The sequence below is a fragment of the Eupeodes corollae genome, chromosome 1 (genome assembly GCF_945859685.1).
Source record: "Eupeodes corollae chromosome 1, idEupCoro1.1, whole genome shotgun sequence".
In the NCBI taxonomy this organism is placed as follows: domain Eukaryota; kingdom Metazoa; phylum Arthropoda; class Insecta; order Diptera; family Syrphidae; genus Eupeodes; species Eupeodes corollae.
The window spans coordinates 113965080-114109258 of NC_079147.1; the positions used below are offsets into that span (position 1 = coordinate 113965080).

The window sequence follows — 144179 nt, forward strand, 5'->3', positions numbered from 1 at the left end:
TAGTATGCATTTATTTATAACTCATTCATCAATATGCGCTTAAAAATTTGATTTCCGTAAAAAACGATGAACTGTTTTCCAAATACATTTTTTTTAAGTCTAAAAAATAAAAAAAAAAAAGGCTATGATGCGACCCACACTGATACGATACCCGTTGGTCGATTTGGCTAAAATTTTAACAACACATTAATGACAATATTTGGTGTGATATGCAGAATTGGAGTCAATATCCTTCTTTGTCACATAATACTTGAGTTGAAAACCATTTCTTATCAGTTTTTTATTGTTTTTGTAGGTTTTCGTGTTGTGTAAAAAAGTTTTTAGTTGGATTTTTCTAAAAAATTAACTTAACGTAAGCAAAAATATTTTACATATAGTAAAAAAAGTTTCATTTCGATATCTGCTTTTGTTAAGAAGACTTTTAGTCGAAAATAAATGTTTACAAATTTTTGTAGCATTTTTGAATTCTTACCTATATATTATTATCTTCGGTTACAACACAAATTTAGCGCAAAATGAAATCATGTTGAAGTCAACTTTTGTGTTTATTCTCGTAATATCGATAATCAAACATCAATTTTTACAAATTTTGTGTAGTATTTTCTAACTTTTATTTATAAAAACTGACTTTTGAAGTTTTATAAAAATTTTAATAATACTTGAAAACATATTTTTTTATGTAACAAATTAATTTGAAGCCAATACATATAATTTTTAAATCGGTATTTAAGTCGATAATTAATTTTCAGCAATATTTTTTTAGTTTTTGTATATTTCTTCCTATTTTTTCAAAATTTTACCGGATGTCAAAAACGTTCTTCTTCATCGTATAAAATAACTTTGGAGGCGAATCACATTTTGTTCGTACGATATTCGTGGTGAAAAATATTTGTGTTTAGTTTTTTTGATTTATAAAAAAAACTTAAATTGATTTTTTTTTTAAATTTAAAGTAAATTGGTGTCACTCTTACTTTTGGTTCGTGAGATATTTTGGGTCAAGTTTTTTAAAAGCCCTGTCTGAATCTTTCTGTATTATTATCTGTACAACAAAATTTAATTGAAGTCGATATATCTACTGGTTAGGAGGACAACCAAATCGTCCCGAACATACGGACGTACGAATGTACGATTAGATTCTAGGGGCCTTGAAACCTCGAAAAATGTCAACATTTTCAAATATACAAATCAGACCGATTGCAATAAATTCCTATTTGAAGTTAACAATGGCATTTTCTATTATCAAATCTTACGGTATAAGAGCTTTGCAGAAACGAATTATGGATATCGGTTTTTTAGTTCTTGAGAAAACTTAAAAACAAAATATTGTTTTTTTTTGTATTAAAAGAATCCAAGTTAAAAAAAAATAGAGAACATCTAATATAAGTCTATCGCTTCGTTTTTGAGAAAATTCTGTTATTTTTAGTCTTAAAAAATGAAGAAAAAAAACCCCTAAGGTGTGGACGGAATCTGTGGACCCACTTTTTGTACTTCTCTACCATCGTAATGTCATGTTTGATTAAAATCTCGAGTTCGACAATTTTTACGAATGCAATAGGTACTTGCCATATAGATATAGTTAATAGATGTAGCAAGTAAAGATCTGAATAGATGGTTAGAAAAAAATCTCTATAATCGACAGTTTTCGTCTGAAATAGATAGCAATTGTAAACTGTTGAGCATTCTTGAAAGTATTGCGATTGAATTGATTAAGGGGTAAAAAGCAAAAAAAAAGAAGGTATACAAAATTTTATACACTGTCGGAAAAATCCTAGGTATATAGTAACATTTTTGCCAATGTCCAATACGGATGGACAGTGGCATCGGGGGTGGGTTAAACTTTAACGTTTAGGAGCAGCATTGCTATTTCTGGGTATTAGTTCAACTTGTCTTTCACTTTCTGCATTATTCAAGGTCTTGGCTATTCTCTAAACTACTTCTTTATAATTTTGTTTTTTTTTTCGATCCTTTGTTGCTTTACGGGAAAAAAAATATTTTTGAAACGGGGATAGGTATAGACAAGAGTGGTATTTTTACTTTCAGTTATTCCTGCATAAAGTGTTTCAGTAGTAACTTCAATTACAGGCTATAGAGGCTGTCAGGCTTTTGTTCTTAGTCCGGATACTTCTCAATCCATTTACACTTATAATACTTGTTAAATTTAGAAACGAAGCTTGGACTAAAGCAGCTTATCCCGAAATCATCCATTCATCTACAGCAAGGATCGGATGGTCCTTTTGCGATAAGTGCATTTTTTGCCTTGATGGATTCCTGCAATTCAAGGTAGTACTCGGTCATATAAGAAATTAAGTTTCATCTGGTTGCTTTTTCAGAACCTGTGGTTGGATTTCGGGCATTTCACTGCAAGTATTTAATGTTTCTTCTTTTTTTCCTGTCAGGAATTTTGTTGTTTACAAAATCTTTTCAACCTTCAACTTCACTAAAAAATTTGAAAACCTTTGATAAATATATATATTTTTTGTTTTTGGACAGCCAGTAGCACTCCAAAAAAATACAAATGCTTAAAAAAGAAAGTCACTCTTTGGTGTGGATTATGGACTGGCTGAATCATTGGGCCGTATTTCTTCATTTATGGTAACAATAGCAACGTTACTGTGAATAATGAACGCTACCGTGCGATGATGACATTTTTTTTTTGGGAGAAAATTGTTGAGTTTATCTTACATAAAATCTGGTTTCAACGAGACTGTGCCGCATGCAAATTAGCATGTTCCGCACCATTATAAAGTCCGATCGAAATGAAAAACGAAAAGTATAGAAAAAACCCACTTTTATCATCCTGAATCTGTGTGAACAAAGCTCTCTTCCCTAATGGTCGAGAGTGACTGACTTATTCTACTTGTACAATACGAATATGTTTGTTAAAAACAACTACACGTATGGCTTAATTGAAAGGCCAGTTCAGTAGGTACACAACGTGTCCATATCGTGCGGTTTAACGCCTCTAGACTATTTTGAGCCATGTTAAGGTTTATGCATATAAGCGACAAGCCCTGTTTAATTAATTCAATCGTAACCATTGGAAAGAAGGGACGCCGTAAGGCGTTGAACGCCAAAAAAAAAACGACAGTGTGAACTTGGTATTACGTAAGGCGTTCAACGCCAATTAAAAGTCAATTTATCGACTCTCTCTTGTGGAACGCATTCACATTTCTTTTTTGGTTATTCCGGTAGGCCTTTATCTTAAAAAAAAACGTCAAAAGTTATCGTCGGAAAATTTGTTGACGCCAGAAGTAAAAATGTAAGTTTTTTTTAATTTATTTTAGTTTTTATAATTTAAAATTGTTCATTTAGGGTAAAAATTACAACCCAAATCCAAATGCGACGGATGGTCGAGCTCATGGAGGAAAACGAGCACCTCGCAAAAAACTACAAAAGAGGTTATGAAAAGTCTTTGGGGTGGGAGTCTGTTGCTGAGATTTTAAATAGTCTTGGGCCACCTATGAGAAAAGGAAAGGAGTGGCAGAAAGTAGGTATATGAATTTTTAAACTTAAGTTAAAATTAATTTTTGTCCTTAGGTCTGGTTTGACGCCAAGTTTAAAGTTAAACAAAAGCTCTTGTTTAACAAAAAAGAAAATGAAGCTACAGGAGGAGGGCAATACAAAAAAAAAACTTTTAATGACTTGGACGAAGCCATAATAAGGATATTGTCGTTGGACTTGGTAGTCAATCCGACAGGATACGCCGCAGGTGGTTCATTTCATTTTGCGTCCCGATCCCCAATCGCCCAATCGACCCCGCTGAAATCTGCAAATGTTTCAACGGCAAATATTACAATAGCCACAAATGCATCATCGTGCCCAGTAAATGATATGCCTATTGAAATAATTAGCGGGGTCGATGATGATTTGACACACATTTTGGGCGAATTTGAGAAGCAGGAAAATGATGAAGAGTTGTGTGATGAAGCTCCGAGGCCCAGACCAATAAAAAAGGAAAAGGAAAATGTTTTTGAAACTATGCTGAAAAAACAAACTGAGGTTCAGGAAAAATTATTTTCTAAAATGGAAGAAACCTTGAGAGACATAAATCAAAAGCTGGGAGAAAATGTGACATCGATTTCTGGCATCGAAAAGCATCTCAATGAATGTGCAAGATATGAAAGGAAAAACTTTCATCTCCGAGAAGAGAATCTTAAAATGGTTAAGATACAAATGGAGCGCGATGTCAGGCAAAGAGTGCAATCGAATAATTTAAAAATAAAAGACTTGGAAGTTAGAAAGAAGCAGCTTGAACTCGAGGAACGTAAACTTGTTTTAATTAATTACATACTTTGAATCGGGCAAATCAAAAGGATTTGCTTTAGATCGAATATATCTTCTATGCACTATCAAATCTTGCTTTTTTTTTCTTCCTCTTCGTCGTCACTACGAATCCACGAAAAATAACTTGCTACACTATACATTTTTCCGTTTCTTTTTGTATTTACAAGAAATTTAAACAAATTTTACAAATTAAATTTCAGAAAAGAAATTATTCAATTTAAAAACAATTTTGAAGTTTGAAATGTCAGCTGTTGTAGTGGATCGTATGTGGAATGTAAGAGCGAAAGAAAGTCCGGCGTTTGAGTTACGGAATACCAAAGAAAAAACGAGACGCCACGACAAACGACACTGGCGTTTAAAAAAAAACGCCTGTCGGAATAAGCCTGATACATTTTGTAGAGTCAGGGTGGAAATGCTGTTTTCTATCCACTCGGGAAGAGACCTTTAGAAGAGGAAAGATATAAAAAATACCAAGTGGTATTATAAGGGTCAGCGGATTTGTGTACATCAAGGCCTTTCAGTACTCTTCGAATGCGAAAGAAGATTTATTCTATAAAATCTTTGCGTCCTTAAGGGGGTATTCTGGTCTAGAGACATGAATTTTTGGTAATTTTTGAAGAGCTGTAGAAAAAAGCAAGCAACAATTTTACCATCAATTTTTTTAAACATTATTTATTCGCATTAGAAGCATACAAAAAAAAATAAAAAAGTAAAAACAAATCAAAATTCCGTTAGTTATCAGCTGATGGAGTGGTGCGTCTCAAAAATTTGGTACGTGACCATACCCACGATTTTAACTCTCCTAGAAAACTGAAATCAAAAACTAAAAAATATTATTAATCTACAATAATGTCGCAATGTCTGGAACTACGGAAAAGTTACAAACATTTATTTTTATAAAATGGCGACTGCCTAAAGAAAAAAACAAAAATTTTACCACTCTTTTGAACATTCTTCGACTTGTTAAAAATAGTAAAAATTAAAATTTATGGATGGCCGTAGTTTTAGACGTAGACAAGTCCCTAAAGATGACTCTCTTAAAATTTCAAGTAAATCGGTTCCGCAGAACCTGAGAAATCGTGGGTATCAGATTCAAAAAGATAGTTCTGAGAAAAACGAGTTTAAGGTACCCCATTATGTCTTTTGTTCCATTAGTTGCAGCCCAACCGATTTGGGTGGCTGCTCAGCAAAATACTTCTTTCTCCGAAAATAATTTGAATTTGGGAAAATCCTCTCGTAGACATATTCTTAAATAGTTAAACTATGAAAATACGAACAAAAAAAAATCGATTTTTTTTTTATTTCTAGACCAGAATACCCCCTTAAGTAAGGGAGGACTCATGGCAATCTCTGGTAGTTTTGAATTAACAGCACGGTGCTACAAGCAAATTGGCTCTATCGAACTAACATGAAAAGCTTCATTGAGAACGAGCGTTGTTACCGAGGATAGCCTGGTGTAACGTACGTTTTCAGAAGAGACTTCCACATACTTTTGGGTGTAGTAAATAAAAATTTTAAGAACTTGGCTTTAAAAGTTGAGTGCCTTAAGTAGAATCAATATTGCAATTTTGTTTTTCGATAGCCAAGGAAACCAAAACAGGTATTCCCCCATTTAATTTCAACAGCATTCATTAGTTTTTGTCTTCTTTTACTAATATTAGAAAAAGGTTTAAATTTTTGCTAAAATAATGATTTAAAAGAAATACGCATCCAATTTTCAAAACTGAGCACATATTTTAAACCATTTGTTTGAATTTTGAATACTTACAATTTATTGCTCTACCTTACCTTCGTTAACTTTTGAAACATTGATTAGATTTGAAATTTTATGAAACGATAATTTTCCCGGTGTCCCAAAAATAAATGCACGAATAAAATGAAAAAAATTTCGTTCGTAAAGTCTTGGAACGTTATATTTCGATATGTTTTTGTATATTCAAAGTTTGTATGGTTTTGAATGATACCATTGTGTAAAAGGTTAATATCTGAGATGCATACGAATTCGTAACGTAAGAGGGTAAGACTTATCCGGTTGTTGTATTTGCTTTTACTTCAAAGCGACATACGAGACACCTAGGTTTTGTATGTGAAATCGTTAGTAGTCTCAGGCGGCATCTAGATATTTTTCGATGCACTATTGTTCGAGAAACTGATTTGCGGCCAGTAGAATAACGATTGTTGATTATTCAAAACCCGTGTTTTTATATACAATGTTCAAAAATAAGGAAAGACTATGGACTACCTTATCCTTCGGGACATCAGAGCCAATAATGTCTTTGTATATGCAAAGATAATGTGGAATATGGTTGCCCTAAGGGTTTCAAATAACTAGAGTACAAAGGTTATAGTTTGTTTATAGTTTGTCTGCTATATAGGAACATTGGTTATTTTCTATACAAAGATGAAAAGGCCAAATTTAGGTGAAATTAAAAGAATGTATATGTAATGGTCTTTTTGTTATTATTTTTTGAATATCGATGTGTTAGTTTTTTTTATTCCCAGAAAGCTTTTCGTGCCTTTTCAAACGAAGTCTTTTAAATTTTCATATTATTTTTTTAAACTGACAAAACTTGTAATAACAATTAATTGTATGCTTTTTTTAGTTTCTTGCTCAGGTATATATACGCAATATTGAATTGCATCTATGGGGAAACCAAAACAGAATTGTTGCTAACTTTCAGTTATTTTTTTATAAAAATTCAGTTAAAAACTTTTTTTTACAAGACACGAAATCCTACAAATTATCAAAAAAACTTTTCTGATAGAATTTCACACAAAGTATGTTATTAATATTTTGTATAAGTTAAATAAAAATCAACAGACTTGCAATACAAAAATTAACAAAATGTATCAAATGAATATCGGACATAGTATATAGCAAAATGTCGAAGTTTCAGACCTTCATATCGTCCCTCGATTTTTCGCAGTTTAGTATTTTTAACTTCCCATAGAAAGTTATTGTAATGGGTCCGATTTGTCAAATTGAAAATTTTGACATTTCTCGACGTTTCAAGGTCCCTAGAGTCGAAATAAAAGATTTTTAGATAGATGTTTGTCTGATGTACGTCCCTACGTCCGTTCGCGACGTTTTTTTCGTTGTCCATAGCTCAAGAACCAGAAGAGATATCGACTTCAAATAAAGTTTGTTATATAGATTTTATGCAGAAAGATGCAGAAAGGGCTCTGAAGAAAATTGCGAGAGTGGTTTTCTTACCATACCAGTTTTAAAAAAAGGTGAACATTTTGGTTAACACTAAATATCTCATGAACCAAAAACGCTAGAAAAATAACGTTTTTAACATCTGGTAAGATTCTGAGAAAAATCGAATTGACAGTTTTTTTTTATAAATTTCGACTCAAATATCTTATTTTAAGAAAAATCGAAACAAAAATAAAAACCTATACAAGAAAATTAATAAATGTTGGTATAAATTGATTTTCAACTCAAATATTTTTTTTAAAAATTTGAGATTATGGCCTCCAAATATTTTTAACTTATAAGAAATATTGCATTCAACATTATGAAAATTTTGAGAAATATCGAATTGGCATTTTTTTATACAAAAAATGAATACCTAAACAAAAAAAAGGAGTGGGATGTGACCCACACTGATAACTTCCCATCCCGTCTGTCGATTTGTCTTGCTTAAAAGTTTGTCTATATGTACTCGTATCAAGTTTTACCAAATTTGCGTACTATATTTTGTAGATTTTATTTTTTATGGAAAAAACGGACTGTTGGATTTTTATATACAAATTACTGAATATCGAAAACAATATTTTCTGTGAAATAAAATAAGTTTGAAGCCAATATTTTTAATTTTTGAAAAGCTATTTGAGTCAAAAGTAAATTTTTACCAAGTTTTAGTATTGTTTTTTTTTTACAGTTTAATTTTTTGTAAAAAAAACTGTCAATTCGATTTTTCTCAACATTTTCAGAATGTTGAAAACAATATTTCTTATAAGATAAAATAAGTTTGAAGCCTCAATTTTAACTTTTTGAAAAGATATTTGAATCGAAATTCAATTTTTGCCAACTTTTGTTATTCGATTCGATTTTGTTCAAAATTTTACTGAACGTTGACAACAATACTTTTTGAAAGATAAAAGTAAATTTAAGCCAATATCTTAAAGTTTTGAAAAGATATTTGAGTCGAAAATCAATTTTTAAAAACTTTTTAATTTTGTTTAGGTTTTTATTTTATGTAAGAAAACTGTCAATTCGGTTTTTCTCAACATTTTTCAGAATGTTGAAAACAATATTTCTTATAAGATAAAATAAGTTTGAAGCCTTAATTTCAAGTTTTTAAAAAGATATTTGAATCGGTATTCAATTTTTACCAACTTTGAGTAATGTTTTTTTTAGATTTTTATTTTTTATAAAAAAAACTGTCAATTCGATTTTTCTCAAAATTTTATCAGATTTCAAAAACATTATTCTTCGTTGCACAAAATTGTTTTAGAGATGAAATCATATTTTAGTCGTTAAATTTTGGAGGTGACAAATTTTTTTTTCAATTTTTTTGATTTATAAAAAAAACCCTTACAAAGATTTTTTTCAAAAAATATACTTCCTTGAGATCACGTTACAGTTTATTATATAAAATTTAATTCAAGTCTCTAGCATTTTTGGTTCGTAAGATATTTAGGGTTAACCAAAATTTTCACTTTTTTTTTAAATTGCTATGGTAAAAAAACCACCCACCCAATTTTCTTGAGAGCCCTTTCTGCATCTTTCTGCCTTATTATCTGTATAACAAAATTTATTTGAAATCGATATCTCTTCTGGTTCTTGAGCTATGGACGACGAAAAAAACGTCGCGAACGTACGAACGTACGTACCCACGCACGCACAGACATCTTTCTAAAAATCTTTCATTTCGACTCTAGGGACCTTGAAAAGTCGAGAAATGTCAAATTTTCAATTTGTCAAATAGGACCCATTACAATAACTTCCTATGTGAAGTTAAAAATTAATATAAGTTGGTTAAAATTGATTTTCGACTCAAATATCTTTTTTAAACCTTGAGATATTAGCTTTAAACTACTTTTATCTTTAATGTAATATTGTTGTTAACATTCAGTAAAATTTTGGGAAAAATCGAATAGACCGTTTTTTTACAAAAAAATAAAAACCTAAAAAAACAATACTAAAATTTACTTTGACTCAAATATTTTTTCAAAGAATAAAAATCAAACTTCTTTTATTTCATAGAAAATATTGTTTCTATATTCGGTAGCTTTTTTTTATAAAAATCCAAGAGTGCGTTTTTTCACAACAAAAAAAATCTACAAAAAAAAAGCACACAAATTTGGTAAAAATTGATGTTCGGTTCTTGATATCACTCTAATTAATTTCATTCATCAAATTTGTAAAAATTAAAGAAATGCTACTAAAATTGGTAAAAATTTGTTTTCGACTAATAACCTATTTAACAAAACGAGATTTTTAAACTATACTCTTTTTTTATCTGAAAAATATTGTTGGTAATTTTTAAATTTTTAAGAATAATTCAACTAACAACTTTTTTAACCCAACACGAAAACCTACAAGCTTTTAAGCAAGAAAAATCGACAGACGGGATGGGAAGTTATCAGTGTGGGTCGCATCCCAGCCTCTTTTTAGAATTTGTAGTCTAGTGTCAGCTTTAATCTACGAATAAGCAGACTGATAATTATTGAAATAGAGTAGACAACCAGGAAATTCTTCATATCAGATTACATTTTAATTTCTTTCGAAAAAATATGACATTTTTCTAGCAATTTCTCATTTTCTATGTTATTTTCATCATTATTTTTGTAGCGTTCTTCAAATTTATTGAAATTGCAACTAAAGCAGAATATATTATTTTTGGAAAATAGCTACACAATTTCTAACATTTCTGCACCAACAATCCTCTTATAAAGTATTGTATTTTAGCCCTTGAATGTGGCATATTTAGAAAACTGTTGGAATACTTTCATATTTAGGTTGTCGTCCAAATTAAACAGTTAAACCATATCTTCCTGAACAACAGTCTTCTTAAATAATCCAATAACTAAAACTTTTATTTTAAGCCCTTGAAAGGTTACGGTACACATTTGACATTATGTTATTTACATTTCCGCAGCCTCCTTTACTGAACATTAAAGAACATTTTCAAGCGGTTTACACTCGTCTTATGTTAAGTGTGTCAACAAATGTGCTTGACCCCCTTTTACCAGGCCAAATTTCGTTCCTCAATAAAAATAGGTTCTAACATCTACTCTACAATTTTGCCAGTTCTTTCGATAGGAAACAAATAAAACACAATTTAAAAATACAACAATTCATTTATTTGTTTTATGATTCGTTTTTATCAAACGAGTCACGTCATTTTTCAAATACATTAAGAAGAGGAATATTTCATTGTTTTGTTTTGTAAAGTATTTATGTTTTTTAAAGTTACAATAAATCCATGGGTTTATTTTGTTATGTTCACACTAACACATTTAAAGCTCTTCTTTTATTTAATTCTGTTTTATTTTATTATTTTATTAAACTTGCTTTACATGTATACTGATAAGTATTTTACCTGTATTCAAGTTTAATTATATAATTGGTTGGTATGCAAAATGTAAAAAAACATATACTGATTTATTTTATTAAATTAACCTCTTATAAATATTGTTTTTCAATTAATAATGTTTAATAAATATTTGTATTACATTAAATTAAGTTACATTTATTTAAACTTAAATTAATTTAAATTTATTGCAAGAAATGGACGGCCGTTTCCGCTTTTCTGGTTTTAAGGAATACAAATTAATTTAAAAATTTTTATTGATTCAAACACAGTTGAGAGAGATCACATTCCACGAATCTAATGATAAACACAAGAGTTACAAAATATTATTTTAATTTCATACTAAAATGTTATGTTTAAACTTTTATTTAATCGAAAATCAAAAATGATACAATCGTTTTTTATCAGTTCAATTTTCGCCTCTTTTAGATTAATGCAATTGATACCGATAAATCCTCAATCTTTAAATCAAAAATATAATAACTTATTATTGTTTAATGAATGGGGTATTGATTTTGTAATAAAACGTATGTTATAGAAATTACGTTTATAAGCTTAAATAAAATAAATCTTATTAAATAATAATTCATAATTGAAAAATGAGATCAACGCTAATCTTGCCAAAGCACACTTAACATTTCGTTGAAAACAAGTAAAGGAAACCAGCACTCTTAATTTTAAAAAAAATCTACAAAAAGGGTATGGTAGTGGAAAGTCACTAACTAGTTTAAAACAATTTGAAAATGTTTATTCTTATTGGAAGACCCAATAAACATAATGTACAAAATTGAATGCAACACCTTACGAAAACTCGAATTTAAAACAAAATTTACGATCTTCGAAAATGTACGTGGGTTGCTAGGTCCCTTAATAGACCACGTGTACTGTACAGCCCAACAGTTAGCGGAAGACCTAAACTGTTGCAAGGCAGATATTACCACCATAGAAGAAGTGCGATGGGATGTACCGGGTAGACGCAAACTAAAAGATTGCTATTTATACTGCAGCGACTGCTACTGAAAACAAAGGCAGTATCTTTTTAGGTGAGGATTTGTTGTTGGAACTATACTCAAGTAAAAAGCCTTAAGTTTCAATATCAGAGCAATCCGCATCGAGGCTAAATTTGCCAACTTAACCCTAATATGCGTGCATGCAATAACAGAAGAGAAAGATGAAGACAACCACGATATATTCTTCGAACCGTTATGCCGTATTATGTGCACCTCTGAAGCCGTTCTTCAACAACCTGATAGGTCCTTATCAGTGTGGCTGTTATGTCCACTATTGACGAAATATTCACAGCAACTTCAAATCGATACCCCTGTTAAACTTATCCGTAAGTTAGCACGACGGCGACGGAGAATGCACGCTGCTCTATCAAAGTGGTCAAAGATCTAACTAATGCATTTGATGTCCAAAAAGGTTTTAGACATGGCGATTCATTGTCAGGCCACTTTTTCAAAATCGGAAAAAATTGTGCAAAACTCAACCGTCAACACTAGAGACACAATCTTCCAAATGTCCATCCAATTACTCGGATACGCCGATGATAGTGACATATTTCGAATATCAAAGTTTGATGTCAGTGGAGCGTTTTCGAGAATTGCGACGAAAGTGGAGAAGATGGGTTACGCGGTCGATAAGGGCTACACCAACTGTACAGCGACACTGACCTGGTTAAAAGAATAAAATTCCAACGACTTATAGGCATCATCGCTTCAGCCCGGAGGGTCTTCTAATCCAATCCCGTGGGTCGCCGCAGTAGAAGAAGACCGATAGTCAGGTGGCGCACGCTGGTGGAAGAAGACATCAACCAACTTGGCATGTGAAACTGAAGACAGCTACCTACGGACCGAGCTAGTCGGTTGAGGCCCAGGTCTGCTCGGGTTGTATTGCCTCTTTAAGTTAGTAAAATTTTGTGTGCGAATACAAATTTTTTAAGAGCATTTAGTCTCAAGTGTCTAAATGAATGTAATCTTATTTTTATTTAACATTTTATCTGTCAAAGAATATAGAGTGGAAAAGCCTTTCCAATTTTAAAGAATAGAATATGCAGGAAATTTTCGAAAACTTGTAAAGATCGATTACAAATAAAGAGTTTAAAATTTTCGCGAATGTCTTCAATTAAAATCATTAACCTAAAACTATTTCTTTTGTCTTTTTTTATTTTAGGGTAAGCAAAATTCTTCTTCTACGTGAAAAATATTAAAATATGATTCTAGCTTTTCGAGGGTCCTTTCCGACATTCTATCGTAATTGACATTTGCAACTAAAAAGACAACTTAATTATTAAAATTTTCTAGTAACACATAGAGTCTGGAAGGCTATTGTCATGTCTTGACTTAAGCGTAGTTAATAATTTCCAGTACTGACTACAGCTACAAGTTGTTTCAAGGATCAGCAGTAAGCGTTTTAATTGTCGTTTAGGATACAAATTATTTTGGCGCTTAAGATAAATTGGCGGGAAGGGCCCGATATGCTTGGCAAGTGTTGATGGGTCGAGGTACTTACAATTGTATAATGTATTAATCGCTTAGACTTAATTGTATACGATAAATAAATAATTTCTGAATCTAGTTATGGGAATAAAGAGATTAGTTTAAATCGAAGAAGGTATTAAAACGCGTAATCATTCGTATTCGGTTTGTTTCGATATAGTTTGGATAATCCATTGTTTAAAAAAGGAAAAACAGGTCGGCAGATTAACCCATTTAGTAAAATAAATATTAAATCTTAAAGAAATTTTACCTACAAAAGACAAACAATTTTAAAAATTTTAAAAAAGGAACATTATATAGTTATTGTTTTTTAAATAACATGTTTAAAAGTTTAATTTATTTAAGAAAACTTTTTGATCATAAGATTAAAATAGGATTTTTGTTTATTAAATCAAATATGAAAATTGTAAGCTAACTTACTTTATTGTAAAAGTTACAAACAAAATATATTTTGGCCAATATTTTTGCATTATGTATAGAAAATTTATAAAACTGTTTTTTCATTTATAAAAATAAATAAAACAGTAACTTTGTTTAATTTTGTATATGAATAGGAAGATGTTATAGTTTAGATTAAAGTTTAAAAATGCATCCTTTATTATTAACTTGGTCTTAGTTTTATGACTTATGAGTTTTGTTTGTAGTGGATATAAGTTCGGTGGGCGTGTTGTTCACAGTTTTTTTGTTGGTTAAAGTTTTTCTTTGTTTAAGTTGTATAGTGTTTTTTGTAACCAAAATATTAATGTTTGTTTGTTTGTTTTTTTTCTTTAATTTATTAAATATGTATATTATTAAATAGTTTTTTGTTTTAAACTTTATTCTGTTATAGTTATAGAATATTTTTAAATATCAAATTTCTTATGGTGTTTTTCTTGTTTTGAAAAGCGTCTTTTATTTTGTTCTTAATATATTTTGATGTTGTACACTTGTATATTTTAATATTTGTATAAGATAATTTCTTTTAGGGCTTGAAGCATTTTTAATGAGTACAATTACATGGGTTTTATTTAAAAAAAAAATAGTATTGGTTTTGTATATTGTTTTTCATGTTTTAAGTATATTATATAATTGTTCAAATTTAATGATACTTACAAGGGTAAAGCATAAATGTTTGGATTGGAAGGATGAATTGACATCATGTGAGGCAAGTGTCTTAAACCACTCAAAATAAAATGATGTTAAATAAATACACTATAACAATGAATTCGCTGCACATTCAGCAAATTTTCTTAATTTATTTTATATAGGTTGTTTTTGTACAAAAGATTTTTAGTTAAAGTTCATAATAATGCATATCATTGCCCTTCTATTGAAACTTCCTAAATTTTGAAATCAATACATAAATTTTATTTTATAATTTATTAAAAGAGGAACGTCTTGCTAAAGGAGTTTCAACAGAATATAAATTTTGAGATTTAAATAAACTAGGCATATTTATCCGACTTTTGCTAAATATGGACTAAAGGAATTTTCATAGAACAACAATGATATGGTTGGAAACATAAAAGGTATAGAAAGTTTTTAAACAAATTGTTATCCAATAAAAAGGCTAGCTCAAAATTTAAGAATTTTGATGTCAAATAATTTGAGAATTTAAATCATTAGTTAGTCAACAAATTATAAAAAAACGACTTCTTAGTTTAACCTCTCACATATAATCGAACACTAGCTGTGTTTGCACTGTAGTACTCGTAGCTCTGTTACGGTATGTTTCAAATCAAATGATAATGATATTATAAGTCTTGAACTACAGAAGACTTTTACTTAAATTTAAAGTAGTCGAAATAGAACCAAAAGGAAAACATAAATCTTTGGTAATTCGAAAATTGGGTTTGTTGCATATCCAGTACGGTAAGTCAGTACGAGAAAATTGTGCGTAGGAGCCCTTCCATAGTTCATTCTACATAATTTCACAAATTAAAATCGAAAATAGGATTCATAATGTGAGCAGCAAAGTAAAAGAAAAGAAACGGGAGGCGAAAGATGAGAAGCTTCTTTTAAGGCTTAATTAAATTTTGTTCTTATCTTCGGAATCTATACAGATTTTTTTTTGAAATAGACCACGAGTAAAGAGTCAGTAACAAAACCGTCAGAAGAAAAAGCATCACCATCGAAAAAAAAGCCATGTTGTAAAAGTTATACATCAGTGACAAAATAAAAAGGAAAGACTTTGCTAATGAACTAATGGACATATAACACAGGATACGTCTTCTTGGAATAAGAAGGTTCCACACTCAGGCTTAAAGCATGGTGGTTTTTTGTCAACGTATGAGTACGTGTTACAAGTTATGGTGAACGGAACTAACATTTTGTAGAATGTAAAATATATCAGTTGACTGACATCAAAAGTTTGAAATTACATTTGTGGAGGAATGGTAAAAAATAAGTCCTGAAGTGTGTTAAAAACTTGTAGTCCCTTCAATTGCTCGACGCCCTGAGAAGGCGCCTAAATCGAGAGGATACACAATTAAGAACTTCATATTAAGTTCCAATTATACGTGTAAGGTGTTAAACTATAGATCTGCTTATTTGCTGTTTAATGGCTTAATCTAATTTTTTTTAAGTGTTTAAAATGTTTTACACTAACATTTTCTCGGAGAAAATTTATATTTCGTGAATATAATAAAAGAAAATATAGTTGAAATATATTCGAGTTATATAAAAAAAATGATTTGGCATAGTTCCTACACATTTTCAAAACATACCCAACAACTCCAAAAAAAAAATTAAAAATGTCAAATCATCCTGACCGTACCTATAAATATACATATAAATTGAATATAATAGTATATACTTTTTTTTTTATAAAATTTGGACTTATTAAATATTTGATTTGTTACATTTTACGTCCAATCAAAACTAAAGCTAATTTTTATTATATTTTTTTTTTTTTTTGGGAATTAATGTCCCATTATATTGTCTAACTATTGGCTTATGAAGCATGCATTACATTCGGTTAAATAATCAATTTGAAACTTTTAATTCATATGATTAAACAATGTCAATTTAATCTATCTATTATAAAATAACAACATGATGTTTAATTTGTGTGTCTGCAGCATGACATCAGTGTTTACGGATATACGCTTCAAAAATAAAATAGTTTTAGCCTATCTAATGCATACCTTGATATAATATCGATTTTAATATAATATATAGTATAGACCATTATTTTTGTATATATATTTTTTGTATAATATATTTCCATAGCGATATGTAATGTTATGTTATTTGTTTGTTGTTGTTGTTCAAAGTATAGTAAATTTTATATTTAATGAAGATGATTTTGATTAATGGTGGTTTTAAATCTCAGTATATAGAAGTTAGTTTGCAAAGATTAGTTGTTAACTTCGTGACAAACTTCCATGTAATCGGGATCATGCATGATTCCTTTTATCATATCCTTCAACATTGTGTAACGTGGAATGATTGGATACATTTTTGAGCTACCGTATTCATCCTTGAGTAAACAAAAACATGATTATTTTAGAAAACTGCAAAGATATACATTTTTAACTCTAAAGCTTACTTTTAAAACTCGTATTAAATGTCGCAATCCTAGATACTTTTTTAGAAGTCTATAAAGATCATTGATGAGTTGGGTGTTCTCAAGCTCTATTTGTGCTGTGGTCATATCTAACAAAAATAAAAAACAGTTTTAACGCTGACAAACAAAAATATTAAAAGAAAAATTCATACGTTCAAGACGTTCCATTCGTTCTCTCCTTTCGGCAGCTTCCTCGGCTAGCTTTGCAGATGTCTTGACACCCTCACCTGATTTCTGGGTTTTCTCCATTATCGAGCAAGCTCTCATAACATACGAGGGAACTGTTTCTTGTTTCTCTTGACGTGGAATGTCTATAAGCGTCCAATATTGTGTTTCAAGTCGTATGACGTCCTTTATAACAAGAAATTTATTAAAAATTATTTATAGTTCTTATTGTAAACTTAAATTCTTGATTTTAGACCTTTATCATTAACTTTAACATCGGGTATCGCTGAAACATATTACGCTGACTTTTCGAGTCACCGTATTTGTTCATTAAAGTGACAAGCGATCCTTTAGCAGTATCGTAGGATTCTTCCAAGCGCAGTCGCAACGCTCGTAGTCTCTCGTTTGTTTCGATAACTTCTTCCCTGCTCATACCACCTAAATTTCGGTGAAAAAAATTAAAAACAATTATTCAATAAGAATCATTTAATTAGGGGGGATGTAAACTATTTTACTCGGAGCTCCTTCATCTTTGACATCTTGTACAATACGACGAACACTTTGGGTGAATTTCCCCACAAAGTTGGAAGTAGCTGCAAATATAACAGAAATAGAAAAATGTAGTTTTAAAAAAAATATCTTTGAAACAATAATAATTTAAGATAATACTAAATTATTATCTCAGAAAGGAATAACCTCTTTATTACTTCTAATATTATATTATTCTAATATTTAAAAAACTGCCTGGTTTCTTAAAGTATTTTAATTATAGATGAAAATGTATTGAAACATAAATTCATAAGTCATTTTTTTAAATTCTCACTTTTGTCTTATGAAATTATTCTGTAAAACATTAAAAAACTACATTAAGGTATTCTAAAAACTTCTTAAAGCAACATTAAGTTGTGTTAATATCTTTTATATATTATGAAAAGAAAAATGGGAATGTTGTTCTACCTTTTGCTTATGACTGAGATTTTTCGTTGAGAATATAATTTGTTCGTATCGAAACGAAGCTGTTAAAAATAAGTTTAGGCAGTATATGGCAATAAAAGTTGAAATAAAACCAAAATTTGATTTGTTCCATAGAGTTGATAATATTTAATTTGTTTATTTTGTTTAGTGAATGAAATTAATGCCAACAATTGTTATGTACAACGTTGAAAATCATTTTATATTATGGAAACAGAACTGTAAAATATGGGTCTTGGGCAGTAAAGTAGTAAGTAAAAGGTTCTTTCAAAGACAAGAGTTTGTACTATATTTGTTCAACAAAAAGATGAAACGCATCTATGTGGTTTTAACGTTTGAACCGACCTCAAAAATGTTCATACCCCAGATTACATATGGGACCCTTGTTATCCTTGATTCAGTATTTATATACAAATGTAATATTCAAAACATTTCGTCTTTTTTTGTTCGAATTCTTAAAGGTGTTTCTAATGCTTGGGTCGCTTATTACAAGCCGATTCAAGAATTTTTTTATTTCTATAGGTGTATTTTTTTGGCACAACAACGAAAATAATTGTTGAAATGACGAGACGAGTTTTTAGTTTTCCCTTTTTCACTCTATGAGAACTTGTTACTTCTTGGAGAACTTGTTACTTCTTTAAAGTTGTTGTGCAATAGAAAATAATTCAAATTCAACGAAAGGCATATTCAGCTTTTTATGGCTTATAGAGATAGATTATTATAAAAATAAGAGAATGAAGTTTTCTGTTTAAGATATTCAGGGAACAGGTTTAAAAATAGAATGTTTTTAGTAAGCATATTTGACTTCTAGGTGACTAATTATTTTTATATGGAAGTTATTGTAATCAGTCAAATTTTTTAAAATGTTAACTTAACTCTAAGTTTCAAAAGTTTCAAGGTCTCTAGGTCTGTACATCTGAACGTCTGTATGTCCTTACGTTCGGGAAGCTTTTTTCGTCGTCAATATCTCAAGAACCAGCAGAGATATCGACTTAAAATGAATTTTCTTATACACATAATAATGCAGAAAAATGACGTAAAGACTCTCAAGAAAATTCACATAGTATTTTTTTTACCATAGCAGTTTAAAAAAAGGGAACATTTTGGTTGATTCAAAATATTTTACGATACAATTAGGCTAAGGACTTGAATTAAATTTTATATTATAAATTATGACGTGGTATCAAACTGGTTAAAGAAAAAAACTAAAACAAAAATAAATATCACCTTAAATACTTTACGAACGAAAAATGATTTTATCTCCAGAATATTTGTATGCATTTAGACATCTCGTAAAATTTTGAGAATAATCAAGTTGACAGTTTTAAACAATTTTGCTGAAACTTGATAAAAACTGATTTTCGACTTTAGTATCTTTTCGAAAATTAAAAATATTGTCTTCAAACTAATTTAATTTTATAGAAAATATTGTTTTCGATACGTGGTAAAATTTGTATAAAAATACCATTGTCAGAATTTTCATACAATTAAAACCTACAAAAATTAGTACCCTAAATTGATAAAAAATTGATATTCGACTCTAGATATCTCGTCAACAAATAAAGGTATTGACTTCAAAACGATTTCTTCCTGTGCTAAATTTTGTTTTTAACGGAGGATAGTATTAAAAGAATACAATCTTGTTTGTATTTGTTTATATAAGAAATAAAAACTATTTCCAAGGAATTCTAATAAAATTGGTAAGAATTGGTTTTCGGCTAAAAATATCGTTAAAAAAATTGATTTTGAAATCAAACTATTGCATTATATGCAAAATATTGTTGGTGATTTTTAATTAATCTTTGAGAAAAATTCAATAAAAAAAATGCTTTTTGACTCAAGTATTATGAAAACAAATAAAGATATTGACTTCAAATTATTTATCCATCATTATACCCAAAATATTGTTACGAATATTTTGTCAAAATTTTAAGCAAGACAAACCGACAGACGGGATGGGAAGCTATTAGTGTGGGTCTCATCCCAACCTCTTTTTAACTTCCGAAAGGAAGTTATTGTAATGGGTACGATTTGTCGAATTCAAAATGTTGACATTTCTCGACGTTTCAAGGTCCCTAGAGTAGAAACAAAAGATTTTTAGAAAGATGTCTGCGCGTGCGTGTGTAGGTAGGTTCGTACGTCCGTAGGTTCGGAACGTTTTTTTGTCGACCAGAGCTCAAGAACAAGAATAGATATAGACTTCAAATAAATGTTGTTATACAGATAATGCAGAAAAATGTAGAAATGGCTCTTAAGAAAATTGCGTGGATGTTTTTTTTTTCCCATAGCAGTTTAAAAAAAGGTGAACATTTAGGTTAGACCTAAATATCTCACAAATCAATGACGCTAGAGACTTGAATTAAATTTTATATTATGTATTGTTACTTGATATTAAACTGGTAAATTTTTGGAAAAAAATCCAATTAACGGTTTTTTCTAAAACAAACAAAACTGAACACAAATTTTTCACCTCGAAAATTTTACGAACAAAAACTGATTTTCATTCAAAATAATTTAGTTCCACGAAAAATAACGTTTTTAAAATCAGGTAAAATTACAAATTTTTATAAAAATTCAAACCTACAAAATATTACTAAAAGGTGTTAAAAAACATATTTTCTACTCAAATATTTTTTAAAAAATTTGAGATTATGGCTTCAAACTAATTTTGTCTTATATGAAATATTATTTTCAACAGTCGGGAACATTTTAGAAAAATCGAATTGACAGTTTTCTTACAAAAAATAAAAACCTAAAAACAACAATACTAAAACTTGGTAAAAATTTACTTTCTTTTCAAAAATTAAAAATATTGGCTTCAAAGTAATTTTATCTCCCGAAAAATATTGTTGCCGACATTTTTGTTTATATGTATATGTTTTTGTTTATATAAGAAATAAAAACTTTTAAGAAATTCTACTAAAATTGGTAAAAATTGATTTCGACTAAAATCGCTTTAAAAATGGAAAATATTGTAGTCAATTTTAAAATGTTTAAGAATAATTCAACTGACAACTTTTTTAACAAAACACAAAAACCCACACACTTTAAAACAAGAAAAATCGACAGACTGGGTGGGAAGTTATCAGTGTGGGTCGCACCCCAAGCTCTTTTTATATTGCATAATGTGACTGAATACCAAACAAAAAATGATATTAACTATATAATATTTTTTTGCAATGAAGATTATCTTTTTTGAAATCTAATGCAATTTTAAGAAAAATTGAAATATTGATTTTTTTTACAAAAAAAAAACCTCAACAAAAATTATCTTTAACATTTCCGCACGAATATCTTGGCAACAATTAAAGATATTACCTTGAAACTAATTATATCTTATAGAAAGTACTATTTTTAACATTTATTAAACTTTTTTGAAAAAAAATCTAACTGTAAGTTTTATACACAAAAAACTTATTTTCTATTCGAATACCTCCAGAAAAGATGAAGGTATTGAATTTATTATGTGCTAAATTTTGTTTCTAACGTAAGATTTAGGTACTATTTTTATATGAAATGAAAACTTTCAAAAAATTCTACTAAATTTAATAAAATATGTATAAAAATATCGAGAGTAAAAACAATTATTGAAATCAACCTAATTAAAAAAAAAAGAGGTTGGGATGCAACCCGCACTGATAACTTCCCATCCAGTCTGTTGATTTGTCTTCCTTAAAAGTTTGTAGGTTTTCGTGTTTTGTTAAAAAAGTTGTCCATTTAACTATTCTAAAAAAAATTAAAAATCAATAACAATATTTTGCGTATGATTTCAAAATCTATATTTTTCAACGAGATGTTTTAGTCGTAAACCAATCTGTACCAATTTTAGTAGCATTTCTCAAATGATTTTGTTTCTAATATAAACAAATACAAATTGGATGAATGAAATTAATTTGTCAGTCAATATGTATCTTCGGGGAGAGTACGATAACTTAGGCGACAAAGTTTAATGACGGATTTGTATAAATCAGTTAAAAACAAGCATTTTTACTATGGGAGGGGGGTCTATCTCCCCCTGTTTAGGCGGTAGGGGCAATTTAAAAACATATGTAGGTTAAATGGAAAACAATTATTAAATAATATTGGTAGTATTTACAACTAAGTTTTATACATTTTTTTAAAGCCAAAACTTTTGTCTATTAGCTTGTTTTTAATTCAAGTCAAAACTATGCATAGTTTTTGCAAACAATTGTTTAAAACTCAAAATTTGTGCAAACAAAAGTTAAAAAAAAGGTTTAAAGTCTAATTTTTCAAAACTTGAAGATTATCTACTACTGTTTTTTTTTTTGAATTTATTGCTCTTATTTGCTTTTGATCAAAAACTGAAAACTAGATGATTTTATGTCTTGTTTTTATATTAAAAATTTGAGTTTTTAATAACGTGGAGAGTGTACAAATATTCTGTAGTTAATTCGTGTTATAAAATTACATACTACTCAATTTTTTTAATCAACATCATAATTTTTTTTAAAGTCGATGGGATATGCTCGACCAACAAAGAAATCCCAAACGTACTTATGAAAATAATATGTACCAACTTTTTAGTTTATTTATTAAGTTTCCATAACTTTGATTGAAAACGAGAATAGAAGCAAAAACAATTTAAAAAATGTTCAAGCATTTCCCAGAACACTATCAAACATGGAATGATTGTAGCGTATTTGAGAAATATTCGATTTAGTCTACGATTCAATCGGAAATGAGCTGTCTATTTTATAAGGCTGATCATTATGCCATGATAAATCGCGTTTTTCTATACCAACCATATAAATTATCAGAGAAAAAAACCCTACAGAAAATGTTGGGTGATTTGAACCACGAATATTGGGAGTAGAAAATCTGCGCCTCAATTACCTATACCGTTGCAGAGTCCCATTTTAGTTCGTCCTATGTACCATTGGTTCAAGAAATGACTACAAATAAAACCTTACAAATGCAGATACGTTGTCAGCAGCAGAAAAGCAGAGATGTACGACTTGGATTTTATTTTGTGAATTAAAAAAAAAAGTGGAAAAGTATAATTTTTAATTACAAACATATAAAGTTTTCATTTAAATTTTTTTCTATGTGGCGACTTACATAGTTTGAGTCTTATTTTGTTAAATATATATTTATATATATTTTTCTGGGCTATCTTCAGCGAACTTTAGGTTCAATCCGACAGACGCACGCGACATGCACTTGGTTAAGTGATTTAAGTCATTGTGACGTAGGTAATAAAGAACTGGAATGAAAATCAAAAATGCACGATTAGGTCGCACGAACTTGATCATGTATCCAAAGAGTCTGTTTAATACTATTTTCTGTATAATACCATATGCAAAAGAAACTTGTTCAATTTTAAATTTATTTAGTTTAAATAAATTCTGTGTATATGTATAATTTTTGAATTTTGTCTTACATATATTTTTGGGATGCAATTATGTAGTGCTTATTATTTGAAATGCGTTAAAAAATGTTGAAACCTTTCTGAAATATCGAATTGGTATAGGTATGCCCCATATTTTTGTGAGTATTGAGGCAGAGGCGGCAAAAATGGGTTTAACGGTCAATGAAAGCAAAAACAAAGTACCTGTCGTCAAGAAAGAACTTAAGCATCTTGGACATAAGCTACGAACTGCGTGTGGATGTTAGCATATTTTGACTTTTCTTTCACATGGTCTTTATTTCTATTTGCAGACAGCGACGAATTGAATTACCCTTTTCTCCATATTTTCCTCAACCATGATCTTTCACACAAATACAAAACAAGAGTGGTATAATTTCAATCTCAGACAGATGGGGTATAAAGATACCTTTTTGTTAGTGAGATGTCAAAAAAGGAATCCAAATTAATAATTATAATCAATTTTTTTAAACTTTAAAATTGATTTATTTTGTTCTCGTTTTGTAGACGACTAAATTAGGTACTAGGTCTTTCCTCCATTCTAGTGTCCATCATTCTGAAGTAGAAGAACCTCATTCTGTTCCAGAGAAAGAACAAAATACAGGTAAATATAATCTTGTGTAAATAAATAAGTCTAAATTTTTTGTTTGTATGTATAAAAGCAGACAGAGGCGGACAGCTTTTGGAGCTACAAGCAAATAAGGACGCTGAAAGGAAAGGTAAGTCATTCTTTCAGATGATTTAAAACCCCAAAGAGGAACCACTCTTTTTCCTTTTTTAAGGTTGGAAACATAAATCCATTCTGCTTTTCCTGGAGGAGTGCAGAAAGAGAAAGGACCAGCTCCGAGACCCAAAAACCCAGCGAAGAACAATTTTTCAAGAAATTGCAAAATTTCTTGAAGAAGATGGGTCAATTTTTTATGAGAAGGAATTAGAAATAAAATTAAAAAATATGAAAAATCGCTACAACATTATCATAGACATTAATAGTCCTCCTTTCCTTTTGACTTCGAAGCTTAAATGTATCTCTGCTTTTTGTAAACAGATAGAAGTTGTTTTTATTTTTTGACAGCTATCTCAATACAGCTATCCAACTCGTTCAACAAGGTATCTAAAAATCTACCTATCCAAGAAACCCTATGCAACACGAGATTGAATGCAGCCAATTAATTCATTGCAGTGTGGATGGTATATGGAACGCGAATAGCGTTTGACAGTTCGTAGCAATCTCAGTGCAATACTTTACTACCAAATTGTTTTTACAAAATTTTCTTATTTTAGAGAACAAAATGCAAATTTTATTATCGTAAGATTAGTTCCAATTGGTTTCTTATAATTTAAATGTGTCTTTGTTTTAAATTGACTTTTTGAAATGTGTAACATCAAGTTTGTTCGTTTATTCGTTCATTCGTTGTTCGCTCTCCTGTGCAAGGCCTTTTACAACACCGGCGTCTCGGTCAAAACGTCACTATCGACAGATGTAACTTTAAGGTAGTTAAGCACTTCGTCTACATAGGCTTTGCTATGAATGCAGAAAACAACACCAGCGCTGAGATCGAACGAAAAATAACCGATGTTTATTTGGTCTAAGAAAGCAATTGAGTAGCAAAAGAGAAAGCCCTCTCTCGAGGGACCAAAGTATTGCTACATAAGACCCTCATCATTCCTATCCTGCTGTACGGTCCAGAAGCATGGACTATGAAGAAAGCAGATGGAAGCACCTTGGGTCGTTTCGAGATAAAAGTGGAGTGTTGGAGAAGATGGAACGATGAGCTGTACAGCAATGAAGACTTAGCCAGAAAGGTAAAAAAAAGTCTAAGATGGCTGGGTCACGTAGAGCGCATGAAAACCAATGCTTTGACCGGAAAGTTTTCGAATTCACACCCACAGCGCAGTAGAGTAAGACCTCGGAACTGGTGGTGCGCACAAGTGAAAAATGACCTCACCCAACTTGGATTGCGATACTGGAGACATCTAGCTGGGGACCGAGCTAGTTGGAGAAGTTTTTTTTTGTAAATAATTGTCTAAAATCAATTAAATAATCTAAATAATCTAGGCAAAAGTCAAATTTGAAGTATTTATCGATTTAAGCATGAAAATATTCTATCTTTAAGGTTCTCTCCTTAAAATTGGTTTTATTAATTTTTTTTTATTGATTCCTTCCTTTTATGAGCCAAGGTGTAATTCTGTAGCACTCATCTCAGAGCAAAATGATTTGACTAATGAATTTTAACTTTGTAAGACCTTTTGCGCTTAATTTGAATCTTTAGTTGAAGCCTTTACTGTACTGTTTATTTGGTCTGTGTCTATGTATTCCAACATACATAAGTATTTATGCTCCGAAAATCTTTGCAGATCACCAAAGTTTACAAATTTACCAATCCAATCAAAATATCACACACAAAAATATGAATGTTAGGTACATGCATACTGCATAATTATAAAATAGAAAAATGTCAAAGAGATTTAAGATTTTGATTCGCAAAACTCTTATCTTACCATCACATATCCCGTTCAGCTTATTTTTGCATTAAAATTAAAACAATTTATTGTTGTGGTTTATTAAACTTGTTTTTCAATCAAATTCCGGTTGTTTGACTTAAGACTAATACAAAACATGTGCGATACCGCAAAAGATAATATTTTGACAAAACAAAATTTATTCTCGATAACAATCATGATTCTTAAATTCTCAATTCTCTAATTAATCAATTTTGTGGGATAATAATTATGGGAAAATCCAAAACAAAAATTAACAAAATTTCATTATTAATATAGTTTATAGACAAGATTAAGCTAGTGAGTTAGGGGGGTGACCTTAATGTATTGCAGACTTGATGCGTCAGCCCCAATCACTGGATAAAAATCTTCGCTTAAAATAATATATTAAAAACAAAATTAATAATAATTAAACGTATATTTTACTTTAACTGCATGTGTACACAAAAAACACGGCTATTAGCGGTGCTAACAAAATGTTTCATATTAATGGCGGCTCCTTAAACTACTCGATATCCGAATAGGTGGTTTGTGTTCTTGAGTTTGTTTTTGTTCTAAAAGTTTTAAATAATGCATTTGTTTCTCACGAAGTCACGAAAAATATTTTTACAACTTGAATACAATTTTTCATTAAGTTTTTACGAGATTTTTACTCATTATATTGAAAAGCCAATCAAATATGGATTTTAATTGTTTGAAATGTCAATTTCAATTTTGTTTAAGAAATAAATTGCTACTCTTATAAACTAAATACAAAATAAACAATATTTCAGACAAAAAAGCAGATTATTTATAGATTTTCATTATTAAGTACTCTAGTTATCAATTCTCTAAAAAAAAGTGCCCGAAGCTAGTTTAAAAGTTCAAAATTAATTATGTCTCTAGCTTTCTGTAGTTAGACACAGTTTTTCTTTACCATTTTCGAGTCAAGACATAAATATTTAATTGTTGGTCAAAATAAAAACTTGGTATAAGGACACTTAACACTTTTGTTATTTTCAGGCGGTGAAAATCAAAAAATTGCCACTCAATCGGTTTTTCCATAAATCAATTTTTACCCTGATCTTAAAAGTGCCTCCCTCATTGGACCTTCCTAAAATGTATCCTTAATCGGTAAATTCAGTTAATACCCAATTAATGGTCTTTCCACTTTTTATTTGTTTGTATGACCTTAATCTACGTTAACTGAACATTTAAAAATAATTTAAATCAACCCAAACTCCAAACGCGAAAGGGGAAATATAAACCATTTGCCTCCAATTAACATTGTAAACTTTTTCTTGTGATGAGTTTTGGTTTCCGGTATTAAGTGTCCTAAGGTATGGGTTGAGATGGGCTGCACACACAACCCCCATGAGACAAAATATTCTATATTCTGGCATAGCATACGAGTATCCTAAGACTGCTCATACGGTGAAAAAGAACTCTTCCCAAAAAATATGAAATTTCGGAAAACTTACTCATCGACAGAAATGGTTTCTGTATTTAATAAATTCGTTCAAATTTGATATATTATTTTCCCACTACTTCGTATTTGTATTATAAGAAAGAACTAGATTTTACAACAAACTATAAATGTTTGTTCGAAAAAAGGCTGGGATGCGACCCACACTGATAATTTCCCATCCCGTCTGTCGATTTGTCTTTCTTCAAAGGTTTGTAGGTTTTCATGTTTTGTTAAAAAAAAGTTATCAGTTAAATTATTTTAAGAAATTTGAAAATTACTAACAATATTTTGAATTTGATAAAAGAGTTTGATTTTAAAATCTATTTTGGTAAACGAGATTTTTTATTTTTTACCAATATTAGTAGAATTTCTTTAAAGTTTTTATTTCTAATGCAAATACAAATTGGATGAATGAAATTAATTTGAAGGCAATGATTTCTATTATTCAAGAGATATCGATAACCTATATCAATTTGTACGCATTTTGCGTACTATTTTTTGTAGATTTTAATTCCTTATAAAAAAAAACAGACTGTTGGATTTTTATAAAAAAATTACTGAATGTTGAAAACAATATTTAGAAAAAAATAAAATTAATTAGAAGGTTATATCTTAAATTTTTAAAAAGATATTTGAGTCGAAAATCAATTTTTACGAACTTTTATTAACTTTTGTAGGTATTTATTTTTTGTTAAAAACTGTCAATTTGATTTTTCTCAAAACATACCGAATGTTAAAAACAATATTTCTCATAAGATAAAATTAGTGTTAAGCCAGATATTGGCTTGTCTTGAAAAGACATTTAAATCGAAAATCAATTGTTATACCAATTTTTGTTAATGTTTTTTTTATTTATTTTATTTTTTTTCATAAAAAAAAACTGCGACTTCGATTTTTCTTAAAATTTTACCAGATGCTAAAAACATTATTTTTGTTGCCTAAAATTGTTTTGAAAATAAAACAATTTTTTATTGGTAAAATTTTCGAGGTGACACATATTTTTTCAGTTTTTTCGATTTATAAAAAAAAAACGTTAATTGAATTTTTTACAAAAATATACTGGTTTGGTTACGTTATAATATACAACATAAAGGTTAATTCAAGTTTCTAGCATCATTGGTTCGTGAGATATTTAGGGTTAATCGAAATCTTCACCTTTTTTTAACTGCATTGGTAAGAAAACAACCTACGCCATTTTCTGTGAAATAAAATTTATTAAGTCAATATAGCTACTGGTTCTTAACATATGGACGACGAAAAAAAGCTTCCCTATCGTACGGACCTACGAACGTACGTACAAACTCACGCACAGACATCTCTCTGAAAAGCTTTTATTTTGATTCTGGGGACCTTGAAACATCGAGAAATGTCAAAATAATAAAATAACCGATGACAATAACGTCCTATGGGAAGTTAAAAATCCAAAGTGGCAACACTGGTTATAAATTGAACAGTTTACATTTCAGCAGATGCCAAAAGTACTCCTTCCGTTAGTAATCATTTATTTAAATTTTCCTTAGAGCTACGAGTAGATCAAAACGCTACTAACTAAGATGAAAGTCATGAGTACATCGTATGTACATTTTGAGTACTCTCTAAGATGATATCACAAAATCCCACGATAGATAGATACCAAACAAGCACAGCAACACTATCACATATTCTTTTTCTTAGTTTACTAACTTGAAAACCTGCTTAACACCACAATTTGCCATTTGCCAGAGCAAGCCCTGCCAGTATAGCATGCCTATGCCTAGCGATCAACAGCCATATACGTCAGGGACAGACGAAATGAAGTCACAAGCTCTAAACTCTCAGTCTCAGTGCTGCTGGGATTTATTCTGCTGACTGGCAAAAGGTATAGAGACGATACACACAGCTTTTTCTTGAATTGAATTTTTCTGAAAAGTTCACCAGCTCGGTATAATTCAATTTTTAAATTTCAGTCGTATTCGGGAGATACATGACGTTAAACGATGTTTCGCGTCGCCCTAGCCACTGCCACCACCGCCGCCGCCGCAATTTAATTGATCGAATTTCTCCGATAACTTGCGATCTTTTTTATATTCTTGTTTGTCCTAATATATCTTGAGATCGTTGTCGTTTGGCGTGTACTTACCTACCTATAGATTAACTAAACATATCTACTTACCTACATGGAATTTAGATTGCTTTCAAGTGCTAACCTTAATTTGTTTGTAATTTGTATTCTCTTCATTAATTTGTTTTCTATAAGAGCGCGCTTTGAAGTACTTTATTAATCGGTCCAACAAATAGGGACTCTGCTTGCCTTTCATAGGCTCCCTCTATATGTTCAGTGAAGTACCAAAGTGTAAGAACTTTGTTTATTCTAATTAGTCCTTCTACCTACATATACAGCTGGGGCTTCCGTCCCGCTCGTCAATAGAAATATTGGTATTGTTGTTGCTGTGTTTACTTACTGCAGGTAAATCAAAGAAAAAACAATCTTATGTCTATATTATAACACTGTGTTGTTAAATTCCTCATGAAAGTCTGATGGCTTGAGTGTTTTTGAAGTTCGTCTCCTTTTGAAAAAAAAGATGGAAATCCCCAACAAGGGAATACATAAACAAAAGACAATGAAATGAGCAACAAAAACATAATATATAAGTATCTACTTGTTGTAGGTGCTTGGCTATGAGTATATATTTACATATGTATGTACATTTGTGGCAGATACATTATGCTTACTTAAGTGATTCAAACAATTATAATACCTATAAGACAAAATAAAAAAAAATATTTAATATTCTCAATCGGTTGTTTATGCAAATGAATCAGAATCGTGTGACTATAAATAAGTGTTCATCTCATATCTTTTTATTTTTTAAAATTTTTGTTTTCTGCTGTTTTAACCTCGGATACAAACATTAATTTTTTTTTGAGGAATATGTTTTTCTTTAATCATTTTTAAAATTAATTTCGTTTACTCGCTTTGGATTGAAAACCATTTTAGTTCGAAAAATTATATGTACGTAGATTATGAACAAATCATGAATGAAATGTTAATACCTTTTTGTGAACCAGAACAAAACTCGACTAAAATGGTAGACACAATACAAACAACTTGTTTAAGTTGGAACTTCCACCTTTTTGTTGACTTGTTTTAGCTCATTTATTGATACTGCATGATTCCATTATGTTCATTGGTTTAAAATAAAAATATTTTATTTTAAATCAAACTCGTTAAAAGTTATTCGACTTGTTAGTCGACTATTGTTTTAATTAAACTTTTTACTGTGTATTTAAATTACTTTATATTATTATTATATTGTTTTTTAGACGCACGAAACGGTAAACCTGGTGTTTTCTTGGTGTTCCTAAAAATGCGTTTAATATAAACTTAGGAGTGTATAAAACAAGACTGCAAGTAGGCCAATAAATTAACACCGTCATACGTTGCTACAAATTTGGTGGTTTTGATCTTGATATTTTTGAAAATTTTGTTTCAACTCATTTGTGGTTATTTTATTCGGACCAATTTGTCGAATTGTAAATTTGAAGATTCAAATCTCATAGATTTAAAATCCATTGTTTTTTTTAGAAATATATCTGTGTGTGCATGCGTTTTGCGGTTTCAAAAGTAAACGTAAATAAAACACGTCTAAAATATTTTATTTCATGACATTTATTTTTTATTATAAAGTTTGAACGTTGGAATTATGTGTGAAACCCTTCATCATTTAAATGACGACCACGCGAATTATTGCAAGCATCGATTCTTTTGAGGTCATTTTCGACCCGTTATTAACGCATATTGGGCCCTGACGAATGTTGGTTTTTAAGTGCTCAAGAGTTAAAGATTTATTCGCATAAATACAGTTTTTTGCGTATTCCCACCAGTTGATATCACCACGAAAAGAAAATATGCGTCCAGGAATATCTCTTGCAATAAAGCTATAGGCGCTCGGCAAGTGGCACCGTCGTGTTGAAACCACATATTTTCCAAGTCGTATTCTTCAATAGCAGGCAAAGAAAATGGGTTATCATATGACCATAACGATTCGAATTGACGGTGACAGTCGTTTTTGAATAAGTAAGGTCTAATAAGACCTCCGGACCAAAGAATGCACCAAAAAGTGACTTTTTGTGGATGTACTGGTATCTTTCCAATTACGGTGAACGGTGGACGCTGAAGCATCCAGCCGTCCACCGCCTGTTGTTCAAGCACCCATTCGATGTTTCTACGACGCTACATTGTTAATGGTCAGCTATCTTCAGTTATTGTGTAAGTTGGACTTTATATCGTTATAGGTGTAGATCCAAATGCAAAATTCGCCATAATGTGCCGTAAGACAGTCCTTACTGCTGAGAACAACGAGAAATCGACACATTCGGGTCTACGTCAACACTTTTACATGCACCTACAATATTTTCGATGGTTTCAGCACAATATCTGTACAGATCCAGTCTCTTCACATTTCTTCACAATTGCTTGAGTAGTTGAACGATTATGTAAACCATAATCTCCTCTTGAAGCATGATATGTTGCTGTGGAAAATCAACATTTTTGTAGTAGGTTTTAACAATTTTTATTGTTTTTAAGACCAACAATAACGTATTAACTGGTTTTTTTCTTAGTGTTCTTAAAAAATTTTCAATAAAAAATTAAACTCACGAAGTTTAAAACTTACCGACGATTTTTGATTCGTTTCAATTTATAGAATTGAAAATTTGAAGATTCAAGTCCCATAGGTTCTAAATTCTTTGTTTTTTAGAAAGATGTCTTCCTCGATATCTCAAGCACACTAGAAGATATCGACTTCACATAAATAGTTTCCTACCCATAATACTAAAGCAATTTAAACAACATGCATGACTTGATTGCACGAACTTGGCCATTTATAAAGTAAGTAAAAATGTACCTGCGTTTCTTTTCAAAAATTGTAATTCCATTTTAAAACATTAATTGTTCCCAATTTTTATTTATAAATCTTCAGAGCGGTTGTTTTTAAATTAATTTTGTATGTATACAATTTTTCAGTTTAAGTTTAAAAATATTTTTACAATTGTTTTTGATCATAAAATGTTATTAAAACAGTGTCGGATCTTATGCAGGAATAATTCATTGAAATCGGTTGATTAGTTCTTGAGAAAACTTTAAAAGAAAATAAAGGTTCTATTCGAGGTAACCTTCTAGAACAATACAAACATTATTTTTTTTCAAAGAAGCCAAACTTACAGTTAATTTAAAAAAATCTATTGGTTCGTATTTCAGAAAATTTGAATTTTCCAACTTTAGTCTACAAAAAAAAAGTCAAAACACCGAACGCGATTCGGGTAAAAACCTTAATTTCCAAATTTTAAGTCAATTGATAAAATGGTTTGGGCTGTAGAGGTGAGGATTGACATACAGGCAGACAGTCGGAGTCGCGGGATCCACTTTTGTCGACTTCTTCCATCATAATGTCATGTTTGATAAAAATTTTGAGTCCGAAATTTTGTACGAATTTAATGCTTCTCAAATTGTTACTATATAATAAAAAAAAGCTCAGATGCGACACACACTGATAACTTCCCATCCAGTGTGTCGATTTATCTTGCTAAAAATGTTTGTAGGTTTCGTGTTTTGTTAAAATGGTAGTCAGTTTAAATTTTAAACAAATTTAAAAATACCATCAAGATTTTGCATATTATGATGAAATAGGTTGATTTCAAAATCTATTGTTGCCTACGAGATTTTTAAGGAAAAAACAATTTTTACCAATTTTAGTAGCATTTGCCTGCTATTTTTTGTAGATTTTATTTTGGATGAAAAAACTGGCTGTTGGATTTTTATACAAATTTGCTAAAAGTTGCAAACACTATTTTCTGTGAGATATAACTAGATTGAAAGCAATATTTGTAGTTTTTGAAAAGATATTTGAGTCGAAAATCAATTTTTACCAACTTTAATCCGTTTTTTTAGCTTTTTCATATTTGTAAAAAACAATCAGTTCGATTTTGCTGAAAATTTAACCCAATGTTGAAAACAATATTTATCATAAGACAAAATTAGTTTATAGCCAAAATCTAAAATTTTTGAAAAAATATTTGGGTTAAAAATCAATTTTAACCAATTGTTATTAATTTTTATATTTTTTTTAAACGTTATTATTCTTTGCATACAATTATTTTGGAGATAAAATCATTTTTTGTTCGTAAAATATTCTGATATTTTTGTTTAGTTTTTTTTTTTGTTTATAAAAAACCTGATAATTAGATTTTTTCCAAAAATAAACTTGTGTGGTGTCACGTTACAACATGAAACATAAAATTTATTCCAAGTCTCTAGCGGTTTTGGTTCGTGAGGTATTTTGGATTAATCTAAAATCTGACATATTTTCTGAAGAGCTTGGTAAAAACCACCAACGCAATTTTTTTGAAAGTCGTTTCTTCATTATTATCTGTATAACAAAATTTATTTGAAGTCGATATCTCTACTGGTTTTTGAGGTACACGAATGTATTACTGACGTACACGTAGGCACAGACATCTCTCTAAAAGTCTTTTATTTTGACTCTAGGGACCTTGAAAGTCAAATAATGTCAAAATTTTCAATTTGAAAAATCGGACCGATTGCAATAACTTCATTGTCATATATCGAATAACTATGGGGTCTTATAGTAAAATAACAAATACGGGATGAATTTTGTCCATATGCTCTGCAAAGAAAATGTTTTCCATTAGGGCTTGTGTAAGGTAAAAGGGAAATTGTTCAAAAAAACAGCTTCGAATAGTTAATCAACCATTTGAAATCTATATCATAGCCTTTGCATCATTATTCAATAACTTTTCTAAAAGCCCTAAATCTATATCTTCCTAAATTTTTGTTAATGCCTGTAGTTTCTAACCCTTTTGGAACGAGAGTGATATGTTTACATCTTAATATTCTTTGTTGTTTAAAACTCGCGGACCTAAAGAGTTCAAGTTCGATTGTTTTTTTCTCGTTAGTTTAAAGAATGGATAAAGTGGTTTTAGTACACCAGTATTTAGGTTCCACTTATTACATTTCTTTTTCAAAATATTACAAATATTATAAGTAAGAAGCAGCATTAACATTTTTAGATCTTACCCGTTCAGATAAAGTAAAACATTTTCAAAGTAATATGTTATTTAAAAGTCGTACCATGCACAAAAGCTTTACCAACGAATTTTTAAGTACATACTCTGCCAGGCAGGTAATGTTCTATGGCAAGGTATTTCTTATATAATGAAAATATTAGTCGAATCTAATTCTATTCATACAAAAACCAACCTAAAAAAATCAGTTAATGTGCTTTTTTATGCATTTTTTAACTGCATCAAATGTGACCGAGAAAACACTTGCACTTCATTAGCAATTAAATCGGTTAAGCAAGTATAAGTGCGCATATATAAAAGATAATCCCAATAATTCAGCGCTAAGTCAAATAATAATAATTATAATTATAAACGATAATGACCTATCCCACCACTAGAACAAAAGATTAAAAATTGTTTACACATTGTGTTTTGTTTGGCCTCCAACTATTTATATCTGATGCCTTTCAAAGTCAGATAATAATTAATAATATTAATTTATTGTTTGAATATAAATTGAAAGCTCCACAATGCGCAGAGCGTATGGAGGTTTATGGTTTTTTGATATGAAATCACAGTGTTTGAATATTTCTAATAAAACAAAAATGTTAAAAATGTTCCTTCTTGATTGATTTTAAATAGAACTGATGCCGATACACAGCAAGTTTAATTCTTCGATGTGGTTACTTGAAATGAAAATGAAAGTGATTTTATTTCTATTATAAAATACCATTTGTTCTTCAAAGAACAAAGCACGTAGCTAATTGATGGCCCCTTTTAAAGTTTTCGAGATGAAAGACTAAGTAATTGGATTTTGTGGTTATCCATCATCGATTTCTTGAGAATATTCAAATATTTAGGAATGCAAATCTCATATTTGCGCCGCCCGCTACCGCCGCCGTTCTATCAAACAAATTATTTTGATTGTAATTGAGAATGCGTTAATTTTGTTCTTTTGTTTATAGAAGTAATATTGTTTGTAAAATGCGAATTTAATTAATTGTTGATCATTTTCATGAATTTATACACGTATGTTTACATTTCAGAGGAAAACACGGTATCAACATCGATACAAAATTCACAATATGTCTACACACAAAAGAGGCTATGTTGATAAGTTTCTTTTTTTGTTTGTTTTGGAATTAAAATCGATTGATGTAGAAATGTATTTCCTCTGTTCTCGTCACAAAATACTGAAATCATTATAGTACTAGAAAGTTATGACACAGGCCATCAGCTTGGTGTCTATATATTAACAATCTGGTATAAGCTCAGAGGTTAAGCTATCAGACATGAAGGTGTCTTATACGATTTACTCTTTATCAACATATACATAACTCATGAAATGAAAACATACTTCTTCAAATGTAACGGAGTCAACATAAAAACGAACATGAACATTTCAATTTGCTTTTGAAATTGGTCTAAAAGTTTCTCTTGTAGCAGCTATAAATGTTTTAGGGTTAACTTTTTTAAATTTTTGTCTGTCATATGGTAATAAATCTATGATTTTTAAGGTCCTTTAGATTGTGCATTATTCTTACTGGTGTATTTGGTGGTTTTATATAGAACAGTAGTTCCTATCTCTAATCTTTTGCGAGCACATTTACCTTTGTCAAATCTTTTCTTAAAAATAAGAGCATTTTCCGAAAACCAATTTCCACCAATTTACATAAAGCATCCATGTCATAGTACTCAAGATCAATATTTAAATTTGATAATAAAGCTCTAATATCAGAGGTTCCTCCAATTAGTATTTTAAGTGGTAAAATTCCGGTTGTTTGGTTGATTGAAGTATTTATGGCTTGTTAAACTCATCTGACTAAACTTAATATGATCTTCAAGATTAGTTCTTAAAAGGCTTGCTACTATGTCAACGAACATTTCAACTTGAAAATTCGTTTCACTTGTTGCAGGTGCAGTTGTGTGATGTTTAATTTAGTAAGACTTTCAAAAGTTTTTAAAATGGTCAGAGGTAAATTGTGTTCCTTTGTCACTTATAATATTCGCATGAACATCAAATAACAACACGAAATGCGTCAGTGCTGAGCAGTCTCTTTTGCTTGCTGCTGTTTCTTTCCAGATGGAATTTTTGCTACTTAACTGTTAAGACAATATTCTACAAACAGTCTTACATTTCTGGCCATTCGGGGCATCCAAAATTGTTCTTTTATTATCGCTAAAGTCGTCCCATCCAACATGACAAATATCTTCATGGTATTGTCTCATCAAAGCCAAAAGGCAATTTTGTAGTATTAATAGCTTGTTACTTTTGTCTTGAACTTTTCGGTGGAGTAACCCACTCTTGATAACGTTGAGAAATTTTCATTTTCTGAATGTAAAAGTTTTGTCATCAGACATGGAAGCGCACATTCACTTTTCTTCTTTCTGGATTTTGTTTAGCCCAACACGTTCTTTTTCTTCGCGTTCATTCAGATTGGTAGCAGATCTTTTCTGTTTCCACTTCTTCTAACCATCAATATTTTCGCCATTGCTTGATTTATGATCATCTTTATTCACTTATTGGTAATAAATGATCAATAAAACATTGAATAAAATTGGGCATAACAAACGTCAATCAATTTTTTAAACCAATATGACACTTGTCATTACTAAATCACAATGAGACGCACATTTATAACTCTCGGAATTAGAGATTTTTCTTAGTTGAGCTATGATATCTGAAGCACTTGAAAAGGTGTGTATAATTGGTGATCGTTAATCGGACCAAGTATTGTGCAGATGGCCATATTCGTCAAACTTTTGATTGACCCATTAAATAAATAGGATCTCGAGGTATTTCATTTGACATCATATATAAAACGTTCGTTATTAATTTATCGATCACTTCTAAGTGATCACTTATAGTCAATAAATACTCAGTATATTTATTCTCTAGCATACCTTATGTAATTAGGTTTTTTTTAAATTCTGAGTTTGCGAATTTTTCAAAAACTATTCACATAAATAGCTAAAAAAACTATAAATAGGATTATAGAACTAACTTCTAGCTTTCAAAACCGTGCAAGTACTTAGTTGTTAGTAATGTCATTGTTTTAAATATTTGTTTTTAAAACTAAGTAATTTGTTTTTCTAAAAGTGCCCCTTTTCCTAAACGAACGAGTTGCTTGTTTTTGACCTCTCCATAAAAAAAACAGTCATCTTGGCTGCTAAGTTATCGTGCTCACCCCTATATATGGGTGATTATACAAAAGTTGGGTAACTCGATGTCATCAACCAATACATACAAAGTCTTATTATATTAAATTGATATTACAATTTATTTTAAAACAGTGGAAAACCTTTATTTAGTCACCCAATTTCAGTTCTTCATTTTAAATACAAGTTTTTAAAAAACACAATTAGTTCGTAAAACATCAGTCCTTTGGCATGTCACAACCCCTAAAATCAATAATTAAGTGACTCTCTATTAAACATTATCATTGACTTGAGAAAACCTATCAATTTACTACAATCTGTGGTGTATAATATGTATAGCTAAATATATTTGTACTACAACTTTTATTATGAAGTGTTCTCCACTTTATTTAAAAAAATAAGAAATTTTGTGTTCAGTTTCATTCGTCAGTCTGTTGTGTTATATTTAAATTTAAATCCCACTTAGAATTTTAATGTTGGTAATAAATTTAGCTGCAGGTCGCACAATTTGACGGCCATCATAACTGTACCAGAGTTTGGGTTATGTTTGTTGTCTATACAAGTACTAAGCCAGTCAACACATCAGTCCTATGGTGAATCGTTATTGTTTTTGTTAATCTACAGTTTATTTTTATTTATTCATATTAGAGTCAAATTTCGTCTTTTTCGTCAACTTTGTGTCAGGTATATTGATATTGTTCTTAATTTCATGATCATTAGTACTTTAAAGATGAATATTGTTAGATTTTGTTTATATAGTTTGTTGATAACTTAGAAATTTTCAGTCAAACTGTGTGAAATTAGTTAAAGATAAGTGGAAGATAAGAACGTTTAGTTAAATGTCAAAAGTCTGTTTTGAAAACTGATGTTGTATTTTCTAATAGCATTACATATGTAATAATAATTATTTATAATTATTCATAAGTTATCTTAAGTGAACAATATAAATCCTAAAAGATTTTTACTAATTTGTATTAAATTTCATTATAATACTTTTAAAACTGTGTATAACATGTATCAGTGCTATATTACCTCGTCAGTCCCCTGGCAGTCAAATTTTTAAATTTTGAGATATCTAACAATGTACTCAAGAAAGGGACTGGCCTGATTCGAAAAATATATTAATTAGATAAGCTATCCTATACACCCGTTTTTGTAGAAGTTTGATTTAATAACTATTGTAAACAAAATATACTAAAAGTTACCCAGCTTTTGTATAATCACCCATTTTTTTTTATTTTATCCTCAATTTATGTTACAGCTAGACAGAAATTCTTAAAAAACTACCGTAAATTTCAAAAACTTTAAAAAATATCTCACCGAAAAAAAACCGAAAACCCATTGTACTTAAATTATAATAAATTAAATTAAATTATAATACTTAAGCTACTTAAAACTAACCAAAACCAATAATAGTACTTAAAATTACTTAAAACTACTTAAAACTACTTAAAAACTAGAACAGCCACAGTAAGCGTTTTTTTTCTGTGTTTTTTTTTAAATAATTTTTTTTTGGTGCCACCCTGACTGTCCCTAACCTAATCCTTAAACCTTTGTCAGCCGGCCAAGACCAAACGCCCTACACAACTTTAAATGCCATTCTCAATTTGAAGCCACCAAAACTGGTTCTCCTGCCTCACCCTATCTCTTCGGTCCATCGACTGTAAAGGAGTCACCTATCTACAGTTTAACGGCTGACGTGGTACATAAGCGGAACCGCCTCCCTATCATGTATCAGCCCTCGATTGTCTAAGAAATAAAATGCACGACTGGGTCGCACGAACTTGCTACTGTATGCAAAAAGTCTGTTTAAAAAAGTACTTATATAAGATTTTAAAATATATCTGTAAAATAAGTTTGTCTTCAAAGATATAAATACCATTTGATTTGTCAAAAAAAACAGCAATTCATCCACACAACTCATTCTAGGACATTTAATCCCGCAAGTGAAATAGACTTATAACCGTACTTAACGAAAACAATTGTTTATGTATTCAACTATTTCGTTCAATTGGATAGCCTCATTTTAATTCCATGTTAGAAGAACCAGGATGGAAAGTAAATTATCTGAAGACAAGAAAGAGGAAGAATATGTATGTTTAAATTGTAAAACGATCACCTATTGATTGTGTAGTTAGGTAGGTGTCTAAAACGAACATAGAATAGTTCACTTCGCGGGCTTAGCTTTATGCAGATAGATAGATAATGACATGTTTATGATGATAGTGAAAGAATGTCATTGGTAGGTATCCTTCTTTCCTACAAGTTTTCAGCGCAAACATGGAGTTATTCCGTTCAGTTTATTTTTTTCGTTAAAGTTCAAGAAATTGCTATTCATGTGTTGGTTACAGTCAGGCTTTTATGCGTTTTGGATTTTAGTTATGAAGTGACACGTAAGCAGTAGTTCTAGAGGTTGTACGTTTCTTTAACTAGTACTAAGTATTTATTCTTTTATATAAAAAAATAAAAATAAAAATAATTAAATTAAGATAATTAAAAAAAATATTTTAAGATTCAAAATTTTACCTGAAAAATAAGTTTGTCTTCAAAAATTTAAATGCCATTTTATAAATCAAAAAACCGTTGATTTTTAAGTTTTTTTTTTTGAAAATCGTTAGAGCGGTTTTTTTTTAAATTAATTTTTAATATATAAAATTTTTCAATTTTGTTCTAAACATATTTTTGGTATGCACTTGCTTAGAGATTAAAAATATACGCTATGCATTTGAATTTTGTAAAAAAATGTTCACCCGTTTTTGAGATATCGAATTTTGAAAAAAAAAATTTCAATATTTTTTTAAAAATCCAAAAAATAAAAAAAATCGCTTTTGATAATCAAATATTGTTCAAACAATATAAGAGCTTATTTAGAAAAAAAATTATTGAAATCGGTTCATAAGTTGCTGAGAAAATTAAAAAAACAAAATAACGGTTCTATGGGTGGTACCATTTCTGAGCAATACAAAAATATGTTTTTCTTATTAAAAGAAGCAAAATTAAAAAATTAAATTTTAGAGAAAATTAAAAAAAAAATCTATCGGTTTGTTTTTGAGAAAATTCGAATTTTCGTTTTTTGACCAAAAAAATTGTATGGGAGCCACTGTTAGTTTTGATCTTAAAAAAAAAATTAAAAAAACGCCTAACGCGAATCTGCTCAAAACCTTAACTTCCAAGTTTGACCTCAATCGGCCCAATAGTTTAGGCTGTAGGAGCGTGGACAGACAGACAAAACCGACCGGACGGAATCGCGGGACCCACTTTTTTCGACTTCTCTACCATCGTAATATCATGTTTGATTAAAATCTCGAGTTCGAAATTTTGCACGAATGCAAAACTTGCCATATAGTTCCTATATGTAGCAAGTAAAAAGCTTCGGGTGGAATGTTGCCACTTAAACGTACACTGTCGTAGTACTCATTGTTGGGGTTAGGTTAGGTTAAGTTAACGTGGCTGCGGATTAAAAATCCACACACTTAGGCCAAGAGAAAGGCCCATTGTGATACCACATGAATATAGAGAATTACTTCTTCATTGTTGGGGTAGTAAGCCAAAAAAATTAAGCTGTTAGTCGAGGACATCGCTCTCGCAATCTGACCCCTACCAAGCTTCAGCAAGAAATTATCTATTCTGTTTATGTTGGCTCCGTTGTACTGAACCTGGTTGGAATAGCAATGTCTGTACTCCGACTCTGGTGTTATGTGTAGTCCAAGGCAACGTCGCAGACATTGTCTCTCAAACACCCGAATCTTTTTCATTTGAGATGGGGCAACGTTGAACCATACCGGGCACCCATAGGCAATCATGGGCCGGATAAGGGCCATGCAGCAAATCACCTTCACCCTGCTGTCAAGACGGCTGCTGATGAAAAACAACCGTTTTGTCAGGGCAAAGGCTCCCCTAGCTCTGGCCACAGCAGCACTCATATCTCTGCCGAAATACAAGTACTGATCCAACCAGATGACAAAGTACTTTACTACAATTTTATTCGCCAGTGGCTGTCCATTTGGTCCAACGATCACTAGATTTTTCCAGTTCTTTCTCGTATCCCTTGAGGCCCCATACAGCGGAGTCCTGAACAGAATAGTTTCGCATTCCTGAAAGTTGATTTTCAACTTCCAGTCATCGCAACATTGTTGAATCTTGTCGAAGTCATCCTGCAAAAGTGTCTTGATAACCTCAATTTTTGGGTCCGTTCTGTACGCAATTAGGTCGTCGGCGTACGCTATTGCCTGAGTCAGTCTTGCTATCAGATCACTGGTGTAAATACTGAATAAGATCGGCGAGTTAATCGCTCCCTGTTGAAGACCATTTTTAATATCAGACATTTTGGTAGATGTAACATTGCCAATTTTGACAATAAACCGTCTACCGTTAAGCATGTCATAAAGCATATCCAACAGTGGTTTACTGATGCCGAGTTTGTTAAACTTTAGATACAGACCCTCTAACCATACGGCCTTCTCCAAGTCAACCAGACAAGCACCCGTACATTGCATTCTAGATTTGTTCCACTGGATATCAGAAACAAGCTAAGATGCAGAATGAATAGTGTCATATTCCGCCTTAAAGCCGAACTGATTATCCGGAATTATTTTGCCTACTTGGACAGAGCTCTATTTATAACCTTCTCGAATACCTTACTGATACCTGGCAGAAGACTTATCGACCAGAGGTTCGCCGGATTGGAGTTGTCCTTTCCCTTTTTTGGGAGAGGGTGTACCACAGCTGTTTTCCTACGGACCGGATAATATTAATTATTCAGAATGTTGTTGAACAGAGTGGTAAAAATGTCCACAGCTTCCTGCGGTAAATGTCGTAGTACAATGTTGGATATACCATCAACCAGTGCTGACTTCTTTTTCTTCAATAAATCGAAGATGAGCTGGAGCTCTATCTTAGTGACTAATAGGGTATTAGTCCCGTTTTGCTCGGCGATGATGGCGTTTGCCAAGTTTGCGTCATTGAAACTGGTAAAAACGAGGTTCTCGGATCGCCACTGCGTTATTTCGTTACGCAGGTAGAAGTGGTGCTGCAGGGCTCTATTTTCCATGTCGTGATTAGGGCGAAGGCTAGGATTCTTGCCCCCACGGCTTCGGCTTTCTCCAAGACGGCGCGCGTCTCCTGGATCTATCTTTGATTAATTGGTTTCCTTTTTTTGTCGACGACTTCAATGTCCTAACCTCCAGATTGTTATATAATCACCCATATATACTATATTATATAAAAAACAATTTTCTAAACCAGATGTTTGTTAATGGCAACATTACTTAGTACCCTAATTATTTCTAACATACAACTTTCATAACACTACGACATGTTTTAGCTTTAAACTTACACATTCATGATTTATCTTATGTTTAAATACAAATATGGCCACTTCTATAAATTTGACAGGTGTAAATTGTTTATATTGATAGCTCGTTGGAGGTACAACTTTTGCGGCACCTTGTGTATATATTTTGTTAGTAATTCCAATTCGAATATGCTGCTTATAGAAGTTAACCATCAGAATCCAGTCTTGTTACACAAAAAAAAAACACATTTTTCTAATCTAAACAAAATTGTTTATGTATGCAGACTGCCTTCAGTGCCTCATACTTGTTCGTAGCTTATTATTTCTGCACGGAATATCTTTCAAATCTATAAGTAGAAGAGACAGGCATTTCTGTTCGTCACGAGCACGTAGCACTTTTCGCGTATTCGTCGTCGCCAGTCGTATCTATAATTGTTTAGAGTGTGACACGAACATAATATTCGCAGTGCAAATCAAGATAAATTGCTTATAAGAAATAATAATTGTTATTGACATCACATCAGGCTTGGTTGTTAAAATAATGTACCATAGATTCTTTTGATATCATATTTGTACAAAAACACTTATCTTCAAATTCGGTACAAGGTTCTCGATGAATTCCATCTTAATTCTGTTCAAAGCCTTTTTGGTTTGTTATGGTTTCAAGCGATATTCACTCAATTTGTATCTTTCTGACATTGAGAATTGCTTCTCAAATAAAATCATACCTTGCGATAAAGTTGTATAAAAATTATATCAGTTTCAGAATCTAGACTATCTAAGCTACTATACTCTGAAATCATCCTAAGATAAAGCTTGTTATTATTTTTTGGAGGTAAAATACTCAGTTTACGAAGCCTGCAAATATAAATGTATATGCTTTGCGTATACGTTAGAAGTATGCCGCCACCCTGCAGTTGAAAAGCTATCTTAACGCTAATGGAATCACCTTATTATGTCGGGTGTTGTGTTGCTGACAAGCGAAAATACTGTCCATGACGCACAAAACATCTTCCGGGGTTAATTTAGTGTGGTTGTTATTTTTGTGTTAATATAATGATGGAAAAGATTGTAAGTTATGGCACTTTCTGTCATTTTAGTGACCATTATGTTGGTTTTTTAATCCAAAAATATACAATATCAAGACAGCTAGCCGTGTTGTCGTACGTGGTAGGTGGTAACTATACCTTTCAAATTAAACCAAAATGAATTGGATCATTAAAATCAGGCTTATACATTTTTAACACTTGACGGTTGAAGTTGAGGGTATCATGGCCCATGGGTTAATAAACAATAAAGGTTTAAAGAGAAAGAAGCACTGAAGCACTTACTGGGTTTTAGTACATATATTTTAACGTGTAGCGTTGCGGCATCCATTAACGAGAATATATAGATACAGATTTTTGGGGCAATACCTTCTGTTAACCTGTTTTCTTTGATGACTTAAAGGTACATTATGTACATAAGAAGGGTATTGATGCGTAGTTAAATTGTTTTCACCAAACAAATCTAGAACGAAAATTGTTCTTCCCAAATATGCACGTTTTTTTTCGTTAATTGAGTCTACCCTTATAATGATTTAAAACGCTTTGATTAATAAAGAACGAAGGATTGGATTAAAAAGGATATACCGATGCACATTGGTTTTGAATGTCTACACGTTGTAGCTAGTGTGAAATATTAATCCTTACTTACTTTCTTTAGTTGGCGCTACAGTCCGGGCGGACCTGGGCCTCAAGCAACATGCGTCGTCAGCCAGTTCGGTCCTTAGCTAAGCTAACTGTCTCCAGTTAAGCAAACCAAGTTTTTTTTTACTGTGCCGTCTTTCGGGATTGGATTACAAGACCTTCCGGTCTAGAGCTCCTCCACATGACCCAATAATCTAAGTAGTTGGACTTTAAATTTGTTAACCAGGTCAGTGTTGCTGTGCAGCCCGTACAGTTCGTCGTTGTTTCTTCTCCTCCACTCTCCACCTGTGTAGATGGAACCAAAATCAGCTCTCAATTTTCCTTGACAGGGTCCAAGCCTCAGCGCCGCCATAGATGAGAACCAAGATGCTGAGCATCTTAAACATAGAAAGGTATTTGCTACTCAATTGCCTTCTAATTCTAAAGAAGCAGTGATTTGCAGAATTTATTCTGCGTTTGATTTCAGGGCTGGTGTTTGTTGTATGAATTTACAGAGGTTCTTAAGAAGACAAAATCCTTAACTACATCAAAGTTACAGCTGTCCCTGGTGAGCTTGGTAAAGCATTAAACATTTGTGTATTGCAACTAAACAACGAATCGCTGTATTTTACAGTATGCCTAAAATTGGGCTCAAGATAAAACTGATGGGTATTCCTGGCAATAAAATAACTATAGGCATGAGACCTGGCGGTGGTGTTTAAGAATATAGCAAAAGTCTCTGCAAGAAAACCATGCCCATCATTTTTAACTTCCCAGAGGAAGTAATTGTAGTGGGTCCGATTTGTCAAATTGAAAATTTTTACATTTCTCGACGTTTTAAGGTCCCTAGAGTCGAAATAAAAGATTTTTAGAAAGATGTCTGTGCGTGCGTGTGTACGTGCGTTCGTACATACGTTTTTCCGTACGTTCGCGACGTTTTTTCGTCGTCCATAGCTCAAGAACCAGAAGAGATATCGACTTCAAATAAATTTTGTTATACAGATAATAAGGCAAAAAGATGAAGAAAGGGCTCTAAAGAAAATGGCATAGGTGGTTCTTTTTACCATAGCAGTTTAAAAAAAGGTGAAAATGTTGGTTAAGCCTAAATATCTCATGAACCAATGACGCTAGAGAATTGAATTAAATTATATATTATACTGTAACGTGATACAAAACAATTATATTTTTTGGAAAAAGTCGAAATAAAAGTTTTTTTTACAAATTAAAAAAAAAAATTTGTCACCCCGAAAAAATATGATTTCATCTCCAAAACAATTTTGTGCAACGAAGAATAATGGTTTTTGACATCCGATAAAATTTTGAGAAAAATCAAATTAACATTTTTTTTATAAAAAATAAAAACCTAAAAAAACATTACTCAAATTTGGTAAGAATTAATTTTGGATCCAAGCATTTTTTTTTAAACTTGAAATTATGGCTTTAAACTTATTTTATGTTATAAGAAATATTGTTTTTAATATTCTGAAAAATGTTGAGAACTATCAACTATTTACAAAAAATAAAAACCTAAAAAAAATTAATAAAAGTTGTAATAATTGATTTTCTACTCAAATATCTTTTCAAAACTTTGAGATATTGGCTTTAAATTTTTTATCTTTTCAAAAGTATTGTTGTCAATATGCAGTAAAATTTTGAGAAAAATCGCATTGTCAGTTTTTTTACAAAAAATAAAAACTTAAAAAAAAAAATTAGAAAAGTTGGTAAAAATGGATTTTTGACTCAAACATCTTTTCAAATTTTTGAGATTATGGCTTCCAACGAATATTAACTAACAAGAAATATTGTTTTCAACATTGAGAAAAATCGAATTCACAATTTTTTTTACAAAAAATAAAAACCTAAACAAAAAAATGAATAAAAGTTGATAAAAATTGATTTTGTTCTCAAATATCTTTTCAAAACTTTGAGATATTGGCTTTTAACTTCTTTTAGCTTTTAAAAAATATTGTTGTCAACACTCAGTAAAATTTGAGGAAAATCGAATTGACAGTTTTTTTTACAAAAAATAAGAACCTAACAAAAAAAAACAATACAAAAACTTTGTAAAAATTTACTTACGACTAAAAAAGCTTTTAAACATTAAAAATATTGTCTTCAAACTTTTTTATTTCACAGAAAATATTGTTTTCGATATTCAGTAGTTTTTTTTATAAAAATCCAACGGTCCGTTTTTTCATAAAAAAAAATAAAATCTAAAAGAAATAGTACGCAAATTTGGTAAAAATTGATGTTTGGTTCTTAATGTCTCTCAAATTAATTTCATTTATCCAATTTGTAAAAATTTAAGAAATGCCACTTAAATTGGTAAACATTTGTTTTGGATTAAAAATCTATTTAACAAAACTCGATTTTCAAACTAAACTATTTCTTTATATGAAAAATATTGTTGGTAATTTAATTTTTTATTTTTAACCGAACACGAAAATCTACAAACTGTTTAGCAAGAGAAATAGACAGACGGGATGGGAAGTTATCAGTGTGCGTCGCGTCCCAGCCTCTTTTTAAAGCTCTCTTTTACAACAAACTTCTTTCATCGTGTGACAAAACCTAAACACTTATCATTATTTTTCGCTTTGTTCAATAAATGTAATCACTCCTTAAGAGATAGTTTGTAATACCTAAAACTGAAAGGGGGAGTTCATCAGCAAATAGTAGAACACAAATGAGTGGATCGATTCGTTTCACTTTTTAACATAAAAGTATTAGTTGTTCAGCAAAATGAATTACTGTCAGAAAAATACATTTTTAACGAAAATGAAATGCGCTACCAATCTTTTATTTTTCTCAAACAAATATTTTGAGAAACACAGTAATATATCTTTTCGAGAAATTTCCCGGATTGATTTTAATGATTGCAATAACTGGCCCCCAAAAAAGGATATGAAAAGCTAATGGTACTGTCACCAGCGAAACAATCAAATGGGTTAGAATTTTTAGACAAACGATCATTTATAAATATAAGGAAGAGTTTACAGTATTTTTACCACAAACATTTTATGTTCAGACCTACACTCTCATGTAGGATTAGAATGAATTTTAAAGAGTTCAAATTGGAAGACTTATCAAACCAAATAGTTAAAATCATATTATTGCCAGCAGTTCCTATAAAACTACAAAGTTTCAATTATTATCAAAATTTAAACTATTGTTACAATATTGTTGCAAACTTGTCTGATTGAATATTTTGACAAAAAATAGTATTTTGTATTTATAAAATTTAACGCAAACGAAGCTTTGAATCATGACCCATCCAACACAAATTATTGGTTATGATTATGCGGCCTCAACCAATTATCATAACAATTTAATGTATGCATTGCATAGTCATCAGAAATATTTGTAACCATTAAACGCGTGTGTGTATAACTCATAAGCTCATAAAAATGTATTCCACATGGTCTTAATATTTTTGCATCGTTTTGAACATTGAGTTAATGGAAGTTCCAGACATAAAACTTACGTCATATTATTCGATACAAAACAGTCATCATTTTTTGGGAACAACAATAAACATATGCATACATAAAGTTGAACTTTTTTTTTAAATAGCCTTAACTTAACTTAACAAAATCTAAATATGTAAATACATATGCTCATATGGATAAAATGTCTTTATGTGCGTACGTATATTTAACCTACACAAGAATTAAAAAATAATAATTAGAAGTTTTTTGAACTTGAAAACGAAAAAATTACACCACTAGCTCGAGCGTACAAACTTGCTGACATATTTTTGTAAAAAAAAACACGTTTTTGTCTTGAATTAATAATTTAAACATTTTTTTTTTCGTACAAAATTTTAAACAAAATAATTTAAATTATCATGAATACAAATTACAATTATATAATATTATACCAATTTAAGCATACACTTTCAAAGATCAAGTATTTATTTTGCTTATAATCATAATAATAGTAATTATAATAATAGTAAGTCAAGCAAAACAATAAATCTAAGACAATTCCTTTAACAAGGTAGGTACTTAAACTTTTGAACTTATTTTTGAGAATTCAGATTTTGGTTCAAAGGCCTCAGTTTAATAATTTGAGAATCTATATTTTCATTTTAAAATATTGAAATTAAAAATGAATTAAGCATTTAATAGGCACTTTTTTACTACATTAAAACCCGGATAAGTACATTATTTTTTTAAGTGCCTCATTTTGAAAGACATTTTATGAGACAGTTATACAAATGAAATCGATTAAGAGCACATAAGCACCTTTCTTTATATTTAAATAAAAAGAAATTACAACGGAAAACGGAAAAACATTTAGATAATGTAACTGATTAAGAAAAATACCTTTTTTTTATTTTAATGCATTTAACATAACAAAGAGCTAAGAAAAAAAGGAAACATTTTTTCAGCTGTTTTTAAATATGCATAAGTATACAAAATTAAAGACCATAAATCCGTGACGTAGATAAGTGAAAGTTACTAATTTAGTTTTTTTGTATGAACAAATATTATACGACCAGGACCCCATCATTTAGTTTCTTCAAACCTAGTTTTAAGGCAAAACAATATATTTAAAAAAGGTTTAAGTGATATATTTGATAAATTGACAACTTAATCGGACGTAGAGGGTAAGCTTGGGGAGTTTATTTATTTAATGCTGATTTGCAGAGTAATAAACTCAAAACTCTTCTACTAGAAGGTTCGTTAGTAGAGGGCAACCGCAAGGTGGTGTTCTATCCCCTACTATTTCTAGAACCTGGTAGTAAATGAAATCTGATTGCTATGAGGAAATGCAAAATTCTATATACTAACCTCCCCTATTTTAGAGGTGTCCAATTAAAGTTCTCAGACGAGGCAAAGTTCCTGGGTCTTATTTAGACAAAAAACTAAATTGGAATCACAATTTACAAGAATGAGTCAAAAAACCTACTGAAGCTCTCTTTTCTCACACAAGGCTATTGGTACTAAATGGAGCTTACAAGTCTGAATTGCTCATTGGACCGATTTAAATGAACGGTGTGGCAGTATCGTCGATTGCGTTAGAAAAAGCTATAAACCGCTACAAACTAAATAAAGTACAACGTTCAGTTTACCTATGTATAAGCGGATCGCTTCGCATGACATCATCTATGGCAATATATAACTTCTCTACCTAACACCTCATGATACACTTATCAAACAAATACCTTCAAGCTCTGCCGCTCCGTATTTCTTAAGTGTTTAGAATCAATTCCAAACCACACAGACTTTACCATCCCCCAACTGCAATTCGACAGAAACTTACAGATTTCTATCCCTTACAGATCTTTCTGGGAGGATAGGACATTCCTAGAAAATGAAGGGGTTGGTGGAGGTGTGTATTCTGAATGACTGAAATTAAGTTTCTCATTTCGCCTTATCTTGGCGATAAAAGAAGTCTTGTCCTTTCTCAAAGAAAACGTGATATCAAATCAACATCTGATATCCGTATTTTCTCAGATAGTCAGGCTTTTATCAAATATCAGGACTCGGTCTCGACAAACTGTCCATAACTGTAGATCTTCTCTGATTGTGATGGCACAACATTTTAATATTCACCTTTGCTTTCTGCCAAGCCATAGAGACATTCCAGGAAATCGTTAGGTAGATGAACTAGCCAGAAAAGGTACAATACAATAATGCTGGCATACCAATCACTACATGTAAACTGTTGTTAATGCAAGACGCTATAAAGAAGGCAAAAACCAGGTGGAATAACATGACCATACGGGTGCGGTCACGAGAAACATCTGTCCTTCGCTAGAATTAAAGCACTCAAGGTTCTTGCTATCTGTTAGCAGATCCCATGGAAGCTTTATAATCGGTGTCATAACCGGACACTGTCTAATAGGAAAGCACGCCATACGGGTAATCGTATTTTGAAATGACTTTTGCAGAAGCTTAATGAATTAGGGAGAGGAGAAAACTGTTTTTCAAATCTCCTGTACATGCCCTGTTTTGGCTCAAAAAAGCAAGAATTACCTAGGAGAATTCTTCTATAACGGTCTAAATTATCTGATTCATGTTAACATAATCAATCTTACACGTTCTGTAAGAGGATAAAACTGGTTTAATCGTGGACAGCCACTTTATTATAATTTTGCCATAAAACTAGTCTCGAAGAAACTGAATAATATGGAGCGTTAGAACTTTAGTTTTCAAAAAAAGTTACTTAACCGAGAGGCAATTATCAGTATTTTAGTGTAAAATTTTGAATTATGGTTTTATTTTGACTATTTTGTGCATTTTATTAGGATATTTTTAAACTCACGTGCTTTAAGAAAGCTTCAAACATCTAATTGTACGAAAAAGTATTTTAATCTTAATTTCGTACTGAATATATAAAAGTAAAAGTTATTTCGTACAAGATAGGATTAATTGTTTATCAAAGATTCTGATTCGGTTTCTGAGTCACAGATGCCTGTTTCATAAATACTGCAAACCCAAAAGTTAGTTGTGGCTTGTGGGTAAAAAATATTCTAAACAGGTGCATATTTATAATTAAGTTTTATTAATTTCCTCAAATATTTTTCGGTTGTAATTAAGTTTATAATTATTTGTATGGAGGTATGTGCGTCCTTGTACCTACAAAATGTGTATAAATATTTGCACATGAATGACCAACCCCCACTATTATGTAAATTATGTAGATGCAAAGTAAGCACACATATTTTTCACCTGATGCATAATTAATTTTTATTTTTTCGTTTATAGAAAAATTAATATTAAGCTTATAGATAACTTGAAATACATATATAACAAAACTCAACATAAACCTGAAACTGTGGAGTGAGTTGAATAATTAACTATGTCTTAAAACTATTGTTTTTCCAATAAGTTTTTATTTTAACATCGCTTTTTACGATGCCAATCAATATCGCATTTTTTATGAGCCAGCCACCTGGTTTTTTAAATTTTCTTTCATAAGGACTCAAAATAAATTCCGATATTTGTATCATTTCTTTCCTAAAAAAAATTACTTCAACTGAAGAACTAAGAATTATTAAGACGACTTTTTTTTATTTAAAATAAAGCGCTACAAATAATACTTTACCAATTTAGGTTAAACATAATGAATATACTCGTACCTATACCTACCTTCTCGGTACTCATACCCATGAACTTGAGCTTAGATATAGAAAAGGAGACAGGTTTTATAGATATAAGATTTCATTAAGAATTCAAATAAGCCCATTTATTTTCACAATTTTTTGTTTTTGCGAAGGAAAAAATAAAATAAACCTTGAAATTCAAATATAATGGGTTTTGGTTTAGGTGCACATAATTAGTTTGTTCCTAAGAATTACATTTTAAAGTAAAAAGTGGATGTTCTAAAAGAAATTAAAACCATTTATTGATTTTACACCACATACCTTTTTTGGTACATATAGTTGCTATAGTAAAGGATAAAAGTTTAAAAAGAATATGACACATTTTCTAAAAGTTAAAAAAATTTTGGATAACTTTATATATATACAGTCCCTGGCCATATTATAAGACGCTCTTTATATTTTATTGAAAATCTCAATTTTCAGCTATTTTGATCAGGTTTTCGAATATTGTAATGCATTCAAATTATTTTTTATGCAGAATATAAACTATTTGATACTTTATAAAAATAAAACAACAGATTTAAAGATTTTTTTTCTAAACTATTTAAAAATATTGCGTATAACCTAATAGTTATCAAAATTCTGCAGTGCGTCTAATAATATCGCCAGATACTTGATGAAATCAAGCTCTTTAATCACTTTTCTGAGAACTTTCCTAGAGCGTTATGCAAACAAAAATACAAAGACCTAGATCGATCAAAGGCTGTGAGTTCGAAATCAAAGTGTTGAGATCGATCTGTCGACGATGTGAGAAAGTTCTAGTTTTGATGTGCGAAAATATGAGCAAGCGCACGATTGCATGAGATCGATCTTACAATTATTGAAGATGGGTTTTTTCTTACTCAGTTGATAAATAATATAAAAATAGTAGATGTCCAATTAGTGAAGATTTTCGAAAATTGTATAAATTTAGTGAAACAGGTGAGCAATTATTGACAGATAAGTCAACACGCGGTGGTGCTTTGACTCATCAAGAAACAATGTGTAGGAGATCCTGGATTTCAAAGCGGTGTTGCTGTCAATTAATCAACGCTATCTAGGGTGGTACAGCAAGTCGCAACAAAAATTGCAACCGAATTTGTTTAATGTACAGTAATATTAAATTTTAAGAAAATACAGTTATGGAAGCGGACAAAAATATATTTTATAACAATTTTCAGACTAAAAAAATTCACAATATGTGTATTTATGTAGATTGTAATATTAAGTTTTTGAACTATAAGACAACACAAGAGAACATAAAAACCATGAAGAATTTGTCAAGAAATTACTTCAAATCTTAAACGTACTTTATGTCGATATGAACGTTCCAATGAAGGCATAATGTCCATAAACCCTCTTTCAATTTTTGTAACCTTAAGGTCCATGGATATTATAACCACAGATAGTATGTGAATCAATAATAGGTCTCTGTGCACTTCAAAAATGTATTAGAACCAAATAAGCAACACAGTTTTAAAAGCAGACAATGCAAAATAATATTAAAAACAAAATAGGCTGGGATGCGATCCACACTGATAACTTCCCATCCCGTCTGTCGATTTGTCTTGCTTAAAAGTTTGTCTATATGTACTCGTATCAATTTTTACCAAATTTGCGTACTATTTTTTGTAGATTTTATTTTTTTATGAAAAAACGAATTGCTGGATTTTTATATAAAAATTACTGAATATTGAAAAGAATATTTTCTGTGAAATAAAATAAGTTTGAAGCCAATATTTTTAATTTTTGTAAAGCTATTTGGGTCGAAAGTAAATCTTTACCAAGTTTTAGTATTGTTTTTTTTAGAGTTTTATTTTTTGTAAGAAAAATTGTCAATTCGATTTTTTTCAAAATTTTGTCGAATATTGAAAACAATATTTCTTATAAGATAAAATTAGTTTGAAGCCAGTATTTCAAATTTTTGCAAAGATATTTGAGTCGAAAATCATTTTTTACCAACTTTTGTAAATTTTTTTTTAGGTTTTTAATTTTTTGTACAAAAACTGTCAATTCAATTTTTTCCAATATTTTACTGAATGTTGAAAACAATATTTCTTATAAGATCAAATTAGTTTGAAGCCAATATCTACAATTTTTAAAAAGATATTTGAGTCGAAAATCAATTTTTACTATCTTTTATACATTTTTTTGGTTTTAATTTTTTGTAAGAAAACTGTCAATTCGATTTTTCTCAAAATTTGTCCTAATGTTGAAAACAATATTTCTTATAAGATAAAATAAGTTTGAAGCCTAAATTTCAAGTTTATGAAAAGATATTTGAATCGATATTCAATTTTTACCATCTTTGAGTAATGTTTTTTTAGATTTTTATTTTTTATAAAAAAAAACTGTCAATTCGATTTTTATCAGATGTCAAAAACATTATTCTACGTTGCACAAAAGTGTTTTGGAGAAGAAATCATATTTGAGTCGTAAAATTTCGGAGGTGAAATATTTTTTTTTCAGTTTTTTTGATTTATAAAAAAACCGTTATATGAATATTTTTTGACAAAAATATACTTCTTTGATATCACTTTACAATATATTATATAAAATTTAATTCAAGTCTCTAGCGTTTATGGTTCGTAAGATATTTAGGGTTAACCAAAATTTTCACCTTTTTTTCAAACAAACAAAAAAAACCACCCACGCAATTATCTTGATGAGCCCTTTCTGCATCTTTCTGCTTACTATCTGTATAACAAAATTTATTTGAAATCGATATCTCTTCTGGTTCTTGAGCTATGGACGACGAAAAAAACATCGCGAACGTACGGACGTACGAACACGCACTCACAGACATCTTTCCAAAAATCTTTTATTTCGACTCTAGGGACCTTGAAACGTCGAGAAATGTCAAAGTTTTCAATTTGACAAATCGGTCCCATTAGAATAACTTCCTATGGGAAGTTAACAAGAAAAAAATTTACGACATACATGCTGAAAAATAAAAATGAAAATTAATATAAATCGAAAATGTATCTAATAAACTAAAATCAACGACAAAACTGTTTAATGCTTAATCAAAACTGGAAAACATTCAATATTTTTACTCGATAGTTTGTCAGAAATATGCACCAAAATATTCTACCGGTGCTACGAAATTAGTTTGTCATTCGTTAGAACTTAAAGAGTTCTATGTCCTTGAAACTCAATAATGAATTTACACTTTCTAAGGAAATTATAAAAACTGAAAATATATTTGGGTTGGAAATATTGAAAACAACATTTTCAAGATAAATCTGAACCATAAAATCTAATATCGTACACATACATACATATAAATCATTTCAGTGATATAGAATTACAAACATGCCTCATACTTTTATATAGTTTTAGGTTGAATGCATTATATTTATATGTTATTGTTTTTAGTCACTTACACTTAGTAATGCTGGAAAACTATTACAATAAGATTTTAAACGATTTATGTGCGTATATTCATGCTACGTCAAATTTTCTGTGGATTCTGGAATTCTTAGGACCTTCTTTTCAATCATCAAAAACCTGCTTCATTTTCCACAAACAAATCAGAATCCAGGCAAAACATTTAAAAACCGTCAACCGTTAGTTTTGGATTTGGATTTGTTTTCAGTTATGAAGAATAATTACTCCCAAAACCTATCGTTAAAAGACACCAAGAGCAGCTAAAACAAACACTTCATCATGAGAGACTCTTTCGCGAATTTTTTCAAGTTGTAGATAATCAATTTTCAGGTGTTGGTATTTAAGTCCTATTTCTCATAAAAATTTTGTAAACTATAAATTTGTATTTATAATATTGTGTCGTACAAATAAAAAAAAAAAAACAAGTTCGTCCCCAAAAACGAACCTTAATAAGTAGATTTTCAAATCTAACACCCCCAGGAAAATAACTGGAAACATAATCAATGTAAAGGGCGAAGATAAATGCGTTTAAGGCGAAACTTAAAAAAGACGATAAATCGTTTCTAAATAAAATAAAACGAATATGGGTTCAGTGACTACCTTGTGGGATTCCAGATTTATTTTTAAAATTTATTGATTCGCAACCATTGAAAAATGCAGAGCATGGTCTATATAATATAGATCTATAATTTTAAACTTCGTCTTTTTATTTTTCTTATGTAAATTTATTTTATCGTAACTTTTCCAAGTTAATAGATGTGCACACGAAATAATATGTTAGTCTTAGTCTAAAGCTCTCTAAAAGTTAAAAAAAAATCCGTTGAGAACTAGGGCCTAGTGACCTGTTTGAGCTGTTTGAGGAATAGTGGGGATTTATTGTTTGTATGCCGAATATGAACGACTATTTTAAAGGAGCACTTCTTATGGCAAGAATTACTCTTGAAGTATTTGTCAATTCCTCGCAAGAGGTATAACCCGTTAAAAAAGAACTTCAGGCGCAACAGGCAGGGTTTGAATTCAAAAAAATTGTCAACCTGGACAGTCCTGCACACTAACCATCATGACACGGGTAGACAAAAAATTCTATTACTTGCTACAATTTGATAATCTTGTATATTTGTATGGACAAATTCCCCAAAGAAAATGTCGATTTCCAAAAGCTGACAAAACACTTTTTGGGTAAGAAATTGTTTGAATAATAAATATTCCACGCTGTTACTTGGTATTTTTTGAATTTTGGTCCATTATTATCTTGATCTTTAAATTTAATTAAATTAAATTAGTTTCTTAAATAAAATTCTTCAAAGACTAAGTCCATAGGATTAAAATTAAAACAAAAAAAAACTTTCGCTCTCTCTCGTTGGCAATTTTGTAAGGATTAACATAATTTCACCTACTCTTGGTAATATAACAAAAGTTTTTAAGGGTTAATCTATCAAAGTTTTCGTTTGTATTGTTTTTTTTTTGTTTTAATTTCATTTTTATTCCTAACTTGAAGCTCAAAGCAGAGGTTTTCCTTTCTCGTTAATTATTTAAGACACTTATAAAGCATAGGGGATTTAGCACAAATTTCCAGCAAAAAGACTTAAATCTCACTTGACCTCAACAAAACACCCAATATCGAAAAGGAGAATACAGAAACGTATACATATTTATTTACTATCTAACCAAGTGAGATTATCTCTGTCTAAAACCCCTTTGTGTTTTCAACCGTAGAATTAGATGTCAGTTTCGTAATGGTTCTATATACCGTATGACTAACTCTTGCATCCACCAACTTACCAGAAATATATTCACAACCAGTCCAACTAATGTTCAAAACATTTAAATGAAATTAAGAAATGTTCGGTTACATGCAAGATTTTGTTGCTGTTGGTGAGGGCTAAGGTTGCTGAATCCATTTTAGAAAACGTATATAGCAGCTGATGGTTTTGATTTTGATTTTTAAAGAAAAAAATTGAGACATTAAAATAACACTTCCTGTCGTCTACTTTTTTAAAGTTGTTGTAAACATCTTCTTTTTGGGTAAAATTGTATTTGCTGTAGTTAAGGAATAAGATCTTTAAAAAAACTAAAATACCATTTTTTAAATATTAATTAAGACATTTTCTTACCATTATCAAAAGTTAAAGATGTCCTTACTACTAAATTTCTGACTTTTTACGAGCAAAGATAAAACATTTGTCGGTTTTTGTTGTAGAAATCTTCAAGGATTTCGTTTGATATAGATTGGAGTTTTTAAATGATTTTAAATGATATTCGCATTTTATTGAACATCATTACTTCAATGAAGATCAAAAGATTTTTCACTGTTTCTTGAAAACATGATCCATTAATTCAGATATGTATTAGAGCCCTGCAATCTGCATAGAATATCATATTATGATGCATGCAATTTAAATTAAAGAAACTATCGTTTTGAAAAGTTTCACGAAGTTGTGAGTTTAGTAGATTCAGCCAAAAGATTATTCTCCAGATGAAAAATTCAACAGAGTTTAATATTTTCAAATATTTCATCAGATGCACATTGTCAAAACGGGGGTCTTGCCTTTTATAAACATTTTAATTGACACTTTTATGTTGTGATGTTGTCCATGGGAATACCAACTTTTTTAAATCGGATGTAATTTCCTGAAATAATTTTTAAAGGTCTCATGTCTATATGCGTTCACAATATTTTGCATCATGTTTAAATATATATTTTATAAAAATATTCTATTATTGCATAGTTGATGTGCTTGTGGTCTAAAAGTCAATCTAAACCTCAAATTAATCTAAAAATTAGATCATTGGAAGATCATTGTAGTTCTAATATCCGAAACACCCCAATTTGAGGGTTTATTAAAACGAAGTTCTACCTTAGACTGAGATTTAAATCAGAGTTTTAACTTTTGAAAACTTGTTGAAGAAATGAGTTAGAGCTCAATCGGGTTCAAATTTACAATTTAATAAACCTAGTCTTAGATACTAGAACTTTGTCAAGAAATTGGTCGTAAGTGTTTCAAAAAATTGAATAGTTTTAAGGAATAATATATTTATTTACATATAAATCCAATTTCTCAAAAGTTAATAACGCGAAACCATTTCTAAACTACATAGTTTTGCAGACTCTTAATAATAATTTCATTTATTTTCTATTTTATGAATTTTCAGAATTCGGGGTGTTGTACGTCTGAATCAATCTGGTTTGTTGTGTCCTAAAGGAGTAACGAACCAGTATTTGAAATTAATTTTCACGTTCAAAAGTCATTGTGAAGTTTCTGTATTTCTAATAAGTAATAGAATGTATGTATAATAAATGATAAAATTTACAAATTAGTAGTTAAAAGAAAATAACATTTAGTCCATAAAAGGTTTAAAGGAGAAGCCACCCTCACGACTACTCTATTGACCAACAGAAAAAAGTTATCTTACCAAAATCCAAATAGGTCTTCAAAACATATTTGAACACTTAAAACTATTATTACATTTTAAAACCATTCACACTGACAACTACCTTTCGTAACTGTCTTTCGATATTTCTAAAAGTTTAGAAAGTCTATTATTAATAACATTTTGAGTTGTTAAAAGTCTATTATTAACAACATTTTGAGTTGTTAAAAAACAGTTCTCATAATATTTTAATCGAAAATCTTTTCTTATATGTTTTTTGCTGTTTTTGTAGGTCTTCGGGTTTTTAAAAAAAAGTACATAAAACTTAGCAACAATATTTTGCATACCTAATATATTGTATTCAAAAAACTACTGTTTACAAACAAATACTGATAATTTCTAAAAAAGTAATGCAGATAGATGAAGAAGAAAATGGTTTTGGTTAACCTAAAATATCTCACGGATCAATAATGCTAGCGATTTTAATTAAATTTTATGTTATGAGTTCTGAAGTGATACCAAACTCATATAATTTTGAAAATTATTCAATAAAAGGTTTTTTTTTTTTTTAATAATTATCACCTCGAACAAAAAATATTTGTATCTTCAAAATGATTGTATGCAACGAAGAATAAGGTTTTTGACATTTGGTTAAATTTTGAGAAAATTCGAATTGTGAGTTTTTTTTACAAACAAATAAAAACCTAAAATAAAATCATAACTTAAACTTGACATAGATTTTCAACTCAAATATCTTTGCAAAATTAAAAATATTGGTTTAAAACTAATCACACCTTATAGAAAATATAATTTTCGACAGCCAGTTTTTCATACAAATTAAAATATACACAAAATACTAAACAAACTTGATGTTCGATTCTCGATGTCGCTTAAAAAATTAAGGTATTGTCTTCAAAATGATTCCATTCTCCACTAAATTTTGTTGTTAACCTAAAATACTGTTCGTAGAAAAATATAATCTGTATTCGTTTATATAAGAAATACAAGTTTTCAAGAAATGCTAGTAAAATTGGTTTTCGACTAAAATTTTCGTTCACATATAAAGTAGATTTTGAGTCAAACTATTTTATTTTATGCAAAAAATTGTTGGTATTTTATGTTAATATTTTATAAAAATTCATCGACAACTTTAAAAAAAAGGAACGAAAACCTAAAAAAACACCAACAATCTGATAAGAAATGATTTTCGACTCAAGTATTAGGAGAACTAAGAAAGCTATTGACTTCAAGCTATTTATTTATCTCACCCAAAATAAGTTTAAGAATATTTTGTCGACGTTTTAAGCAAGCCAAACCGACACACGGGATGGAAAATTATCAGTGTGGGTCGCATCCCACCCTCTTTTTTTTAAATTGCTGTTATAAGAAAACCACCTACTCAATTTTGTTTAAAGTCCATATCTTCATATATTAAATTTAATTTATAGAAATGTGTTTAGGAAATTCAGAGCGGAAAGGTCATCTTAGGTTCAGAAGGGCATTTTCTTACCAAGAGGGAAACGTCCATGTTTCATTGCGTCTTTTAAGAGATCGTGGTACATTCGTAATGTAGGTAGTATGTTTAAGAAAAAGGGTATAAGGAGAATAACAAATATCAGGAAGTCGTTGTTTTGCGTTCCAATAACTGTGGGGTAATGTTCCGGTGGTTATGGGGATGACATCAATGTAATCAAATAACGATCTCTGTGTGCATAATTCATTAACTTCCTGACAATAAGCAATTAAAACACTCAAATTACATATACGGGAAGGACTTTAATATTGAATATAATTTAACTATGCTTGGTCGGCCATGCGCAAAGAGCCCCACCAAATTTCTGTGCATAGAAATAAGAATGTACTCGTACATATGTATGTAGGTATATATTTTTTCACAGAAACCTGACAAACAAACTTCTTAGAAACCAGATCTTTTTTTTCCTTTTCACTGGGAATTGGAGGTTGTACGTGATGGCATTTTAGTTAATAGTGACTAAGAAGTTTTGGATTTAGGGTGTGAGCTTAAGGGGGAAAAGTTGATGTGAATGATGCGATATTATTCAAAGTACCTGCCTACTATATGAAGCTATACATTTAAAGGTGTACGTACCATATACAGAATGACATCTTAGTTTTGGTTTGTATACCTCTGCGATTCGTAAGTGGGAAAATCTGAAGTGCGGGTGGCTGATGAAATGACGGTCGTGACAGCTATACAAATCCAACCTTATTAAGTAGATTACAATGTACACTATACTTTCTACGTGAATGATGTAAGAATTAAAATAGCAATGATGCTGACAGATACTCGCCTATAGATCGATCGCCATCCAATAGAGCTTGAAAGAGGTTGCAAATTTTCAAGAAAAACTAATATCCCAGCTCAGCTGAATTTTCAGTATAGGTAACCACCATTAAAGGCATCATTGTTATCAAAAGATCTCGGTATTGTATACTTAAGAACAAAGTTAACATTGTGTTTCATTATTCTGTTGATTCTGAGTAGAATTTCCCACAACGTCATGAACTTGTTGTCAAGGTTACTTCTGTGTGTGCCTGACATTCAGTATAGAGTATCTATATATCTTGTCTGATGAATTACACCTGATGCCATAAAATAAATCATACTCAGCTATTGAGGCTTATGCTATGCATATTTGATGATTTTAATTAAATTAAGCTATATGAAAAGTTATCAGCAGTCTAAAGAAACTTTTTAAGTTGAACATTTTTAGAACTTCAGTGGAAATCAGGATATCGTTCTTAGTTTATATTGCAAAGTTTTTGGCTTCAGTTAAATCTTTGTTAAAGACACAATAATAGAACAATAAAAATCAAACACATTTTTTTTATTAATTTACCATTAGCCTAAAACAAAGTCAAAGGGTATAAAAGTTGATAGTTAACAATGTAAATATTTTACTTTTCCAAGTATTTAATGTGCATGTTTTTTAAACGCAAAGAATGCTGAAAAAATATAAATAAATATATAATAAATAATGCAAAACTTAGAATATTAGAAAGTTTGACAAAAAATGTGGTATTTTTTCGTAGGAAAATAAAACACAATCAAGTATGAAGAATTTTATGGCTTTTTTTAACGGAATCAATTTTCGGGATTCTATAATTACGATAAGTTATAAGTCTGCTTACTCGTAGATTGTAGCTGATGCTAGAAGACAAATTATAAAAAAAAACTGTTTTGTGTGAACTTTTTGAAAATATTTTGATCTTAAAGAAGTCAACAAAACTTGAAATTCGTATTTAAATCTCAGATCTAGAGCAATGAAAGCAAATTCAATTCAAAGAGTAGGTTTCTTTAATTTTCAAAGATCTTAAAAGATATTGTACTAAAAAAATAATTTTGAAAGAAAATACACTATAAGAAAGCTTTACACTATTTATGTGCCTCAAAAAACAAATGGAATTAAAGACGAGTTTCAGGAATTTAAAGGCAACTTAAAATCATTGTGATCTTTTATTCCAGGTTTCTTCTTAAGAAGCTGAATATTTGTTCTTTCTCTCAGAAAGATCTCATGCAAATATTTAAAAGTATTAATAAAGTTTTTTCAAAATCGAAGTTGCGTGAAAACAAAAAAGTTGTTTTTAACAGCAAACCGCTTTTTGGTGAATATCGTTAAATTACTAACAAATCCTTAGATGAAATCCTTACTTATGCATCTTGACTGTGTAAGCTTTTTGGCTCATATGAAACATCTGAATCGTTAATTGGTCAAAGTTTGATGAATTTGTGCTGCGTGATTGGAATACGGTTGGATTTTTTATTTTGATTGTATTGTATTGTAAATTTTGAGTTCAAATGAATTCATGACCCCCCTCCTGGAACCACCATTAAGATCAACAGAGTGAAGTTTAATTTAAGAAGTATGTTTTGCAAAAAAAGGAATTAAGTGAAACAATGTTATTTCTTACTTCAGATACTGGAATATGATTTATCAAAGATTATGACTTAATAAAGGAATATTGAATTTTTGAAATAAAATTTCTTAAGTCGCTTGAATTTCATATTTTTTTAGCTCGCCTAATAAAGATCTCCATATACATAATATATTTATATCATCTCAACAACAATGAATAAACATAAACACTGTTTTGAATACTAATGTCTTTAATATTCATAACACAAATCCCACATTGTTTTCCTTATTGCTAAGAGTTTAGAAGAGAAGACATTTAATAAAAGAGCTTTTTTCTTTTCACCGAAAAATAAGTTTAATGCCAACCACCTCAAAATATTAAATACTTTATATGGATTCAAGGTATTCAAGCATTCTGAAAAAAAATTGTACATAACATATTTTTCTTTCCGCTCATAAAATCTTGAAATAAATTTAAAAGTGACGGAAGAAAGACAATGTTCCACGCTCTAAATCTATTGCCTTCTATTTTTTGTTTATGAAACGTAAACAAAAATGGTGTGTATAGTTTGGAATAGTTATTTTGTTTTAAAGAAAACACACATTTTTGAGACATGGTAATGAAACTTTAAAGAAAAATAAAATAGTACTTTAAGCAACTGTAATGTATCACCATTAATACTACCTCTATTTTAAGACAAAATTGACAGCCTTGCAAACCTTACTTCAAGAACATTGTTTATATTATGAGTATAATACTTTACTACTGTCAAAAGTGGACTATGACTACAATTAGTAAATCAATCAATTAGTTCATAGGTTGAGTGAAAGATTTAGTTAGTTGAAAAATCGTTTTTTACAATCAAACCATCATCGTTTGTCTAAACATTTTATCAATTTTATTAAGCTATACAATCAAGGCTCTTAGTTCATATAACTTTGAGATTTTTCAAACATCATGATACATCACCCGATATCTACGTGCTCAGGTTATTTTATTATCTTGAAATGTTTACTTTCTAAGCAGGTACACTTGTATACGTATAAAAAGGGATAATTCGTTTTTTGAAGTCTGCTGCATTCTTCTGAGTAGAAGCCTCTTCATATATCTAATAAAATGATGTTTAAACTATGAAATATATTCTATTACTATTGGGGATTCGTAATCGTTTAATTTTCCAATTAAAAATACAGACTACGTTAAAGGCTTTATACAACTATAGTTTTTCGAAAATACATTCAAATTTTTTTTTTAACATTTGTAATAAAAAGATATGCGAATTCAAGAAAGGTTTAAGTATATAGTTAATAATGTACTGCTCACTAAATTTCTTTAATTTTCTTTGAGTCATTTTGAGCAAAGTTTTATTTTGTTTAAAATTAATTCTCATGCCAAAAACCCAGTTAAAGAGAAACACCCAACGAGAACCCGATGGTTAATAATAGGTTAAAATTTATCAAACCCGAACAAAATTCATGGTTTGATCGAAGCTTTAAAGAGGTTATTAGGATAAAAGATATAAGTTTCCGTATTTATAAAACCAACCCTACTGAGGAAATCTGGAATAAGTTCAAACAAGCTAGAAACCCCTTTAAAAAGCATTCTATGCATTAAATTAAATTAAATCGCAAAGGTAGTCAAAATGTCTAGTTATTTGTTAAAATTGTGCGCAACACTACGTCATCGTCAGTTCATCAATTGATAAAGCCAATTTGCTTGTAGCACAGTTTGGTGTTAATTTGATGCTGCCAATGAGTGACATGCCTCCACCTGTACTTGTAAGCGTACACAATTCTATGAGACGAATCTTCTTACGCGTAGAGTTGCTAGAGTATTTCCCATTCACAAATAGGCTCCCCTGGATAATATCCCCCCCGTTGTTTTGAAGATGTGCTCTGGTAATCAAATTAATGGAGAAATGTTTATATCGTTTTGGAGTAAGTGAGATTATTGCACATTATTTTAAAGTCATTGGATAGAGTTTTGCATCAAGCTCTCTTATCAAAAATGCGTGCATTTGGTTTTGATGAATCTATTCTTCATTGGGTAGGTTAATATTTTTCCAACCCTTCAATTCAAGTAGTATTAAAAGGGTTTAAATCTGATACCGAGTGTGTATCCGACGTTCTTCATTATTTTTATAAATGATCTTTTGTCTATACGCGTAGTTTTTCATATTCGTTTGTTTTTCGGATGTGCACTACCAACGGCAGCGTATGATAACCTCACTTTATTCCGAACTTGACAGTATTGTCCAATTGGGAATCAAATACCCCTTAGAATGTAATGCCTCAAAAACTCAATGCTGTTTACTGTCGTAAAAACGCAACCCTCCCTCAATGCTTCTATCCATGAGTGGTATTAGGATCGAGGAGACTGTAAACTGTAGAGCTTTCCGTTTTAGGTATGTGAATTACAAACCACTTGTTGTATAGTAATAACATATTTGACATCGCTTAAAATGCTGCTCTACACGAATGTGGAGCACTTTACCATGCTCAACATTTCCCAATCTTAACAATGTGCAGACATTCAAAACTCAAATAATACTACTCTAATTTATCAGATAGTTGATCAGGTTCAAAATAAAAATAAGGCAATCAGAATACCAATCCCAATTTTCAAATAAATTATTTTAAATGTATGTATAATACTCTAAAATTAAAAATCATCTCTTTTGGCCTCAGTAAAAAAGATCCTTTTAACTCATTTATTGAACATTCCCATAAGTATTTGAGCTGTCAAGTAAAATTATCTTGAGCATTTCGAACTCTTATTATTTCGAATTGGTTTAAGTTGCCAAATAAATGCAATAACCAAAACTAAGAAATTGATATCAAGTTATTTTACGCTTTTTAATAATTAATAAATAACAATACATATATGAATAAACAGGGATATAACCTATGACCTCATAACTATTTGATTCTTATTACAACCTAATAACCATTTTATAAGTTTTGGTTTTGCAAATCAATAAATTATTCCAAATTTTCATTTTTATTCGCCTGAGCTGATAAATACAAACAAAGCTTTTTGCACAAGGAAGCACGTCACTTCCTGGGAAGGATGTGTAACAATAATATATTTGATAATTTTAATACTATGTTGGGCCAGAGCTCTCTTTTTCAACCTAATATTGAATCCCATTGCCTACGTAGGAACATACTTTGGCCAATATTATTCTGTTAAATTTCACTTAAACTGACCATAAATTGATTTAATATCCTCTTTTACTCAGCATGGAGTCAACCAACCAATTTTCTAACAAAAGGATGTGCTCTCAAGCGAATAATAAAAATATTGTATGAAATATTTATAATGTAAGGGTTTTTCCTATAGAAACACAACATGCCCATTTGATATATCTGTGATAGATGGGTACATCGGAGTTTGTTTGTGGAGGTACATAGATAGGTTCACACTCATAAACGTTTAGAATAAATATGTATGTATATAATATTTAATTCTATATATTCATACATTATATTTTAATTGAAAAAAGAAAGATGAAAATTGAACTTTTTTTGTTGTGTTAAATATCCTTTTGGAATCCTGATGAAGGTAGATGGTAGTTAAGGGCTACACGCAGTTCCATTTTCATATCTTTTGTGAAATATGTTACTAGGTTTCATTTTTTTCATAACATTAAACAAACCATTTTATGACGAAAATGGGCAGTTATTTAAGATACTTAAGAGATACAATCATTATAATGTATTACCTAAGGATATTCGAATTGATGGTCTGAATAATTTAGCTTTAAGTTACTACATGACATTTTTCCCTAAAAGGAATTTAAATGTTCTTATGTAATATTTTTTTGATTTTCGAAACTTTGTAACTTTCTTAAAATTACAGGTGTTTTTTAGATTGAGGCTTTTAATTTTTCTTTTTTTGAAGCTCTTCAATTCGTACACTGGCGAGTCATTGTAGATCCTTGATTGGCCTATGGGTTTTTAACATAGCTTTCCTTTTCAAAAACCATTGAAAGGGGTCTAATAATCTCTGGGGATAAAATTAATGATTGTTGGTGCACCAAAATTGTTTCTTCAAAAGGAAATAAGTGGTGATAAGGGTTGAGAAATTGAATGAAGTCGTAAAAATATTTCTTAAGGTTGATTATTGATCTAAATATCAGCTACAATATCAGTTTGAAAAATATCAAATTCTGGGAAAATCAAAGGGGGAAAAAACATTTGCCGATGAGAATTATCTCATGAATGGAATTTTTGTCAGCTTAACCCCTTGTGTTATTATTTTGAATCACTGTTTACAGATCTTCCTTAATTGACCAAAAACACACACATCTAATGGAAGGAATGAGGAGGAAATGAAAGAAGATATATTTCATTATCACGGCAGAATGATATACTGTCTAATCCACAATGCGAGATATGGTTATCTATAAGAAGAAAGATTGTGCCATCTTTAGACAACGAGAGTATTTCAATGTATATGGACGAAAACACTTTGAAATAGATCTGCATTCAGCCACCCGTTTTTGGCAAGGAGTTCTTGAAAGCCCATAATAGATTTTTTAGGAAAATTGGGATTCATTCTTTTTCGTGGGAACACATAAACTGAGGGAACGTGGTTTTCAGATGCATTTATAATTCATACAATGGTAACTAAACTCCCACGCTCTGCAGAAGCAGACTGGGAAACTGTTCGTTTACCTTTTTCAGCGATGATTGGACAAAAACTTTGATTAGTATTCTTGTGAGGTTCCTGTTTTTTTTTTTTTTTTATTCGAGAAACAAATCAATTGCGGAGTTTATATTTTGTATCATCCCTTCATCGATGATTTTATCTGGATGCTTAAAAGTGAAGCAGTTTTTTTCTCTTAATTAAGAAAGGGCAAAGCTTATTCTACAATGTCTAAATAAAATAAGTTTTCCGACATTTAAATAAACTAAAATTTAGATGATCCAATTAAAATAACAAAAAAGCCTCCACGTTTGTTTATAACAAACCCTCTAAGAAACATACTTATACATATAAAGAACATATTCGAGTTAACATTTAAAAAACACTGAATGAATTGACAACGTAAATAAGAAAAATCACGGTACATATTTCCAGATCAATTAAACATTTTTGTTTTCGAAGATTTTTTTTTGGCGACCGATTACTTCCACGAGCTAGTTTTCACTGCACATTTTGTTTTGCTGTTTCGAGTAAGGGTTTTTCGTAACGACAAGACGTACATTTGACGAAGCCTCTCGTGTTTCGAAGCCTACCGCTTCTAACGTACTGCATCTTGCGAGGAATTGACAAATACTCCTGGAGTAATTCTTGTCATGAAAAGTGCATTTTGGGAATAGCGGCTAGAATTCGACATATTTACTGTAATTTACCTCCATTGCTGACATGGCTCACACACAAAAATGGTTAATAGTTTTAAGTCAATAGGTTTTGGTTCCTCAATAATCTCCATAAGGAAGCTTTTTGCCCTATTCCTAGTTATGTAACAACCTTAACTTAACTGAACTTAATAACCGAAGAAGCGCATTTCGTCTATCGAAAATTTCAGATTGAAATATCTTATAAAAACATTGTTAATTCACAGCTGAAATTTTGAATGAATTGGCTTTTGCCATCTTTCCTACCCCTTTATTTCTCGAACAAAAACGAAAGTATTTGAAAATGGTTTTTATTTTCATCCTTTTTGGACGATATGAAGCTTAATAAATGTAAAGTTTTTATAATAACATAACATAACACGGAAAAGGAATTCGGCCAACATAATAATACTAACTAAACAGAAACTTTATCCAAAAACAAAATAACTGAGAGTAGCCCTTAGTGTACTCACATAAACTGGACAGAATACATAGAGGGATGTGGTTTGGAAAACATGGCCGAGTGTAATTTATTCAAAGTATACCAAACTGAAAGTCCTGAATTACAGAACTTTTTCCTCGTTCTAGTTTCATGTTCATGTGTTGAAACTGTAACAGAGACATTGTTCCTCTTTGTTTGGTCCTATCAACGAAAACCAAAGAAAAGTTTATTCCCTTTTTTTCAGAAGCAGAAAAAAGAAAAACAAATGACGTTGTGTGAGGGACGCTATGTCCTCGGTCGTCAAGGGAAAGCACTTTTCTAGGGAAATCGGTTGAGATAAGAGGAAACAAAAAAAAAAACGTTTTCGGAATAACTGCGGAAGGGACTGGGAGAACCAAGAGTGTTCAACTCATCAATTTTGTGGAGATAAAATGGCTCACAATTAGGATCATTATTTGTTTTGATTCCGGAAGTTTGTCGCTTTGGTTGGGATATGGTTTAAGTTATTTTTATCTTCATTTTGCCTAAGGACTGAACGAAGAAGGATTCCGTTTGGTGGATTTTGTTTCTTCGTGCCGTGTTTAAAGCACTTTCAGTTCGTTCCTAACAAATTGCCCGCCGTACAATAAAATAAGTACTTTTTTCAATCAAATAAGTCGTCTTGTTTTATTTTGGGGCCGATAGCTACTTGTTTACTTTATTGGTTGAAGTTACTTTAAGATTAATGTCAGGAATCAAGAGCATCGGAATAAATTGGCACTTGATTGAAACTTTTCAAGTGCGGAGTTGAATTTGAAAGTTTTGGGTTGAATTTTGAATTTGAAAAGTGAAACACCTGTCGTAAGGAAGTTTTTAAGCAGTCAATCAAGAAATGTGGTGAAAAATAAAACAGTACCATTTGGTGCCTTAACTGTAAGAAAACCAAAGCCTTTGAGAATTACTTATTTTTGTAGATTAAAATAATTAATTTTTGATATGTAGAAATTTGTTTTTTTTTTTAATTTATTTAATCTACAAGCAATACTACAGATAGCAGATATAAATACTCCCAGATCAAATTAAAAAGTGAATCAAATAAATACTCCCAGATCAAATTAAAAAGTGAATCAATATAATACTTCAGTTTTAAATTTATTACGATTAAGATTAAAAAAGTCAATATTTGAATTTTTTTGGATAAAAAGAATGTAGCACTCATACAACTAGCGGGAACATAGATTGGTACCAAGGTAAGAAGAGATGGGCATTTAATTTGTTAGCATAGTAAGTCTCTAATAAGTATTACACTATGAATTTTTCTACTTGATTGTAACGACTTTATTATAAGTAATTGGCATCTAGCCTCATAACTAGGACTAAAGTTCCAACCCATTTTCTTAAATATATATATTGTAAATCGTCTTTAAATCTTTTCAATCCTATCAGAATGAATTATATATACTTGACTCCAAATAACATCTGCATATTCAAAAATTGATCAGACGAGAGATATATACCAGAATAATAACACGAAAGGATCTTTAAAGTCTTTTCCATTTTGGAAATCAATTTAACAAAGTTTTAATAATGTTTATTTTAGATTTCTTTTCCTTTTTTTTATTTTTAGGTTTTTATTTTATTTTAACCTGGTATCGAAAACGTTATTCATGATATTCGTGATGAATTACTTTTTAAGAGAGGTGAACATTTTGGTTAAACCTGAATATCTCATTTTATTTCATATATTTTAAAGTGATACCACACCAGTATATTTTTGGAAAAATTCCAACTACCGGTTTCTTCTAAAAATAAAAAAAAAAATGTAAAAAAAATATTATTTGCCTCGAAAAATTTACGAACCAAAAACGATTTTATCTCCAAAACAATTTTTTGCAACGAAAAATAAAGTTTTTAACATCTGCTAAAATTTTGAAAAAAATCGAATAAACAATTTTTTTTTTTATAAAAATAAAAACCAATAAAAAACATTGCACACAGTTGGCAAAAATTGGTTTTCGACTTATATACCTTTTCAAATTTTAAGAGTATAGCTTACAACTAATTTTAAATTATAGGAAATATTATTCTTTACATTTTGGTAAAATTTTGAGAAAAGTCGAATTGACACTTTTCTTACAAAAAATAAAAACATAAATAAAAATATTAATAAAAGTTGGTAAACATTTATTATCGACTCAAATATCTTTTCAAAACGTTGAGATATTGGCCTTGAACCAAATTTATATTTTTTTTTAAATATTGGTGTCAGTTTTTTACCCGAAAATAGAAACCTAAAAAACATTACTAAAAGTTGGTAAAAATTGACTTTCAACTCAAATATCATTGCAAAACTTTAAAATGTATGCCTTAGATTAATTTTTCAAAAAAATATCGCTGTTAACATTCAGTAAAATTTTTGTATTGACAGTTTTTTTTACAAAAAAATAAAACTAAACAAAAATGAATAAAAGTTGGTAAAAATTGATTTTCGACTCAAATATCTTTTCAAGAATTTAAGATATTGGTTTTTAACAATTTTTTTGTAATAAACAATATTGTTTTCAATATTCGGTAAAATTTTGAGAAAAATTGAATTTACAGTTTTTTTACAAAAAATAAAAACCTAAAAACAAAGCCATAGATACTAAAACTTAGTAAACATTCGACTCAAATATCTTTTCAAAAAATTGAAATATTGACTTCAAACTTATTTTATCTATCTCACAGAAAATATTGTTTTTGACATTCAATACGTTTTTTTATAAAAATCCAACAGTCAGTATTTTCATGAAAAATCAAAATCTACAAAAAATAGTACGCAAAATTTTCAAAAATGGATGTTGGTTTCTCGATATCTCTTGATTAATAGAAGATATTGACTTCAAATTAATTTCATTCATTCAATTTGTATTTGTTTATATAAGAAATAATTAAGAAATGCTACTAAAATTGTTAAAAATTGGTTTTTGACTTAAAATCTCGTTAACAAAAAAATAATTTTGGAATTAAACTATTTTATTATATGCGAAATATTATTGACAGTTTTTAAATTTTTAAGAATAATTTTACTGATAACGTTTTCAACACAACACGAAAACCTACAAACTTTTAAGGAAGACAAATCGACAGACAGGATGGAAAGTTAACATTGTGGGTCGCATCCCAGCCTTTTTTTAGTTGTTATGATTAAAAAAAAAAAACCGTTAGTTGAATTTGTTTTCAACATCTTATTACTTTGGTATCACGACGCAATATATACTATAAAATTTAATCTAAGTCATAATTTTGTTTTAAAATTGCTATGGTAAAAAACCACAAACTAAATTTTTTAAGAATCCTTTCTGCATATTTATTTGTTATTATATGTATAACAAAACTTATTGGACGTCGATATCTCCACAGGTTCTTTAGACATCGGAAAAGAAAAAAAGTTCCAGACTCTAAAAATCTCTTATTTAGTTTTTAGGGGACTTAAAACGTTGAGTAATATCAAATTTTCAATTCGACAAATCGGACCGATTGCAATAACTTCAAATGGACACTTATAAATATATAATCTTGAAAGCAGCTGAACTTTTCGAAGTTTTCTTAATGACTATTTTGCTATTATAAACAATATTATATACAAAACTTAAAATTCACTATAGGGAAGTTATCAGTGTGGTGTGGATGGCGTTTTAGGAACTATTTCTAATGCATTTCCATTTTTATAGCAGATTATTGATCTAAATCTTGTCAAAATCTTTGAATGTGTAGTATATAAAAATATATTCTTTATGGAAAGAAGGGATTTTCTCAATGAATAACGTTGTACAAAATTGCAAGTTATCAAAAGAATGTTGATATTTTTAATAAGCATAGAATGGTCTGAACAAAGTTCTGAGAAAATCGCTTGACCAAATTTCTCCAACAAAAAAAAAAATTAACAAACTGAGAAACTGAAAACAAATTATAATTTTGAAGCATACTTTCTAAATTTTGTACCAAATATAAGTGTTGTGGACTTAAAGTGAGAGCAAGAAAATAAATAATTCATTTAATAATCATTTGATTTGGTTTGCGTGTTGCATAGACACAACTTAGTTTCTCATATCAATTAAAAAAAAAATCAAAAGTTTTAGATATCATTAAATACTTAAAGTTCCAAATTTATAAAAATGTTGTAAAAAGGTTTTTTAAGAACTACACTAATGATTTGTTTAACATTTGATAGGAGAAATCTTTTTACGTTTTTCTTTGCACCTCATTTTTTCAGGTAAATACATCTATAAATATTTCAATATCGTATGCTAAAATATAGAAAATAATTTGTTGACAAAAGCATATCAAATACAAAATAATATTTTAATACCATTTGATTTTTTAAAAAAGTTTTTGCTTTTCCGCCAACAATTTAAATAATCGTAAATAGAATGACATCAGAAACACAATTATAAGCTGTTGATCGTCAAAGATAGATTAATTCACAACAATTTCGTCTACGAATATAGCTCTCCATTGCTCATTTTCAAGTGTGCAACACTTTTAAAATAAATCTACATACAATTGTTATTGTTAACTTATATCTCTCTTTATTTTAAATTACAAAAGAAAATGATTTATTTTGTTCTTCCAAGAAACCAAAGAACCTGGGAAATAACCTTCTGGCCAGCACCTATGTGTAATTTAATTTCATTCACTTTTTCATCTCATTTCGTTGCTTTAATGGGTACTATGAACTTTATGTAGCTGAATTATAGAGCTTTAAAGATGTCAAGCAAATCGAGACAATTTTTTATTTTAATTCAAATATAATTGGTAATCTTTATTAAAATATCTAAAAAACCAACAAGCGTTACACAAAAAAAAAACGAAGACAAAAACAAAACTTTGACGGTAATTTATAATTTGAAGGCAAAAATTGTATACAATAATTGTATACCGACAGTGGAATATTCCGTTTCAGTTCTATCTAAAATGTACTTAAATTTTGTTTTGAAATATGGTCTTCTTTTACGTTCTTTGAGTGTATATATATTTTTTTTTTCACCAGAAGTCAGTCAGATCAAATCAAAAGTCTGAAGTCTGATTGAACTGGTCACGTCCGAAGAGTCAAACACAAAAAAAAGTTTAATCGAAAACTATTTGGTATTCTCTCGTTTTCATACTCAAAAACCCACTGCAAACTTTTATCAGCAGACAAAAAACTTTTCAGGAGTGAAATGCCAATCAATTGGTTTTTGTTTTACCTTTTTTTCTTTTTTTGATAGGGAAAGGAAGCAAATACATATTCTGATGTAGGAGTATCTACCTTCCCGTAGATATTTTTGTTTTTCAGATAACGAGTTTGAAATCGTTTCCGGCGGTACGATTTTTCATCTTTACTTATTGATTTATTAGAAAACAAGACTTTCTATTTAACTTTTTATTTCAGAGATTGTTCAAAATAAATGGGATGATATTGCTTAAGATTTTTGATTTCAGTTATTTATCTAAAAATTATTGTTTTGTGACAATAAGCTCAGATCAAATTTTTAAATTATGACTCAAACATTTATTATTTTGTTAGATCTTTTGATGTTAACTTCATCATATATTGATTGTTTTCCAAATTTCAAAACAAAATGTTTGATTTCTTTTTCTGTTCCAGAAGATGATAAGTTTTGTGTTTTCAAGTTCAAAATAAAAATGCAAAGAATTTTAATTTCTGTCTATACAAATTTTGTGCTAACTCTTAATTACATCCAATTTGTTTTTTCTAAAATGATTAATCGTATATTTAGATACGAAGTATTATATTTATTTTGTTTTTGTATTGCGCAAAAAAAAGGAAGCAATCCAATTGAACAAACAAAGACATCTATTAAAACAAAAATGCTTAACAATGCATTTATCATTTCCAACATAACTTTATACTGACAATGCCAATTCGACAAATATTGACACAGCTTTTTTTCCTTTTTACGGTTAAGAACGAATCGCACAATATATCCACGTCAAATAAGGAGAAATCGATGATTCGTAACGACGCGATGTAAGAATATCTTCTAGAATAGAGGTTGTTATCAGTAATTTTCAAGTGATACCTCAATAGTACGTGACGAAGAGTTACTTCGTTGCAAGCATTTTAATTTTGTTTAAAAAAAATACAAGCAAAATTTTCTAAAACTTCAACCAACAATTGTTTGATTTCAAAATCAATTTTTCGAACAAAATTTTTAGTCGAAACCTCATTTTTACCAATGTTAGTAACATTTCTTAAAGTTCTAATATTTTTAATAAACAAATACATATTCGATTTTTCTAAGAAAATTTAGTACGGAATTCCATCATTTTGAAGTCAAAACCTTTATTTATTCGCTAAATAGCGATAATTAAATATTAATTTTTACCAATTTAGCGTACTATTTTTTGTAGATTTTTGTTCTTATGATAAAACTAGCTGCTGTATTTTATAAAAATGTTACTAAATGTTAAAAATTATACATACTATAAAATTAATTTAGCCAATATCTTTAATTTTTAAAAAGATATTTAAATTGAAAATCAATATTTACCAAGTTTGTGTAATGCTCTTTTATTTATTTTTTTTTTTTTCAAAAATTTAATAGATGTCAAAAACGTTATTCTTCGTTCCATAAAATTATTTTGGAGATGAATTCGTATAATGTTCGAAAAGTAGATGTCTCTACTGATTCTTGAGATATGGACTACGAAAAATGCTTCCTGCACGGACAGTCATTTCTCTAGAAATCGTTTATTTAGATTCTAGGGACCTTAAAACGTCGATATATGTCAAAATTTTCAATTATAATAAAAAGTTAAAAACTATACCAAAGTTGACATTAAGTAAAATTAACTCTTTTTTTCGATAAATAATTTTAAGTAAGTTGTGCGTTTAATTCGTTAAACTTCATTTTAAACATTTTAAAATTGCTTCTAAGTAATTTTCTTATGAAATTTTATTTAACTTACTTAACAAAATAAATCAAACCGATAATTATAGCAAAACTTAGAAGTGATAGTATAAATAGTTGTTTGCGGTATTTTACAAGATTAAACACGCCTCAGAGCACAACAGCATTTTTTTAATTATTTAAAAACATCAACTAAAAATAGAATAGAATAGAATAATATAAAATGGAACTGCACTCACCTAAAGCTTCTTAGCAACATTGCTTAATTTATAGCTCGTATTAGTGATTGGTGCATAGGTTAATACCATCAATTATAATTTAGGTGAAATCTGCATTGTATCGATTAAGTTAACAATATTTAGAAAAAAAATCAAAAATTGACAGCGCTACCCTTTAGACTATGACACCTTTCACATAATGTGGTTCCTTCTGAGTTGATAACACACTAAGTAGGCTAAAGGTAATTGCATTTTTATCTTTTGTCAGCATTACTTTTTTTGTACCTATAAATACCTAAATTCCTAGCATAAGGTATTTTTTCTTGCAAATAAAAATTACACACTGTATAGATTTTGAGTCACTAAGAATGCTAAATATAATATTTGTGATTCAAGAAGGAAGTTCTAAAGTCTAAAAGTTATGTGACGTAGAGACAGGCATGGGAAAAAGCGCGCTATAATCATCATCATCATCATCAGCATTTGCGTTTCGTGGTTTTTGAGATATATAATGGGGGTGAGAACTTGTGGCAGTGTCAGTATTAAAGAAAATTCTAACTATCGCGCGTCTTAAGATCTTAAAACTGTAGATACATAAATAAGTTTTATATTTGTTAAGTTTGTTTATATCTTAGTTTGTTCTGTGTGAGAAAAATATTAAAACAAAACACAGGTATACCTTTGTGTATTATTTACTTTTGAACAAATTGACAACTGCGGTTTTTATTTTATGTTTGGACAATATTGTTAATTAGTGGTCGGCGAAATGAAATTGGTTCTATAGTGTTACATATTTGTTTGGCAATGTTTTGGTGGGAAAATGAAGCATTTTTAAATTGGATTTGTTTGAAACTTTTTATGTTATAAAAATGTGTGTAATGTGTGCCTTGAAAACTTACAATATTAAACAGAATTGTTGTACGAAATGTAATTCTAGAAATTGTGTCACCATAGTTCCTAAATAATGACTTTTTCAATTCAAATATTCTCAATATTCAAACAATAATTGGAGAAACATCTTGTTTAAAGTAATTAAGTATATGAGACAACCGATGATGTCATTTCAAAATAATTAAATAAATATTGTCTGCAAATATTTTGATTAATAAATAGAGCTGGTTCATCACAACATAACCACTTTCTTTTTGTTAGTATAGATTAAAAAATGATATTTGTAAGATTTTTTATAAATGAATTACTCCCAACTGCCTAACTGCTTCAAATGAAAAAATAGTAGACATAATTTTAAAATACCGCAGTAACGTAATTTTGTAATGTTTAAATGTTTGCTGGTCTAAAATAAATTATTCCTTTATTTTTTTTTTAAATTGTTATAGATTGTCGTACTATATTAACGTTGTTTTTATTTGTGTTTTTAAAATTAAGTAGCAACATCAAACTAAGACAACAAAATACCAATATTTTAGATAGTTATTACACTTTCGTAATATACATTTTAACTTTAAAAAATATGCCACTTGAGTGCACTTTTTGTACAATTAATTGAATTTTAATTAATATACAAATTTTCTTAAACGATTCGCAAAAATTAATTATTTGAAATCTAAAATTTCGCGAAAATTAATTATTCGAAATCTAACATTTGTCGGTTGTTTTTAATTTTTTAGTTAATTATTGTTCATTTTATTTAATATTCAACAGTTCAGTTGAAAAACTTTTGACGTTATTTTCTCGTTTTCAGTTCCTTTGTGACTTTAAATATTTTTAATGATTTTTTGAGTAATTTTTTCAAACCCATTTTGCCAATCAAAGGTTATGTGGATTATTTATTTATTAGCAATAATACTTTATTGTGGGACGATATTTCAATCGCATAGAAACTACATTAAAAAGTGAACAGAGTTCATTAAATACTAAATTAATTCGCCCAAAAAAAAATTGAACGTGAGGTTCGTGCTCTTGGAAATTACTATGAAAAAACCATACAAAAATTTCCAGGTTTATGCTCTGTTTATAAATGTCATCCATTTTTGGGACCGAAATTTTTACTGGCGCTATAACTTGCCAAAACTAGGTCAGAAAACTTCCCATCCCGTCTGTCAATTTGTCTTGCTTAAAAGTTTGTCTATATATATTCGTATCAATTTAGATTTTATTTTTTATGAAAAAACGACTGTTGCTTTTTATATAAAAATTACTGAATATCGAAAACAATATTTTCTGTGAAATAAAAGAAGTTCGAAGCCAATATTTTTAATTTTTGAAAAAATATTTGAGTCGAAAATCAATTTTTACCAACTATTGTTAATTTTTTTTAGGTTTTTAATTTTTTGTACAAAAACTGTCAATTCGATTTTTTTTTAAATTTTACTGAATGTTAACAACAATATTTTTTGAAAGATAAAAGTAGTTTAAAGCCAATATCTAAAATTTTTGAAAAGATAATTGAGCCGAAAATCAATTTTTACCAACTTTAAGTAATGTTTTTGTTAAATTTTTATTTTTTATAAAAAAAAACTTTCAATTCGATTTTTTTTTAAAATGCTATCGGATGTCAAAAACATTATTCTTCGTTGCACAAAATTGTTTTCGAGATGATATCATATTTTAGTCGTAAAATTTTGGAGGTGACACATTTTTTTCAGTTTTTTTGATTTAAACTCTAGGGACCTTGAAACGTCGAGAATTGTAAAAAATTTTAATTTGACAAATCGGACCCATTACAATAACTTCCTTTGGGAAGTTAAAAAAACACCATTGTACAGAAAGTGTCCTAAACATTTGACCAATATTAAAGAACGATGGTACATTTATACTAAAAACTGTGCGGAATATACCTCAAGAAATACAAAAGTACACCATTGCGAAAAATATTGTACGTGTGTTTAATTAGCTGCAAATAACGTCAATATTAAAAGAAAAACTTAATTAGAGTCAGTTTTGAATTTCACCGTTTGCGCTGAGAAACCTGAACACAGAAAAGTGAAAATATCCTAGTTTTCATTAAATTTTTTAAGTAAACAGGCCAAAAATTAAATTTAATAATTAGTTATTCTTTAAAAGGCGTTCCACAACCAACTCTCGGATGGATATGCACTATGTAGATATATTTCGGAACGATCCTCATCATTAATATGTAGTAAATTGTTAACATTATTATTTGGCATTAGTAGTTTAGTGCTTTTAATCTTCATATTAAAATCTCACACCGAATAATGGTTGGTCATTAAAAAGAATGTTTTTTATGTACAAAATTTAATGTAAAAATATGTCATGTTGACTGATTTTAAAATTGTTTTTTGCATGCTTTATTAATTAAATATTTATAAAAAGGCTTTGATCCGACCCACACTTGCTTAAAAGGTTTGTAGGTTTTCGTGTTTTGTTAAAAAAGTCGTCAGTTAAATTATTAAAAAATATAAATATATAAAAAAAAAATTAAAATTACCAACAATATTTTGCATATGAAAAAATAGTTTAAAATCTATTTTTGTTAACGAGATTTTTGGTCGAAAACCAAGTTTTTTATAAGAACAATATCTTATGTTTACAACAAAATTAAGCACATTATGGAATCATTTTTTTACGAGACATCGAGAATTGGAATCAATTTTTACCCATGTTTAAAAAAATTTAATTCTATAAATGAAATTAGTTTGAAGCAAATACTTTTAATTGTTAGATATATATTTGGGTTATGAAGTGAATTACATTAGATACATAAGTATGATAATTATACTGACTGTAATATATTTATAAATGTAGCTTTCTTGCTTAACTGATTCATGGAATAGTAAGCTGTTAAAACAAAAAAAACTTTATAACTAATCGACTTTAAATAAAAGCCTCTTTGAGTTTTTTTACAAATGAAGAGAGCCAAGAAAATGGAAAAACCCATTAGAAAAATGAGAAATTGGCATTAAGCTATTTTTGTTTAAACCATTTATTTTCTTCCAAAATAAAATATTTATAATAGTACAACCTTAACATCTTTTAAAAATATGTTGTTACATATTCCAGGGACACAGGGTTATTTAAGCTTTTGATCTCAATATTTAAATTTTCATCAATTCACAGTCACTCTCATCAATCGAAAAAATAAATGATATATATATATATACCCAAGAGTATAAATGCAACATTTCTCCATCGAAGTCTATACAAATATTGTACACTGTCCCTTTTGTAATTTCACTTATTAATCCAACAAATCCATTTTGTATTTTTCAGTACACCAACAATAATGAAAATGAACTCGTTCAACACAAATGCACATGGCTTCCGGTCTTCCAAACGGAAATGCTCTTCTCTCACTGGTTGTTTGATATTTGTCCTTTTGATGTCACAGACTTCCTGTCGGCCATCCGAGACCGACAGTGACAATAGTCACAGCGAAGAAATAACATACAACGACCAAGACTACATGGATGCTGATGATTTGGATGTATGTATAAAAAGGATACCTACATATATGTACTGCATATTGAAGTATATGTGTACGGTACAGCTCTAAATTTTTGTTTGCGTGCTTCTAAGAGCTTATTTTGAGTTATGTTGCTGTTTTTTTTATTTTTCATGCCGCATATAGTGGAAAACCTTTGCAGATGTCGAAACCACATCGAAAGTCCATCCGATTATATTCTACAAGGAGGACATTGTCAGCGAGGATTATGGCATGTCATCACAATGATTTGTGTTGTATGTTATTTTATTTCATAAAGTTTTATATCTTCTTTCTGTAGACCCGAGCAAGGAGAAGAAAAAGACGCACGAGAAGCATCATGTTAAAGAAATTAAGAAGCACCAAGGGCAAAAGAATAAAAAAATATCTAGACGCCACAATCAAACTGAAAGCATTCGATATATATCACCGGAAAAGGTATATTTTGACATACATCCAATTGAACACAACGTCAAAGATGGAGGCAGCAGTGAAGATGAGAGCAGTTTCGACGAAGACGATATTCATGTTGAAGTTATATCTCTTGTTGATGGGAAAATCTTGAATACTAAAAATACACCGTCAGCTGAAGACCAATCCTATTCGAAAAGTTTACTAAATAAAAATCCAAACAAAATCAATCGTCGGAATCGCCGTGACGTCACAAAGAAAAATGAGGATGCGACAATTAATGTTAGCCTGCGTCATAAACGCAACCCTTACTACCAAAGAAACTCACACTATGCCAATCAATTGCCACATTACCGAGGGGTATCCTTCCATCCTCAATTAGTATTATACCCTATTAATATTAAGACCAGCAGTGGTGTAAAGTATGTTTGACCATTAAATGTGTATTTAGAGATTTTGGAAATTTAATCTTATAATCGTATGTTTTTCAACTTAAAGGCACCCAATTAAATCACCCAACTACTACAACGCATATTCTCCGGGTGGCGGAAATATTATTAACAGAAGACCAACCCCTGCCAGACCGATCCCCGGCGGAGACCCAGAAAGTTTGGATAATCGCTTTGATTTAGACAGACCAGTTTGGCCGATCGAAAGTAATACGACCAGACCTGGTATGTATACATTTATCTGACAAAAGTGTAGATAGCTTTAAGGTGAATATAGACAGATACTGGATATTAAATTTATCCATATTTGGTTTTTCAATTTAAGCACAAGACTCAAAAAAGCGTTGACTGTGTGTCCTTTACAATTTTTGAAAAGAAATTTGAAGGTAATATTTGAAATGAAAACGTCAGTTTAATGCAAACTGATTTAAAAACTCTTCTGTCAAACCTTCTTAATAATCCCTGTTATATAAACAAAATAAAGGTAGTTATTTTATCTTCTGTCCATATATGCCATCTTTACAATGAAATAGAAAGAAGTAACCGTGGCGTGATGGTTAGTAGGACTGTCATGCCAGAGGTCTTGGCAAATCCTCCAAGATGAATTCTTCTCATGAAAAGTACTATCTTAAATAAGCTGTTCGGATTCGTCTTAAAACTTTAGGTCCTCTTTATTCCTTATCACAATACTCGACGCAGAAATCGTTGAAGGCTGTAAGTAACTAGAACCTAGTTCTTATTGGACTGTTCCGCTACCTTAAACATTTCTGAATTCAAATAAAGCTCCAATTTGTTAAAGTATAAGCAAAAAAACTCTGAATTTATTGAATTTTTGTCCAAACTCGAGAGTTCAAAAAATCGCTTAATTGTCTTTTTAAATAAGGTAGTAAATGTTTTCTGCTAAGACCGTTTTCAACAAAGCGTTACACTTAATTGTTTTTTTTTTAAATACATTGAGAAACTTGGCATTTGGACTTACAAAAAATATTAAAAAGATAGTATGAAGTTTGATATGTTTTAAATAAGTAAAACCTTTTAGCATAGAATGTTACAGCAAAAAATATAACACTACTTACGTCTTGAGAGCTACAACTATGGAACAATGATAACATTTCATTTTATATAGTCAACAAGTCTGTTCCAGCAATTTATAATTTCTCGTTAGAATAAATTAGCTTTTATTGTTCATATGGTGTTAGTGCAACATATCATAGAACTTACCAGCTTTATACGAAAACTCCATTTAAAAAAAGAAAAACTATATGTTATTTGGTTGTAAAAATACTAATAATAATAACAATAATAATGTCTCCTGTTTTAGCTACTACTCAGGCACCACCGATGAGAACAATTCCACCAAGGAGAACACCTCCCCCAATTCTTCAATTTGGTGATGAGGACTATGTTACATCAGCTCCACCTGAAAATCGGAACACACAGTCTGGGGCCGTTGCGCCAAGCGGGTTCTCATCAGCGAGTTCAGGTAATTAAATTCATTCATAATACTTTGTTTACTACAAAGTTTTAATAAATAATTTAAAGACATTAAGAAAGCAAAATCAGCAAATATTTAACTGTCATTAGTTAGGCTTGAATAAAAACCTATTTAAAGATTTAATTATAAATTAAACCGGAGTGTCTATAACACCATTTTTTTTTGTCATTTCATCTCCACAGGATCATGGTCCGATTCAGCTCCTCGAACAACTCTACGTCCTTCAGTACAATCAACATTCAGACCAGCAGTAACATCACGGCCACCAGCAGTAGCATCACAACCATCGGCATCTCGAGGCATTTCGTCCTGTATTTGGGCGATAACATCATGCTGTACTTCTAGCGAACAAATTCGTTACCAATGTTTTGAAAGGTTAGGTTGCTCAGGTGCATTCTGGGACCTAAATCCATGTGCGGATGACATCCTTCGACTAGCCGTCCAAGCTGCTGATCAGTACCTCGACTAGGAAACAATGTTTTTTTTTTTGTTTATTTTGAAACATGCGGAATCGTAACTTATTTATTAAAAACAAAACGTATTTTTGTATGTATTTAAGTGTAATTTAGATATTTGATCATGCTCTTCCGACTTATATGATTAATGATAGTAAATATAATCCGAGATAATCACTTGTACCGGCTTTAATGACTTTTTAAAATTAAATTGTTTTCTCATTTGGATCAAATTATGGATCAAAAACTGAAGTTGTTATACCAATACAATATGCATTTAAAGATACTTTAACTAGACGCTTTAATATATTAATCACAAAACCGTGTTACAATTATACGAGTAAATGTGATGTTCTAATATATACTTTTTTTAACAAATACATTTTATTTTTATATTTTAAAAGAAACGTTTTTTTAACAAATTTAGTAATAATATATATGAAATTACAATTTCGAAGGGGTATTTAATTTCAAATGGTATTTAGGCAAATATTGCTGTATTTTAAATACTGCACCTTAAAATACTGTATTTCAAATATCGCATGTTCAAAATACTGTAACTCAAAATTCTGTAGTTAAAAACCAAAGGTCTCTGTAGGCTGAATTTTGAAAACATTGATTTTTTAAGGAATACATCATAATAATTTTTATTACCATAATGTTCTAATATATTTCCTTTGCACACAAAATTCCACCAAACTTATTGATCTGTCAAAGATTTTGAGATAAAGAATTTTGAGATACAATATTATAAGATACAGTATTTTGATAACAAATCATTTGAGATGCAGTATTTGAAAGTTACAGTATTTTGAAATACAGAATTTTAACCATACAGAATTCTGACCAAACAGTATTTTATAATACAGCATTTCGACCCGTTCTTGGTAGTTAGGTATAAGTCACCATATGGTGCTCTTTCAATTTCAAAATTTTATTTTTTAAAGAAAATTCGGAAAAACTAACATGTCCTTGGAATAAAGAAGACAAAATATGGGATTTTGTATGGTTCAAGTCATGTGTCTATAATTGGCAGGTAAAGTATTTTATAAAAAGAGGCTGGGATGCGACTCATACTGATAACTTCCCATCCCGTCTCTCGATTTGTATTGCTTAAAAGGTTTTAAGGTTTTCCTGTTGTATTAAAAAAGTTGACAGTTTAATCATTCTTAAAAATTTCAAAATTACCAACAATATTTTTCATATAATGAAATAGTTTGATTTTGAAATCTATTTTTGTAAACAAGATTTTTAGTCGAAAACCCAATTTTTACAAATTTTAGTAGTTTTTCTTAAAAATGTTTATTTCTTATACAAACAAATACAAAAATGTAGTAAATGAATTAAATTTGAAGTCAATATCTTCTTTTTTCATGAGATATCTAGAACGGAACATCAATTTTTACCGACTGTTTTTACTGTACTGTTCTTGTTAAATTCCATTTTTTATGAAAAAACGGACAGTTGGATTTTTACAAAAAATTACTGAATGTCGAAAACTGTGAAATAAAATTATTTTAAAGCCAGTATAATTAGTTTTTGAAAAGATATTTGATTGTAAAATTATTTTTTACCAGCTTTTATTAATTTTGTAATATTTTCTTTTGGTTTTTATTTTTTTAAGAAAAACTGTCAATTAGATTTTTCTCAAAATTTTACCGACTGTTGAAAACAATATTTCTTATAAGATAAAATAAGTTGGCAGCCATAACATCAAAGTTTTTAAAAGATATTGAAGTTTCTTTCCTTTCTTTTTAATTTTTTATTTTTATACAAAAAAAGCTTTCAACTCGATTTTTTTTTAAATTTTACCAGATGTTGAAAATGTTATTCTTTGTTTCCCAAAATTGTTTTGGAGATGAATCACTTTAATTCGTAGAATTTTCGAGATAAATTTGTTAGTTCAGTTTGTTTGATTTATAAAAAAAAACGTTAACTGGATTTTTTCCAAAAAGGCTTTAAGCTTTTGTAAAGGCTTTAAGTGGTTCCAGGTGTTTATCCGTTTTTTATATATTCTCTCTACGAACTATTTTCTTAACCTCGTTGATAAATCTTTTAAAACAAGAAAGTTATTTCCATTTTAAAAATAGCTATGTTTAATTCGTAGGGTATTGCAAGTAAAACAACTTGAGTGTAGGATGATTCGTCTTATGTATCAATTTATTTTATTTGTCAGATAAAAGGCATAAATGAATTTGGTAAAATATTTTAAGACATTTAACCATACAAAGTTTTCTTGCACTTATATTTCTTATATTAACTCAAGATGTTTTAGCATATTTAATAAATAAAAACACAATAAAGGTGTAACCAACCTAAGTTGAACTTGTTTTAGATGCTATTGATTAACTCTGACGGGCTGAAATAATGCTTTATACATTTTAAGTTTGGTTTAAAATTAAAACAATTATCTAACAATTATCATCATATCCTTCCTAAATTTGTTCAAACAAGGTCTTCAAGTTAAAAATACACCATAACAAAGTATAAAAATAGATTCAAGAGTTTTTTATCTATGACATTTTTAGAAAGGTCTACACTCTACATATTTATTTTTTCTCAACTTTAAGTCGAAGTCATGGATATGGATATAGGTATGTATTTAGTAGTAATGTTTAAAAAAAGGCGTTTACCACACGTTTGCTACTGTGATATAAGATGTGTTTTTTTGTAAAAGAAATCCGTAGTACAGTAGAAATGTATTTACTTCAGATTCAATGGACGTTTAACACCTCCTTGAGGCCCTGTTGGTGTGTTCGTGTAGTAGTGCCCAAACACTAAAATCATTATGAGGTCATTTCAAATCTCAATTTCTTTTTAATTTATTTCAAGTGTAATTTTTGCTTATTTCAAAACTTGCATTTTTTCAATTACGTAATAACTTAAATTTTATTTCATGTTTTTTGCAAATTCATTTTTTATAGTCATACTAGATTTTGCGTCACCCTGGTATCAACTTAAGTACGACTTCATTACGGAATGAAACCTCAAAAATATCTTGGGAAGCTTTTGAAAAAAGATGAAGATAAAAAAGTTTAAACCTTAATTCTCATTCGGGTTTTCAGCGTTACATATCAAATCGATTTTTGAGTTCTCTGCGCGTCATTGTAATCTTTTCTATAATTAAAAATATAAGCTAAACATTTTAAACGATTAAGTACTATGTTAAAGGCAGCTTATAAGATGATTTACCTAATTACAAACGATTCAAACATCTTACTATCTCTAACTTATTTGCTACTTTAACGTTTAGCAATTGGTAAATCCATATGACATCCATACAATTATTCGGCAGTGGATGAAATGGTGCAGTCAACAGTTGGGAATTCCAATTAAAAGGTTCGTTTAGCCGTATTTGCTTTGTTTATTTTCCCAAACTGTCACTTTTTAGACATGTTTGGATGCTCGTGTTTTAATAAAAGGCAATTAGCGTTTTTTAATTTTGGTGTCCCTTATTAATAGTATTGTAAGTATTTATCAAGTTGCTAGCTATAGCAACTTGATTCAGGTTTGAATAAATTCAGACCATCTATCTGTAAAATTTTTGTTGGTTGAATCCTTTTGATGCAAAATTTAGTTTAAAATTTTACTTAAAATTAAGTAATTTCCGTTTGATAATTTCAAAAAATGCTTATAAATCCATCAACGGATTACTTTAAAGCCTGCAGATAGGTTATAATCAAGTTTATACAATTCCATAATAATTAAACATAGATTGCTTAAATAACAGTTTAAATTTTCCACGGTTCCACATGCAAAACATAAATGAAACACAGGGTGACCGCTTCTAGAAACTTAGATCGTTTGGCTTAAGATCAATTAACAAGGTAAGTTGGAACCTATTTTTTTTTTCTAATTCACAGGCACGCAAGGGTTTATTAATACCCCTTATATGTTCATATTTAAACACAGTGTGAACTTTAAGAAAATAGGTCTTAAAGTTCTGAATATAAAAATGACAGGGACAAAAAGGGTTGGCCAAGAGCATTCCAAATTCTCGATGTGTGGTTAAAAAAGGATTTATGTACTTAACAGTATGTTTGAAATTGAACTCAAGGGTAAGCTGATGAGAATTCCTGAAAGTGCGATTATTACGGCTGAATTTCATTTACAAAGCAATGTTTGTAAAAATATCGGTAAACGAAATATCGAAAAAACGAAAGGCATGAAACATTGCGGCGGATTTCTATCGATGTAAACGATTCGGTTATAGTTCTATCACATATCCCTTTTTTGGATTCTATCTAAGAGCTTCAAAATTCTTTTAGGGACCCAGCCCAGATTTACGATTTGTATGCAAGCCTTGGACGAATACAGGCTTTGTAAGTAAAAGCCAGACCAGAAAGGGTGATTAATTTCTTGGAACGTCTCGGAGGAATCCTATGCCCCTAGTAGCATTTTTAACAACGTCGAATATGTGATCACTCCTTAAGATTCGAACTGTGATACAAGTACTCAAAGTTTAATAGTTTCCTGGATGCAAGTTTCACTCATGGATAGCGGCGTTAAGTGCGGCGATGAGTTAAGCTTTAACCACAGTAGACAGCATTGAGTTTTTGAACTCTTCACAATTAATAATTTCCTATTGTACAATCCTGTTGAGATCAGAATTTAATGAGCTTAACATTTTCTGGCGTTGAAGTTCCACATCCGAAGGACAAGGATGTGAATTTAGAAACAAATACGACAAGCTGAGAGTACTGTCATGGTCATCAACAGTTTAATGTGACAGACAAGAGATCGTTAATGAATATGAAGAAAAGAGTCGGAGACTCTTCAAAGCCCTGGGGTGCACTAGCGTTTATTTTCTGGATATCAGATTTGAAACCATCCAATACACCTGTATTGAAGGGTTTGAAAATTTGTTTCTAATCCAATGAAAAAGAGATTTATCAATACCAAAAGCAGACATTTTCAATAAGAAGGCTTGGTGCAAAATTCTATCAAATGCTTTTGAAATATGAAGTGCAATAACCTTAATTGAAATAAAATGTTTTAACTCTGATTCTTTAAAAGATGTCTTGGTTTTTATTTCTTTTTTTTTTAAGAAACACTTTGATTTTGGAAAGCTTATTTGTACCTAATTCGTAAAATTTATTACACCGTTAGATGCAGTTCAACCCATTTTAACTTTGAGCACTATTTAACCGTTTTCAACAAAATGGGATATTCTAGTTAATTCCTAATAAATCTTTGCAAAAATGTGATTTAAAAAATATTTACTAAAACAAAACTAAGAACATCCTGTAATAGTGGTCTTTCTGCATCTGTAGCTAGCTTTCGGGGTAAACAAATGCTGCGAGCTAAATAGAGGAAACCGAAAAATGTTTCACACATGGTATACTACGCTATAAAAATAAATTTTCTAAAACAAAAAAAGCAAAAGAACTTACCGCTTGAGCTGTCGTAGGACTTCGGGACGTTCGTGTTGGCCCGCTTAATCTCTCGCCTGCCCATGACTGATGCTATTGTTGCTGACGTAGTTGGGCTTGTGATAGTCGCTGTCGATGATGATGATGTTGATGCTAGAGTACCGTTATTGTTGGTGGCGGCTGTGGCTTCCAGGTGAGAGTTAGATGTGCTTGTGGGGGGTTGGTAGCCTTCAAGGGGTTGAACCACCGATTCTCGGGAGTGAAATGAATTTGTGGCGACTGCGGAATGAGGAGGCTGAGGCTGAGTGTGATGATGTTGATGTTGATGAGGATGTGGATGCGGATGAGGATGGTGTTGCTGATGCGTTGCTGCCGATGATGAGGTTGATGATGAAGACGTGGAGGAGGTGACGGCGGCTGCTGTTGTTTGTGGTGACGAGGGTACGGATTGTTGTGATGTTGGATGGTGGGCAGCACTCGCCGAGAACGATGGTTTACGTATTGATGCTGGTCTCAAACCCTTGACCGGGTACAACGGGTACTATCGTCCAGCAACTCGTACCCAATCGCGGTTTTCACTATTATACCAAATACCTGTAACGATGGCTTTATTTAATTGGGTTTTTATCTTTAAAAAAAAAACTGATGTGCAGCAAGTCTTTTCAATAAGCACCCCATCCGCCCATTATCAAGAACCAGGGCCATAGGTATACTCTGGCTGCATATACAGATGCATGAAAAAGCACTAATCGAATTCAATTGAATTCGGACCCTGGCGCAACCCTATTAACCATATGTGATTGGATGAAGTATTCTACTGCCAGGAAACAAATATTTTGAGCTTAAATTAAGCATTTGGTTACTTTCGGCATCCAGCACTACAGGAATGCATTTATTAATTATTAGAATTTGTGTTTGTTTTGTTGTCTTTTGGAGCCTATTTTAATTTCAAACTGAAATTTGTTACAATTTTGTCTCTAATTTATACCTGTATTCAATCTTGAAATTTAAAAAGTATTTACTAATTCTAATATTATTATTTATCTAGGACTTTAATTAATTAGCTTCGCTTATCTTATCTAAGGATGTGTGAGTTGCCTTTACCTTTTTTGCTTTAAACTATCCTAAACAACTATCTTAAGTTTCTGTTCAAATAATCCATCATACACAGCCCAAGTGTAAACAATCATGTATTTCATATTCATGAAATCAACAACATATAAGTTCATGGTAATATCTTGTGAGTTTAATTTATACATATGTTTATGGAAGGTAAATGTAGATTTATAGTAAAGGTTTAGGTTGTATTTGTTAAATGTATTCCTTATTCTAAGTAGGTAACGCACATACATATGGCCGATGATGAGAAAGTAAATCAGTTTTTTCTTTGCATACAGATTGAAAATTTTATAGATTTTTCTTATTTATACAACACGAATTTTAAGTTAAGACATAAAATATTCAAATTCATATTTTGTTCTTTACAAAATCAAGGGTTATTTTTTGGCAACACTGGTTTAAACAGCTGATGCACGTTTCGTGTTTTGTTTCACTGGCAAACATCTTTAGTTTGGTCTATAATTTAACCATGAATCGTCCTAGAAATGAACAACGCTTGCAGATGATTGTATTTTATTATCAAAATGCGTCCTCTGTTAAGAAAGTTCATCGCGCGCTTCTTCCATTTTATGGTCAGTTTAATCGACCCACTGAACCGGCTATTCGGGCTATTGTGACTAAATTTTTCACTAAATTTACATTGTTCGACATTAAACCACCAACACGCTAACGTAGAGTGTGAACTGAAGAAAATATCAGAGCTGTATCAGCCAGTGTTAATGCTGACCATCAATTCGATGGCCCCATGCAAAACTATACTAAGTTATAAACTAATGTTGGAAAACAATTTAAAACAAAATTTAACGCAGATGAAAATATTAGCTGTCCTGAGAACGAATCCAGTGATTTCAAGTTAATTGACGACATGGGTAAAAGTAAATTATCTTTCAAAAAGCAATGCTTTATAAAAAAAAAGTAAACAAAATATTATATTTGAATAGGTGTTCCGAATTGCTCTGAAGCTCCAAATACCCTTGAAATTTGTGACGAGTTGGATTTGTAAGGTAACTTGGTAAACAAACCTTTTTGTTCCCAACTAATTGCTTCTTTTTAAAGAGCCCTTTCAAGATAGTGGAAGCGAATATGCTCCAGACAATGAATATTCGTCTGACTCCAGCATTTCCACGCCAGCAGACAGTATTTTGACACCTCCTCAAAATAATATTGTTGATCATAACCATCAGTACGACACTCACGAAAATCTGAAAACCAAATCTGGGAGAGAGCGCCCCATCAATCAAAAACTTTGGAAACGGAATCAAGCCAAACGTTTAAAAAATTCAGAAAAGTCTTTCACTTCTTCAAAAGGTGTTTCAAGAGAAGAAAAACGTATGCCGAAAGGATGTGGAGACACTTGCAGGATGAAATGTGAAAGTACAATTTCAGAGGAGACCAGGTATAATCATTTTAAAAGCTTTTATAAACTTGGATGCAGTCAAGGCTTGTTGAAAATGATGATAAAAAACGAACTCTTGCTGGTGTAACTTCAATAAAGACATGCACTAAAAAGTATAATTAAGTTTTTATTCAAGATAATAGTGAACACAAAGTCCACGTTTGTCAAAAAATGTTTTTGAATACGTTTTCAATCCCTGCTCAAACGATCCGGTCAGTTTTTGAAAAGATTGCGATGAGTAATGGAATAATCCTAAGTCCAGATAAAAGAGAACAGCATTTTAGTAAATGAGTTAAGAGAAAACTCAAAAACGTTTTTAAAGCAACAAATTGAGTTATTTCTGCTAGTAGAATCACATTACTGCCGAAAGGATTCGAACAAAAAATACGTTAGTAATGAAATTAAGTAAGTTGGACAAATGTTTTATGAAGAATGGTTTGAATCTAGAGATTATGATTTTATAAATAAGGTAACATTAAGGAAGTATCGTGACATCTTTAACTTTAATTTAAGTTTGTATGTTCCGAAGAAAGATCAATGTGATTTCTGCTTGAAATACGAAAACATGACTTCTGAAGAAAAATAGCTTCAAAATTTGAAAATGATCAACATTCGTTCAACAAAAAAAAAAGCTCGAGAGTTAAAGGAAGCAGACAAAACAGCTGCACAAGCTCCATCGGCCACTGTTACTGCTTGTTTTGAATTCGAAAAAATAATTTCCACTGCTTTTATTATAAAAGAAAACTACAAGTTTATAATTTCACGGTTTATGAACTTGCCTCCCATGAAGCCAATTACTATGTTTGGGATGAAACCATCGCCAAAAAGGGGTGTGTAGAGGTTTCAAACTGCCTTCTTAAATTTATTGAAGAATACGTGACAAAAGGTGTACCAAATTTCCATTTTTGCTCAGACATTTTTGGTGGCTGGATGTGGATGGGCATCCAAAAATTTTAAGATAACCATCACTCATAGATTTTTAGAGAAAGGCCACACCCAAAACGAGGGCGATAGTTTACATGCCTTAATTAAAAAAAGTCAGAAAAATAAAATAGTCTACACCAAAATCCAATGCTATTCAATTATTAGGAATGCAAAAACTAAAGAACCGGTTTATAAAGTAACAGAAATGATACAAGATAATTTCAAAGACTTTAAAACTTTTTCATATTCTCTGAATTGGATAAAAAATATGGATAACGAAAAACTGACAATAAGTAAAATTCGTGAAGTATATTTCAATGTTGACAAAGAATATGTGATGAACTATAAATACTAGAAGATGAATTCAAAATAATAGAATTAAACGCTGCAAAAACAGAAAATAGAAACAAGAACCGATCAAAAAAGTTTCCGCAGGATGTGTTTGATAGAGTCTACAAGAAACCTATTGCAGTTTCCACTGATAAATAATTGGACCTTCTTTCACTTTGCAAACAAAATCTTATTCCTTCAATTTACCAGGAATTCTACAGGACATTAAAAACCGCATCTTTTATTCCAGCTCCATCAGATACCGAAAATGATGACTAAACATAATTACATTTTACAAACAATGTGAAACTCTTTTTTTTGTTATTAATAAAATAGTTGATCCTTAATCGTTCTTTTTATTATTTGTATATTCTATAATTATACATTGAAAGTGCAAAAATGTCATAGTAAACAATTCTACGTAAGACTTAGGGCCCCGTGTCCTTAACATGTTGCGCCCACTTTATATGAACTTATAATAGATTTCAAATACCTATATTCTTTCCGTGGCAGTTTAATACTAACATGACATAGAATCATTTGAAGTAAGTGCTGAACACTAATAAACATACCACCTCCAATTTAACCTAGAAGACGCATTAACACTGATTGGGCGTTTAATTTAAAAAAAAAAAGCATACAAGTAAAATAATGACTGATGTATTCAACTCAGAAATCTATCAAGTAAGAAAAAAGTTATACTCAAAAAACTTTGAACCTCTCTCCTTAAAAATAGCATATTTGAACTTAGTATAGTTTTGCATGGGGCCATCGAATTATCGATTCGTCGCCGTTCGCAGCAATTGGGCCCCTGTTCCTTAACAACGTGCACAATTTTGCAGAAGGATTTAGGTCCTTCCTACGTCCAATACTACTTGAATTGGTCCGAAAGTTAATTTCTAACCACTAACCCAACGAAGAAGGGATTCATCAATTCCAAATGCACCCATTTTGGATAAGAGAGCTTGATGCCAAACTTTATTAATGCCTTTGAAATATCAAGTGCAATAATCTTAAAAACGATGTAAAGATTTAATCCACTGTTCGGTGAGATAAAGCATGAGATCACCAGTGGATCTATTGCAACGAAAGCCATACTGCCGGTCATTAAGAAGCTTCCGTTCTTCTTCAGCTGAAAATTGATCAGCGTTTTCATGACCTTGGAAAGAAGGGGCATAAGTGCAATTGGACGATAGTAAGATGCTGAGGAGTATTTGACTTTTTTAGGGACAGGTTGAAAAAATTCAGTTTTCCATACACTCAGGAAGAGACCTGTAGAATAGGACAGATGGAAAAGCTCACGCAGTTGTTTTGCCAGCGTTGAACCTCTTCAGAACAATAGCGGAGAAACTATCCGGGCCAGCGGATTTGTGTATGTCAAGATTTTTAAGTACTCTAGTAACTGAACGTGTACGAAAGAAGTTTTAATAAACCGTTTACGTGTTTTCTTTTCAATGTATGCCTTCGAATTACTTAGAAACTCATCCTGATCTACCCGTACAACACTTTTGTTTTCTTTAAATTTAGGTATTTTCTTCCTTTGTTTTGTTGATCATCTATGAAGCATTATCATCAGCTTTCGGTCCCAATATTATAAACTTCTCAATAACCTCACCAGGTATCATTTAAACTAATAACAGCCTCACCTTCCATTGAAAGAATTTGTGAATCCATCTAATTCAAAAAGTCGAAAATTACACAATACCTTTTTAGTTTTTTAAGTCTTTTTAACTTAATCAATCTAGACAAGAAAAAAACAATTTTGATGAATTGTAATCAGACACAAAATGAACTAACAGTATGTAATAGTCATTATCACTTAGATCCATAAGGTTCTATTATTTATTTATTTTTTTTATGGGCGCAAGGTTCTATCTGGCTTTCGTAGACTTAAAATTTAATTAATATAGCAGTTTTTTTGCTCTTGCAAATTTGGAAGATCCCTTAAATTAGTTTACAAAGTACAAACTTCTACAAACTATTTTATTTTAGCTATGTTTTTTTTTTTAATTAAAAAAGTCTTACCGTGCATTAAAGTATGAAAAAACTTTGTTAGTTTTTCCAAATATTTTGTTTAAAATGTCAACTTGATTTTTTGCAAGCTGGATTTCCCGTTAAATGATGGGTTATGTTTAGGGATTTTGTTTTTAAATCGATTCAATCTGAAAATACACAAAAAATTTTAAAATTGTGTGAGTTTCTGTTAACAAAACGTAAAAATATAATAATATGTTTAAATATTTTTAAAGTCTATCTGTTTTACAATTTCCTATGTGTTGATATCATTTTACACCTATACAATGCTTACAGGCGGAATTTCTATATTGTGAATTGAAAATTGCTAATAAGGCTTAAAGCCTGAAAACTTTCATCTTCAGATTCATATATAAGTTTAAAACACCAAACTAATGAATACTCTAAAGTTGTAATTTCAAGAGCAAATTAATAACTCGCACGCTCTTGTGTGCACAAAAAACATGCATTATCTTCTCAGGTATCGAATCCATGTCTCGAATGGAGCTCTATTAAACACAAACAGTTCAACTCTAGACACATAAAACACATGTATCTATGCAGACACCCACATCATCCTTTATATGTATGTATTTGTAAACAAAACACAAATTGCAGCGCACGTTTTTGTCCTGTTGCTTCTAAGCGAATGCGATACACATACAATATACATGCATACAATATTCTTACTATCTGCACAAATAAAACGAAAAACAAAAATATCCTTTCAAAAAAAAGCCTCTAATGCATTTTAGTTTCTTCTTTCTTATTCGTGAAAGGAATCGTTTGATATCAAATAGATATAAAAAACAGGAACTCACTCCTTTCAGTTATTTGAGACTTCGTTTTAACATCAAGGAACAGGCACAAGGATCGCTGAATGGGAAGATGCTTGTCGATGTTGCTATATGACTAATGTACTCCTTTACACGTCCGCCTGGAAAATAAATCTTACGTGAAGTTTCTATTCTTTTTTTTTTTGGTTTCCGTGTCTGTTTTCAAAGATAAGACACCATCTTAAAATAACTCACAATTTTATCCATAAGAATTAAAATGCATGAACGAGTCGCATAAACTTACTTTTCTAAACGAAACTGACAGTTTATGTTGATGTTATTGTTGAAAGTCATTGACTGTCATTTATTTACGAATGCCAACGATAAAATTGTGTTATCAAAATTATTGTTTTTCAAATAAAGTTCACAGTTATTCCAGTTTTACGGCCATACTCATCCTTCAGAGAGGGCAAAATAGTCAATGCATCTGAATCCACTGCTGCAGTAAATGAAAGAACTAACAAAAACATCGACACATGTAACTCAGGCTTTCGTAGACTTGGGTTTGCAATAGTAGCCGTACAAAATTGAATTTAAGGGTAACGTCAATAGAAAAGGGCCAGAAAAGATGATTCTTTTTAAAACTAATATTTACTTTATCACTTTTTGGAAGCGAAATTTATCGAAATTTGTGTCAATCGATAAAAATATAACAATTTTCAAGGTACAGAAAATTAGGTACAACTTTTAAACTTCTCTCTGTTTTTATATTCATAGGTATCAAATCTATTTTCAAATCTGCTGCGATAGATGTAAATGGAGAGTGTAATGGAATTAGAGATTTTTATTTTAGAAAATTAAAAAAAGAAAAAATGTAGTATTCTCTTTGCTTGCAACAGTTGCCCCAGACTAATTTTTACAGGAGTATATTCCAATCACACCTCCAGCATAAGAACAACACCAATCAGTGACAGGATGAAGAGGTTTTTCAAAAAGCCCTCTTGGATTTTCCAAACCCCAATTTATAAAATTCTTTTTATAAACTCCCCATACAATGTTTTTATTTAACCAGTTCGATTTGTCGATTTGGAAATTTTAGAATTTTTCGATGTGTCAAGGTTAATAGAACCTAGATCAAAGATTTTAAGAGAGATGTCTGTCTGTTCGTGTGTCCGTACGTTTATAATTCCGTACGATCGGAATACTATTTTTCGTCGTCTACATCTCAAGAACTGGTAAAAATATATAGACTTCAAATAAATGTTGTAATACAGATAATAACACAGAATGATGCAGAAAAAACCTTCAAAAAATTAAAAGTGTGTTTTTTTAATATACATAGCAATGTAATAAAAAGTGAAAATGTTGGTTAACCCCAAATACATCAGAAACCAATAATGCTAGTGCCTCCAAAATCTAAGATATTGGTTTCAAATAATTTCATCTTATAAAAAGTATAGCTTTCAATATTCACAACATTTTGGGAAGGATCGAATTGACAGTTTTTTTTACAAGAAATAGAAACTTATGAAAAACATTACTAAAACTTGGTAAAAAACTGATTTTAGGCTCAAATATCTTTACATAAATCAAAAACTTTAAACTTACTTCATCTTCTAGAATATATTGTTTTCGATATTCAGTAAATTTTGTATTTAAATCCCATAGTCGGTTGGGTCAGTCAATACAAAATCCCTTACTAAAAGTTGGTAAAAATTGATGGTACCTCGTGAATACATGATTACTTCACAATGGTTTTATTTTGCCCAAATTTAAAAAAAAAAAAACAATTTGTATTTGTTTGGTTGACAAAAATTGATATTGAAGTCAAACTATTTTATAATGTGCAAAATATTGTTTCTAATTATTAGGTAATTTTTCAGAAAAATTCCATTGATAACTTTTTTCACAAAACACGAAAACTTACAAAATCAACAAAAAACTGATAAGAAATTGATTTCGACTGAAGTATTTGAAGAACAAAGTAAGATAAATAAATTATCTCACACAAAAATTTATCAGAAATATGTTATTAAAGTTTTAAGCAAGACAAATGGAAGGCGGAATGGGTAGTTTTCAGCATCTGAGCTCCTTTATTTAATAAATTTAAGTGATCTATCTATATAAACTTAACCGAAAATAGCTATAAATCCAAATATATATATATATATATATATATATGTATGTATTAAATCCAAAATTTAATCAAAAACTGGCCTCTTCCTAAAGTCTCAAAAACCATCTAGGTCTCAGTACCTTCATCAACAGAACATAAATTAAAGTAGCATTTTCCTTACAACTTGGGACTTATTCTGTGATTGTCTCCGTTATTTTGAATATTACAAAAAAGCGTATAGGGTTAACTTCCCAAGAACTTCTCTATTGGCTAAAGAATATATTACTGTAAATACGGTCTACATATATACCCATTGATAAACAAAAGTTTTAATGAGAAATAAGACATTTTCTTTTATTTCTGTGTTCTCAAGAATTGTTTTTGCAGAAAGTACTTACAAATTTTATTTGTCTTGCATATTCAAATTACAATAGCAAATATTTCGTTCTTAACTTGGATACGAATCTACTATCTACCTATATATATTTTTTATTTTTGCTATCTTCTTGGATAATACATATAATGTACATGAAATAATTATTTATACAATTTGCTTTTCATCTTATAAAAAAAACTGATTTGAAATATATTTAACTATAAGAACAAACACATACCAGTGTAACTTTTTGGTTTTATACAAATTTATATCCTTTAAGTCTAAATACCTTAGTATTTTTTTTTATATTTTGAGTTTCAAAGTTCTTATTTGAAAATCATGGCAAAACTACACAACTTATTTGGTTACTTACTAGCTATTACTTTCAACAATAACTTTCCCAAAACCAAATCTCCTTAATATTATTAAGTATTGTTCCAAAATATGTTTAAAAGGTATCTTTGAATCCTGTATAAACAAAGAAATGTGGTACAGTTACATTACAATATTTGAATACTTATATTATTTGATTTGTTAAATAGTATCTGTGAGATATTATTCTTTTATGTATGGCAATACACAACAGCACTTAAATACGCTCAAATAAAATGGAATATAGAAATTCGCTGTGCAAAATTTTGTGTATATATCACTATCACCTCTTCATGCTTTCAACAGTACTTCAAGATTCCCCTTTTCTTGAAGTACTCTTTCTGCACTCGATTGTAAATTCGTTGACAAGTTCATAACAACGCACATGTGGAGGAATATATTTCTACTACATCATATCCTTTATCCATTTCAACAGGAGTGTATTTTATTAGTTTTTCAAAATTTAGAAAAACAGCGTGTTTTTAAGTAGAAATACTAAATAAATATGAACATACTAGCTTTTATTTGGACATTTTACTTTCACGGAAGAATATATCTTATGAATTTTTCGAAAAATTGAGCTAAATTTCCGAAAGATTTGAAAATTAAAACGCTAATAAACCTGTGCTCAAAATATGAAGGGTCTTAAGTCGACTTAAGTGGTTTTAGGAATTTATACTTTTTGTATATATTCTCTCTACAAACTGTTTTCCTTGTTTACATTCGTTAATATTTATTTTGAAACAAGAAAGTTATGACCTTTTGTAAAATAACTTAACTTTAATTCGTAAGGCTTTCCAAAAGGGGAAAAAACTTAATTAGAGGATGATTCGTCTTATGCATCAATTTATTTTATTTATCAGATAAAAGAAAGACATGATTTTAGTAAAATATTTTTAAGTTGTTTTTATGTTCGATATTAAATAAAAAAGTGAAATCGCTTAGTATGCTTAGACAGTATGTCTTGCTGTTTTACAATATTTAATTAATAAAATTAATTAATTAATAAAAACGAAATAAAAGTAAAAACAGAATACGGTTTAAACGATCTAACAATATCGTATGATACTTAGCAGATGAAAAACTGTAAGAAATGTTTTGGTAAGTAAGCACTCAAATCAAAGACAAACACTAATAAATGTATCAAATTTAATATTTAATTTTATTATTTATATAATCGTGTTTATAAAGGCAAAAAGACTTAAAACTTTATCTTCATATTGTTATTAATTCTTTTTAAACAAAGATTGCAAGTTAAATGTCCACTTTCTTAAAGACTATACAAAAGGATCTAAGAGCTATTGCCTTTTGAACACAGATTAATACTTTGTTTATTTTGTTTTGTATTTACTGTAATTAGAAAACATGCACAATGTTTGATGTTCCTTGAATGTTATATTGCATTGATTTATACAATTTACAATTCGTATTCATCTGTATTCTACAGAACGATAAGTTTGTATCTGCACTATTTTTAACTTCCCAAAGGAAGTTATTGTAATTGGTTCGATTTTTCGAATTGAAAATTTTTACATTGCTCGACACTTCAATGTCCCTAGAGTCGAAATAAAAGACTCTTAGAGAGATGTGTTTAACTGCGTTCGTACGTCCGTACGTTGGAGAAGTTTTTTAAGTCGTCCATATCTCAAGAACCAATATATATATCGACTTCAAATAAATTTTGTTATACAGACAATAATGTATAAAGGACTCTCAAAAAAAGTGTGTGGTTTTCTTACCGTACCAACTTAAAACAAAACGTTTGTTAACCCAAAATATCTCACGAATCAGATGGTGGTAAAATTGATAGAACTCGGTTTTTGAATACAAATCTCGTTAACAAATTACATTTTGAAATGAAACTATAACTATTATATGGAAAATAGTGCTCTTAATTTTTAGTCCTTTTTTTAAAAAAAGTACACTGAAAACTTTTTTAACAAAACACAAAATTTCTAAATAGAATTTGCCCTTACTATTGCGTTATCAATAATGTTTTGGAGTGGTCTTTTTAAACATCTAACCTGTAGATTAACTTTGAAAGGGTTCAGAGAACAAAGTTAAAAGACATGAGATTATTTCTAGAAAAAGTATCAAAATTTTCAATATACAGTGGTGGACACGAATTTGGCACATAGAAAAGAGTACAAGTATTTTTCTACTTTCATTTCTTTATTACTTGCAAGTAACGGTTCATTTTTATGTTGTTACTATGACTACCTTATAGGGTAATAAAAATGTGTAAATGATTGAACAGTAAAATACCGTTTAGCGAAAAATGAAGATTGTTTGTGATTTGCGTTGTTTTTAGCTGGACATTAATTTAGCCCGTTTTGCAATCAAAGAGTGTTATTTTTAATGTTTGTTTTTTTTTTTTAAAGTAAATAATTTTTGATCTAATTCAATATTCCCTTAATGATCTATATTAAAAAAAAAATTAAAAAAAATTAATTATAGTCATGGCAAGAGAAAAATGGTGCTCAAAGAAAAAAAAAATGTTCTGGAGCGATGAATCCCAGTTCTGCAATTCTCCGGTTCGGATCGGGAACAAATATGTATGGCGTCCTAAAAACAGGGAATATGATCCAAGGTACACCATTATGACGGTGAAACACGGTGGAGGCAACTTTATGGTCTGTGCTGCTTCATGCACGACAACGACCCTAAACACACTCCAAAGTTATAGTGAAGTGTGCCTTAGAGGTGAATAAATCGACGTTTTGAAGTGGCCAGCACAATCAGCCGATCCTAACCCGATCGAGAATTTGTGGAATGATGTTGAACATCACACTGAGCAAACAATAATAAACAATTTAACACAATTGTGGCAGGAGATTCAAAATGCTTGGTATGCAATTCCAAAGTCACGATGTGAGAAAACTTGTAACGAACTTACACACAGTCTTCCTGGAGCCAAAAACAATTTTCTCTACTGAAAAGTATTTCCTTTACTATGAGCTAAGATTTTCGAAAAAATATCAATATATTATAACAAAATTGTGTCCTCACGAAAATTCTGTGTTGAATCGTATACACTGTCCAAAAGGCAAACAATATTGAATGAAAAGATTTTTTGCAAGTAACCGAACGCTACTTTATGGCTAAGAAAGGTAATTTAAAAAATATCAAGTAGAAAAAATTGATTTTTCTATTTAAATTAAAATAAATCAAATTTTCTTAACGTTGAATTGTAATGAAGGCTTATGTTTAAAATATAATCCCCGGTTTATAGTTATTACTTACTTGATTCTGAGTTTAAAAAAAAACACAGTTAAATACCATACAATTTAAATTATATAAGTTATTTTCCTTTATATGTTCCCTTTTATTATCGACCCTTAGCCCCTTTAAGCCCATACAAATTTAAAACTTCACAGAATCCCTATTCGTAGAATACTGACATTTTCTTAGAAAAAAAATTAGCATGATAAGTTAATAAGGAAGTTGTAATACCAAAATGGTGACAATACTGTTGTTTTGAGTCTTCATGACTTGTTAGGCAACTTCTCTTTTCAGTCACCAATAGTGATCACTGATTATGTAGAAAAGTTACGATGTTTTGCCAAGTATAAGTAATGTAATAAAGAATCAAAACTGCATGCGTCGCTCAAGAACAACTTATAATGTTACTTCTGTAGCCCCAGTATTGACGAACACCCAGATTTGTGTGTTTAGCCCTTCATCTTTAATATAATAGGCGCTCTACCATAGACAGAAAATCATATTTTGCATATTGAATAAGGTCTTAGCCCTTCTAAATCTAAATGATCTCGAGCCGAGCGATCAGCAGCAACTTCGTATCTTCGCTTATTGGGTAATAAAACTTTCGGGATTGTTTTGTCATATTTGGGCTTGGACATCAAAGAATTATTGTAGAAGAGTATCGACATCCTGTTGACTGTCAACCTTAACATGTTCATACTTGACAGTTCCTAAGAAACTAATGAGCATTCCTGGAAATGCGAGTATAATGGCTGAATTGTTTAAGGGGGAGTCCAACTGACTTATGCGACAGAAAATTGTTTTCAAAATACCGATAAAACGATTATCTTACTTATTTAAAACTAAAGCTAATGCAACTACATATCATAATGGCTGAATTATGCTACCGATGTATGTTCAATAATTTTTGTAAGAAATGGGAATGTATTGATGCGAGGACGTGCCACAAAAGTAACGAAACGATAGCAATTCTCCTCCCCTTTTTTTTCTAAAGAAGTGATAGTAATTGGCCAACGAATTCTTGTGATTTTACAACTTGAAACTGTGATTTTTAGAGGACAGTACAGTATATACCAATGCTCCAGAATTGTTCCAAGACCTTAAGGATGGAATTGGTACTGCGACCATAGCATGGCGGCTATTTTTAATGATTTTTAATATTTTTTAATATCAAAATGCAGCATCTTATTGGAGATCCCTCCACTTTATAGATACAATGAGAATTCATTCGTCGTATTTACGCACACCAAGACTCTGTTTAGCAACCCTTATGGTTTAATTAACAATAACTATAGGACAAAACAAAGACGTCTACTGTACCGTTTTTTTTTTTTAATTCAATCGCCTTTTATTCTTTCCGCAGACTTCTTTAAACAAATTCTAGCCAAGTTTGAACTTAAATCTGTTGAAATAATTCCAATACTTGCAGAACTTTTCATTTGAATTCCTTCATATTGAAAGCTTCTGTACATTCTTGATTACTTTAACGCCTTATCCTAGTAAAAAATATAAATGCGACTCTGTTGTTAATCGACTAGAGTCCTTGTCATCCTGCTACATTGCTAGTAGGTGCTGGATGGATGGATGGTACGAGTATGGCTATGAAACGGGTAGCTATAGCAGATACACACTGTATTGTATGTATGTGTGGTTTCACTTTATCGAGTTTAATCAAGAAGGATGGGTTCATGGATTGCAAAATTGAACAAAGTGAGAAAAAGGAAACAAAAACATGGAAATGTCCCGTACTCGACTCTCGAGCAAAAATGCAATGAAGTGAAGTGCCAGAATTACATTAGCTTTGGTGGGCAGGTCAAGGGTGTTTGGGTTAATGATGGGTTAAGACTTCGATTATCAGATTTGCGTTGGAACTATGGCCTTAAGGCAAATGAAAATTACCTCCTTCCACTCCACAAGATAAAAAAATTTAATTACCATAAATTGAGCTTTATAGAGAAAATATCGAAAAAGTAACTTACAAATCATATTTAAAGTCGATTTAAGTGAGTTCGAGAGTGGTATCCTTCAAAATTTTAAATATTCTCTGTTTATTTGAAAATTCACTTTTTTATACAATAGATGAAGATTCAAGACCGACCGAATATGTAGTACAACCTTTTTTGAGAATTTTGTTTTTTCCGCACACAAAACCCTTTTTATAATTTTTTTTTCTCTTCAAAAAATTTACAAATACAAATTGCTATCTTGTGATACCAAAAAAAAGGTTTGTTATATCCGTAAACAACGTCCTTTTCGGCCCGGCGAGAGAGATTAAACTGTGGCTGGAGCAAAAAGCCAAACTGATAAGAGACCTATCCTTTGAGTTTTTTTGGGGTGTTAATATAGAAGCTTTTCACCATGAAAGCCCATTGAGGTACCGGACAAATAAGGATTTCTGTATATATTTGTATGCGCAGTGCGCGTTTGAAAAAGACTTTAAAGGTTATGGCTAAAAGCAAGGTATAATATAGGTAGGTTATAGAGTAGAAGCAACAAATTGTTGCTTTTCCTTGTTTCCTTTGTATGTTCGGCAATAGAAAATGGTTGCAAGGACGAATTTTCATGCTCAAAGGATAAGACTCTTTGCGCTGTTGCTGTTGTAGCTTTGAGGTTGAGGTTGAATATACGATTTCATCATTCATACCAAACTTACAAACATACAATAAAGCTGGAATAAATTATAATGGTTAGTGATGTTGCGTCTTATTGAATATAATCCATAAAAAGGAGCGCTACAAAAAGCACACTGTTCGTACTAGCTGTACATATCTCTTGAACGAGCTGGACTAGGAAATACTTAAAGAAGTTTGATAATTTTAAGACATAGGGTATTATCTAATTCAAATTTTTTAACTTGTAGCTAATATAATAATTTGGAAAAAAAACCTACTTTTTAATAATAGGAAGAAACGATACTTAGTAACTTTTCGGTTTTTGAAAATGTTAATTATGTGATTCGTATATCGGCTGTCATTTACTTTTCTTGAACATTTTGAACTAAAGTAAAACAAAAAATTATTAATTTATATATTTCGTCATCAAACAGATACAGTTGCATTTTATTTTTCACAAAGGTCTCAAAAGAAAAACGAGGTTAGTTGAAATTGATTTTGAATAACTTCTTTTGACAGCCAAATTTGCTTATGGATTTTCCAAACAAGTAAGTCTGTTTTGAAGTCGTATTACCTTATATAGGTTTGAAACGGAACATATTTTTAAAAACGCACTTTGTTTCAAATTAAATTACTTGTATTTCTGTTCAAATACATATACACACTTTTATTTGCTACTATAACAAAATGATAAACTCCTATGTGCAGGGAATTTATTTCGTCTAAAGTTTATTAGAAGGTTCTCGTCTTTTCTTTATAAAAATTTCCTTTTCAAGAAAATAATCCCCCCGCCCAACAAATAAACAAATAAAAGACGTTATACAACACTTAATCTTTATAGTTTTACAATCAGGGATGTCTTCTGGTTAAAAATTTGAATGAAGCAAATTCGGTGAATCATATTTTTAAAGTAATATTTTGTTAATTATTTAGAATGAAAATTTAAATACCTTTACTAAAATAACTTATTGTAATGTGATTTATTAAATTTGTATAAAATATTTAGATCAACATGTAATATAGACCTTAGCTTAAGTAGTTTAAATTTTCTTTAGATTCCCGATTTCTTCACGTTTAACGGGATATTTTTATGTGTAAAAATATCACATCCTATTGTTGTTTTTGCTATCTCATTTAATTATTTTTTTTTTTTTCAAATACGTTTTTAAAAATATAAACAGAATTTAAATTCATATGCTTTTATATTACAACCTTAAAGTCGAATGTCTTGAGAACTATGGGGATTTTCATTTGAATTCAAAATATAAACCTTCTTATATTCACCTTTTTCTTGAACAAGAGTGTTATTAACTCTCACGGCTCAAAAGTATCTTGTCTATTATATACTTTTCTTTAAGAAAAAATATCTACTTTACATATAATCGCAGGCAGCATCTGGGATGGAGATGAAGGGATTTATAAGGAAGATATTCTATACCAATCGTGTGTATCAATGTATAGCCTCCCTATAAAAGGCATATGTATGTATATAAGGTGAGGCATTACCTAAAGATTATCTATGATGAAACCTTAATCAGTGAATTTGCTCTGAGTTTTTGAATGATAAAGGAGAAAAGTATAGGTACAAAGGGAAAGAAAAGCTATATCTCATATCATACCGACTGAAATATTTACTAAGGAAGTTAAGAAAAGTTATGATTAGCAAGGATTTAAGTCATAATTGTACGTTTTTTCAAATTAAATTTTTATTAATTAATTTTTCTTATTACTTTATTAAAACTAGGCAAACATTTTAGTATATTGTCAGAAAGAACTTACTGGCCCTATGCGGGCGATCTAGGTTAATTCATTAGGCACGTTTTGTCCGTTTTGACCTTTCTAAGTAACAACAACTAATTCTAAAACCAAGACATTTTTGTTTTATTTTAAATAAAACTTAAAACAAAACAAAACTAACCAAAACCAATTATGCTACTTAAAAGTACTTATAAACTAAAAAGAATCTCCTATCTACAGTTTTACGGCTGACATGGTAGATTAGCGGAAAAGCCTCTGTATCCCGTATCAGCCCCCGTTTGTCTTAACAAGGGAAAAGCATCGAGCGGGGTAAGATCCGTTAGACTCCCATTTCGTAGTATTCATTATTTGGATAACAAACCCAAAAATGAAACTATCTATTATGTTTGGAAAAGTAATGTTTGTATATATGGTGCCGTGAAATAAAGCCTTGTTTAAGTGCTATAAGGCCCACTCTTGAAAATTTATTTTTATTTCACTTCAATAGTGTGGACATTAATGCAAATAAATTTGCATACACACAACCTCGCATCAACCCCCAAATAATATAGTTTGCCCAAGCAGAGGGGTTGCAGCATACACACCTTATAACATTCCTGACCATTAAAGTAAGTGGGTCTTATTACAGATAATAGTTTGACATTATTTCACTTTGTCTGAGCGCATATGACCAACTGCTGAAAATTGGCCTTATTTAACTTTGTGAAGTGTATATAAGGCCAAGTTTTGAACGTTTCACTTCTTTCTCTTGTCTTTATTTAAGGGCACCTTCATATATCGGTCAAAATACAAATATTGATCTTACCAAATTATAAGATACTTTACTACACTTTCATTCGCAAGTTAGTGAGCATTTGGTCCCACGACAAATAGATTTTCTAGTCTTTCTCGTATCCCTTGAGGTCCTAAACAGAATAGTTCCGGATTTCTGAAAGCTGATATCAACTTCCATCAACTGAATCTTGTCGAAGTCACACTGCAAAGAGTGCTGATAACCTCAATTTGTAGGGTTGTTCTTTATGTAATTAGGTCGTCGGCGGCGTACGAAATTGTCTGATCAAGACTATATCAGCAATGATTTTCCTCAGTCCACTTGGACAGAACTGTAATTATAACTTTCTCGAATACCTTACTGTAACTCGCGAGAAAACTTATCGACCGTAGATTCAGCGGATTGGAGTTGTCTTTTCCCTTTTTTTAGGAGGGGATGTATCACAGCTGTCTTCCATTTGCATTTGCCCAGTTATTATCTTTGGATTTGGTAAAACCTAGTTTCTCGAATCATCATTGCGTTATGTCTTTACGCATGTTGAAGTGATGCAGCAGGGCTCTGTTCTCCAGCTCGTGATTGTACACTTGCTAAAAAGCAGCCCCTACCGCTTTCACCTTCTCCTTTGGACATTCAACAAAAAAGAATTCATCTTTTGGATCTATTCCAGCTGTCAGAAGTTCGTCTTTATTCTCTGTTGTCCTTTGAAGCTTTAGACATGGAAGAACATTCTGCTCTTAACAATGGTTTTCGTAGTTTCTTTATTAAAATAATAGACTTCAGTGTATTCTATTCTTGAACAATTAAGAAGTAGTTAAGTATTGGTTCACATGGTTCTGATTAATATTTGAGCTTATTTTATTTCCGTCTGGTTGGCGTCAAAAGAATTCTTGTTTAGGGAAAAACTATTCCAGAACTGATATTGTCTACAAATTATAACACTTCTTATTTCAATAATAATTCAAAGATTAAATTATTAAAGCTACTTAACAAAACAAAGAGCCAAGTCATACAACCAATTACAAAACTTGTGTTCCTTTGAAATTTTTGTCATATCTCGGTAATGGAAAGAACATGGTGACGTTTTGTGTTCAATTTAAAATGCAACCAGCTCAACCCAGCCCAACAAGCAATGAAAAAGATCAGAGATGACACCATGGCCGGGTTAAACTTTTCAATAGCAAAAAGCAAAAAAAGGAAAATAAAAGAAAAATAAAAAGTTAGCAAACAAAAGTTCATTAAACGATGGAAAGTTTTCCATTTGTTCTGCCTGCAGAGTGGTGTACTTCCTCGATATGCATTCATAACACATCAGCAGCCAAAGTCGGAGTATACTCGTATCTTGCATTTGTATCTGTCTTTTGAATGTGGACCTTTTGTCGCCGCCGTAGTTGCTGGTTGCTGTTTGCTGCTTGCTGCCACGCAGAAACACTGCCCGCGTGCCCAACGCGTCACCTCACCATAGTCGTTTGGACAAAAGTTTTTTTTCCAACAGAATGGCACCACATTGAAGTTTAAAGACAATTGTATTTTTTTAAATGTTTTCCAATGCTTCATTAGAATTAAAGTCTTATACCTATTTGTATTTTATAAATAACATAAAAACACAGGACGTTGAATACCTAAGAAATAAATTAAGACTTAATTATTTAAAAAGAACTAGACTAGAATTAAGACTAAAAATGTTTAAATTAGGAATGATATTATGAACTAAGACTTCGGAAGCCGAAAGTTAGTAGTGTCATTGTTATATAATGTATATGGACAAGAGTGAAAATATTTAAATTCATCTTGGAAAAAAACTCAATTTTTACTCATCCTTTTAGTAAACCGCAAATCCTCATCTTCTGTTGCAAATATCTTAATATAATTTTGAATAGGAAATGCCACTTTTGAATTAAATTTTTAACAAGTTGTATTGTTTTTTTTTAAATTCATGTCTTAATTGGTCCTACCACGAATTTTAAAATTACAATTAAAGAAACCACAAAAAAGGAAATACCAAGTTTCTGCGAATTAAAACTATCTTTTTATTGAATTCTTTTTTAACGTCTAGTTCTCGAATGCTCCATGTGTTTGGATAGATACTTAAATAAAGCTGTCTGTTTTTTTAACGTACTTGTAATAATCAAAAACATATAGATTTAAAAAAAAGACAGGATTTTCGAAAAAAGGTTTTTATATTTTGGTTGGCCCAAAATATTTTTTGTCCAATAACAGAAGTGACTTCAATAATATTTTACATTACATTGCGACTTGATACCAAAACAGTATAATTTTGAAAAAAATCAAATAACTTCTTTTTCTATAAATCAAAAAAAAACTTTAAAAAAAATATATACATATGATATATATATATAATATATATGTCATATGTCAAAAATAATTTGATGCAACGAAGCACAACGCTTTTGACATCTGTTCAATGTTTTCTTACAAACAAATAAAAACCCATAAAAATACTAATAAAAGTTGGTTAAAATTGATTTTCGTCTCAAATATTTTTTTTTTAAATTAATGACTTTGGCTTCAAACTAATTTCATCATATAACTCAAATGCAATGTCTTACGAACTTGCTCATGTATGCAAAGAGTCGGTTTCCTGTATTTTAAGATTAAAAACTCTACCTGCAAACAAAATTAGTTTTCAAAAATATGGAGGACTTCTGATTTCTCAAAAGTTTTTATTTGAAAATATTTAAAGCGTTTTTTTTTTAAATACATTTTTGTATATATAAAACGTTCAAACTTAAAAATATTGTTGGTATACAGTTATTTAGAGCTTATTAAAATACGTTTTGCATTTCAATTTCTTAAAAAAATGGTAACATTTTTAAGATACCGAAAACAAGTTTAATACTTTGTAAAAATCAAAATCCACAGATTTAATTGCTTCCATTATTGGAAATAACTTGCAATCTGCCCTAAATACAACTCAAAACTATTTTCTTGATTGGAAAATAAAGATCAATGCATCTAAGACTCAGGCCATCTTTTTTACTAGAAAGAAAATCCTCTATTAACGGTATAGGCATCGAGTGGAAATCTTCTGCAAAATACCTAGGAGTAACACTAGATACAAAACTAACTTTTGGCTTACATGTCCAGGAAATAATTAAAAAGATTAACTTAACAATTAAAATACTATATACATTTATCAATCGAAGATCCAAGTTGAGTAAAGAAAATAAACTTTTAATTTACAAAGCTATATTTCAGGCAATCATTTTTTGTGGTTCACCAGCATGGGGTAATTGTGCAATCAGTCATATTCGTAGGTTACAAACATCGCAAAATAAAATTTTGAAAATGATGTTTAATCTTCCGTGGCATTTTTCAACTTGTGAATTACATGCATTAACTAATATAGAAATGGTATCTAGTCGAATTGCTAAACTTAAGGAGAAATATAACATTTCTTGCATATCTTCTGACAATGCCTTGATATCAGACCTAGCGTCATATTTAGCACTTTAATTATTTATTAAGTCTTCTTTTCCGTATATACATATTTTTATCTATGAAATTATCTATTTATTTATTTATTTATTTTTAACTCTATGAATATATTTATTTGTTAATTAGCTTGATTTTATATATTCATATACTTATTTATTTATTTGTTTGTATGTTTTTTTTCTTTTGTTTATTCATTTATTTATTTATTTACTTATATATTTATTTATTTATTTATATAGTTATTTATTTGTTTGTTTATTTATTTATTTATTTATTTATTAATTTATTTATTTACTTATTTATTATTATTTATTAAATTACTATTTAATTTATGTAATTATTCATTTTTGCTGATATATGTTTTGTTTATTATTTATCTGTAAATTTGCATTGGCATTACTGTTATTTATTTATCATTTTCATTGGATTACTTGTTAAGATTTCTGTTTTTGTTTTAATTTTTTTTAATGTTCAATAATCTAGTTACATCACTAGTTTAATGTACTTATTATATGTAAAAATTATTATGTAAAAGGCATTGTTAGATGATCTACTTGTGTGCAGCCCCTTCTCTCATCTTTTCTATAACACGCTCTTTATTGTTATTATTTATCTTTTTGTTTTTTATTTAATGAAGGTTTTTAATCGTAGCTTTTCCTTCAATTATATTTGTATTTGTAAAAAACTTCTTATTAAAAAACTCATCATTTGGCAGTTGTAAGATAGTGTATATCAATCTCTGTAAATTGTGCAATATAGGTAAGAAAGAAATGTGGTATTTTGGCTGCAATAAAAACTATATATAAAAATAAAAACAATGACATTTTTGATCAGCAAATATTATTAATACAGTATAGGAGCCAATGCAGACAAAAAAATATTAAAATCAGTTTATTAGTTTTTGAGAAAGCTTAAAAAAATAACGATTCTTAGGGTATCCCTTCTGAAACAATACAAACAAATTTTTTGTATTGAAAGTAGCCAAATTAAAACAAATAGAAATTTGTATGAGAACTGCCGTTTTTTTAAGTCTTGAAAAAAAAATGCGAAACGCGAACTTCCCATAGGAAGTTATTGTTTCGGTCCGATTTACCGAATTGAAAATTTTGACATTTCTCAACGATTCAAGTTCCCTAGAGTCGAAACAAAACATTTTACAGTTATGTCTGTGCGTTTTTTTTCGTCGTCCATAGTTCACAAACCAGTAACAATATCGACTTCAAACAAATATTGTTATGCAGATAATAATGCAGAAAGATGCAGAAAGGACTCTGAAAGAATTGCGTGGGTGGGTTTCTTACCACAGCAATTTAAAAAAGGTGAACATTTTGGTTAACCCTTAGTATCTCACGAACCAATAAAGCTAGAGACTTGAATTAAATTTTGTATTATTTATTTTAACGCGATACAAAAAAATATATTTTTGGAAAAAAAATTCCAATTATCCGTTTTTTTTTAATAATCAAAAAAACTGAAACGACTCCAATATCTTTTCAAAGCTTCCAGATATTGACTTAAAATAAATTTTATCTTTCAGAAAATATTATTCTCAACATTCAGTACAATTTTCAGAAAAATAGCACTGACAGCTTTTTTGCAAAAGATAAAAACTTGAAAAGAGCATTACCAAAAGTTGGTAATCATTGATTATCAAATATTTTTTCATAAAATTTAAAATATTGGCTTCAATTTTATTTTATATCACAGAAAACGTTTTTTTTTGACATTCAGTAATTTTTTTTTATAAAAATCCAACAGTCAGTTTTTTCATAAAAAATAAAATCTACAAAAATAGTACGCTAATGCTACTAAATTAGGTAAACATTGGTTGACGACTAAAAATCTCGGTAACAAAAATAGATTTTGAGATCAAACTATTTTATTAAAGATATTTGAGTCGAAAATCAATTTTGACCACCTTTTATAAATTTTTGTTTAGGCTTCGTTTTTTTTTTGTAAAAAAAACTGTCAATTTTATTTTTTTCATCATTTTACTAATTATTGACAACAATATTTTTAAAAAGATAAAATAAGTTTATGTTTTTTTTTATTTTTTACAAACAAAACTGTCGAATCGATTTTTTTAAAAATTTTACCAGATGTTAAAAACGTTGTTCTTCGTTGCACAAAATTGTTTTTCTTTTTTCCGTAAAATTTTCGATGTGACAAATATTTTTTGTCAGTTATTTTGATTTATATAAAAACCGTTAATTGGAATTCTTTCAAAAATATATTTTTCTTATATCAAATTACAATATATAAATATAATACAAAATTTAATTGAAGCCCGCAGCATTGTTGGATCGTGAGATATTTAGGGTTAATCATAATTTTCACTTTTTTTAAATTGCTATGGTAAAAAACTCCCTCTCTAACATTTATTTTAAGTCGATATCGTTACTGGTTCTTGAGTTATGGACGACGAAAAAAACTTTCCGAACGTATTCTCTCTAAAAATCTTTTAATTTTTTTTTTGGTCGCATCTATTTTTCAAATTTATTTAAAGTCAATCGCTCCAGCTATTTGGTCTTTAGCGGCCAGAAAAGACAGGCAGACGGACGAAATCGAGTAACCCATTTTTTGTCCACTTCTCTACTATAGTAATGTGTTTGATTAAAATCTTGAGTTCAAAATTATTTACGGATGCAAAACTTGCCATATTTATAGTTCATATAAGTCGCATGTAAAAATGGTGTTGTCATTAAAATTGTTGTTTTTGAATATTTGTGTGTTTGAACTTTTATAAAAACGTTTTAGCAACAACATTTTGCATATGATAAAATAAGTTTGATTTCAATATCTGTTTTTGTAGCGTTTTTTTTAAGTTATTATACCATTATCTTACGATAAAAAAAAATTTAGCACGGAATGAAATCATTTTGAAGTCAGGGATGGAATCGTGATTGTGACCATCAAAATTTTTGATTTTGCTCCACGTAAGGTGATTATCAAATTGACTATCACTTTTTTGCTATGGTTTGTTAGTGACAACTATTTAAGTGTCACTTTCATATATTTTGATTAATTTTTTGTGAGAAAGATAATTTGTGTGAACTTCAGCTCCACTATAAATTTAAAATTTACTGAACAAAAGTGGAAAGATATGAAAGTTAAAATAAAAATAAGTGAACAGTTATGTATACTTCAATGCAAATTTGTATCAGAGCACCAGAACGAGAAATGGGTACAATAAAAGTTCAATTGCTGGGAACCAACTTAAGGAAATATTTGCGAACTTTCTAACCCAATGTAACTTTGAAACTTTCTATGAAAATGTATAAATAAGTTATTTTCAACATATTGTATGTACCTACGCATAAACTATTTATTTTAGATTCATGAAAAATGTTCTATTGAACAAAGAAACGTTTGTGTATGTTTTGCTGTTGCTCGATTTACCATCAGGAATAATATTAACCTATATTCCACTGGCTGCCACTTTAAATCTTTTTGAAGGTGGTGGTTATCAACGAAAATTTAGGGCTGATTGTGATGCACCGATGGGACAAAGTACTGTGGCTGAAATATGTCCACTTTTCATTAAAATTGAACCCTTCGATTCAACAAAGAATATTTTTTTGAAAAATATAACAAACATTTGTCTTAGTTTGTAACTATTATTAAGTATAGTTATAGGTATACTTACAATTTCGCAGAAACAAAATGTTGCAAATTGAAAATTCAATACAATAAACACAACAACCGATCGAAATGACATTTATGTTTGTTGTGATTTGTAACAAGTTTCTCAAACTTGGGTAAATGCTGCCAACAAATAGTAAAGTTTTAGCGATCACTTTACACAGAACACAGAGAAGTTGATGATCAAAATTAACTATCAAAACAGTGACAATCAACTATCGCCTTACGCGATTCCACCCCAGTACCTTCATTTATTCATAAGATATCAAGAATCGAACATCAATTATTTTTAAATATTTTGCATACTAGTATATGCAAATTTTAATTTTATGAAAAAACTAACGGTTGAAACATTATGTTCTATAAGATATAAGTTTGAAGACTTTACCTCAATTTTTAATAAAACATCACTAAAAATTGGTAAAAAAGTGATTTTTTTTTTATTTTTATTATTGTAAGACAAGTTTTTCTCAAAATTTTACCAGATGTCGAAAACGTTATTCATTGTTGCATACAATTCCTTTGGAGATAAAATCAATTCTTGTTCGAAAAATATTCGCGGTGACAATTTTATATAATATTAAATTTAATTTAAGTCGGTAGCTTTATTGGTTTGTGAGATATTTCAGGTTAACCAAAATTTTCTTTTTTTTTTAATTGTTTGGGTAAAAAAACAAATTACTCCTTTTTTAAGAGTCCTTACTTCATCTCTCTGCATCATAACCTGTATAACAAAATGTACTTGATGTCGATATCTTTTGAGATATTGACTTTCCGAACGTACATCCACACGCATACACATACATCTCTCTAAAAATCTTTTACTTAGATTCTAGGGATCTTGAAACGTCAGAAAATGTCGACAAATCGAACCAAGTATAATAACTTTTTTTGGAAAGTAAATAAAATGAAGTATGGCATTTCGATTTTATAAAGCAACTGAAATATTGATAGTTCAATTTTCAGACCTTGTCTTTTCGTTATGTATAAATATCCATTATAATAAAAACTGAAAAACAAATTTATTATGATAGATTAATTATTTTACAAATCAACACTCATTTTTTCAAATTCTAGAGTTCACTTCAGAACACTAAAAGGATGTATGTGAAAAAATTACAAAACTAAAGTTGTAGTGACAATAAATTGTTTTCCGTTGAATTTTAAATAAGCTCATTATCAACTTCATTTACTATATTTTAAATGATTGAAAAAAACATAATTGAAATATTGCAAAATAAATGTACGCTTTCATATATTAATTTTTAACCCATAATTTGACAATTTAATAAAAATAACAGGAAATATTTTTTTTTTTATAAAAAAATATTGTATTGTTCTATAATCATAAGAGAAGGCATTCTACCATTATGTCGATAAGGCTAGCGAGTTCTTGCTCGGATCCAACTTCAGTAGTTATCATACTTCAAAGATACTGAAAACACTCTCCATTTTCTGCTCATTGTTAAGAAATATTTACCAGAGTTGATGAGTGGGAGGTTTCGAGCGTGAACATCTTAGTTTTTTCGGTCAAGGTTATCACCCCCACGATTTCAGCTTATTTTCTCATGCTGCAAATTGATATAAATCGGTTATTTTATAAGATAACAGTCATACTCGTACATCGTCTACGTAATCTAGAAGTTTTATTTATGTGTTCGGAGTTCACCTTATTCCTCCTATCACTGATCAACAATAAGAAAAGAATTGGTGGCAATATGCAGCTCTGTTGGACTTCACTTTGGACTCCAAACTCCTCTAAAAACCTACAATTACGTGTAAAACGTTACATTTAAGCTCCCTGTTGACGCATTAAAAAGCCTTCTCAAAATCGATGAATAGCAGGTGAATTGGTGATCGATATTTAAATCGAGATGTTCGATGATGTTCCGTAAGGTGTTGTCATCGGACATACAGAATACTGCTTATCCAGCGTAAAGTTTGGCTTTGAGGTGTTTCAAATGCCTTTCGCTTAAAAAGTACTCCTAGTTTAATTATAGTTTTAAACACCTTGGAGTTCTTTTATCTAAAATCTCGATTTCATGGAGCATATTATTTAGTAAAGCCAACTCCATGTAAAGATTTGTTAAAGAATTTCAGGATCCTTATAATAATCTGACTCTCTGTAATACTCTCCCATCTTGAGTATCCCATACCTATATGGACTCTTTTTTACGAAAACCACAAGATACAAGAATAGGAAAGCATACGGCACCGTATACATGGGCCATTTGCTTAAATATGGAATAATTTTGGTATGAGTAAGTTGGCACTAAAAAGTTGTATTAATTTGTCTGTAATTTCATTTATATTTTTTATTTTAAGATATGTAGTATATTTTTAAATTGTATTATGTTAAAATCCCTTTTAGTCTCAAAGTTCTTAAAAGTTTTTCCTAAGCTTCAAAGGTTTTTTTTTAGTACAGTTTAAGGCTTTCTGTTGAAAGCACATTTTTTTTTTTAAATGGTAAAAGCTGTTTAGCAACTTTAGTACTTTTAGCAAGAGGAACTTTGAAGCTTTGCTGCATTAATATATTTTATATAAAAGTTTTGGTACATTTTAGATAAAGCTTAAGTTTTGTTAATTTTCAAGTAAAGGTTGAATTTCTCAATTTGGTCCTGTTTTAAATCTGAGGTGTAATCGGCGAAGGTGATTTTCAATAAATTTATAAATAATTGTAAGTTTATAGTCAGATTGATAGCTTATGATCTTATTATTTCCCAAGAAATATATATTAATTATATATATATATAATTGCAATTTACTGAGTTCAGTTAAAAAAAAAATCTTGAGACCGATAAAGATTAGAACATAAAAAAAAAAAATAAAAGAAGGAGTATTATCACCAGGGTCTTTAATTCGGTACTATTTTGTAGGTACAAAATAATAAATGTTATCAATTCTATTCTTAAATTGTTCAATAGAGTTGAATTAAGTTTAATCATCTTACACAGGCGGAAAGTTCGTGATAGTAAATTTGACAATCACTCATCACCTTAGCCAAACAAAAAATATTGGGTATAAATTTCAATATTTAAGATTTCCGTCATATTTCAAAATAAAAAAGAGGCTGATATGCGACAAACACTGCTAACTTTCCATCCCGTCCGTCGATTTGATTTGCTAAAAAGTTTTTAGTTTTTCGTGTTTTGTTAAAATAGCTGCTGTCCGTTGAATTATTCTTACAAATTTTTGAACTACCAATAATATTTTGCATATCTTTCTATTTTTGTTAACGAGATTTTTAGTAGAAAACCAATTCTTAAGCATTTTTTAAAAGTTTTAATTTCTTATATAAACAAAAACAATTACCAAAAGAGGCTGAGATGCGACCCACACTGATATATTCCCATTCCGTTTGTCGATTTTTCTTGCTTAAAAGTTTGTCTATATGTACTCTTATCAATTTTTACCAAATTTGCGTACCTACTATTTTTTGTAGATTTTATTTTTTTATGAAAAAACGGACTGTTGGATTTTTATATAAAAATTACTAAAAATCAAAAACAATATTTTCTGTGAAATAAAATAAGTTTGAAGACAATATTTCAAATTTTGAATAGATATTTGAGTGGAAAATCAATTTTTACCAACTTTTGTCAAATTTTGTTTAGGTTTTTAATTTTTTGTACAAAAACTGTCAATTCGATTTTTTCAAAATTTTACTGAATGTTAACAACAATATTTTTAAAAAGATAAAAGTAAATTAAAACCAATATCTCCAATTTTCGAGAAGATATTTGATTCGAAAATCACTTTTTACCAACTTTTATACATTTTTTTTAGGTTTTTATTTTTTGTAAAACAACTGTCAATTCGATTTTTCTCAACATTTTTCAGAATATTTTAAGACGATATCTCTTCTGGTTCTTGAGCTATGAACGACGAAAAAACGTCGCGAACGTACGAACGTCGTACTGACGCACGCACAGACATCTTTCTTAAAATATTTTATATCTAAGGACCTAGAAACATCGAGAAATGTCAAAATTTTCAATTTGACAAATCGGACCCATTATAATAACTTCCTATGTGAAGTTAATGAAAAGTAATATAGTTTTTCGTAAAACATATATTTGTATTACCTACTCGTAAGTTGGAAGCTTATTTGAGAAGCACTGGAAAAAAGCAGTATATATATCAAAAACATTTGGCACAGGCTGATTAGTCATCATAATTTTTCTATTACAGTAACTAAATTTCCGGCTCGAAGAACCAAAATGTTTTAGCACTGGTTCATCTTCAAAATTCCGGAAACGTTAAAAATGAAACCAATTTAATTTAATTTAGTTCAATATATTAATAATAACTTTATTTAAGTAAAATAACAAAAGTTTGATTTTTCTTAGCGAAATTTCACTCAAGATTATTTCAATGCAACGTTTCTAACGAAATGCCAATTTTGAACAAGTTATACTTAATGGTGATAAAAATCTGTGCATTCGTTTTTCATATTTTGAGAGTTTGAAAATCTGTCAAATAGTTCCGTTAAAGAACTAATTTAATTATGTTTTTTATGTTCTTGTGGGTTACTACCAACACATTCTAAAACTTTGTACACTTGAACAGGATCTATTTATTAAATGTCGCGTTCGATTAACAAAAACAAATGTAAGTAAAATAAATGTCTATGCAATACAATGCTACTTAACAACACTTATATAACAAGCACATGTAATTGCAAGGAATGGTCAATCAAGAAACGATGTGACAAGCTATTCGATATACGTTAAATAGATACGACAAAGTGCGCACAATAAAAGCGATTTTGTGTTTTTTTTTATCAGAAAAATACGGATTCGTTATCTGAAGATATATTTAAAATTTATATTTAAAGCTGTTAAGGGACAGAAAAGGATTTTACGTTATAAGTAATGAAAATTAGGAATTTCATCACCTTTACTTCCAATTAGGAAAGGATGACATAAAATTACCATTTAAAGTCTGCAATCATTTTCCTGAAAATAAAAGACTTAACATGCCTTTTTTGGGCTTCAAACAGTTTACTCGTACCACAGAATATTTAGGATTACCTAAAATTGTCGTAAATACGAGTACATAATTTTATTTTCATTGATTTTTCGAAAGTACTTACTGGGCTTGGTCCCTAGCTACTTGTTTCGCACACCAAGTTGGTTAAGGTCCTTTCAGATCTATGTGCGATATTTTAGTTTTGGACTTGGATTTAAAGACCTTCCCAGCTGGAGCGTTGATGTCCAACCAGGTCAGTTTCGCTGTACAGCCTGTATAGGTCGTCGTTGTATCTTCTCATCCACTCTCCATACATGCAGACGGAACCAAAACTCACCTGAACAATTTTTTCTCTCAAAGCATCCTATGACGCACTCATTTTTCTTTGAATTTATGGTCTCAGCGCCATAAATTAGAATCGAGACGATGAGCGTGTTATAGGTTGTGATTTTGGATGCTCGAGAGAGGACTTTCATTTCAGCGGTGGTGGTTTCGTGTCTGAACTTATAGCGGTGCCTTGCCTCAAAATTATAGCTGTACATTGTGATGTTTTGTCAAAGACGTCGTCGGTCAATGTCCTTTTTTGATGACAGCACAAACGGATAAATTGGACACGGATGCCAAAACTAGACATTGCTTTGTAAAACTCTTCACTAAAGATGCTTTCATACGCGGATTTAAAATCGATTATGAAATGGTGGGAATCGATTTAAAGCTCTTGGTTTTTTTCAAAAATCTGTGGCAATGTAAATAATTCCTAAATGGTGAACTTTCTTGGTCTGAAGCCACACTGATAACTATCATGATGTTGACGAACGGCTTAAGACGTTCACATAATACGGCAAACGTTATTGTTTATGCTATGTTTAGGTGAGTGATGTCTCTGTAGCTGGCACAATTCAAAGGATCTCCCTGCTTATGTATTGCGCAAACTATGCTGAGATCCTACTCATTGTGAATGCTTTCTTTCGACCATATTTTACAGATGAGTTATTGTATACTCCTTAATGAGTGACCGCCTGCTGCAATAAATTCGATTCGTCATCGCCGTGTTATAATTTGGAGAAGTGGTCTTTCCATATTTTCAGCATAGACTGCGATTCAACTACGATGTGCCCAAAGTCAAAAGTAACAAATTGTTTGTAGTCAGACATAATTATGCATATATTATTATACAAATGTTTTACTACGCATGTTACATAAAATAATAAATAACAGTAAGAATAATCTTAAGAATAAAAGTATTGAAATAGAAAATTATTTATCTAGTATAGAAAATATAAAAATGGCACTAACATTAACTCTCGACCCCCTAAAGTATATAGAGAAACTTCAACCCTTCGATGGACGAAGAGAAGATTTATATACCTTTTTGACAAATGTAGACGGGATTACTCCCACTTTAAATAAATACGATGACCAAAGCCAACAGATGTGCATAAACATCTTAAAGTCCAAACTAATAGGTAGGGCAAAGAGATGCATTGAGATTCATTCTCACCTACATACATGGAAAGACATTAAAAAATTACTCATTGACAATTTCGGAGGATTTGAATCCCCACTACAATTATATGACAAATTAAGACAGACCAGTTATAAAGGCAATGTTATAGGATTTTATAATGAGATTCAGAAAAACCTATGTGAATTGAATCAAAAAACGGTTCAGGAATCGAAATCCGAGGAGGTCGCTAGTAATAACGAAACTGCTCTAACTATATTTAAAGAAAGGCTTCCAGTACACATGCGTACTATCTTGTTCGCATTAAAACCTACAAATTTACAAGCAGCCCTGCACGAGCTCACTCAAGCAGGCTTTGTAAATGAAAGAACCGAAGAAACACCCAAAAAGTTATTCGAACCAATAAAAATTCGAAATAACAATTTTATTCCTAACAATTCCCAACTTAGAAATCCAATCTATGTAAAACCTCCGTTTAATCATCAAAACCAAAATCACAATAACCCAAACCAATTTACTCCAAAAAATCCCAACTATATTAGACCACCATTTAACCATCAAGTTAACCCCAATTATAAAGGTAATAATTATAACCCAAATTATAAACCTCCCAGTAGACAATATAAACCTATGGAAGTTGACCCAACTTCTAGTCAATTAAAGAGGATCCAAAGTAACTACAATGAAAGTGATCAAAATAATACGGTTTTTCCGAATGTAGCCTCGGAAACTTATCGACACAACAAGACAACAAACTCCCCTTTATTAGGTTAGACAAAAATAACGAAACGTTGAGACTATTAATTGACACAGGAGCCACTAATAGTCTAATAAACAGAGAAAAAGCTCCAGAAATCTACATACATACACGAAAGTACCCGTTAGAGATCAAAACAGTAGGTACATCCATTTTTATAAACAAGGAATTAGTTATACCAAAAGAAAAATTTGCACTCAAATCTCGCGTAGATTGCATTTTTCAAATCCACAACTTTAATGTCAACTTCGATGGATTAATTGGAAACAATATATTATTTCCAAATAATGCCAGTATTGATTTTAAAAACAAAATACTAAAACTAAATGATCAAATTATTCCACTGTTCTTTTCCGCGGAAGATGAACAGGAATATCAAAAAGAAATAAATCATTTAAACAATTTGATTCCGCCAGACACATTTACTTTCGAAAATTTGGAAAGTCAAAGAATCTCACATCTAAACGATGAGGAACATAAAAGTTTATTTAATTTATTGAAAAAACATCAAAAGGTTTTTTACCAAAAAGGAGATGATTTAAGTTTTACGAATCATGTAAAACATAAAATTCCGACAAAAAATGAAGAACCTATCTTCACACGGATATATAGATATCCCGAAATCCACAAAAAAGAAGTGGACAAACAAATCAAAGATCTGTTAGATCAAAAAATTATCAAACCAAGTACTTCACCTTATAATGCTCCAATTTGGATTGTGCCCAAAAAAGAGGACAAGTTAGGAAACAAAGAATGGAGGATAGTCATCGACTATCGGAAATTAAATAATGTAACAAAAGAGGATAAATTCCCTATTCCTCTTATTGATGATATATTAGATAAATTAGGAAAAGCAAACTATTTTTCCACTCTAGATTTAACAAAAGGCTTCCACCAAATCGAAATTAACCCCGAAGATAGAGAAAAAACAGCCTTTTCAACACTATCAGGACACTACGAATGGCTAAGAATGCCATTTGGTCTTAAAAACGCCCCTGCCACATTCCAACGAATGATGAACGAGGTCTTAAAGGAATATGTAGGAAAAATCTGTTATGTCTACCTCGACGACATAATAGTATTCTCAACTTCATTGGAAGAACATATAAATTCACTAAATAAAATCTTCGCCAAATTACAGTCTGTAAATTTAAAGGTATCCCTAAATAAATGCGATTTTATGAAAAAAGAAAGTGAATTCTTAGGTCATATAATTACCCCCGACGGAATTAAACCTAATCCCAAAAAAATAAACACAATACAAAATTTTCCCATACCAAAAACTATCAAAGAAATTCAATCTTTCCTAGGCCTAACAGGATACTACAGAAAGTTCATCCATGACTACGCGAAAATCATAAAACCACTAACCCTCTGTTTAGGAAAGGATAAACAAATAAATATAAACAATAAAGAATATAAAGAATCATTGGAAAAATTAAAATTAGCTATGTCAGACGACTTATTAAACAGACATCCTGACTTTAATAAAGAATTTATATTAACCACAGATGCATCCAATTTTGCAATTGGAGCTGTACTGAGTCAATCACATGGACCATTATGCTTCGCGTCCAGAACTTTAAACAAACATGAATCCAATTATTCAGTTATAGAAAAAGAACTTTTAGCCATTGTTTGGGCAACCAAACAATTCCGCCATTACCTATACGGTAGACACTTTAAAATACAAACTGATCATCGACCATTAGCCTGGTTGCATAACTTAAAAGAACCCAACTCTAAACTTCAAAGATGGAAGATAAAATTGGAGGAATACGATTTTCAAATCGAACACATCGCAGGAAAAGAAAATAAGGTAGCCGACGCGCTATCAAGAATAAGAATAGATAAAACAAGTTCACAGGAGAAAAATAGACCTAGTACAAATTTTAATACAAATTTCGAGAATGTATTAAATATTTTAGAACTCGCTTCTACACAACACTCAAACGAGTCAGACAGTTCAAATCTAATTCCAATTACCGAACAAAGTTTAAATATATCTATTCGACAAATTATCATAGAAACAGGAATTCAAAATGATGAAACCATAACCTTTCCTTTTAACAAAAGAAGAATAAAAATAATTAGGAAAGAATTCAAAGAAATAGATTTTGAAAAAATCATATCAGAAATTGACATAAATCATAAAAACTTTTTATATTGTAACAACGATCAATTATTTTTAGAATTCCAAACGTATTGGAAAACGCACCACAACAACCAAATTTTGATTAGAACTCATACATTCTTAGAAGATGTTTACGATTTAACTGCACTAGAAGAAATCATACATAAAAAACATAAGGAATTAAATCACGTAGGAATAGAAAAATTATACTTAGATTTAAAAAGAAAGTATTATTACCCAAATCTTAAAACACAAATAACTAAAATCATAAATAATTGTGATATCTGCAATTTGAAAATAGAAAGAAACCCTATTAAATTACCATTTGAAAAAACAGAAACACCCTTAGAACCACACATTCACTACCATATGGACATATGGATCCTACCCAATAGCAACAAATATTTAAGTTGCATCGACAAGTTCAGCAAGTTTGCTTCAGTAGAGAAACTTAAATCAAAAAACCAAAAAGACATTTTAAATGCTATGGAAAAACTATTCTCATACATGCCTGAACCAAAGAAATTAACAATGGACAATGACCCCGCTTTCAAAACTTACTCTATTGAAAATTATGTAAAAGAAAAGAATATACTAACACATTTTACTACCCCCTATAGACACACCGGAAATTCGGATGTGGAACGCCTTCACAGCACCCTAAATGAACATATTAGAATATTAGAGAAAACTGAAAAACTTTTTGATTTAGTAACAAAAGCAGTAAATACGTACAATAAAACTATACATCTCACTACCAAGGAGAGACCCTTAGAGATACATCTAGGCAAAGTAGATAACAAAACAATATATGATAGAATAGAATCAAACAAGAATAAAATCTTGAATAAAATAAATAAACATCGATTAAACGTTGAAGTGAATCCAAACTTTACAAAGATAAACAACCCAGAACAATTTAATAAACTAAAAACCAAGCACAGGAAAGTAAAACCCCTTAAAACAATTGGTAAAAAATTACTTATTAAACCCCACAAAAGAAAGCAACTTTTACACAAAGACCAATTCAGAAAGAAAAAGAAATTCACCAAAACACAAAATGAAGACAACCAAGATATTAGCAATCATGATAATGATTCTCTTATTAACAACGTCAGTGAAAGCCAATGATATTAAAATAACAAAGATTGATAGAGAATTTTTAATCATACAAGAAGGACAAGTAAAACTTATAAATAATTACGACATTCTATTACATGTAATTAACCTTACAGAATGCCAATTCTTAATAAACCAGTTAAAATCTCAATACCATTTACTAACAAATCCTGACGATTTACAAAAACAAAAGATAAAAACATTAGAAATAAAACTTCAAACAATCATTCCACATCATATTATCCATAAAAGAGGATTATTAAATATTGTAGGTAAAGGAATGAAGTACATATATGGAACTATGGACGACGACGACAGACAAGCCATAGAAGAAAGATTACAAAATTTAGAAGATAGTAATAAAGAACTTTTAACAAATAATAACAGACAAGTTATCATTAACAAACAATTCAATGAACAATTCTTTCAATTACAAGACACACTAAAACAAAGTTCAAAAACACTAACTAAATACAAAGACATCAAATCAGAAATAAATACTTTACGCATGGAATTAGAATTCAATAAAAACTTAGTAGAAGTACAACAAATAGTAGAAAAAATTGACAATATCATAATGACCAGTAGGACAGGAATATTAACGCAAGATATACTAACTGTAAAAGAAATTTACGACTTCGATATAAACTTAGAAAAACTTAAAGAGATTAAATTGACTTTAGCTATCTATAACGAAAACTTACTTATAATTTTAAGTATACCAAGTTTTAATGAAAACTTATATAATAAAATATGTATCCATACCCTTCCGGTAAAAGATAAAATCATTACAATACCTAATGATGAATTTATAGAACTTAATAAAACTATATATTATGTAAGTAAAGAAATAAAAAATCTAACAAAAATTAAAGACAATTGTATTGAAAACATATTTAAAGACAATTCGAAATTAAACTGTAAAATTAAAGATTATAAAGATGAAAATGTTATAATCAATAAAGAAAAATATTTAATTGTAAAAAACATAAAGAATGAAAAATTAGAACAAGATTGTAATAACTTAGATTATACTTTACAAGGAAACTATATTTTGGAATTTGAAAATTGTAAAATAAAAATAAAAAATGTTACATACAATAGAAAATTATATCAAAATAACTATAAAATAATACCGTTGATTAATTACAACTTTTCAGACAACTATTTAAAAGAATTAAATTTCAAACCAATAAATAATATTGAAATATTAGAATCAAAAATACATACAAAACATGTAACATATAACATAATAACTATCGTAATAATAATGTCGATAACACTTTTTGCATTCATGTATTTAAAAATAAAATTAAAGCATAAAAAATCCATTACAAATATTAGCCTTCCAACGGTCACTTTCCAACCGTTAGAACACTCGAAAGAGGGAGGGGTTATAACCGCAGAAAAAACAAACAGAATTTTTTAGTTTATTTGTAAACAAAAGAAATAGTATCAAATTCATATTGCACTATTGAATATTCATTTGATCCCATTTCCTGTTCTTCTCATTAAAGATAAATCATAAATAAGAATTAAATGCTGACAAAGTGTTAATCGCGAAAAAATAAAAGAATTAAAATATAAAACCATAAAACGATGACAAAGAGTTTTGTCATCGAAACACACTAGCTATCTGCGATAGTTTAGTTTAGTTCTTAAGATACTCGAAACGAATAAAGACATAAAGAGCTCCGCTCTTTAGTAAAACTTTTTAAAAAAGATTTTTAATCAAATATCAATTAAAATTTATATATAATTGCAATTTACTGAGTTCAGTTAAAAAAAAAATCTTGAGACCGATAAAGATTAGAACATAAAAAAAAAAATAAAAAAGAGGCTGGGATGCGACCCACACTGATAACTTCCCATCCCGTCTGTCGATTTGTCTTGCTTAAAAGTTTGTCTATATGTACTAGTATCAATTTTACCAAATTTGCGTACTATTTTTATAGATTTTATTTTTTATGAAAAACGGACTGTTTTTATATAAAAATCACTGAATATCGAAAACAATATTTTCTGTAAAATAAAATAAGTTTGAAGCCAATATTTTTAATTTTTGAAAAGCTATTTTTATATAAAAATCACTGAATATCGAAAACAATATTTTCTGTAAAATAAAATAAGTTTGAAGCCAATATTTTTAATTTTTGAAAAGCTATTTGAGTCGAAAGTAAATTTTTACGAAGTTTTAGTATTGTTTTTTTTTAGAGTTTTATTTTTTGTAAAAAAACCGTCATTTCGATTTTCTTCAAAATTCTATCGAATGTTGAAAACAATATTTCTTATAAGATAAAATTAGTTTGAAGCCAATATTTTATAGTTTTGAAAAGATATTTGAGTCGAAAATCAATTTTTACCAACTTTTGTAAATTTTGTTTAGGTATTTAATTTTTTGTACAAAAACTATCAATTCGATTTTTTTCAAAATTTTACTAAATGTTAACAACAATATTTTTTGAAAAATAAAAGTAGTTTAAACCCAATATATACAATTTTTGAGAAGATATTTGAGTCGAAAATCAATTTTTACGAACTTTTATTTTTTTTTTTAAGGTTTTTATTTTTTGTAAAAAAACTTTCAATTTGATTTTTCTCAACATCTTTCAGAATGCTTAAAACAATATTTCTTATAAGATAAAATAAGTTTAAAATCTAACTTTCAAGTTTTTGAAAAGATATTTGAATCCATATTCAATTTTTACCAACTTTTGTTAATTTTGTTACAGTTTTTAATTTTTTATAAAAAAACTGTCAATTCGATTTTGTTCAAAATTTCACTGAATGTTGACAACAATAGTTTTTGAAAGATAAAAGTAAATTTAAGCCAATATCTCAAAGTTTTGAAAAGATATTTGAGTCGAAAATCAATTTTTACCAACTTTTATTAAATTTTTTTTTAGGTTTTTATTTTTTTGTAAAAAAAACTATCAATTCGATTTTCTTCAAAATTTTACTGAATGTTGAAAACAATATTTCTTATAAGATAAAATAAGTTTGAAGCCCAAATTTTAAGTTTTTGAAAAGATATTTGAATCGATATTTAATTTTTACCAACTTTGAGTAATGTTTTTTTTAGATTTTTATTTTTTATAAAAAAAACTGTCAATTCGATTTTTCTCAAAATTTTATCAGATGTCAAAAACATTATTCTTCGTTGCTCAAAATTGTTTTGGAGATGAAATCATATGTTAGTCGTTAAATTTAGGAGGTGACAAATTTTTTTTTTCAGTTTTTTTGATTTATAAAAAAAACCGTTATGTTGATTTTTTTCAAAAAATATACTACTTTGAGATCACATTACAGTTTATTATATAAAATTTAATTCAAGTCTCTAGCGTTTTTGGTTCGTAAGATATTTAGGGTTAACCAAAATTTTCACCTTTTTTTTAAACTGCTATGGTAAAAAAACCACCCACGCAATTTTCTTGAGAGCCCTTTCTGCATCTTTCTGCCTCATTATCTGTATAACAAAATTTATTTGAAGTCGATATCTCTTCTGGTTCTTGAGCTATGGACAACGAAAAAAACGTCGCGAACGTACGGACGTACGGACGTACGGACGTACGGACGTACGAACGTACGTACACACGCACGCACAGACATCTTTCTAAAAATCTTTTATTTCGACTCTAGGGACCTTGAAACGTCGAGAAATGTCAAAATTTTCAATTTGACAAATCGGACCCATTACAATAACTTCCTATGGGAAGTTAAAAATAAAAGAAGGAGTATTATCACCAGGGTCTTTAATTCGGTACTATTTTGTAGGTACAAAATAATAAATGTTATCAATTCTATTCTTAAATTGTTCAATAGAGTTGAATTAAGTTTAATCATCTTACACAGGCGGAAAGTTCGTGATAGTAAATTTGACAATCACTCATCACCTTAGCCAAACAAAAAATATTGGGTATAAATTTCAATATTTAAGATTTCCGTCATATTTCAAAATAAAAAAGAGGCTGATATGCGACAAACACTGCTAACTTTCCATCCCGTCCGTCGATTTGATTTGCTAAAAAGTTTTTAGTTTTTCGTGTTTTGTTAAAATAGCTGCTGTCCGTTGAATTATTCTTACAAATTTTTGAACTACCAATAATATTTTGCATATCTTTCTATTTTTGTTAACGAGATTTTTAGTAGAAAACCAATTCTTAAGCATTTTTTAAAAGTTTTAATTTCTTATATAAACAAAAACAATTACCAAAAGAGGCTGAGATGCGACCCACACTGATATATTCCCATTCCGTTTGTCGATTTTTCTTGCTTAAAAGTTTGTCTATATGTACTCTTATCAATTTTTACCAAATTTGCGTACCTACTATTTTTTGTAGATTTTATTTTTTTATGAAAAAACGGACTGTTGGATTTTTATATAAAAATTACTAAAAATCAAAAACAATATTTTCTGTGAAATAAAATAAGTTTGAAGACAATATTTCAAATTTTGAATAGATATTTGAGTGGAAAATCAATTTTTACCAACTTTTGTCAAATTTTGTTTAGGTTTTTAATTTTTTGTACAAAAACTGTCAATTCGATTTTTTCAAAATTTTACTGAATGTTAACAACAATATTTTTAAAAAGATAAAAGTAAATTAAAACCAATATCTCCAATTTTCGAGAAGATATTTGATTCGAAAATCACTTTTTACCAACTTTTATACATTTTTTTTAGGTTTTTATTTTTTGTAAAACAACTGTCAATTCGATTTTTCTCAACATTTTTCAGAATATTTTAAGACGATATCTCTTCTGGTTCTTGAGCTATGAACGACGAAAAAACGTCGCGAACGTACGAACGTCGTACTGACGCACGCACAGACATCTTTCTTAAAATATTTTATATCTAAGGACCTAGAAACATCGAGAAATGTCAAAATTTTCAATTTGACAAATCGGACCCATTATAATAACTTCCTATGTGAAGTTAATGAAAAGTAATATAGTTTTTCGTAAAACATATATTTGTATTACCTACTCGTAAGTTGGAAGCTTATTTGAGAAGCACTGGAAAAAAGCAGTATATATATCAAAAACATTTGGCACAGGCTGATTAGTCATCATAATTTTTCTATTACAGTAACTAAATTTCCGGCTCGAAGAACCAAAATGTTTTAGCACTGGTTCATCTTCAAAATTCCGGAAACGTTAAAAATGAAACCAATTTAATTTAATTTAGTTCAATATATTAATAATAACTTTATTTAAGTAAAATAACAAAAGTTTGATTTTTCTTAGCGAAATTTCACTCAAGATTATTTCAATGCAACGTTTCTAACGAAATGCCAATTTTGAACAAGTTATACTTAATGGTGATAAAAATCTGTGCATTCGTTTTTCATATTTTGAGAGTTTGAAAATCTGTCAAATAGTTCCGTTAAAGAACTAATTTAATTATGTTTTTTATGTTCTTGTGGGTTACTACCAACACATTCTAAAACTTTGTACACTTGAACAGGATCTATTTATTAAATGTCGCGTTCGATTAACAAAAACAAATGTAAGTAAAATAAATGTCTATGCAATACAATGCTACTTAACAACACTTATATAACAAGCACATGTAATTGCAAGGAATGGTCAATCAAGAAACGATGTGACAAGCTATTCGATATACGTTAAATAGATACGACAAAGTGCGCACAATAAAAGCGATTTTGTGTTTTTTTTTATCAGAAAAATACGGATTCGTTATCTGAAGATATATTTAAAATTTATATTTAAAGCTGTTAAGGGACAGAAAAGGATTTTACGTTATAAGTAATGAAAATTAGGAATTTCATCACCTTTACTTCCAATTAGGAAAGGATGACATAAAATTACCATTTAAAGTCTGCAATCATTTTCCTGAAAATAAAAGACTTAACATGCCTTTTTTGGGCTTCAAACAGTTTACTCGTACCACAGAATATTTAGGATTACCTAAAATTGTCGTAAATACGAGTACATAATTTTATTTTCATTGATTTTTCGAAAGTACTTACTGGGCTTGGTCCCTAGCTACTTGTTTCGCACACCAAGTTGGTTAAGGTCCTTTCAGATCTATGTGCGATATTTTAGTTTTGGACTTGGATTTAAAGACCTTCCCAGCTGGAGCGTTGATGTCCAACCAGGTCAGTTTCGCTGTACAGCCTGTATAGGTCGTCGTTGTATCTTCTCATCCACTCTCCATACATGCAGACGGAACCAAAACTCACCTGAACAATTTTTTCTCTCAAAGCATCCTATGACGCACTCATTTTTCTTTGAATTTATGGTCTCAGCGCCATAAATTAGAATCGAGACGATGAGCGTGTTATAGGTTGTGATTTTGGATGCTCGAGAGAGGACTTTCATTTCAGCGGTGGTGGTTTCGTGTCTGAACTTATAGCGGTGCCTTGCCTCAAAATTATAGCTGTACATTGTGATGTTTTGTCAAAGACGTCGTCGGTCAATGTCCTTTTTTGATGACAGCACAAACGGATAAATTGGACACGGATGCCAAAACTAGACATTGCTTTGTAAAACTCTTCACTAAAGATGCTTTCATACGCGGATTTAAAATCGATTATGAAATGGTGGGAATCGATTTAAAGCTCTTGGTTTTTTTCAAAAATCTGTGGCAATGTAAATAATTCCTAAATGGTGAACTTTCTTGGTCTGAAGCCACACTGATAACTATCATGATGTTGACGAACGGCTTAAGACGTTCACATAATACGGCAAACGTTATTGTTTATGCTATGTTTAGGTGAGTGATGTCTCTGTAGCTGGCACAATTCAAAGGATCTCCCTGCTTATGTATTGCGCAAACTATGCTGAGATCCTACTCATTGTGAATGCTTTCTTTCGACCATATTTTACAGATGAGTTATTGTATACTCCTTAATGAGTGACCGCCTGCTGCAATAAATTCGATTCGTCATCGCCGTGTTATAATTTGGAGAAGTGGTCTTTCCATATTTTCAGCATAGACTGCGATTCAACTACGATGTGCCCAAAGTCAAAAGTAACAAATTGTTTGTAGTCAGACATAATTATGCATATATTATTATACAAATGTTTTACTACGCATGTTATTTAATATAAATTTACTTAGGTGCAACAATACCTCTTACAGAACCAACGCCTAGTGTTTACAACTCTAACTTTTCTGGTGATTTAGTGATTTCGGGGATGGAGGGAACCTACCGTTTTTATGCCAAATGATAGTTTCCTAAAAACTCTTTTCATGACAGGAATTACTTTTGAGGATTTGTTAATTACTCTCAAGAGGTGCCACAGGCAGAAGCTGAACCCATAGACCTCTAGCATGGCAGTCCATCACACAATCCTTATTAAATTTTTTTTAAGTAAACAATATTTTTTGAACATTTTTAGGCAATTATAAATAAAAATAAATAAATTGAGTGGCTTACAACTCTCAACTATTCCTATGTGCGAGTATTGTTGTCAGGGATTGAGTTGAGATGACCTACAGTTTTAAACCGAATCCGAACTGCTTATATGAGAAAGCACTTTTCAATTTTAGTCTTGGAGAATTTGTCAAGAGGAAGAGGAAGAAAAAAACTTTATATGCGGCATAGGCAGGAATCGAATGCAAGACCTCTGGCATGACAGTACAACTTACTAACCATCATGCCACGGGTAGTAAACAAATTATAATTGCAATACAATTAAAAAATAAATGCTCAAAATTTATTCTAAGTTACAATCATCAATACCGTTTTAAATGTTTTATTATGAATTGAAATTTCTTATTAAATCTATCGACAACTCATTAACATTGCTCTGTCCAATTGTTTCTAATAACGACATTATCTTGAAACAGCTGACCCCTATCGCACTCAAACATTTCCGGATTCTTCGCAGTTATTATGCATATTTCTATAAACCAAACTCAAATAAATCCTTGTTCCCTCATCTTAAAATACAAAATAAAAATATCCATCCATCATCATTGAAATAGATGTTTTTTTTTACAAGTTGATTTCTCTAATCCAGCCAGTGTGCGAAAATATAAAATTGTCCCTTTGAGCAGCCTCTCAGCTCCAGATAAGGATAAGTATCAATTTATATGTAGATTCTTGATACTTATTTGCGCCTATTAAATGACATCAGATTGAAAATGTCTCGGTCTCGACTTCAGGGTTGGGTTAGTTACCACTAGTTTCCGCGCTAATACTTTATTAGAGCGACTCACCATAACCAAAAGTATAATATACGCATGTTATTATTATATGACAATGTTCTTGCTTCTATGCTTGAGCTCCTTGCTAGGAATGGTAAGGGAGTTGCAAAATGTGTGATCACAAAGACGCGATAAGTTGTCTTTTTATTGGTCGTAAGCTAAGTTCACAGCTCCAGGGTAATTGAATTTTATGATAAGATTTAAATGGAATATCCGTCTTTCGATATCAAGCGACGACGCTATATGGTGAATGGTTGGCACACAATTTTTAAGAAATACATTTTCCTAAAAGAAGACATTTTCTTGGAAGTTTGATGGTTCATTTCGCTTGAAAAGTATTTTGCCAATGTCCTTAAAATATGCCATGTCATTATAAATATTTATTTTGCCTATTGTAAAAATGTTGAGAATAAATCTTTTAAATTTGACTTAACAATTATTTTCCTTCAAATCATCAAAGCAACTTAGAAATCTATATTTTCTAAGGGCTTTACTTTATGCAAATATGTAGTTAAATTTTATTGTTTTTTCTTTTAAATATTAGATGATATATAAATACATACATAGTTTTTTCCCGAAAGTGGGTAGATGTGGCCATGGATACCCGAAAGGTTTTCGCCAATTAGCATCCTAGATACCCATATCAGGGACAGTCTCGAAGAATGTCCGCTAGAAGAATCTCAGCACGCAAATCTCAAAGGCAAGTCTAATGAGGTATGAATAGTGCAATGTATCGAGAAGACAACTCATTACCAAGAATTTACTCTTGCTACCTTCCTAGACAGAAAGGTGCTTTCAATAACGTACTTACTGAATCGATTCACGAATCTATTACGAGGTTTTCTTCAAGAATGTATAATTTATATGCTAAATGAAAGAACGATTCAAGCTTTGTTAGGTAAAACAATTTCTTCCAAACATGTGAGTAGAGGAACAACCCAGAGCGGTGTTCTCTCTCCGCTCCTATGGATTCTAGTCATGAATAAAATTCTCATGAAGTCAAAAAGTTGGGGGTTGAAGGCGGTAGCTTTTGCTGATGATTTCGTTTAACTGGTGTCAGAAAAGTTTATCACTGAGTTAAGCAAAATCACAGAGATAGCTTTGAAGAAAGTTAGCAGCTGAACCAAGCGCAGTGGACTAAGTGTTAATCAGAGGAAAACTGAACTGATGCTCTTTACGACCAACACTGACCAGGTCAAACACAGTCTTTACGCTCCATATCGAAATTTCATTCTAGATCCCAAACCAAACTGGAAAGTAAATATTGAAGAATTGAAGATTATTTTGTGGATGTAAACATTCGTTGTAAAATCAAACTTGAAGACACACGGCTATCTGTACTGCCAGCCAGGCTGTTATTATGGCTATCAATTTGGCCACAACATTCTCTATAGTGGTCCAAAAATGTCGGGATTAAATATCCAGCCTCAACATCAATCTCCCTGTCACGCTTATTTGGGTTACAGGTCATAGTGGCATTGATGGAAATAAACGGGCTGATGAGTTGGCCCGGCAAGGAAATGAGTTGGCCCACTAGCGGAAAGGGTAAATATACCTCTTGGAGCTATGAAGGGCAAAGCTTTCTCAATTTTGAAATGGATCAGTTTAACGGACTGTACCATATATAGAAAGATATAACCTATATAACAAAACCGTGCTTTCGAACTTTTATCCGGATTCAGGCATGATATAGCCAATGTTACTTCAATATGTACCTCACATTGGCCGATAGAAATGCTTGTAGCACAACTAGATATCCCTCGCAATACTTTTTTTTTATTAATTATTTATTTTCATTCCATTCTCTATGTACAGTTTTAATAATGTTAACATAAATATTTGTTTAGTAAACAAATAGTAGCTATCACTCTGTAGTTGAAAACTAGAGGGGAATGAACCATATCAAGAAATTTAAAGCATATACGAGTATATAAAACGAATGAATATTTAGGGTACTTTGTTACATGCAAATAGCAAAAATTAAAAAATTAAATATTTATTATTAAATGAAGTAAAACAAAAATTGAAAACAAAAGTAAATACAAAGCTTAAAAGTTATACTATACTTAAAAACAGATTTTTGACCATCGAACTGTTCATTTCAGAGAGCCATCTTTTAACTGATTTCAAAAATAAATTAGGATAGAAGTTTTTTAGTTTCAAAAGGCAATTAATTAAAAAGTTTATGTCCTGTTGCAGTGTACAAATTTGAGAATTGAGGTCCATTACTCATTGGAATATTAACTAAAAGTAGAGTATTAATTCGGTAGTACCCGTAGCGTGATGGTTAGTGCGTTGGACTGTCATGCAAGGTGTTTTGGGTTCAATCCTTGCCTGTGCCACCTTAAATAAAAAAAAAGTTTTCACGGGTACTGCCTCTTGGGAGGAATTGACAAATCCTCAAAGAGTAATTCTGGTCAAGAAAAGTGCTTTCTCAAAATAAGCCGAGATTAATTTGTAGTATTTGCAGCATTTTTGCTACAATTAGGCAGATCAACCTCCACCACTGTTAAATCCAGTTCATCCAGATCAGACAAAGAGGAACCTAACAGTTCATCTTCTTTCTCCCTGAGGAGAACTTTGTTGACTGAGTCATCGGTCTCCATTAGGGATAAACTTTTGACATTTATAGTAGTTGCGACAGAAGAGGGCCCTGCTACTTTCTCATCCACATCCAAGGATATGAAGGTGATGATATTACTGGGATCCCCTACATCTTGCGACACAGCTTCGGAAGAAGACTCTGCTGCGACAGAAGAGGGCTCATCCAAGGATGGGAAGGTGATAGCAGCACTGGGACCCCCTACGTTTTGCGACACAGCCTTGGAAGAGGCTTGTATAGGCTCGCATGAAGCACCTAACTCATCTTTTTTAAAAACGCGGAGCGTGACTGAACCGTATCTTATCACTCACTTATTTCGCGCCAGAGAAGTCACAGAGTCTTTATTGATTACGATAATCGCACTTCGATAAAGACCCTTTAACTCCTCCAGTTTCGCGATCTTCCAGTCGTGACAAGAAAGGTCCGGGTTGCTGATCCTGATCATTTCACTTATGACATCTGGACATGAGGGTTCTTTCGTTATCCATGCGAAAGTTCTCGGCCTACAAGGAATATCTTCCTTTGCAACGACCTTGAGTTTTGCGCCTGGCCAGACTTCGCCCAGCATGCCGACAGCAAGCGTATAGAGATCGCGCGACCTCTGAGTTTGGCATGACCTTGATGCCAACCCCCATAGCTTGTTACAGGTGCTGGACCCGGATGCTGTCTCATGACTTTGAGAAAACCAGCCGAGAGCACCAGTTTCACCATCTGCCAACGGTCAAAGGTAATCGCTCCCGCGACTATGATCTTTTTGGGCTCTTTAAGTACATCACTAAAAGGTTTAGTGAGAGGTAATCTAGCCATATTGGGAGTGCTGGTGTTCTGCACTTTGGGCTTTTTAGGGACGGGAGTGGACTCCTCCAAAGACCTTTGTTGCTTTGACGTGTAGTCGTAGCGAATAGACTAGTGTCTAGAATGGATTTAGCCCACTCCTGCCTCTTGCTAAGGTGGGATTACTTCCATCCCCTAATGTTGAACTGGGGATTTTAGAATCCTCATCGCATAACACCGTTGTTTATATGAGCTCCTTGTGACTTGGCACAAGCCCTTCTCCGGTGTTTGGCACAGGAGTAACGACAGCCGACGTTCCCCCCGAACTGAGGCCCAGTTTAGCTGGAGAACCATCTGTGCAGAGATTCGCTTACACAGATAAGGCTAGCTAATCTGGAAATCCCCTGGTATCCGGATACTCCGTTAACGACTGAGCTATTTTTAGTAATTGGGTCTTCTGCCTGGCTGATAATCGGCACGGGTCGTATTATACCTTACATCCAGCCCAGTTTTGAAGTTGAAGAAAGGGATATGTTTTGGAAAAGGAAAGACGAACAGCAATTAAGCCATAAGCGTCCCAGCAAGGAAACAAGGTATTGACAGACAGTGATCCTCATACAGTCAGGAAATAAGGAGCCATCAGCCAGCATAATAGCACAAAGCCGACGTAGGAGGCGATAAGGATTGGGAAGGGGAGGGGCGAGTGAAATTTGGTTTCAGGACTCTTCTAGAGAAATAATTCCCGAAAATCATTGACCTTACTCAGCTTTTACAACTCGACAAGTTTGATGCTCAGGTAGAAGCAATCTTTTTGTAACATAGCTATCAATTCATATAGCGAATTGCTAACGTATGCCAGAGCCATGTCATCAGCGAATACTGTTATTTTGGTACTTGATGATTGTTTGAAGACAGAGTTTCTGTATATCAAAACCAATATTGAACTTAACACAGATCCTTGAGGAACACCGGTAAATATTCCATCAATTCTAACTCTTTGATGTCTTGTGGATAAGTAAACCAATCGAAAACCGGACCTCTAAATCCAGCTTAATACATTTTTCCTAAAAGGATCTGATGATTGACCAAATCAAATGCTTTAGTCGGATCAATAAATAAGGCTAGAACTCTTTTATTGCTGTAAAAACTTTCACTCACCTGACTGCAAAACTTTAATATGGCATCGTCAGTAGCATTGCCTTCACGAAACCCAAATTGGTCGTTGCTGAAAAATTCTATTATGCCTAAAAAAAACACCATACGATCCTTTATGAGTTTTTCAAAAAGTTTAGAGAACATTGGTAATATGGAGATTGGCCGGTATTGACTCATTACACTACGACTACCCTTTTTAAACAACGGAATGACTTCAGCTTCTTTCAAAGACGATGGAAAATTTCAGAATATTGAATATGAAGCAAATTACGTCAACTATATAGAAGGCAATTCGCTTAAGCAGGCAATAGTCTATATCATCAGATGTACCGGAGCATTTGTAATCGAGAGACATTATTGTTTTGTGTATTTCGTAAGATGTAAACAAAACAAATACAAAATGATTGCTTTGGAATTGGTCTCTTGCCAAATCTGGATGCATATCACATTTACAATTATTATTAAAGGTGGGACTTACTGCGGTAGCTGCGGAGGCCGACATGAGAAGGAAACTGTGATTCACCTTTTCTGTAAATATCCTGCCCTGGCCGATTCTAGAATGTTAAGTTAAGCCGTTTGAAAAGCAAAACAGCCAATTACGAGTAAAATATTTCTGTATTAATGCACTCATTATTATTACAGCCAGTTTTAGGAACAAGGAACTGCACTATTTAAATTTATGAAGGAGAAAGGAACTACATAATATAACAGTACATATATCGACTCTGGAGTGATACTCCATAATATAGGTTGATGTCGGTGCTATCCACGATAACAAACAAAATTACGACTCCTGTGCATAAAAAAAGGATATACCACCTTCTTCTTATTGTTTTTTAGACGACTTAACAACAGCTCTGCATTGAATTCAGTTTACACACCCATTTTTTTTAAGTTACTTAAAGTAATATGTTCATATAAGAAAATACAATTCGAATTTATCCTACATAAATAGGTTTATACACATAATAAGCGAACATTTTTCAAGTCATTTAATTTAAATCCAATAAATATAATATGCACCCCTACGTCCTCAGCTATTACTTCCTGTTCCCTCATAACAGGCCTAATTGAATAAAACTTCAAAAACCCTCAGTGCCTCTACAAAATCAACTTATCAATGTAAGCTTGTTCGAGTTACAAAATGCCAACGGTTAAATCGCACCCACCCGTAAAAATGGAAGACAAACTCGTCGAATTATTTATCGCAGAGCAAGGAGTATGAGTTGAAGACTGACTGAAGTAGGTAACCAGCCAAGTTACTGTATAATATTTTATTTTCCTTAATAAATTCACTTGTGTTTCAGGAGGGGGATAAGTTAAGCTGAATTAAGTGTCTGTCCATCTAAAACAAAGTGACAATACGCTGTATATATATCTACCTACCTATAATGTTTGAATTTGAAGGACACTCTTTTCCCCTTACCTTACCACACACTAATTTTCGACCACGAAAATACCTTCTCATCCAACCCCCACAATCACAAATTATTCATGCAGAATTTATTAATGACGCAAAATTTGGCATTAAAATTTAATCAGACACAAAAGTTGTCAACTCAAATTTAGCTGCGCTATCCCTGCATCACATCATTATGCCAAGAGTGAGGATTCTTTTTCCTTTTTTTTTAGACTTTGGAAAAAATCAGGGAGAAAAACTGTTCCAGAGAAGAAAGTTTAACTTTGCTCATGCCAACACTGTAAGCTATTTGATTGAATTATTTAAAAAAAAAGTCCACAAGGACAAGAAATCTCGAATGGAAGCCAATAAAATGAAAAAAGTTTTCGTCTTTACATCCTGGAAGTGTCACACTTTGGCACTTTTCAACACCACCACCGCCATCATTGCCCACCAAAACTGTCACCATTTGACACTTAGGTGAATTTATTAAGGCATAATGTTTGTAAATTTTCAAAATTGTGGTTTTGTATAGAATTAAAAGTTGTTGGGAACTTGTTCCTTTCTTCAAAATGTAATAAATAAGATTAAAACTCTGAAGACGTGAACTACACATTTTTATTCAGACATTCGTACAAAATTAATTTTTTAATAATTTTTCTTCAATTTTTTAAGTTGTGAAATTATAATTTTACGTTCGGGATATAATTATTCGTCGCCCATATCTCAAAAATCAGAAGAGATTTCGACTTCAATGAAAGGTTGTTAAAAAATTTATAAAATTGAAATACACAAAAATAACTTTAAAATTGAGTTGGTGTTTTTTTGACTATAGCAATTTAAAACAAAAATAAAAATATTATTTTCAAAATTCAGCACAATTTGTATAAAAACCAGTTTTTTCGTAAAAATTAAAACCTACATAAAATTGGTAAAAATTAATGTTAGTTCATAATTTCATAGTTATTTAATTTTGTGCTTGTGCTTGTCAATAATGTAAGATATTGGTTAGTTATTTTTTTTTTCAGGCAAATTCAATTGACAGCTTATTTACAAAAAAGACAAAAACCTACAAAGAAATGGTTTTCGGCTCAAGAATTAGGTGAACAAGGAAAAAATTGAATTTTGTTAAAGTTTTAGCCAAATCAACAGACGGGATGGAAATCCGTCTTCCCATCACTTTTAATCGATAAAATATTAATCACTGCCAGATCAATTTGTATCCTCCATTTTAGGATCATTTTGACCATTTGCTTAATGTTGATGAAGCCTTTGATCCCGCCTACGAGCAGCCCCAAAAAATCTATTTAGTTGATGATCATGGAGTTCCACCGACCCGACCAGAAAGAGATCAGAGTTTCCCTCACCAGACTGAAGTCGAACAAAGCTGTAGGCGATGAGGGTTTACAGACGGAGCTTTTCCGGTGAGTGGAATTTAAGCACTATCTGTCCTATCCTTGATAAAGGCGACCGCCTTCTCTGCACCAACTACAGAGGCATCATTCTTTTAAAAATCGACTACAAGATCCTGTCTAGCATGTCATGTGAACGCCTGAAACTTTTCACAGATGAACAGATTTGTCATTATCAGTGGGGCGTCAGGCCTGGAAAATCTACCATCCAACAAATTTTCACTATACGACAGATCCTGGAGAACACATCGAAACGCATAATTTTTTCACCGATTTCATGTCATGTAGCTGCATCAATATTGTTCTTAAGAAAGTGTTGAGAAACACCAACATCAACACCAATGGCTCCATCTTTCAAAAATTAACACAATATCTTCGACATGCAAATGACTTCGATATTATGGGAAGAACCAAACAAACAGTTCCGAGTGCCATTTCCGGTATCGAGTCTGAAGCGAACAAAATAGGTCTTGTAATTAACGTGGACAAACCAAAGTACTTATTGTCATCGAATAGAGTCGATTCCCATCGTAAACTCGGTCAGAACGTGACCATTGATAGGTATAACTTCGAGGTGGTAAATTAATTTAACTGGGTACTGTTGTTAAGCGACTTGGTATTCGAAACTGGGGACAGCAAGCTAGAGATCGAGTAAGCTGGCATGGCGGGATCTATTACTTTGGGACCAGGAGCATAATGCGCTGTAGCGCCAATAAAAAAAATAAAGTATGATAAATTTTGAGCATGCATTAAAACTCATTAATTTTATAAAAATATATAGATATTAATAATTTTGTTTAGTTTGATAGAGTATCCTACTGCTGAAATCCAACTTAAAAAGGGGGATGATGAAGGTTGTTGGTTTCTTATGCCAAGGAAACGGTATGTAGGTACATTGAACCTCTATACCTTCAGCTCCCTTATGTTGAACTATATGGGTACATGGTCTTGTTTTATTATAATAAGATTGTGGTAAAATGTATTCCACACCTTTCCACTATCATGATGTGCGGGAGGTTTAGCGTAAAACACATTGGGGTAATATATAGCATCGATGTGGTCTCTTTTTATTATTTGACATATTTTCTAGCTACTTTGCGTTAATATATCTTTTTTCCTTGTTAAATAGAAAAATGAATTTCACAGCCTAATTCAACGTTTCAACTGATGTCATGGGGAACGAAATCTCACAGCAACAGTCAAATCCAAGAGGGTTGGCGGTTCTAAAGGAAACCTTGCCAAGGGAAATTTCTTCATATAATTGAAGGTGGTATGATGGTGCGGCTAAATGGCAACCGTCATTTCACTTAATCACAATATGTCAAAAATGTTCATATACCTAACCATATTATAAGACGACCGGTTTGTAATAAAAAAGAATTGAAAATTCGTTAGGGAAGAGAAATAGCATGAGGCTGAAAAAAATGACGAATGAATTTCCTTAGATCTAGACCCATATGATGAATTATTCAAAATTGAAAAATTTTTATGAATTTATTGTGAAGCTAAATTTATAGGATTTCAATAAATTTGTTTTCTTTAAATCAATCTAAGCTTTAAACTATGAAGCAAGGTGTTTCCGGCAGAAGTGAAACTTCAACTTCCTCTTTCTATCTTTACTGAGCCTGCTGTTGTGGTGAGTGAATTTTATTAAAAATTGTATGAAAGCAAACACTTGGAAACTTTTTTGAGTCATATTTTTCCTGAAAATTAATAGACTGTTTTTTTTTTTTCAAAAAAGTTAAGTCTCGGGGTCTCGGGGTGTATGACAGGAACCATTACGCCTGTCCCGTGACGAAGATCTTAAAAATTAGATTCAAAGATATGACAAAATAAAATGTACCAAGCCATTTGCAAACATTCCGAACTTAGACGTTCATAGCTAGGTAAGCTTGTATTCAAAGTCGCTGGCACAGAACATTTGGAATGTACGGAAGTGGTGGCAGAAGCGTTATAGGGTGTGATAATAATGAGACCCAGGTCAAGCTAAGACCCTTTTAAATGTGTAGAAACAAAAAAGACAGAACTTTATTTCTGGTCGAATTTTTAACGGACGCTTTTAAAATTTTTACTAAAATTGGCAAGATTACTAAAAAATACAGCAAAATTATATGTATACTTATATGGAGATCAATTTTGTACTTGCTTTTAAGAACGTAAAATAGCGTTAGACGTAATGTACCAAGAATGACTTGACTTTGAAGGGTCTTCATTTTTAATCTTCGTCACGGGTACAGGTAGATAGACTTGTTTATCTTCGTTCTATACCCCGACATATATCTTTTGATATGAATAACTTGACTTAATTATTATTAATACTTAATTCACTGACTTGACTTAATTACTACAAATCAGACCTAGGGCAACATATTAGACATTTGACAAGTGATGTGGCATTTTATATTTTTTGTTTCTGAATTGGTATAATTATAAATTGTAATCAACTAAAAATCTGTTTGAGCTTCAAATATTCAGAAGACAAGGTGGTCTAAGACTTTATTTTTTTTGCCAGGCGGATATATCTCGTTTTAACGATACAAGACAGCATTCAGTTTTTGAAGCATTAAATTCCACGTGGTTTTTATTTACCATTGTACAATGCTGTTTAGGGAGCAATCTAATGAAGTTATCATATTTTGTCGTTGCAGTTCCACATCCCAAGAAGAGGGATATAAGCTTAAAACCAATATGAAAAGCTAAGAGAATTATCGTCAGCGAAACAATATATTGGATTAGAAGTTGCAGACTTGAGTTCATACATAATAATGAGAAAGAGTGTTGGAGATATTACAGATCCTTGGGTCCCACTAGAATTTATTTTGTGGATTTCAGACTTGAACCCATGCAATACTACTTGTATTGAACGATCCGAAAGATAATTTCCAATCCAATGAAGGAGGGATTCATGAAAACCGAAATCACTCTCTTACCTAAGAGCCTGATGCCTAGCTCTTTTGAAATATTAAGTGTAATAATCTTACTTTCTCCAAAACGATGTAAGGATTTGCTCCACTGTTCGGTTAAATGACCTATTGTTGCGAAAGCTGTTCTATCGGTCATTAGGAAGCTTTTGATCTCCGAGATATTTCTTGAGCTGATAATTAATCAGCGTTTCCATGATCTTGGAAAGAAGGGACGTAAGTGCAAACCGGCGGTAATTAGAGGGTGAGGAAGATTCGCCTTTCTTGTAAATGGACTGGACTGTTTTCCATCCGCTCGGAACGAGTACTGAGGCGTAGAATAGATAAAGCTAACGCAGTGGTTTTGCCAGTGTTGTTATTTTTTTTGGTATGGACTTTTAGGTATTGTTTTTTATTGATTTAATTTTTTCTCAGCACTTCTTTAGATATGTGATTTTTGGTTAAATTATTGACTTCAATTAACTTTTGTATGTAAACAAAACGAAAAAAGAAACACAGAAACACAGAAACACAGAAAAACGGAAAACCCACAGCACAAAGGTAACCATCCGCATCAAAAGTTCACTGACAACAAATTGAATTATCTAACAGCTTAATGACTCATATTTCTTATCCCCGGTTATTAGAACAACCGCAATCCATTTATATCATAATAAAAAGCTTTCGTTTGGAACCTATTTCACTTCCGTTGGTTGAACGCTCAAAATGCCCCTTGTCCTTGAATTTGTATGTTTTGATTGAGCAAAAAAGAACTGTTCATAGTAGTTAACTTTTAATAAATCATAAATAAAGTTGGATTGTTTTTTGACGAAATTCATTATGTTATAAGCGCAACATTTTAAACGATGTAGTAAAATGTCAAAGCCATTTTTAGCAATTTTAGGAGTCGCAACCGACTCCACGAAAATAGTCAATGATCCAGAGTACGAGTTATGCATCTCAAACTTACATCTGCTCATAGGGCAGTAGGATTTAGGTACATCTGCCCGTGAGCATTTAAATTGGACCATGGACAACTGGAGGTCTGCACTCTTTACTGACGAATGGAAAGTTCGAGTGTTGTGGCAATTGAATTATTTACCGACCCGTAAAGTCACGAAAGTAGGCAGAACAGAGCTAATTATCCTGAATGAGGACACCGTTACCGCCGCCAGTTACATTGAAATGGTAATACGACATGTTGTGATCCCATTTTCACAAAGAGTTAGCAATGGGTTCGTTCTTGTACACGTAAGCAATATTAGACTTTTGCCATGCAAAAGAGCCCAGACCTCAATCCCATCTAGCATTTATAGGAGCAGTCAAAAAGAAGCCTCAAAAAAAACAACAGCAGAGTCAACACTAAACAGAAGCTTAAAAATGCTTTAAAACCCTGTTGGGAGCGCATAATCGAGCAAAATGTAAGCCATTTTATCGAAACGTACCAAATAGACTTGTAAAGTGCATACAGAGTATGATCAATGAAAAGAACCTCAGTATTGTTTCCAGATCCTGAAAAAAGGTAACCCTCTAAACTGCACCAACTATAGAATAATCAGTCTCATTAACATTGCTTACAAAATCTTCCCTGCCGTTATATGTGAACGTCTAAGCCCATCGTCAACAACATGATAGGTCCCTATCGGTGTGGGTTTAGTCCAGGAGAGCCCACAGTAGATCATATATTCACATTACGGCAGATCATGGAAAAAACCCAAGAACACCAAATCGACACCCACCATCTTTTCATCGGTTTTAAAGCCGCATATGACAGCATCTACAGGGACGAGCTGTATAGAGCCATGTCTAGTTTTGGCATCCCTGCCAAACTCGTCCGTTAATGCAGAATGACCATGGAGAATTCACGCTGCTCAATAAAGATTGAAAACAACTTAACAAAACTTTTCGATGTCAAAAAAGGTCTTAGACAAGTTCATGCACTATCATGAGAATTTTTAAAAATCGTATTTGAAAGAATAGTGATCCCACGTCGACACTAGAGGCACCACCTTTCAAAAGTCTCTCCAATTACTAGCATATACTGATGACATTAACATAATCGGAAGAACTCATCGAGATTTTGTGAATATTGAGGCAGAGGTGGCAAAAATGGGTTTAGCGGTTTTTGAGGGAAAAACAAAGTACATGCTGTCGTCATGAAATGACATACAACACCGACATCTTGGTCAAAATGTCACTATCGACAGACGTAACTTTGAGGTAGTCAAGGACTTCGTCTACCTAGGCTCCGCTATTAATACACTGATACTTAATACTTAGCTGAAACTAATAACCAATACAAAAAATTACAGCAAACATTTCGATTTTAAGTTAATCCTTTTTTACCAAAGAAAAAGAAGGAATAACTTAAAATGTTTCTGTTGAATCGATTTTTTTTTCAGTTAAAATCATTTTCCAAAATGGTCTAATGAGATAGTTTCTGAGAAAAAATTGGAAAAAAATAAATCAGTTTTTGTAAACCTTCCTTTTAAATAAACAAGTTTGGATTTTTTTTGCTAACATAGAAGGCAACTTTTTTTGATTGTTTTCTTTTCTTATGAGTATAAGTTATGAGAATGTTAGTGTGAGTAAATTCTTCTATTGGCCACTTAATTTTTAAGAATGAGTCCTCACATCAAATAAGTTTTGATAATAGTAAGTAACAAGTTAAATCTTTCACTTACTCAAAACAAAATCATGTATTGTATA

The 144179-nt window shown here is 30.5% G+C and overlaps 3 protein-coding genes across 4 annotated transcripts; 2 read left to right on the top strand and 1 right to left on the bottom strand.

Moving 5' to 3' along the window:
• Window positions 1–3212: 3212 nt before the first annotated feature.
• Window positions 3213–4494, top strand: LOC129941730 (uncharacterized). The gene is made up of 3 exons (XM_056050435.1): window positions 3213–3259; window positions 3313–3487; window positions 3538–4494. Coding segments are annotated over exons 1-3 (936 nt in total). The 5' UTR covers window positions 3213–3257; the 3' UTR covers window positions 4297–4494.
• Window positions 4495–16259: 11765 nt separating this feature from the next.
• On the bottom strand, window positions 16260–88078 carry LOC129939549 (uncharacterized). The gene is made up of 6 exons (XM_056047591.1): window positions 87741–88078; window positions 17555–17632; window positions 17296–17477; window positions 17027–17225; window positions 16857–16963; window positions 16260–16787 (listed from the first exon to the last, which is right to left on the bottom strand). The coding sequence occupies exons 1-6, from the start codon at window positions 87802–87804 to the stop codon at window positions 16665–16667; spliced, it is 753 nt and encodes a 250-aa protein (XP_055903566.1). The 5' UTR covers window positions 87805–88078; the 3' UTR covers window positions 16260–16664.
• LOC129939548 (uncharacterized) lies at window positions 29281–82526 on the top strand. 2 transcript variants are annotated; one of them, XM_056047589.1, is made up of 7 exons: window positions 29281–29789; window positions 79327–79540; window positions 79685–79769; window positions 79839–80370; window positions 80447–80622; window positions 81719–81880; window positions 82075–82526. In XM_056047589.1, the coding sequence occupies exons 2-7, from the start codon at window positions 79340–79342 to the stop codon at window positions 82359–82361; spliced, it is 1443 nt and encodes a 480-aa protein (XP_055903564.1). In that variant the 5' UTR covers window positions 29281–29789; window positions 79327–79339; the 3' UTR covers window positions 82362–82526. The 2 variants fall into 2 exon arrangements, with proteins under 2 accessions (XP_055903564.1, XP_055903565.1); XM_056047590.1 differs by lacking the exon at window positions 29281–29789 and adding an exon at window positions 75667–75808.
• Window positions 88079–144179: the final 56101 nt, after the last annotated feature.

Excerpts from the sequence above, each read along its gene's own strand:
- LOC129941730 (XM_056050435.1), top strand. Across the intron at positions 3,488-3,537 it reads AAGGAAAGGAGTGGCAGAAA|GTCTGGTTTGACGCCAAGTT; the intron begins GTAGGTATATGA and ends TTTTGTCCTTAG.
- LOC129939549 (XM_056047591.1), bottom strand. The coding sequence starts at position 87,804 with ATGGGCAGGCGAGAGATTAAGCGGGCCAACACGAACGTCCCGAAGTCC. Across the intron at positions 17,633-87,740 it reads GTCCTACGACAGCTCAAGCG|CTACTTCCAACTTTGTGGGG; the intron begins GTAAGTTCTTTT and ends TTATATTTGCAG. Across the intron at positions 16,964-17,026 it reads ACGAATGGAACGTCTTGAAC|ATATGACCACAGCACAAATA; the intron begins GTATGAATTTTT and ends TATTTTTGTTAG.
- LOC129939548 (XM_056047589.1), top strand. The coding sequence starts at position 79,340 with ATGAAAATGAACTCGTTCAACACAAATGCACATGGCTTCCGGTCTTCC. Across the intron at positions 80,371-80,446 it reads AAGACCAGCAGTGGTGTAAA|GCACCCAATTAAATCACCCA; the intron begins GTATGTTTGACC and ends TTCAACTTAAAG. Across the intron at positions 81,881-82,074 it reads GTTCTCATCAGCGAGTTCAG|GATCATGGTCCGATTCAGCT; the intron begins GTAATTAAATTC and ends TCATCTCCACAG.